At 29.6% G+C, this 144,179-nt stretch overlaps 11 protein-coding genes across 16 annotated transcripts in view; 6 read left to right on the top strand and 5 right to left on the bottom strand.

Moving 5' to 3' along the window:
* The window catches only part of LOC107406719 (kinesin-like protein KIN-14P), a 7,326-nt gene extending 7,230 nt beyond the window's left edge, over positions 1 to 96 (top strand). The window contains exon 21 of the mRNA XM_060814256.1: positions 1 to 96. This exon is cut by the window's left edge and continues 313 nt beyond it. The gene's annotated coding sequence lies outside the window, so the exon portion shown is untranslated.
* Positions 97 to 11,047: 10,951 nt separating this feature from the next.
* On the bottom strand, positions 11,048 to 12,185 carry LOC107418782 (VQ motif-containing protein 20). The gene has a single exon (XM_016027478.4). It carries the CDS (start codon positions 12,075 to 12,077, stop codon positions 11,289 to 11,291), a length of 789 nt encoding a protein of 262 aa, XP_015882964.1. The 5' UTR covers positions 12,078 to 12,185; the 3' UTR covers positions 11,048 to 11,288.
* Positions 12,186 to 54,340: 42,155 nt separating this feature from the next.
* On the top strand, positions 54,341 to 62,311 carry LOC107418801 (synaptotagmin-4). Its single transcript, XM_016027496.4, has 14 exons — positions 54,341 to 54,829; positions 55,498 to 55,572; positions 55,676 to 55,783; positions 56,533 to 56,565; positions 56,724 to 56,813; positions 57,172 to 57,297; positions 58,073 to 58,213; positions 58,516 to 58,935; positions 59,217 to 59,351; positions 60,101 to 60,310; positions 60,410 to 60,682; positions 60,888 to 61,025; positions 61,446 to 61,745; positions 61,830 to 62,311. The coding sequence occupies exons 1-14, from the start codon at positions 54,644 to 54,646 to the stop codon at positions 62,049 to 62,051; spliced, it is 2,457 nt and encodes an 818-aa protein (XP_015882982.2). The 5' UTR covers positions 54,341 to 54,643; the 3' UTR covers positions 62,052 to 62,311.
* Positions 62,312 to 63,585: 1,274 nt separating this feature from the next.
* LOC107418781 (CRM-domain containing factor CFM3, chloroplastic/mitochondrial) lies at positions 63,586 to 69,105 on the top strand. The gene is made up of 9 exons (XM_048473662.2): positions 63,586 to 64,694; positions 65,789 to 66,254; positions 66,335 to 66,465; positions 66,624 to 66,995; positions 67,272 to 67,428; positions 67,507 to 67,799; positions 67,976 to 68,035; positions 68,283 to 68,366; positions 68,550 to 69,105. The coding sequence occupies exons 1-9, from the start codon at positions 63,807 to 63,809 to the stop codon at positions 68,625 to 68,627; spliced, it is 2,529 nt and encodes an 842-aa protein (XP_048329619.1). The 5' UTR covers positions 63,586 to 63,806; the 3' UTR covers positions 68,628 to 69,105.
* A 3,108-nt stretch (positions 69,106 to 72,213) lies between these two features.
* LOC107418807 (uncharacterized) lies at positions 72,214 to 76,507 on the bottom strand. The gene is made up of 7 exons (XM_016027502.4): positions 76,349 to 76,507; positions 76,105 to 76,182; positions 75,543 to 75,581; positions 74,872 to 75,447; positions 74,679 to 74,780; positions 72,912 to 73,076; positions 72,214 to 72,771 (listed from the first exon to the last, which is right to left on the bottom strand). Exons 1-7 carry the CDS (start codon positions 76,439 to 76,441, stop codon positions 72,646 to 72,648), a joined length of 1,179 nt encoding a protein of 392 aa, XP_015882988.2. The 5' UTR covers positions 76,442 to 76,507; the 3' UTR covers positions 72,214 to 72,645.
* A 1,529-nt stretch (positions 76,508 to 78,036) lies between these two features.
* On the bottom strand, positions 78,037 to 80,787 carry LOC107418780 (NAC domain-containing protein 92). Its single transcript, XM_025074003.3, has 3 exons — positions 80,366 to 80,787; positions 79,384 to 79,649; positions 78,037 to 78,922 (listed from the first exon to the last, which is right to left on the bottom strand). The coding sequence occupies exons 1-3, from the start codon at positions 80,517 to 80,519 to the stop codon at positions 78,374 to 78,376; spliced, it is 969 nt and encodes a 322-aa protein (XP_024929771.2). The 5' UTR covers positions 80,520 to 80,787; the 3' UTR covers positions 78,037 to 78,373.
* A 5,975-nt stretch (positions 80,788 to 86,762) lies between these two features.
* On the top strand, positions 86,763 to 90,926 carry LOC107418785 (uncharacterized). Of its 2 annotated transcripts, none has more exons than XM_025074394.3 (6): positions 86,763 to 86,979; positions 87,109 to 87,614; positions 87,759 to 88,121; positions 88,386 to 88,760; positions 89,153 to 89,361; positions 90,007 to 90,926. In XM_025074394.3, exons 1-6 carry the CDS (start codon positions 86,834 to 86,836, stop codon positions 90,250 to 90,252), a joined length of 1,845 nt encoding a protein of 614 aa, XP_024930162.3. In that variant the 5' UTR covers positions 86,763 to 86,833; the 3' UTR covers positions 90,253 to 90,926. The 2 variants fall into 2 exon arrangements, with proteins under 2 accessions (XP_024930162.3, XP_015882966.3); XM_016027480.4 differs by having other exon boundaries at positions 86,765 to 86,979; positions 89,144 to 89,361.
* Positions 90,927 to 99,450: 8,524 nt separating this feature from the next.
* On the top strand, positions 99,451 to 101,076 carry LOC125422774 (uncharacterized). Its single transcript, XM_048474934.2, has 4 exons — positions 99,451 to 99,612; positions 99,795 to 100,000; positions 100,148 to 100,214; positions 100,319 to 101,076. Exons 2-4 carry the CDS (start codon positions 99,852 to 99,854, stop codon positions 100,607 to 100,609), a joined length of 507 nt encoding a protein of 168 aa, XP_048330891.2. The 5' UTR covers positions 99,451 to 99,612; positions 99,795 to 99,851; the 3' UTR covers positions 100,610 to 101,076.
* Positions 101,077 to 102,776: 1,700 nt separating this feature from the next.
* Positions 102,777 to 108,542, bottom strand: LOC107418779 (uncharacterized). Of its 5 annotated transcripts, none has more exons than XM_048474932.2 (10): positions 107,649 to 108,538; positions 107,343 to 107,550; positions 106,902 to 107,136; positions 106,344 to 106,513; positions 105,776 to 105,918; positions 105,300 to 105,477; positions 104,569 to 105,145; positions 104,030 to 104,142; positions 103,295 to 103,538; positions 102,777 to 103,146 (listed from the first exon to the last, which is right to left on the bottom strand). In XM_048474932.2, the coding sequence occupies exons 2-10, from the start codon at positions 107,531 to 107,533 to the stop codon at positions 102,919 to 102,921; spliced, it is 2,079 nt and encodes a 692-aa protein (XP_048330889.2). In that variant the 5' UTR covers positions 107,534 to 107,550; positions 107,649 to 108,538; the 3' UTR covers positions 102,777 to 102,918. The 5 variants fall into 5 exon arrangements, with proteins under 5 accessions (XP_048330889.2, XP_048330888.2, XP_048330887.2 ...); XM_048474931.2 differs by having other exon boundaries at positions 107,343 to 107,559; positions 107,649 to 108,537; XM_048474930.2 differs by having other exon boundaries at positions 107,343 to 107,559; positions 108,096 to 108,537.
* Positions 108,543 to 117,766: 9,224 nt separating this feature from the next.
* On the bottom strand, positions 117,767 to 119,623 carry LOC107418798 (transcription factor BEE 3). Its single transcript, XM_016027494.4, has 6 exons — positions 119,162 to 119,623; positions 118,929 to 119,051; positions 118,711 to 118,776; positions 118,509 to 118,577; positions 118,320 to 118,397; positions 117,767 to 118,068 (listed from the first exon to the last, which is right to left on the bottom strand). The coding sequence occupies exons 1-6, from the start codon at positions 119,546 to 119,548 to the stop codon at positions 117,976 to 117,978; spliced, it is 816 nt and encodes a 271-aa protein (XP_015882980.3). The 5' UTR covers positions 119,549 to 119,623; the 3' UTR covers positions 117,767 to 117,975.
* Positions 119,624 to 135,797: 16,174 nt separating this feature from the next.
* Positions 135,798 to 137,738, top strand: LOC125422526 (transcription factor MYB62). The gene is made up of 3 exons (XM_048474521.2): positions 135,798 to 136,202; positions 136,299 to 136,428; positions 136,742 to 137,738. The coding sequence occupies exons 1-3, from the start codon at positions 136,052 to 136,054 to the stop codon at positions 137,421 to 137,423; spliced, it is 963 nt and encodes a 320-aa protein (XP_048330478.2). The 5' UTR covers positions 135,798 to 136,051; the 3' UTR covers positions 137,424 to 137,738.
* Positions 137,739 to 144,179: the final 6,441 nt, after the last annotated feature.

Here is a 144,179-nt window from a genome sequence, read left to right as displayed (position 1 = left end):
TGTGACATTCAATTTTTTTTTTTTTTTTGGCCTTTTACAGAACAGTAATTACAATGGAATTTGTATATGTATATGATGTATTAATAATATAATCGAAATTCTAAGCTCATATGATTTAGCAATCATATTAGGGCACCAAACTTGTTTGCCAATTTTTTAGATGACAAATATGATATATATTTAGTTGATTGAAGGTTGACCTGACTATGTGATGTATTTTTAATTGATTGAAGGTTCACTTGTCTATGTGGTTGGATTATATTAATTCGTCAACTGTTCATGTATTGCCACATCAGTTGGTATCTAAAATGTTGGAAAAAGACAGAGAGCAGTAATCATGATTTAATGTATTTGAAATGAGGATGCGCTTAATTTGTCCAATATTAATTGTTGTTATTGTTTTAATGCATATTAGATTATTTTTCATGCAGTGTGTTTAATTTGTTAACAAAAGGTGATAATGATTATAATTTGATGAACTTTGTGGGTTAATAACAAAAATATAAAGCTATAATTTATTGATAGACAGAAATATTGATTAGGTTCATTACCAAAAATGAAAAAAATAAAAAAAATATTGATTAGGTTAAAAAAAATATATATATTAACAAATCTTTTTTTACTCCGTAAATAAAATATTAATAAATCTTATTTTTCTCCATAAATAAAATATTAATGAATATTTTTTTGTGAATAAGTTATTAATAAATTTTTTTAACTTTTTTTTTATGCGGAGAAAAATATTAGTCTCTTTCACAGTGATATAAACTATCTATTCCACGGTTTCTATCGTCCTCTTTCACAGTGATATAAACACAAACCTATATCAAGGTTCAAATAGAATTTATCAGGAATCAAACTCACAACTTCTGCAAACAAGTATAATGGATCGGTGAAAGAGTTGATAGAAATGACATATGGATAAGTTATGGATAGCCCTAATTGTGTTGATGATAACACTAGAATTAATTTTGATTAGGTAAAAAGCTTAGTCTATGTGAAATTAATCTTCAGTTGACCAATAACTTGAAAAAAAAAAAATCCATCATAAAATGTTACTGTTATAGGACTATATTATATATATATATATATATATATATATATATCTTTTGGGAGAAAAATTTATTGCTTAATTAACCTGGAAGACATTCTAATCGGGATGTCCAAATCACTCAATAATCTTTTTTATATTTAATTAAAATAATTATCCTATTGGCAGACTTTATTTTACCTGCGGATCCTTAAAAAAAAGAAAAAAAGAAAAAAAGAATCATGAAACTGAAAATCATTATAAATTGCCAGTACTATGCATGTTTTTTTTTTTTTTTTTCAATATGATGGAAATATATCCTAGAATGTTAATTATGTTATATATATATATATATATGTATATAGGGATAATAATAATAACATACCACCTAATTTAAAATTTTTGCAGGATCACCATTGTATTTTAGGTTTTTGAAGAAATTTAACTTCTAGTTGTATTTTGCTTGCAATTTATCTTTTTTTAATTTAAAATAGGTAGTAAAACTTAAAAAATAGGTAGTAAAACTTAAAAAATGAGAAGAGAAAAACACCTTTGTACATAAAAGAAAACCGTTCCATTTAAAAAAATTAGAAAAACTCAAATAAAACAATTAAAAAAAAAAAAAAAAAAACTCACACACGTATATCTTCTTCCAACTCTTCATGTATGTTTCGTTTAGATCAAGTAATTAAAGAGCTATAAGACTTGTTTTTATGCACATGTGTACAGTGATGAATCGGATCAAACTCCGACTTTAAATTCTTGGAGCACTTTTTGGGGCTTCTCCAGCTATTCCCATTCTATCCTGTCCTTGAACTGTGTTGCATAGTACAGATAAAATGGTGGTTGCTAACCGAATGTGCTCTTAACAATTGTTATTTTTTTTAAAAACTCCAAACTTAAATTATAATCTCAGATTAATTTTTTTAAGTTAATGAAATAGTTATTTTTCCATTATCCAAATATAAGAAAAACCCATCGACCTCTAATGGTGCTTTTTTTTTTTTTTTTTTTTTTTTTTTTTTTTGTTCGGAGCCTTTTTGAGTGGAATAATGAGTTTTCACTTCAAAGGGTGTTTTAAAACAATGTTGACTTTAATTATCCATTTTAAAGTGTAAAATGATAAATTACAATACAATTAGAGGGTAAGTTTCTACACCAAAACAAAAAAAAAAAAAAAAAGGAAATACAATGATAATCCCGTAAAAGTTTTAAACTAAGAAGCATGTTATTGTAATTATCCCATATATATATATATATGTATGTGTGTTTGTGTGTATGTGTGTGTATAAATATTTGTCATATGTAGGAAATTATCTTATTTAGATATATGGATTTGAACAAAATTTAGATATTCTATATTTTCATGGTATTACATGTAATCATCGTTTAAAATATTGGATAAGAAAATAACTAATATACATATACACATACACACGTAAAAATGTTAAATGTAAATCAAAGCATATGATTTTAGTATATTTATTTTGTTTTAAGGAGTCAAATTAATGGAATATATTAAAGCAAAAATAAATTAATTACATTTAAAAGTTATTACAATTAACAATTCTGAATTGTAAGTCTGGATATATATATATATATATATATATATATATATATATTTATATATTGGTTATATATAAGAGCAGTGTGGATGAATCATTGAAAAGCATCATTAACATTTTGGAGACCCGTGATTTACAAAAGTAATGAGAAATTAAAATATAATATACATATATATATATATAATATGTAAATGCAATCACAAATTGTAACTACATATGTTTGGAAAGTACAAAAAAAGAAAATAAACTAAGGATTAAATGCATTTCAGTAATTGTATAATCGTGAAAGTTCAAATTTAGGTCTCTAAAATCAATTTTAACATACCAATACTCCATGTTTTCAAAATCATCTCAAATTGATTCAAATGAGTTAATTTTAACAGATTCTATCAACTTGGGATCATGTGCGCCTCATGTTATTCCCCAAAAATGATTTTTTTTTTCAAAATTTCATTTTTTATTTATTTTGTAGGTGTAAAAAAAAATGAGAAAAATATTATTTAAAAATCAAAACACCCAGCTTGGATCGCAGTGCACAGTTTTGCAGCCCTAACAATCTCCCCCTGAAAGACTATGACAATGTGTTCGTTCTCACCATTAGAGTTGCTTCGTTGCAGTCATAACCAATTTTAGAGATTTGATAAATGGAACTCACCTCATTCTTCTTCATATACTTCTTCTTCTACTTTTTAGATAAATAATTATTGTGATTTAGCATCTCAATCGAGCCACTACTTTAGATTATTGGGATAACTAAGCAAATTTAGAAGACAAAGAGGGAATGAGGAGTGAAAGAGAAAATCAGGTTGAGTTTTTTCTGATTACAAAGAGAGTAAAAAAAGTGCGAGGACACAACAGAAGAGAAATGTATGTATAGTCAATTTATGTAAAGTATAGCTTTAAAGGTAGTAGTTTTTTTTTTTTTTTTTTTTTTTTGGGTGGGTCATGGCTTTTTATTTGTATTGTTTTGTGGGTCATGTTGTCACCTGAAGTATTATTGGTGTGTAAAATCCTAGTTTCTTTTATTTTTCTTCTTTTTGTCAGAGTAATGTGAATTTTATATGGTGGTTGTGTACATGGTGCTTTGATAATGACAAAGTTGCTTTGTTTAGTTAAAGATTTTGATTATTTCAATTGAAAATTGATATGCTTAATACAATAGTTAGTAGTAGCTTTTGCCTTAGGATGATGCAAAATATTGATAATCTACTTGAATTTGTCTTGGAGATGTAAACTAGTTTGATTGCATTATTTGTGTATTATAATATCCACTCAGTTTATTTTCTGAATGTATTGGCCATACAAAATATTGAGTCCAGATTTGGTTGGGCATATATAAACTTAATACTTTGAATAAAGTGTATTTACTTTATGTGGCTACTTGTAGTAGGTATATATAAAATTGATGTGGGGATTGGTGTATGCATATGACAATGATTGTGGTTGCACTAGTTTGGTAATGTAGAATGTGAAGCCTTTGTTGCAGATCTTGTACTAAAAAACTTGATTTTTTTTCTTTCTTAAAGGTCAATTTTATTTTAAACATACTTCTTTATAGCAAACTGAGTACATCTAGGATATCCAAGAAAAAATACATAAGATTATGTAATATAAGTGTGAACTGTGACACAAATTACAAAAAGTAATTGAAAATCAATATTCAATTCGAATGAAAGCATATCACATAGCATTGTTGGATATATAGCATGTAGACTTGTGTTACATTACATTGTTGGATATATAGTTGTAAACTAAGGACCACTAATATATATTTCTCTAGTAAATTACTTTAGTCACTTATTTATTATTAATAAACAAATTAAATGACTTAATAGTAGTTAACTCTTGATATGTTTTAATATACATACATATATATATATATATATATGTGTGTTTTATATGTCACGAATCTTTTCTTTGATATGTCATAATGTGGTCGTATATTTGTTACAAAAAGTATCGATATGTGTGGTATTAGAATCTTGAAATGACATATTAACTGAAATTTTATTGTACTGTTATAGATATGTGGCTTTGTTTACAACTTAATCGTGGTATGAAGGTCATTTTATGTACACTCCATCTAAAAAGTATGTGGATGGGAAATTGTCCTATTTTGATAATTGTGATCCTGACAAATGGAGTATGATAATGTTGGCTGTCATGGTGAAAGAGTTGGGATACAAATGATTTAAGAAGCTATAGTATTTAGCACCTGGTACTTACTTAGAGTTTGGATTAAGGCCATTAGAAATTAATGATGATGCAATGTACATAGCTGACTTGGGTAATAGATTTAAAGTAATTGATGTTTATGTGGAGCATCCTAAAGTAAATCCATTGTTAGCTGACATAAAGGGAATATGTGATAACACTGATAATGATGTTGGTGTGCTATATAATGATGATGCACTAGTGAGTGTACCATTGGAAGATCCATATGTACAATCATTGGATGATCCAAATGTTGAACCAGTAAATGATGCAGTAATCAGCAGTCATTGTGTGGAAAAAGGTACACTTAAGATATGAAGAAGAAGAAAATGTTTATGAAAGAAGTGTTGGTTGTGAATATGCTGACCTGTATGATGTTAATGTGAATGTAATGGATGATGCAGCAATCAGCAGTCATTGTGCAGAAAGGGTACACCTGAGAGATAAAGAAGAAGAAGAAGAAGATATTTATGAAAGAATTGTTGGCTGTGAATATGCTGACCTGTATGATGTTAATGTGAATGTAGAGGATGATGATTGGTTATAGAAATGTGCAACCATGGTTGATAACTTAACTGCTTGTTCATCAAATGGAGGTGCTGTAAGAGGTTCTAGCTTCGTAGAGAATGATGCTGGCTTTGTAGAGAATGATGATATAGGTGCCAACAGAGGTGGCTTGGCAGATAATGAGGCTGAAGGTGCACTACATGGAGCTGATTAGGTAAGGATTGCAGGTCAATTTGAAGTGAACTATAATTCTGATCAACTTGTTAGCTTGCTAAGTAGTTCTGATGAAGATGAGTACTTACACACATCCCTGTTTATAGCATAAGGTGCCAATTTAGAAATACATATGAGATGAAGTTTGCTAGTCACATTGAATTTAAGGAATACTTAGTTAATTATGCTTTGTTTGGTGGCTGGAATATTAGATTCACAAAAAGTACATCTTGGAGAGTTACAGCAATATATAAGGAAGGTTGCTCTTAGAGAGTACATGCTTCTAATATGTAAGGACAAGAAACTTTCCAAATTAAGACATTGCAAGAAGAACACATATGTACTAAGTCACTCAATAATAGGTTAGAGAATTCATAACGGTTGACCAAATGGTACTTTAGTGATTTCACAGCAAATCCAAAGATGAAGTTGTTCACTTTCCAGGACAAGGTTAAACAAGATATTATAATTGATATAACAAAGTCACAAGCTTTTTATAAAGCTAGAGTGAAAGCCAATATAAAGGCAGCAGGTGATGTGGCTGAGCAATACATTTGGCTTTGGGATTATTGTGTAGAGATTGTTCGATCAAATTTTGAGAGCACTTGTAGATTTAGATAAATAAGAAGTCTGGAAAATCTATTTTTCAAATGATATATATTTTCTTAGCAACATGTAAAAAAGGACTCAAGACCGGTTGTATCCCTTTTATTGGGTTGGATGGATATCATTTGAAGGTTCTATATGGAGGCCAACTATTGACTGCTGTTGAAAGGGATCTAAATAGGCAAATGTATCATACTGCTTATGCAGTGATTGAGACTGAGAACAGTGGAAGATGTTAGGTATACATATGATAATGGAAAGAAATTCACGTTCATGAAAGATTAACAAAAGGTATGCCTTATCCATTTTGGTTATGATATTCTGTGTTTTTATCTATTTTCTATTTAGTTACAATGTTTAGTGTTTTATGTTACAAGACATAGTCATTACATAATATGTGCTTCTAGATTATGTTTGAACATAGGAAAATATAATAATCCTACTGTGTTAATTGAAGTATTAATGTGAATTGGTAATAGTAGTTGTCTATTAGTATTTTGCAAGTTTGTTGATGGCCATGATATTGGTAATACTATTACTATAGTTGTTCAAAGTTGAATGTTTGGACTTAAAATCTGATGGTCTACTGTATGTATTGCAGGGTCTGATTCCTGCAATTGAAGAGTTGATGTTAAATGTAGACCATTGATATTGTGTGAGACATCTATACGCCAACTTTAGCAAGTTATACTGAGGATAGAAGTTTAAGGGCATGCTATGGAATGCGGTTAGAGTAAGCAACGCTCCTGATTTTATAAAAAAAAAATGGAAGTACTGAAGAACGCAAATAGTAAGGCTGTTGAATGGTTAACGAATTTGGAGCCAAAATATTGGAGTCGACATGCTTTCAGGGAGGATTTGATATGTGATTTGTTTACTAACAACATTAACTAGTCATTCAATGCATGCATATGGGAAGGTAGAGATAAACCCATTTGAGTGATGTTAGAACAAATTAGGAAAAAGATGATGGTCTTGATGAGGGAAATGAGGGAGCACATAAGGAAGCATAAGAAGGAGATCTACCCACAACCTCTTAAAAAGCTTGAGCAAATGAAGGTATACAGCAGGAGTAGCTTGTCAACATTTGTTGGTTGTGAGATTTTTAAGGTTGATGACCATCTAAAAAAATATGTGGTTGACTTGAAAGAATGCAAATGCAGTTGTAGGAAGTGGAATGTCAATAGGATACCATGTAGTCATGCAATGTCTTTCATTTTCTATATTAAACAAGACTTGCTAAGTGTATAGATCCTTCATACAACAAAGTTGCATATATGAAGGATTATAAACCAATGATTTTTCGATTATATGGACGAGACATGTGGACTAAGACTTCTTTTGAAGCTATATACCGTCCTTCTCACAAGAAAGCTCTTGGAAGGCCCAAGAAGGTTAGAAGAAAAGATTCAAAAACCTGCAATGGGGCCAAAAGTTAGATGCAAAAATTGTTGAGAATGGGGGCATAATAGAATAACTTGCAAGAAACCTGCTATACAGAGACCAAAAACTTTGCGCTTTGGGAGAGAATGTGTGATAGAGCCTATAGGTGACATCCTGAAAACAAATATGATATAATTTTGGATTTCTATTTGATGATATAATGATGTTTTATGTAATTTGTAATTTGGATATCTTGCTGATTAATAGATATCTAGCTCATTATTGTTTGCCTATTTCGAGGTGTTTAAATCTGAAATTTTTTCTCTTAACAAAGTTATTTTCCATGGTTAATTAATACAATTAGTACTAAAAAGCTTAAACAAGTTAGCTAACTAATTTTTTTTCTTTTCCTTTTCCTTTGTCATTGACTGCAATTTAGGGTATGGGGATCACTATTATTTGGATATTTTGACTTTGAAAAATATCTTATTTATGCAAATTTAGATGGAAGGTTGCTCCCAAAGTGCAAGCATATACTCTAATTCTCAAACTGCAATCAAGAGACAGGGTACTTCAGCTGATTTGCCACATACATCTTTAACTCCATCTGTATCTGTATGTATCACAAAGTATTGTACATTATGTGTTATTGTGAAACTACTATTAATAGGTTGTAGAAAGATCATGCAGGGAGTAGCAAAAGAACTAGCTGGAAGAGGAAGAGGAAGAGGACAACAACACAAATGAAGACTCAATGCCACTGATGACCCACAACCACCACCAACCATCAGAACTCAACCACCACCTACAGGCAAAGGCAAAGGATGATCATTTTCAAACCAATGTGAATTAAGAATGACAATAGAGGAGAATATATATTTGTTTGGCTATTATTGAACATAAATATATATATATATATATATATATATATGTGTGTGTGTGTGTGTGTATTAGGCTCTTTTTGTGCATATGCATCAGCCATATAAACAAGCTCAAAAACTATTATATAGTTATACTTTTGGGATTGTTGGCTTGTTAGGGCAATAATATATTTGATATTTGGCTTTGTTGAGAGTTAAAGCTCTTAAATATGTTAGGTTTAAAGCTCAACAGAGTATTTACTCTATTATCTTTTGAATTGATGGAAGACAATGAATTTAAATGCTTTATAATATAATGAGGACTTGAGGCTGCTATTTGAAATTCAATGTAGTAATTTACACTATTTAAATGTCACTATTTTTATTGTTTTAGTTATACAAATGGATGCTTAAACTCAATATCATAACAACTGATCTAACTTGTTCCTTAATGTTATTTTGTAAGACTTAGTTATTCTTCCAAGGTAGCTCTTGAACAAAACTTAATAACCAATGCTATCAATAAACTATTGCCAATCCTTATAAAAGATTAAAATTGTTGAAATTGATAACAATACAACACCAGCACTTGCAATACCAAAATGTCAAAATACACTCAATAACAAATAACCTCAATGAAATTGATGAATTAGTAAACAAATAATTGCAATACAAAGCATGGTGTCACATACTATTAAACTTTAATGACATATATAAAAAATAAGGTGCATAATATCATCCATTGTACAACCCCCTACCAATGTAAATACAAATAACCATTCATTGTTTTACCCTTGCATTCACAATCACTACATAAAATAATTATCAAAAATATTAAACCTGCTACTAATATAATGTATATATTTCTAATTTTGCATACAAAGATCTTTAATTTTCCTTCAAGTTTCCCGCACTTCTTCTCCACATTCTTAGTACTAGCCATCCATTTTTCTAACTCTCATTTATATTATTCTATTATTAGCTTGTCATAGGTCTCTCGCTGCTTATATGCTCAAATCTCATCCTCAAAATTATGTATTTTCTGTGTTAATTGATCAACCACATTTCTAACATTGTCTAACATTGGCGCATCAATCCATCTGAAAAATTTGCATTTTCTAGCATCCTACAAATATATAACAAGTTATTTAAAAATTGTTATTAGATATGGAAATATGTAGTTATCCACAGCTTCTAACTTAACCAGGCAGACAGGAACCCAATAAAATGACTCATGTCCTACCCCACAAATAAAACCAACAAAAAAAAAAAAAAAACTATGAAAAGAAATGAAACCAATTGAATCAAACTGGTGCATTAGTCAATAAAATCACTGCTATCTATCAACTCAACAAAGTCAGAGCTTTCCATATCCCATCAACAACACTCAAGCCCATCTTTCTCACCTCTTCCCTAGAATAAAACAAAATGCTATATTTTTAAAAATCATTTATATAGATACAAAACATGATCTATGACTATATATTTTCTTTACAATTCTTTTTTATACAATTTCACAACTATCGACCATGAAATATAGCTCGAACATGACCTTATGTTTTTCCAACTTTGAATCTTTACATCAATATGAGCTAAATCCCTGAATCCCAAAACAATACCTTATGTGTATCACAACTGCAGAATCTTCTTCTAGGATTGACACTAGTCATTAATGTTCTGACCACAACTGGTCGTGATGTTTAACAATTGCATAACAAATTTGAATGCGTTGAAGAAACCAAGTTGCTTGAAGACATTTTCTCTTCTTCTTCACGAATTGCCTCATGAACTGCATTGAGTCTGGGCTGGTGGGGCTACAAAACGGTGTGCTACGCTACAAAACGATTTTTAAATAATATTTTTTTTCTTTTTTTTTACTACTACAAAATAAAAAAATGGAAATTTGAAAAAAAAAATCATTTTTGGAGGATCACGTGAGGTGCATGTGACCCTAAATTGACAGAATCTGTTAAAATTAACCCAATTGAACCAATTTGAGATGATTTTGAAAACATGGGATATTAATATGTTAAAATTAATTTTGGAGATCCCAATTAGAACTTTCATGATTATACAAGTTACTAAAATGCATTTAACCCATCAACTAATTTGTAATTAAAACTTTTTAATAACTCTATTAAAAAAATTGTTGTAAGATTTCATAGGATAAGAACCTGTAAGTTTGTCATAGTCAACTCAATTTGATACGATAAGAACTCCATTGGTTGGTGTAGTAGTCAACTTTTAATCTTGATGGCAATTGTACGATTAAAAATTTTTAATGAGTAATATTGCTTCCCCATCTCATATTAAATTTTTGTAAATTTCAATTTTTTAAAATTTTTTTTTAACATTTCCATAATGTAATGTTTTTATTTCGATACGTATGACTATGGTTATATTTCATTCCACAATTTTATGCAAGTATTGCGTATACATAATACAAAAAATAAATAATAATCATCCATGCATATATTACAACGAATCTATTCAAAGTTTTACACAAAAATAAAAATAAAAATAAAAATAAAAGATTATTTGAGACAATAATGAAAAGCAAATTTAACTCGTTACACTAAATATATAGAAAATATTAATCAAGATACAAACAAACAACTTCTTTCATTTTCTCATCCAATAATCTTGAAATCCCAAGGAACAATAACAAATTAACAAATATTTGTTCCTACAATATCTAAATCTATCTATAACAATACTTTTGATTAATAAAAAAAAAAAAAAAAAGATTCTACCCCAGAAAATTAGAACCTTTTATTTGCACCAAGAATTTAAATTAACAAATTAATCTATTAAAGGAAAGAATATTTGCTTTTCTCCAAAATTCAAATTTCAAAAAAAAAAAAATGAAAATTCTGAATCTGAATCTGAATAATAATAGTAATAATGGTGTTAGTAGTCAGCTGTAGGGAATTCATTGAATCCTTGGAAAGTGGAAGAAGATGAAACCGAAGCTGCAATATTAGGACCTGAGAAAAACAACGAATCCGTACCAGTATTGTAGTTATAGAATGGTTGATTCAAAAAATGGTGATGATGATGATGATGATCCGCCGAATAATTCTGCGTAAATACCGGAATATTATTCGCCATGTACGGATTGTTCACCGCCGTCGTAGGATGAACGAAGCACGAAGAATTCACCTGGTGACCACCGCCTCCCCCACCGGCGGCATCTCCTCCGGTACTCGTACTGGTACTGCAATTCTCATCGGTAATCACCGATGACGATTCGTTATCCTCGATTTTTCTCCCGCTCTTGTTCTCATCTTCCTCCGACGAGCTCGGCTTCGATGGAGCTACCTCCGCCGGTGCCGCATCATCGCCTTCGGATCTCGAAAGTCCGGTGAGCTTCTGAACCAGAGCCATGAAGTCGCGAGGATGCGTGTGGATGATTTTCGGAGAATGCGTGTAGATAATGACCGGATGACGCTGCTGCTGCTGAGGTGGCGGCTTCGTAGTCACCGACGTAGCTGCCACCGCCGCCGCAGCCGCCGCCAACGTGGACGATGAATTTGATGAAGAAGAAGAAGAAGACGGCGATGATTTCTTGATGAAATGCGAATCCTTATTGATCTTCAATGGAGGAGGACACAAGCCGTTGGCCGCCATTGCCGCCGCGGCGGTGGCTCCGCCGGCGGTAACGTTCCTCTTTGCATGGAATTGTGTAGTAGGACTCATTTGTGTGGAAGTTTGAAGGACAAGAAAAAGGCTTTGAAAAGCTTGAAAATATATTTAATGGCGGATTAGATTTTTTTTTTTTTTTTTTTTTTTTTTTTGGGGTTCGGAATTTTGTTGTAACAGAATAAATAGAGAAGAAGGTGAGGGAACGAAATGAGATTTGAAATGTGAAGGGTGAGGGTTTATATAGGAGGAAATAGATTTGATCAAGTACTATGCGTATCAACTGGTCGTTAGAATCGCCAATTAGTTTTGGCCACGTCATTGGAGAGTGAGAGGATAGTTTGGTTTGCGTGGGGGTGGTTTGGTAAATTGGAGAGAGTTAAGATGTGCCAGGTAGGATTGCTGTTGAGGATGAGGTGCTGAGGTGGTGAAAGATGAGTGGTTGTCGGAAAACGGTTGGGAAGGTGAAGTGTGATGTGCTCGTCGGGGAGGATTATTCGGTCAGTCAGTGGCGGCGCATTTGGCGGGAAAATAAAGGTTTGAGTTTTTTATTTTTTATTATTTTTATTATTTATTATTATTATTTTTTAAAAAAATGTGAATTTGCTCCCCTTTTGTCAAATAATCCATGCACTTTCCAGAAGTCGGCTACTCTCTCAATTACTTTTTCTTTTTCCTTTTTTTTTTTTTTTTTAAAATCGATTTATCACATATTTGTTTTTATTTTTATTTATTTTTGGTTGAGATTAGATGTGTTACTTACAGATTGTGTGTAGTTTGAACTCCAAGATTCTATTTCTAGCAAATGTCTAGAAATACGAAATTTTAGTTGTTCAAAACCAAAAGAGATAGTGTGTTTTATTAATTATTATACGCAGTTGAATACGTATGTATATTTTGTATAATCAAACTAATATAAGGTTGATTTAATGGTTTTATAAGATTTAATTTTGAAAATAAATTTTATTATTCACTGATACACAATTTATGTGGTAATTCTAACTGACATATTTAATTTTATTATTTTATTATTTTAAATATTTAAAAATAAATTATTAATAGTAATAATATAAATTATTATCTGACAAGTCATATTGATGATAATCATAAATTGAATATTAGTGTGACATTTTCATTTTTTAGTTTTTAGTTGAAAAATCCGAAATCAATTTAAATGTAACCAACAGATAATTAATATATCGGCATGGGATGAATTAATATGGTGACAAATAGTAATATTTTTAAAAATTTTCAATTATTAAATCCAGCTTAAATTTAGAAATGCATTGATAGTTTTCTGAAATATTTATCCAAATAAAATTTAAATAGTTTGCTAAATCCATATTAGATTAGTAATTTATTTTTAAATCTTAATCTTGGATTGATTCAATAGCTAATACACGCCATCCACTTTATGCAAGTCAATATATATATATATATATATATATAATTTGTCACGCTTACAATAAATAGCTAGTCCTTCTATAATTATAGTTAGAGAGAATTTGATTAATCTCTAATGAAATTGGTAAGCGTTTCAATTAATAACTAGTAATTCTAAAATTGTTAGTTCTAAATTTAAAATTTATTGATAAACTCCTTTATTATCAAGTTGACTAATTAGTTTCAACAAATATAAGTTAAGTAAATTAATTAAACAACTACACCTTCTAGTATATTTTTTTTTTTGGTTGCCTATATTTTTTAATTTTTAATAAATTATCTATAGAGAACTAATCTCATGAAAGATAGAAGGTGGTTTCTAACTTATTTTGGGAGAATTCTAGAATTATAGCTAGGGAGAATTTGATTAATCTTCTGAAGTCACCCTTTCAATAAATAAGTACTGCTTACAAATTTGTCAATACTAAATTTAAAATTTATTGATAAACTCCTTTATTATCAAGTTGATTAATCAGTTTCAACCAATATAAGTTAAGTAAATAAACAAACACACCTTCTAGTATTTTTTTGGTTACATATATTTTTTTTAATTTTTAACAAATTATCTATAGAGAACTAATCTCATGAAAGATAGAAGATAGTTTCCAACTTATCTTGGGAGAATTCTAGAATTGTAGTTAGAGAAAATTTGATTAATCTCAGATGAAATTGGTCACCTTTTCAATAAATAACTAGAAATTCTAAAATTTTTAGTACTAAATTTAAAATTTGTTGATAAACTCCTTCATTATCAAGTTTGATTAATTAGTTTTAACCAATATAAGTTAAGTAAATTAAACAACCACACCTTCTAGTATATATATATATATTTTTTTTGTTACATATATTTTTTGGTTTTTAACAAATTATCTATAAAGAACTAATCCCATGAAAGATAGAAGATAGTTTTTAACTTATCTTGCTAGACATGTTGGATGTCCAAATCACTTAATAATCTGTTTTCTTATTTAATTACTGTTATTATCTTCCATTGGTTACTTAGAGACATGTTAGTGTGGATGTCTAACTTACTTAATAATCTCCCATTTATGCAATCATTTTTATTTATCCAAGGTAACTAATTTATCAGGAGAGTATATATCGGTTTCATTTTTTAATATTTATACCACTATAGCTCGTAGAACTAGTTCGTTGCTATTTATATATATATTGCCATCTCACATATATTAAATTCGTTGAAAAAATTACTTTTCTAGAAAAGTAAAATTTAAAATCTACTGATAGCTATCGCACGTCATATTTGTATTGATTTTCGGCCAAAGATAGAGGCACTATGGAAAACATAGATGTTTACATTCAGTAATATCATTTCATTTTATCAAAAAGTAATAATAGTAGTAAAGGAATATCATTTTATGATATTTTTTTGGACACCATCATTTCATGACACTTGAATGTAAAAATAAAGAGTTATTTTGAAGATAATTAACATTTATCAAGGTTTAAAATTTCACTATCCATGAAAATTTAAAAGGTTCATAATATGAAATTTTTTATGAAAATATAAGAAAGTATTTGATATTTATAAAAATTTATGAAAAATAATTTTTTTTGAAACGTTAGCATTAGTTTATTTAAATAATCAATTATCAAATTAATTATTAAAATTACAAATATATTAAATAAATATTATATTTATATTAATCAATTTGATTTATAGTAATATTTTTGATAAAAATAAACAAAAAAAAGTATATATTTAATAAATTATTTATTAATTAAAATAAAATAATCATTACAATTATATTATATTTCATAAACATCATCTCAATACTTATAGAACCTTAGATAATTGAAAATTATTGATCTTTTTTTCGTTCTCATTTCAAGATGTGAAATATAAAAAGTAATTATTAAAAAATATATCTACTTAATAATTTTTTAAATAATTATTAATATGTCAACCATAAGGATTTTGTATTAAATATAGTTGTCATTAATGTTTAATATAATATATTCTATTATCTTTTTATCTTTATTTGCTTAATGTTGTTAATTTGAATGCTATCACTACCAATTCTATATAATATTGTATTTATATGTTATTATTTTATGATATTATTTTTCATTGTTATATAATCAATTATTAACTTGTAATTATGAGACTCTAATGAATATTTCTTATACAAAATGTATAGCAAGTATATATAAATGTTTTATTAATGAATAGAACTTATCAAGGTTATTAAATTCAATTCATTCTGTTTTATTTATATCATTAAATACTTAAAAGATAATAAAAAGATTTAAAAAAGAACGATAACTAAAGTTAATTTGCTAAAATAATTTACTAAATATTTATAATATTTTTGAATTTCTTTATAAAAAGATTTTATAGATATTTTCAAAATTTTAAAAATTTATATGGAAATTTCTAAAATTTCGATGGATATTATGGATCTTTTAACTTAAATTTTTAAGGATTTGATATTGATATTTTAACGAAAAATTTGGCAAAATTTCAAAAATTTTGATGGATATTATGAAAATTTTATCTATTTCCATTTAAAACCTAAATTTTATTTCAATACTTTAAAAAAATAAAAATTTTGAAAAAATTTCATGAAAAATTTTAATATTTAAAACCTTAACCTTTGTTGACCAATAATATTGCATGATCTGGTGAATGGAAGAGTATTTTTGCAATAAATTTAAATATCAAAGATAACATATAAAAAATTTTTATGAGGCACATAGAAAATAGAAAAAAAATATTTATATATATATATATATGAAAAATTTATAACCAAAGAAGGGTACTTAAAGTAATAAAAATATTAATATTAATATTACTAATTAAAATAAATAAATAATAACACCTCATGTCACGAGCTGACGACAGCCATATACCATTTATGTCTGCGTTCCCCAAAGCAACCCTCTCTTTCATGCGTTATTGTTTTGGACCCTTGAGGTTTTTTTTTTTTTTGGTTTTTTTGTTTTTTTGCTGAATGGAGCCTTGAGGTTGGCTCATAGTTCACATGAACAAACATGGTTCATGAGTTTGTTCGCCCACTTTTTATGGGCCTTACTTATTTCTAATGAAATATGCATACATACACGCAAGTCATCCTGTCCACATCTCATATTGGTAATTGGAGAAAAAATTAACTCGAGGATTTCAAAATTTTCACATGGAAACATTGTTTAATCATATGGAAATTGGTTTCAAAATTTTCACGAAAATATTAATCCTTTTTGGTCAAGTTAAAAAGGATAAATTTTAATTTATTGGATTACCTATGTCGTTTTATGATGTCAAATATTAATATAACATATAATTAAATAAAGGTAAAAAAAAAAAGGCATAAAATTTTGATTTTTTTTTTTAAAAATCAGGTGTTATTTAACACTGTATAAGAATTTAATTAAATTTTATTAAAAATTTTACTATTTCTTTTTAGATTTTTTATATTAAAAAATAAAAAAATATATATTTCAAATTAATATTATCATAGATAATTTATCGATTCTATTTCTAAATAGCTAATAATAAAAATAGTGGATAGCTCACTAAATTATCACTATATATATATATATATAAATATATTTTACACTATGTTAAGATTGATGGAATAGAAGGGAATACGAATGGAAATATTTAAATCTCTTATTTAAATGGTTAAAATGAAGGGGAAAGGCAAAAATTGATTATTTTATTTTATCTTGTTTTGTTTTCCTCTCAAAATTGATAAGAAACAAATGTAAAGGAATAGAAAAGAAAAACTTCTAATGAATCTTTTTAATATCCCAAAACTACCATTTTTGTTACATGAAAATAATTATTACCTTAAATATCTTTTTTTTTTTCCCTTTCCATTTACTAACCATCCAAACAATAAATTTTAAAAAAAATACATTACTTTCCTTTATTTACCTCATTAAACTTATCATTTCTTTTTATTTCCTTTTTTCAATTCAAGCATAGTACTAAGTTTGTAGTTAAACAAAAAACCAAAACAATAAATTTGGTGTTTTTATAGACTTAGTTTAGTAGTAAAAACATTAAGAAGATGCATCCAAGTTGCAGGTTAGACCATGTTGGAGTGAAATCCACCTTTTCTTTTAGTTTAAAACAGATTAAAATTGCTAACCAAAAACAAAAGTCCTTCTGAGCCAACACACAACAATCAGTAATGTTAATCTTAGATCTCGGATTTAAGGTTTAATAATGAAATCCCTACTCCCCAATTTATCCCAAAAAAACCCAATAAATGTGGTATAGTTTGGTGACACATGGGCTTTTGGTTATTTGTTTATTTTAAGGGAATTTAGCCTAATGTCCCTTTTGAAAGAGCTTTGAGGATATATACCTACTGAATTGTGAACCTTTTTATTTTGTCCTTTAATATTCATTATGCCCTTAAAAACTTTTAAAAGACCTGTATGTCTCTTCTCTCCCTCTTTTGCTGCTTCTTCTTTTTCTTCTTCTTCTTTTTCTTTCAACTCCAAACGCCTTCACTTCCATGGCCTTCATGTTCATGCTTCTGCAAATGCTACTGCTTCTGCTAACTCTGGCGATGGCAATGGAGCCGTACTAGGTCCAGAGAAGAACTCATATATTACTCCTTATGGAAGATAGCATTTCCCTCTAGTTGCCATTGTTGGTCAAGTACTTCCCTTTTACTCTTTTTTTTTTTTTTTTTCCTTCTTCTGGAGAAAATGATGCTTTTTGTTTTTTTTTGGTTAATTCTGCATTTTCTTATGAAAATGGAATATGGGTTTTGGTATGGTGTTTTTAGTGAAATGGGTCTTAATTATTTGAATTTCTTGAACTCTTTCTAGAGTTTTGGTTATCAGAGAATTTGTAGATTAATTTTGTGTTTGGGTGTGATGGCTTGGTGTTACTTCTCTAATAGATTGACGTGGTTAAATTATTCCAACGAGATGGATTGGTTGAATAATTAGGATAAGAGGCATTTTAAATTTCAGGGAATGTCCTATTTGATTTTGTATAGCCACTAATGCATATGGAAGAAATAAATTAAATAGGACAAGTATTAAAATATTCTTTAAGTTGCTATAAATAATGTGATTTCACTCTATAAACCAGTTAAGAATTACCGATGATTAATTAGTTAATTCTCCACCAATGTGAATTTGTTTATACATAACGTCTTGTAGGATGCGATTAAAACTGCTCTATTGCTCGGGGCTATTGACCATGAAATTGGAGGGATTGCTATCTTTGGAAGTCGAGGAACAGCCAAGATAGTGATGGCTCGTGGCCTACTTGCAATTTCGCCACCCATTGATGTGGTTGTTGGTTCAATTTCAAATGTAGATCTAGAATGTCCTGAGGAGTAAAGATGCTGAGTTCTTACTGGTTATTTTGTAATATCAGCAATTGATGTAATGCTATTTATGAATGACCATAAAATGATTGTGTCATGAGTCATCTGTTTTCTACTCTCATGCCAAAGTGATTGAAAGGGTAGAGCAGGTTTTGCATCATCTTTGTTACGTGACAAGCTTAAGAAACTCTTTCTTGGGAAGTCATATGTTTGATTCTCAATTTTAAACTTTTTCATCGCCTTTTAGTTTGCTTTTAGTTTGGTGGTTATTTTGTAATATTAGCAACTGATGTAATGCTTTGATAATGTGTGTTTCGACCAAGAACATAGAAAATCTAACTTTATTAATGATCCTCAACAAAAGAATTCACAAAAAAGTTTGGAAAATGTTAGAAAATTTTATCCAAAGTTGATTATCGACCAGGAGAATCTTTTATTTGGTCTGGAAGACATTAGTTGGCTTAGGAAAAAATATGCTGTTGAGTTGTACGTTAATAAATTTTCAATGTAGATCGTACGTTTAATATTATGGCACCCTATATTAATGTTATCTTAATATGCTGAATCTAGCTTTACTAAATGATAACCGTCGACAAAATAAGAGAAAATAAAACCCTCGGTAGTGATAAAAATTCAAACAAAGATGATTACCGATGGTGCATTGGTAATTCCCGATGCCGACGGGTCCATTGGTAATTACCGATACGCTTTTGGTAACATCAATTCACATATTTTTTTGAGTCCAAAGAGTCCGCTAATGTGTGTTTCAGGCAACAACATGCAAAATATACATTCATCAATGATCCTAAACAGAAAAAAAAAAAAAAAAAAAAAACTCTAAAAGTTCAGAAAAAGTTCTCAAAATTGGCACAAAAATTTGATTACCATAGGATCTTCGGTAATTACGGATGAAACCTATGGTAATCAATTTGTAGTTGCTGGAAAAATTACCGTAGGTTTCATCGGTAATTACCGAAACCCATATGGTTATCACATTTACCAATATTTTGGCCCCTATAAGTCCCCTAATGTGTGTTAAATGCAACAATATGCAAAGTATACTTTCTTCAATGATCCTAAGGAGAAAAAACCCCAAAATTCAGAAAAAGTTCTCAAATTGGCCAAAAAAAAATTATTATCGTCGTGCCTTCGGTAATTACCGATACAACCTACGGTAATCAATTTGTCCTTGCTGAAAAAATTATCGTATGTTTCATCGGTAATTACCGAAATCCCTTTGGTAATCACATAACATTACTGTGGATTCTTTTATTGAGGATCATTAATAAAGTTATACTTAGCATGTTCTTGGTGGAAACATATATTATCGAAGTTGTCGGATTGAATTATGGTAATTTACTTTGAAAAAATGGTTAAATTGAAATTACCGATGGGGTTTCGGTAATTACCGATAGAACCGTCGGTAATTTTTCCAGCAAGCATATGGACTTCTAATATGGATTACTGATGGTTTCCTCAGTAATTACCGATGACCCGTCGGTAATCAACTTTGGTTGAAATTTTCTAACTTTTTCCAAACTTTTTGTGGAGTGTATTGTTGAGGCTCATTAAGAAAGTTAGATTTTGCATGTTCTTGGTGGAAATACACATTATCGAAGTCATCAAATTTTAAAAAGAAAAATGACAAATTGTAATTACCAACGAGAATTCGATAATTACCGATGAAACTGTTGGCATCGGTAATTACCAATGCATCATAGGTAATCAACTTTATTTGAAAATTTTCCACTTTTTCCTATTTTTTGTAGATTCTTTTGTTGAAAATCATTAATAAAGTTATATTTAACATCTCTGTAACAGTAAAAAACGTACAAAATACACCTACTTTATGTAAAGTTTATATATAATTATTAAGATTAGATTACACAAAAATTGTGCAAATAAAGCAAAAAAACCCTAATTTACTTGATTACCGATAGACTATCGGTATTATCGATTTTGTACCATCGGTAATTGTCAATTCTTTTGTTTTTCATTTCGAATGATTACAATTCAATACACCTATTTTGATAATGTGTATTTGCAACAATAATAAATTTCCCACCATAATTCCATAAATACATTAATATTGTATTATCATGATTATCGAATACCATCTCTATAACAGTAAATAACATATAAAATACTTAACACACAATACTATTTTACCAAAATAATACCACAAATGACTTTTTTAACAAAACCATACCACAATACTATTGACTTTTTTACCAAATCACACATCCAACAATTAGGCTACTAATTACATTCCTACAATTCCATTGAAAAAAAAAAAAAATCCTTGCTCCACCTCTGCTTTCCTTTCCTCTATGAAAACGCATCTCTCACCTTTCATCTTGTAAGCATGTGAAAGACATAAGAAAAATTGCATTCACATTATAGACTGCAGCTGACTCAGCTTCTGCTTCTGGAAGATCAAAAAGAGCTCGACTAGTTTTTGCTGGATGAGAAATAAAGAACATAAACAATACAGGGAGCAAGGGAATATCGGACCATATCTGCTTTTAAGGTAAGGATCTTTTTAATTATAATCAAAGTTGCGTTTAAATTTTTCTTTCACAAGTCATCAAAATTTACAATTATTTTTTAATTATGTATTGCACCATAGAACATGTTGAGTGCAACATTCTATAATTAAGATGCTCAGTTTGAACTTCATGTTTATACTAGTTTCTCTCTACATAAGAAAAAAGAAAATTTGTGTCATCATTTTTTTCCAAATTCAATACAGAAGTATTTCACCTGATGCCAACTGAGAGATCAATATACACCACAAATAACTCTCATTTGAAATTAAGAGAACCAGTCATACAACAATGGATATATGCAAACGAATATAACATTAGAAGTTATCATTTTTTGTCAAAAAGAAAAACAAAACAAGACCAATATTTCTTTTATACAGGAATTTTTTTTTTGGGTCTTTGAAACATCGATTTGCACAAGCTTCCAAAGCGTAATGCACTTATATTATATACGCATTAGCCATGAAAACTGAGACAGTTAAATTAATACGCATTTATAATTAATTCAACATTATAAGTTTTACATGATGTGAAGATGGAATATGCATCTCAATGTCACCAAATACCTCATATAAATCTTACCTCTAATATATACACATATTTATAATATAGAAAGCAAGCAAAAGAGTAGCACAGTTACTAGGTCAAGGACATGGCAAAGAGCTTTGATTCCATTTTCATCCATAGAATGGATATGCTCCTCCACCCATTTTCTTAGAACCAAATCCAATTCCAAAAACCCATGTTGTTTGCTCCTGTATAGTAGTCTAAACCCATCCCTATCCAAAAAGAAATCAAAACATGATCATCATCACCAAAACCCAAAAACTCAAAACTTAATTTCCAAAAATTAAATTAAAAAACAGAGCAAATAAAAAAGAAAATACTTGATGAATAGGCACCTCTTGCTCTCTTCGTATGAGAGATCGATAGCAAGCGAGTTGAAATTGTTTGAATAGAAACGATAAAACCCAGCATTTACACAACCCAATAGTGGCTTGGAACCAAAACAATTAAAAAAAAAAAAGAAAAAGAAAAACACCCACAAATCGCAAACCCACCTTAGAAATTTAGAACTTCACTTTTATTTTCGATTTCTATATGACACTTTTTTTTTTTTTTTAAATCTATGCACAAGAAAAAAAGAAAAAAAAAAAAAAGGGAAGAAACAGCATGAATACCCACCAAAGCAGAGTCTCCATGGGAACAAAAGAGGAAGCTCAACTGTTATTGCTGCTGTAACACCCTGTTCCGAAATACACTGGAAATTTCTCAAATGTGACCGAGGTTGACTAGGTTTGACCATCATTGACCGAGAAGGGGTAAAATGTTGACTTTTTGCTTCCAGTGGAATTTCACATTGACCGAGGTCCCGTTACGAAGTACACGTTGGTACAAGTTTATAGACTAGTTTTCAGGACCCATCCAAGATCCCTCACCGAAATCTTAGACAAGCCTTGATTCCAGGGAAACCCTACCAGACCCTCTAATGAAAAATCCGGCAGAACCTCTCTTAAGGGTTGGACTTACCACAAAATTTATCTGCACGAAAAACACTTCTAGAAACATCCCCTTATTCCTTCCGCCTTACTACAATTTGTTTCCACAAATTTACAGCACTCCAAAATAATAACAGAGAATGAGTAAGCAATTAAATAAATATCTGTCCAATCCGTATATAGAGCATTATACAAATAAATATGAAATCAATACAATGACAGATGAAGCAATACAAGATGGAGAGAAAAAAGAGAGGAAATGCTTCTTGGACTTTTGGCAAAGAACTGAGACGTCGAGCTTGCCCCGAACGATCAACATCTCCCAACCTGGGCCTAGGGAAACAGAATTTAAAAATATGAGATGCTAGTCATCTCAGTGAGTGACCCAATCTATTACACAATTATAATATTAATAATATAACAATAAAAGAAACTTAATTAATCAATACCAAACAATTAAATAAATAATTATAATATATATTTGAAATAATATTTTATCTCAAAAACCCTTACAGTTCACTCAGTTGGAAAAGTTCCCTTTTTAAAACATTTCCATAAAACCCAATAATTGTACCCCAAAAATCAAGAAATAATTAATTAAATAAATTATAAATAAAATATATTAAATTAAAGATCTAGAATGTATAATAAGAAACAAGAATAATTTTAATAACAATTATTAAATTGTACACAAAATGTCATTAATAAAATAAGCAAAATCATAATAAAATTTACAATAAAAAAAATAATCGAGGAAATATCAAATTAAATGGAATGCAATAATTTAGAATGCACATAAATACAAATATTAATTTAGAACTCAATATATACATTGAAAATATTTTTAAAATCCAATAATTAAATTTAGAATAAAACATCACTAGATAAAATAAATAAAATCTTAAATAAACTTGTATTAAAGAAATTTGACATAAAACAAAAATAAACTCAATATATAAATTATAAAATTTATTGTTCCAATCAATGAATTAATCAAGGGAACATTTTAATAGATTTTAAACCTCAATTTAAAATAGATAAAAGAATACAATAAAATTCATGTTAAAATCTCAAAATCTAAATAAATAATATCAACATGGTAAAATAAAATTCTAAAACACCAATTTAAAATAATTGATAAAAACATGAATAAATACATTTTAGAAAATATTAGTTTGAAATAAGCAATAAAACAAAATCAAATATGTTTAATTTTAAATACGATTTTAAAGCATCTTGGTTTGAAATTCGTATCGAGAAAATAACTTGACGCATCACACTATATACCAGTGATGCCCTATGATATCCAGCATCCCGAGCACCATCTGGCGGGAAGTTAAAGAGAGAAACTTGCATATAGTCACTTCGGCGTTCCGACAGCGCCGCTGCTTAAACCGTCATCCCGGCTATGGAGGGGGACAGCTTATGGCCAATATCAAACTTGCCTGTCCTCGTTCCGATGGCAACTCACGGGAGACATTATAACTTGCGCGCTCATCCACATACATAGTACAGAACACCAGTACTGTATGAGTGCGTCTAAAACAAATAACCAAGTTTATTATTAAAATACCCAATTTTTCCAAAATTCAACTTGGAAATTATACCATTTTTCAAATTCACAATCCCACATTTTTTCTTTAATCCTCATCATAAATCCATCACTTTAAAATCCATCAATTTCACCATAAATAAATCAATTCCATAATATTTAAATGCATAAAAATATTTTTGAAGCATAACACTTTTAAAACAAATATTTTTCTTCAAATCCATAAAGTCAAGCTGCACCAAAAATGATATTAAAAACTATATCAAATCTGAATGCAATTAAATTCATATAAATCACTATCATAACACAAACATTAAACTTAACGATAATTTAAATTAAACTTTAACCCATGAATCTTAAGTCCCAAAATATAATTTTGCCCCAAAACACATATTAAAAAAATTATCACAAATTGGCTATATAATTCTATATAGAAATTCTCTTAATATCAAATACATAAACATATTTTTGAAATATTCAATTATGAAATATTCCAACAAATTAATTTAATAATTAATAATTTCAGTTTCAATTTCATAAAATTCTTTAGATCAAAATATTTCTTAATATATAAATATTTTGATTCACTCAATTGAGCATCAAATTTCCAAATATAAATATACTAAATATTTATCACATAGAATATCAATTTCAAATATTCAATTAATACAAAATATTCATAAATTTTATTCCCAAAATTAATTTGAAGATGGGTCACTCACTTCGAGCATGCAATCCAACCAAGATCCTCCATAGGATCCATTCCACGACTCACACGTGCTCCTAGAACAACAATATTACATGACTCAAATAAATTAATTCTTTATTCGGGTAAATAATACCCGGTACCCGGGGGAGCTAATGCAAACGGTATCTAAAATTCACAAATAAGGTGTCTATGGAAAGCTAAGGAGATGAGGATCACATTACCGGCCTCCATTGACCCCAATTCTGCCGGTGGTGGTTGGAATTTGCCCTGGAAGTACCGGCCGAGCTTCACCTCCTCATAACTCGCGAACCACTTCGAATTTAAACAATTGGAGACCATATTTGACCTCAGAAAACCCAAAATAGGGGGAAAGGGATGGAATATTGGACTGGGCTGGCCGAAAATGGTGAGAATCGTCGGAAAATTCAAACTCACCGCCGCCGACTTCACCGGCCCGATTTGGGCGCGTCCGGTAGCGTTTGGCCAGGAAAATTGGATGTTGGCATCACCGAGGAATGGGCTCCTTCCCTGGTCGGTGCGTGTGGCCGTCCGGTGGCCGAAAAAGACACAGCAGGGAGAGAGATATTGATGGGAAAGAAAAAATGAAGAAAGAAGGAGAAGAAGGAAGAAGAAGAAGAAGAAAGAAAGAGGGAGGGGCCCGTGGGCCTTTTTTCCCACGTGGGGGAAGGAAAAAAAAAACAAAAGAAAAGAAAAAGAAAGAAAAAGAAAATAATTAAATAATATTATTGTATAGAATAATAACAAAATAATATGGTATTTAATCATGGTTGACATATGGCATCTCACTGTTGTGACACATGGCATCCTTTATTAAGTCACACGTGACATACTGTTCACATATTAAAAAAAATATTAAAATAATACTGTATTTGAAAAACTCTACAGGTCCATAATTTTCAAACCACATGTCCAAATCGAACGTACCGCTAGTCTATGAACTCGTATCGACGAGTACATCACAACCATGCATAAGTCAAAGCTCAACTTTACATGAACAAAAAGTCAACTCCGGTACCTCTTGGACAGTTTGGACCTCAACTTGTTTTGCTCATAACTTTCAACCGTAGCTCCGTTTTCGACATGCTACTAGTTTATAAACTTGTGCCAACGTGTACTTTGTAATGGGACCTCGGTTAATGTGAAATTCCACCGGAAGTAAAAAATCAACATTTGACCCCTTCTCGGTCAATGATGGTCAAACCTGGTCAACCTCGGTAAAATTTGAGAAATTTTCGGTGTACTTCGAGATAGGGTATTACACTAGTAGCACGTCGAAAACGGAGCTACGGTTTGAAATTTATAAGCAAAACAAGCTGAGGTCCAAACTGTCCAAAGGGTGTCGGAGTTGACTTTTTGTTCATGCAAAGTTGAGCTTTGACTCATGCATGGTTGTGAAGCATAAACTAGTGGTACGTTTGATTTGGACATGTGGTTTGAAAGTTATGGACCTGTAGAGTTTTTCAAATACAGTATTATTTTAATATTATTTTTAATATGCGAACAGTGTGTCACGTGTGACTTAATAAAGGGTGTCATGTGTCACAATGGTGAGATGTCACATGTCAACCATGATTAAATACTATATTATTTTATTATTATTCTATACAATAATATTATTTTAATATTATTTAATTATTTTATTTTATTTTCTTTTTCTTTCTTTTTCTTTTCTTTTCTTTTCTTTTTTTCCTTCCCCCACGTGGAAAAAAAGGTCCACGGGCCCCTCCCTCTTTCGTTCTTCTTCTTCTTCTTCCTTCTTCTTCTTCTTTCTTTGTTTTCTCTTTCACATCAATATCTCTCTCCTTGCTGTGTCTTTTTGGGCCACCGGAAGGCCAATGTGCTGGCCAGGGAAGGAGCCCATTCCCCAGAGATGCCAACCTCCAATTTTCCTGGCCAAATGCCGTCGGAGACGCCCAGATCGGGCTGGTGAAGTCGGCAACAGTGGGTTTGAGTTTTCCAGCGATTGTAGCCGTTTCCGGCCAGCCCAGTTCGATCTTCCACCCCTTTCCCCCTATTTTGGGTCTTCTGAGTTCAAATATGGTCTCCAATTGTTTAAATTCGAAGTGGTTCGCCAGTTATGAGGAGATCAAGTTCGGCTGATACTTCCTGGGCAAATTCCGACCACCATCGGTGGAATTGGGGTCAATGGAGGCTGGTAATGTGATCCTTGTCTCCTTAGCTTTCCATAGTCACCTTATTTATGAATTTTAGATACCATTTGCGTTATCCCCCGGGTACCGAGTATTATTTACCCGAATAAAATATTAATTTATTTGAGTTATGTAATATTGTTGTTCTAGGAGCACGTGTGAGTCATGGAATGGATCCTATGGAGGATCTTGGTTGGATTGCGTACTCGAGGTGATTGACCCACCTTCAAATTAATTTCGGGAATAAAATCTGTGAATATTTTATATTAATTGAATATTTGAAATTGATATTCTATGTGATAAATATTTAGTAGATTTATATTTGGAAATTTGATGTTCAATTGAGTGAATCAAAAGATTTATATATTAAGAAATATTTTGATCTAAAGAATTTTATGAAATTGAAATTGAAATTATTAATTATTAAATTAATTTGTTGGAATATTTCAAAATTGAATATTTCAAAAATATGTTTATGTATTTGATATTAAGAGAATTTCTATATAGAATTATATTGCCAATTTGTGATAATTTTTTTAATATTTGTTTTAGTGCAAAATTATATTTTGGGACTTAAGATTTATGGGTTAAAGTTTGATTTAAATTATTGTTAAGTTTAATGTTGGCATTATGATGGTGATTTATATGAATTTAATTGCATTCGGATTTGATATAGTTTTTAAAATCATTTTTGGTACAGCTTGATTTTATGGATTTGAAGAAAAATATTTGTTTTAAAAGTATTATGCTTCAAAAATATTTTTATGCATTTAAATATTATGGAATTGATTTATTTATGGTGAAATTGATGGATTTTAAAGTGATGGATTTATGATAAGGATTAAAGAAAAAAATGTGGAATTGTGAATTTGAAAAATGGTATAATTCCCAAGGTGAATTTTGGAAAAATTGGGTATTTTAATAATAAACTTGGTTATTTATTTTAGATGCACTCATACAGTACTGGTGTTCTATACTGTGTATGTGGATGAGCGCGCAAGTTATAATATCTCCCGTGAGTTGCCATCGGACCAAGAGCAGGCAAGTTTGATATTAGCCATAAATCGCCCCCCTCCATGGCTGGGATGACGGTTTAAGCAGCGGCGCTGTCGGGAGGCCGAAGCGACCGTATGCAAGTTTCTCTCTTTAACCTCTCGTCAGATGGTGCTCGCGACGCTGGATATCATAGGGCATAACTGGTATATAGTATGGTGCGTCAAGTTATTTTCTCGATACGAATTTCAAACCAAGATGCTTGCTTTAAAATCGTATTTAAAATTAAACATATTTAATTTTGTTTTATTGCTTATTTCAAACTAATATTTTCTGAAATGTATCAATTCATGTTTTTATCAATTATTTTAAATTGGTGTTTTAGAATTTTATTTTACCATGTTGATATTATTTATTTAGATTTTGAGCTTTTAACATGAATTTTATTGTATTCTTTTATCTATTTTAAATTGAGGTTTAAAATCTATTAAAATGTTCTCTTGATTAATTCATTGATTTAAACAATAAATTTTATAATTTATATACTGAGTTTGTTTTTGTTTTATGTCAAATTTCTTTAATACAAGTTTATTTACGATTTTATTTATTTTATCTAGTGATGTTTTATTCTAAATTTAATTATTGGATTTTTAAAATATTTTCATTGTATATATTGAGTTCTAAATTAATATTTGTATTTATGTGCATTCTAAATTATTACATTCCGTTTAATTTGATATTTCCTTGATTATTTTTTTATTGTAAATTTTATTGTGATTTTGCTTATTTTATTTATGACATTTTGTGTATAATTTAATAATTGTTATTAAAATTATTCTTGTTTCTTATTATACATTCTAGATCTTTAATTTAATATATTTTATTTATAATTTATTTAATTAATTATTCCTTGATTTTTGAGGTACAATTATTGGGTTTTATGAAAATGTTTTAAAAAGGAAACTTTTCCAACTGAGTGAACTGTAAAGGTTTTTGAGAGAAAATATTATTTCAAATATTTATTATAATTATTTATTTAATTGTTTGGTATTGATTAATTAAGTTTTTTTTATTGTTATATTATTAATATTATAATTGTGTAATAGATTGGGTCACTCACTGAGATGACTAGCATCTCATATTTTTAAATTCCATTCCCCTAGGCCGAGGTTGGGAGACGTTGATTGTCCGGGGCGAGCTCGACGTCTCAGTTCTTTGCCGAAAATCCAAGAAGCATTTCCTCTTTTTTTCCTCTCCATCTTGTATTGCTTCATCTGTCATTGTATTAATTTCATATTTATTTGTATAATGCTCTGTATACGGATTGGACAGATATTTGTTTAATTGCTTACTGATTCTTTGTTATTATTTTGGAGTGCTGTAAATTTGTGAAAACAAAGTGTAGTAAGGTGGGAGGAATAAGGGGATGTTTCTAGAAGTGTTTTTCATGCAGATAAATTTTGTGGTAAGTCCAACTCTTAGGGGAGGTTCTACCCGATTTTTCATTGGAGGGTCCGGTAGGGTTTCCCTAGGATCAAGGCTTGTCTAGGGTGAGGGATCTTGGACAGGTCCTGACAGCTATAATGGAGCTGTGGTGGATCACGACCATCAATTTTAGAAGTCGATCGACAATCATCAACGTCCTTTTCAAACTTGCCATTTTTATTTTTTCAGAATGTAAGAGAGAGAGGGAGGGAGAGAGAAAATGTGAAAGCCCCTTCAGTCTTTAAACTGTTGTCCATGTTCATAAACCAAGAGGTATGGCATACGTCAAAATATATGAATATTGGTTAACTTTTTATTAGGTAATGCAAGCCCACTTGTATTGGTGACTTAGGGAGAGATTTAGGTTATTTCTCTTACTACTGTAAGTTTAGTATTAAGATTTAGCTACATGGTGGACCTGGCTTTGAGGTGACTTAAGCAAGCATGAGAAAAACTCTTAGTTCAAAAAATACACAAATTAAGGTAAGTAAGAAATATTAAATCGATAGTTGTGGTATTTGCAGCTACCAATGATGCAACCGGTTAAGTTGGAAAAATAGGTAAATCGGATATTACCAAGGGTAAGAAATCTAGTGGCAAGGGTCCCAGGAGTTCTAAATATTTCTCCATTACTGAAAAATGCTATAAAATGTGGAAGTAATGACAAAGTCACTAGACTTGTATCAAGAAATGTGTAGAACTGCATTGAGATTTAGTAGATGAAGAAAATTAGCCTTTAAGGTTTTTATGCTTATGACATAAGAAGATAACAAAGGCTAACACCCAAAAATAAAGGGAAAAAATATACAAACTCCCAAGACAAACATAAATGTGGATGAGCATAGCAAGGTACTTTCCCATCTTGGTAGAAATATAATTATTAATTTGTGGAAATAAACAAAGATTCCAGTCTTGAGAACACAAGAGCCTTTTTAAATCATAAAACCTATATTCTTCTCTATCAACCATACACATGGGCAATCTCTTTCAAGATAATTGTGTGAGATGGATATATGGGAAGAGTTAGTGAGAAGCAGAGGAATGGGAAGAGTGGTGAGAAGAAGAAGAAGAAGAAGAAGAAAAAGAAAAAGAGAAGAAGAAAGGAGCAAGGAGCAAGGAGTTAGATAAGTCTCCAAACCTACCAGGTTTTGGTTTTGGCCTAAACCAAACTAATTATTAGAAGACATAATTCAGGAAACTTAGATTTAAAGTTCATAAATCAACCTACCCACATAGGATGCTAATTTTGGCTAATCAGCTTAACAACAAGTTTTATTGCTTCAAAACGAATGGGATGAAAATAGAGGCAGCATAGCAATGTAAAATAAAAGATTAAATAATACATTTACTATACTATTTTTGTTGCACCATCTGTTTCCATGCATTACTTTTGTCTTTATTTTGGTCAGCACCATCATGCACTATAAGCAAAACATGGAGTAGTGTTCTATTTAAGCCTAGAAGTAGAAGATACGATTCTTAAATATCAAGAAAACACCATATTTAAATCTCTTTACCGGCTAATACATTCATTTGGAGCTTATCCATAAGGAACTAAGTTAATGCCCCACCTAGCAATTTTAAAACTAGCATACTTAAAGTTTTATTTTTCCTTGAGATCTAAATTTAGTTCTCAAAGAACCATGAGGTCCTTATCCTCCTTGATCATTATGAAAAACAAAAGCAAAATTTCCAACCTAAACAAGGATTCAACAAGAAATCTATGTCAAAATTGCTCAACTTTTTTTTATTATCGTTAGGTTATAAAGGGCGGGAAGAAATAGGGAAGCTCATAAATATCCATCTTGTTTATTTTGTTTTTTTCCTTTTTATTAATGACATGACATCATACCCACACAAATAAAATGCTCAAACAATTCAAAGTCAACCCCATAATTTATATTTGTATTCACTAATTTATCATAGTATTATAGGAATCCATCGCATTCACAAGCTATCTTCGCAGGGAAAAAAATGGCTTAAAATCCCAAAATACCCAGAAATCAAATCATCCAAATAAGATCATGAATAAGTGCAACCACAATCCCCAGAAATAAATAAATAAATAAAAATCCATTCAAATGAAAATTACAATAACCAAACCCATTAACAAAAAATAATCATCTAACACAAATAACATATCCATGATGAATTATTTATTAAAAATAAATAAATAAAGGGTTTGAAACATACCTAGAGAGGTGGATTAGGGTAGATCGAAATGGCGTATTGAGACTGAAGAGAAAGAAGAAAACCATTAGGTTGATGCGAGCAGGTATCCAAAGGCGGCAACTACAAGGCCAAGACCGGGAAGGATGTGGTGGAGCTGATTGATGAGCCTCGGATCCTTCCTTCCTCCACTCACTCCTCCTGTTGAACAACTTTCTAGTCGTCCCAAGCTACTTCGTCATTCTCTCTCACTTTCTCTTCCTCTTCGTGCTCCATATTAGGGGAAAAATAGAATAGTTTTTCATCTCCATTTTTTTTTATATTTAAAAAGGGTAATTTGGGAATATTAAAAAATAAGAGGGTAAAATAAAAAAGATTGAAATGGAGTGGGCATATTTCATTAATGCTCTTGAAATGGGGGTATTGGACGAAATTCCCCTTTATTTTACTTAATTGTGTATGATTTGCTTACTCAAAATGTTAATTAATGTTAGTTGGAATTTCTTAAATTATAAAATTAATTACAAATATAAGGGAGAAAGAAAAACACAAACGCTAATTAAATAGTTTGAAATAGCTTTGATCTGTTGTTTATATTTTCTTTTCTTTTTTCCCTTCAAATTTAAAGCTATTTAAAATATTTAAAATTTATCTAAGACACTAGTAAATATTTAAAGTAAAGAATTTATATATAATTAAGAAGAAAGATACCAAAAATCAGTGAATTACCAAACATACCTCATGAAAGAAAAATGTAATAATATTGAGATGGATAGCGGTGAATTCCTCTTAGGGGAATGTATTGAATCATGAATTTGATGGATTTAAAAAGATTTTAAAAGTCTAAAGGTATTCAATTAAGATTTTTATACAATCTATTAAAATCTTATGGTATTTAATTTAGAATTCTATAGAATCCATATAAATTTGATAGAATTTAATTATGACTTTTTAAAAGTCTATTAAAGTCTATTAGTATTCAAAAAGTCATTAACTTGGAAAGATTTTACAAATTAATGGATTTGATTAAATTTTAAGATGCTAGGTATAAATACTCAAGGCTTTCACAAATCCAACCTCCATCCCATGGATTTCATCAGATTTTAAAACCTAACAGTGAAGGAGACACTGCGTTGAGACAGAACAAAAAATGGATGAACAAACCCAACTCGACGAATGAACAACCAAACGAAATAGACAGATCGACAAACTGATGGCAACCAAAACGACAACCTTGCCTGTGGGCTCTCCCCACGTGCTTCCTTGCTTGATCTGGATTTCTGAATATGATTCAATTTTTTTTTTCTTTTTTCTTTATGCTTTGTATGTGTCATGGTCTGTTGTTCTTCAAAAAACATAAAGAAGAATAAAATAAAAGTAATTGATTTAACTTTATTTAATATAATATATATAACAATTTGATTTGACTTCTTGGACATATGTAAAACATAATTGTAGGAAGCCTATATAGGAAGCTTTCAACTCACAACAAAAGAAAAAGTAATTGATTTAATTTTATTTAATATAATATATATAAAAGTTTGATTTGACTGCTAGCATATATATAAAACACATAGAAAAAGAAGATTATAGGAAGCCTCCAACCCGGTAGGATTTATTGTTTGGTGGCTGCTATGTAAGAGGAATATGGACTGGACAAATATTTTATTATATTCCGCATTTGAATCAGAATCAAAGTTTAGTGTGCCATCATATTCCACATCTATTATAACATCAATTCTAAAACCTTTTAGAAAACAAAACTGCAAAAAGAAAAAATTGCATTTTAGAAACTCTTTATTATTAATCATATTTCTCAAAAACAAACCCCAGTTCAAAATATACAATTCTACTATTAAATTTAAAAAAAAAAAAAAAAAAACCTCTGCTTATAGTATAGTTGTTTTACTAAAATAAATTATATTATTCACCAAAATAGTAAAATAAATTATATAAAATAATTTAAAATCATTAGAATTCCATAAAAATCTGTTAAAGTCTATAATATAAGTTTCACAAACTTCATATAGGATTCTGATAAAATACATATGGAGTCTATAGAAATCCATTAAAATCCATGAATTCCATTAAACATATTAACTCTTTTAAAATTCATTAAAATCCTAATTGAAAACACCTTTTATATCTTGGGCTTAGCTTTCTTACAAACTAGTAATGGTTTTTTTGACCCATTGCCACCTCTAAATGAGTCCTATATGTAGAGGTGGCAATTTGGATCATGATACGACGATATGACTCGAAAACGACATGAAATAAATGGTTTAGATTTATCATAAATGAGTTCGGATCATAATCGGATCAACCTGTTTAACACGATTATTAATCGTGTCATTTTCGGGTTGATCCGTTTAATTCGAAATTGACCAGTTATAATCCATTTATTAAACGTGTCAATTTCAACCCGACACGATTATATACCTATTACAACACATTTAAATTTAATTTTAAATTATAATTTTATCCATAATATAATATTTAATAACTAAAAAATAATATAAATTAAAAACTTTATAAAAACAATTTTCTATTATTAATTTTTTAAAGATAAAAAATAAATCTTTAATAAAACAAAAATAAATAGGTTAATTTTCAGGTTAATAGGTTAGTTTTTGGGTTAACAGGTAAATTTCAGGTTAACAGGTTAATAGATCAACACGACTCGTTAAAGTAATCGTGTTAAACGGGTCGTGTCATGTTGACCTGTTTATAAACAGGTCGGGTTAGTGTTTTAGGTACCTGACACGATTAATAAATAGATCGTGTAATAGCCCAGACCACTCGCATGAGATATTATCCGCTTTGGGTCCAGCCCTCACGTTTTTGTCAAAACGCATCTCAAGGGAAAGGTATCCACACCCTCTTATAAGGCATGCTTTGTTTCCCTTTCAAACCGATGTGGGATATCACAATCTACCACCCTTGGGGTCCGGTGTCCTCGCTGGCACACCGATCCAAGTACTGGCTCTGATACCAATTGTAATAGCCCAAACCACTCGCATGAGATATTAGCCGCTTTGGGCCTGGCCCTCACGGTTTTGTCAAAACGCATCTCAAGAGAAAAGTATCTACACCCATATATAAGGCATGCTTCGTTCTCCTTTCCAACCGCTAGGAAATCTCACAGTCATGTTTGGGTTAGGTATTTTTGACATGATTATTAAACGGGTTGACGCGAACACGACCCATGAACATGAATTGCCAGGTATACCTATATGATTGAAAGAGTTTTTGTTGATCCTAGTTGCCTTTCACTCTACCCACTGTATCCTAAATGAGCTCCTTCCTCCTCCCTTTGCGAACCAATTGAAATCCCATCCACCTTATAATCTCACCAAAAGCAGCATAATTTGTCAACTGCCATGCAATCCAACCAATATCCCATCCACATTGAAAATTGAATCAATGTGCTTAGGGATGGGCACAAATTGATTAGGACCAACCAAACCAAGTTTTATTTTTGGCCATGATGGGTTCGCTTGATTTGGGTAATTTTTAACCTAAATTAAATCAAATCAAATCAACCATATATTTTAATAATTTTTTATGTTTTTAAATTATTTAATTAAATATATTAATAATATTAAATTTAAATCATTAATAATAATAATAATTTTTAAAAAATTATCTAAATATTCAAAATAATAAAATGATAAGTTAACCAAACCAAAATGAAAATGACCGGTTCAAATTAGTTTGGTTTTTACCATGTTTCGGTTTGACTTTGTTTTTTTTAAAAAAAAAAAAAAAAAAAAAGGTCGAATCGATGCCCACCCTTACAATCTATAATGGAATTCTAGTGAAATTCCATCCCACCATGAAATTAATGCACCCACACCATCATTGAGTAACCTAATCCATGATCTAACCATGATCTAAAGGCAATGAAGTAGAACAAGGAGATTGAAGGTAAGAAAGCTTCAAAGCCTAAACAATTTCCAGCAAAACACGGCAAAAATGCTTTGAAGCCTAAGCAAACTGCAGCAAAACACAACGATAAAATGCCACCACCTGCCTCAAAATGCTAGCGAACTTCTGAATGCCATAGCAGCACCCAAATCAAAGTCCAAATCTAGTTTTGTCCATCTAAATCGGTAAATTTCATTTTGCCTTCACTTTTTCTATATTTCATGGAAACTGGTATGAATTATGTAATATATCATTAAATCTTTATTGAAACTGTGAATCTAGGATATCATGTGGTGATTGGAAATCTATAACTTCAAATGGAAGGAATCAATTTTTTATACCTTTCGCAAAACCTTAAGAGAGAATGCATTGTGCATTGGTTTGCCCCTAAAGAGAAACAAAGCCTTGATAGTCTTATATTCCGGGTGAGTTAAATCCATTTCATCCCATAATTCGAGGATAAATACAGTCATGCCTTGTGGAAAAATTTCTCCAAGTTCAGGAATGGGTTCATAACCCCATACTTGAAAATGACAAAAAATAAAAAAGGCAGCAAATGATATATATTAACCAAAGTTAATATTCAATTTAAATATTTTATTTAACTGTAATCGGTAAATATACGTGAAATGCCAAGGGTAAATCCTTTAAATTGTAGGTTTTAATATTGGTGATTTGGTACTCACATGGAATTCATGAAATGCGTACTTGAGATTACCGAGAAAGGCTCGAGAAATATTTTACATAAAAATTATTTCTCGATAGGCATAGAAAAATCACCAAATCACAATGAATGGCATCAATTAATATTCAAGTACTTTGGTATTTAATCTAGTCAATCTATAATTGGTTTGCACAAGCAACTTAGTTTGGTAATGAAATTGAAAATCAAATTTAAAAAGCTAAAATTAACTAGATCAGTGCAAGTGAACTTCAGAAACTTATAAAGGTAGCTGCATGACATGTAAATGAACATGCAAGCAGAGAATGGATAGAATAGTCAATCTATCTGTAACAATAACATGGCAAGGCAAAATAAACTTTCCAGCTCCAATGCATGGGTTTGCCACATTCTCTAAATCCTTGAAAGTAATTACTGAAGAAAGCACTATCACTCATTCCCATTGGCGACCATTTTTAGTGAAGAAAACGGCTGAATAATTCATTCCCATTACAAAAAATGAACAATAGTCTTTCATCTCCAGTCAAAATCAGCATGATAGAACAGGTAATCTACAAGCCAAATACTAATTTCATAACGAAACCTAGAAAGGTTAAACTATGCCACACACCCTCTCCCCAAAAACTAATCAGAAGCAACAAAAACAACAGAAGTTGTTATGCAGGAATTATGGTAACGTTGATGATGACATATGAAGCCTTGTAAAAAGCTAAAGATAGCAAGACTTCTAATAAAAACCTGAAGAGGCTAATAGGGCGAATCATGGATTCACAAGCTAAAATAACAACAAACAGCTAAGGAGAAAGGTATAGCAAAATTTAGGGCCTGTTTGGCCATCTATTTTTAAAATAGTTTTTATTCTGTAAAACAGAAAATTGTTTTCAAAATAAAAGATTACATGTTTGGCCATTAGTTTTAAAAAACAGTTCTAGAAAACAAATGGAAAAAAATAACAAAATTTGAAAAATAATAAAATGATGTTTTCACCTGTTTTGAAAATAATAAAATACATATTATTTTAATTTGTTTTCTTCATCGTTTGTCTTTAGTCTGCATTTCGTTATCTTATAGAAAAAAAATCATAGAGAAAAAAAGATAGAATATTATGCATTGATAAATATATCCAATTAAATTTTCTTATTCTCTTATTTTATCTTATTCTTTTTTTTTTAATATAGAACAACTTAAAAATAGCTATTCCTCTGTTTTTTTATTTTTTTATCTTTTATAAGTTACATGAATTATTTTTTTATTGTTATTTTTTATTTTTCTTTCCTTCGTTATATACCTACTAGTTTTTTCTTTTTTTATCTTACTTCTTTTATCATTTTTGTTTTTTTGGCAAATAATTTTTATATCAATTATTTATTTTGCTATTTTGTTCTTTTTCCTTATTTTCCATTTTTTCCTTATCAAATAGTCTCTCTTTCTCTCTCTCTCTCTTTTCTATTTTGTTCTTTTTCCTACTTTTCCATTTTTCCTTTAATCCATTATTTTTTTCTTATTTTCCATTCCTATCAGTTTTTTTTTTTAATTTTTCAATTTTTAATTATTCTTTTTCATTGGTTTTTTGTTTTCCTATAAGTTATTCCTTTCTTTTTTTTTTTTTCTTTATCTCCATTTTTTATTTCCTTTTATCTCCCATTGTATTTATTTTTTTTATCTTTCCTCTGCAACAGTGTCAAGAATGTCTAAACATGTGGCTTGACTATGTTGATAATATATAAGAGTTAATAGTTTTATTATTATGCTCATATGAGATTTTATGGATGTTTATAGTTTGGAAATATTATGTTAGACTTGTAGAATTTAATTTCTTAATTAATGCAAAATCCCAAGTCCCAATAGTTATTTTATTTATGTATACACATGAATTTATTTGCTTGGAACTCACATTAAAGAATTAATAAAATATATTGTAAAATATCAATATGGTTTAAAAATTAATTAATGAAAAGATAATTGACTGATAATGTGGAACAACCATTAGTCATACAAAGAGTGGAAAGACATAGCTCTAAAAAGTCAACTATAAATCAATGAAAAATTAAATACATATAATAAAAAAATGATATATGTATATATACATATATTATAATGTGAATGAATTAATAATAATGAACCAAACTACTACTATGAATGCTGCAGAGGAAATGTAGCAAAACTATATACGAGTATATGTACTATCATTTGAGGATATACAATATACTATTATTATTATTGATGAATATATTATTTATTTATTTATGTAAGCACACCCTAAAGTAACTTCATTTTGAAAGAAAGGATGTAAGCATTACAAGTTATTAGAAATTATATTTAACAACTACCACTAGAGTGTTTTGTCATGCATCTATTAATGACCCACCTAATACAAATGATGAGATGGAAGTGGAGGTTAAAAGTGCACATGTTAACGCTAATCACAATGATCCTTTTTATGTCCTTAATAAATCAAAAAGCCATTTGAAGAAATGCACTGCATTATTTAGCAATTCTATCTCATCAACAAAAATATTGGTAAAATACATACAATGAACAAAAAAATTAGGAAAAAAATTCATATAAACTTTTTCAGATTTGCATTAATTTAAATTTAATCCCTAAGGTTTTAAAAATGATTACCTCCTCTAAGATTTCAAACAGTCTTCATTTTTATTTCCTATTATTTCATTCACACCTTTCAAAATAATTTCATCTACATCCTCTATAATAGTCCCAATTGTAATTTTCAAAATCTGAAAGGCTAAATTGAAATTAATGTAAACCTGTGAGTTGAGATGAAATATTCCTAAAAAAAAATATAGCTATAAATATTATATATAATGTTAATCAATTAATAATAATTAAAAAAAAAGTTTAACAGAAAATAAATATTATATTATATTTTGATATTATATATATATATATATATATAATTCATTAATATGTGAATGCATTAATATCTATATATATATTATATATAAGGTTCCTTATATGTAAAAAAAAAAAAAAAAAAAAGTAGAAAAAATGAAAACTTTTTTTTAAAAAATTTAAAAATTGTTTAACCAAACATGTTTTCTGTTTTTTAGTTTTGAAAATTATTTTCAAGTAGTAATGATCAAACGCTCTTTATTCTTATTAAACAGCAGAAAATAATTTTCTATTCTCTATTTTGAAAACAATGTTTCGAAAACAGAAAACATAAAATATGACCAAACAGGACCTTAGATTCTCAAGGAACATTTTTAGAATTTTGGATGGTAAATCATGACTTTATGACATTCACATGGACAATAACATTATTAAGCATAGTTATAAACAGCATAACCAGTCAAATTTCAATCAAGATTCTATCAAAAAGCAATTTTTAAAAAGGTTTGTCTAATTAACTTATTATATTATTAATATTAAGTATCAAAATTATATATACTAGCTTGTTCAAAAAAAAAATTATATATACTAGAAGTCAAAAAATATTTCCATATATAATTGTTATATTGCTAAGGAAAAAAAAAATTCAAACTAAAAAATGACTCAAAAAAAAAAGATAAAGAAAGATAAAAAGATTAAAAAAGAAGAAGATTTTCTACAGCAATGTCCCCTGAATTTATATTTATAGAAGATTTGCAAATTGCATTTTATATCTAATATTCACCATCTATACCCCTGAATTTGTAGATTTTTTACAACAACGCCCTCCGAGCTTTATTATGTCCATATTCAGGTGCTAAATCTTGTTAGATCAGAGGTAATTAGGAATATCAATAGAGCGGGGCGGGACAGGGTCGATTTTTAAAATCTCATCCTCGTCCCCGTAGGAAATTTTCTATCCCATCCCCGCGGTTTTTTCCGTTTCTTTAAATGTGGGGCAGGGACGGGGATTTTGCAGGGCAAGATGGGGTGGGGCAATTTTTCCCGTTTATTATCAACCCCCCTATTTTAGATACTTATTATACTGTGTATTCCACCAACTACAATTTGAAACAATTGACTTCCATTAACCAAAATCCAGACCAATAAAATATGTAACAAATTAACGTTTTGAATAATTAGATCCAAGTTATTGGTTCATATTAATATCTGGACAGCAAATTACAAGCTTTAAGACATTTTCCAAGAAAGTTTAGATAAAATCTTAAGCTGTATGACAGCCTTCTATCAAAGAAAGAAGCAGATGAAGGAAAAAAACAAAAAAAAAAAAAAAACTTTCTTGTATAGACACAAGATCCTACCAAGGAGCAGACGAAGCAGGTGGCAGTGAAGCTAAAGGAGCAAGTGGTGGTGAAGCAATAGGTGGCGGTGTGTCAGCAAGAAGAAAATGAAATGAGGGCTTTTTTGTTAGGGTTTTTTTGTTAGATAGAAAATGAAAGTATAAAAAATGAAAATTAAATAAATATACACCAGGCCGAATTCGGGCTGGGGTCTTTACTCCCCGAGCCCCTCCCGGCCCCGAATCGGGTTTTCCTTTATTGCTTCAAGCCCATCCCATAAACTTAATTGTGGGGAAAAAGTCGTCCTGTTAGGGTCGGTGCACTGCTATTTTCGGGGTGGACGGGGCAAATTGACATTCCTAGAGGTAATCTTGGAATTTCATGTAATTTAATGCCAAAACATAGAGTACATTGAAAATGCCAATTTTTTTCACTATTTTAGGGGGACATTGTTGCGAAAATTAAAAATTTGTGGGGTACTACTACAAAATTAATCAAATTTTAGAAGGCATCACTGTAAAATTAATTAAAGTTTAGGGTATTACTGCAAAATTAATTAAAGTTTAAGAACATTACGATAAAATATTTAAAAGTTTATATGACACATTAGAAGAAGAAAATAAAATAAAATAAATAAAAAAGAGGAAAAAAAACACTTTTTTTCATATGACATTCTGCTTCCTTTTACTTATAAGCACAATAAATGTAACTTTTGTTTCTTCAAATTGTAACTTTTAACAATCAAAATTAAACAATTTTTGCTTTTTTTCTTTTCATTTGAATTACCAAAAATAGTCATCTACTCTATTATGGAAGAAACAAATTCGCTACCACTAGTATTCCCATCTGGAACATTTTTATCATTTTGGGGTAATAAGTGGTATCTTTCCTAACCCTAGGAAATTTTTTCAGTTTTACTAATTTAGTTTTGTTTGAACCAACCACTTTAGCATCATCCTCTTTAAAGGATTTTCCACCAACCACTTTAAAACCATCATTCTTAGGCCATGTTTGTTATGCCGGATTGGGTAGGTCAGGACAGGACACAGTCCCAGTCTGGTGTTTGGAAAGCAAATATAGAAGGGGGACAAATTTATCACGTTGGTCATTTTATCCTAAATGAAGGGAACAAATCTAACCCATCTAGAGACTTGGGTCACTTTTGTCCGAGCGAGCTCTTTTTGAAGCATCTCTGACCGTCCCGCAATAGTTCCGTCTGAGCTGACCCATCCCTTTCGAGGCATCTCTGGCTGATGAGTTCTTCTTCTTCTTCTTCTTCTTCTATATCATCTTCTTCTTCTTCTTCTTCTTCTTTGTTTTTGTACATCATTTTTTTATTTTTAACTCTTAAAATGCATAATTGAGTATGTGAGCATGTCCTGTTTGTTTATATTTTAATTTCTTAACTTATTATTCTTTGCATGCAAAGTCAAATGGGAAGTTAATTAAGCACGGCTAATCTTTCTTTGTTAGGTTTGTGAATGCTTTTCTTCACTTGAAAAGAACTATTATGTTGGTCAGATTAGTGCTAGATTGTCCTTTGGTAAGCTCAGATGCAAGTAATCAAGTATGCAATGTCAAGAATGTGGGAAAACAGGATTTGCATATGGATTTGGACTTGGTTGCGTGATTTTGCAAGAAGAAGCAAAGTTGACATTTTGATCTCTATTTAGTTTCTTGGAATGAATTGCAGTATTTGGCTTGCTGAATTTTCTATTTCAATTGCCTACTTTCCTGTTGGATAATCAATATTTTATTTTGCATTGTCTTTAAAGAAAGTGTTATCATATCCCATGCTTTTGAATATTTAATTCTTTACTTGTCTTCTACTCTTTCATACCCAATATATTTTTTTTCAAACAATCAGACAATTTTTCAGAAATTCAATACCCAATATTATCTTTCAAGACTGTCCTTTTTTCAGCAAGTCTTAAAGATAAAATTGTAAAATATAAAGCACATGTTTTTTTGATTGTCAAGAATGGATGAAATTGCCAATTTATTATATATTCTTCTTCTTCTATAATTTTTATACCTAATCTCTAGCTAGTAATCTTTAGCATGCAATAAAAACTATAATATTGTGGGTTTAAAAAAAAATAAAATTTTGCATGAAAACACATAATATAAATTTACAACTTTAATTAAATATAATATTTTTTTAAAATATAAATACAATTTTTAAATTTTTCATTTTTAAAAAAATAAAAACTATAATTACAAAATAGTCCAATCCAGTCCGATCCTGCATCAAATATTGAACAATTAGTCCATCATTCAGTCCAGAACTATACCAAACACAATACTGCACTATTTTATTCTGTCCAATCCTATCCGATCCGGACCTATCCTGCGTACCAAACGCCACCTTAAGGGATTTGTTTTGAATGGATTTAGGCTTCAAAAATTGATTTTTTTACTTGATCAAATTTTAAAATATACCATTTCCTCTCTCTTAAACTAAATTATTTCTACATTCTTCTTTGTCATCTACCTCTTTATTTAATGAGTTTTTAGTATTTAATATGTTTATATAATTTTTGGTAATATGTGTATAAACATACGAGTTTAAAGAGGCAAAACAAGACATAAACATATATGGTATATCTATACACGAGAGGAAGCATAATGTCATATGAAACGAAAATATTTTTTATATCTAATGTGTCACATAAACTTTTAAATATTTTATAGTTATGCCCTTAAGTTTTATTTAATTTTTCAGTATGCCCTCTAAAATTTGATTAGTTTTGCAGTAATCCTCCCAATTTTTTATTTTTTTTTTAATACTAATGCTCCTTGAAATAGTATACAACATTGAAATTTCCAAATTTTTAATTTTTTTAATTTTAATTTTTTTTGGTGCTAAGGCATATAAAATTCCAAATTATTTCTGACCTAATAGAGTTCAACACCTAAATGTGGACAGAATTAAGCTCGAAGAGTATTATTGTAAAAAACCTACAAGTTTCAAAAGTATAGGTGGTAAATGTTAAATATAAAGGGCAATTTGCAAATGCTTTGTAAGCTCAGGAGACATTACAACAAAACATCTAAATAAAAAAGTAAATTAAATGGAAAAAGAAAAAACAAGAAGAATGAGGCTGAAAAAAAAAAAAGACAAAGGTAAAAAAATAAAATAAAATAAATAAAAAGACATATGTTTTGACCCATCTATCTAGATGGTTTCTATATCCAATGTATTTGGGACTATTTTAGAATTTTAAAAAGGAAAAAAAAAATAGAAACAAACACACACATATTTTAACCCACGTATCTACATGTATTTAGAACTATTTTAGAAATTTTAAATCATTTTTGATAGGCTCTTTATTAGTTTCAATCTTTAAGATAGACAACGAATTCTCATTTTTTAAGTTTTTTAATAAACTTTTTATATTCACAAATTAAACTATCCAATGAATCTGACTATATAAATGTAAAAAATTAAAATTATTTTCTAAAATTAATTTTTTAATGCTTTTATTATTATTATTATTATTATTATGACTATGCTTTCATTTATTATATCACATTTTCCTTTGCACCACTATCATTTTATGATCATTAAAACAATTTTAAGAAAATCTAGATGGTTTCTATATCCCGTGTATTTAGGACTATTTTAGAAATTAAAAAACAGAAAAAGAAAAAGAAGCGCACATGTTCTAACCCACCTGTCTACATGTATTTTAAACTATTTTAGAAGTCTTAAATCATCTTTGATAAGTTCTTTATTTGTTTCATTTTTTAAAAGAGACAATGAATTCTCGTTTTAAGTTTTAATAAGCTTTTTATATTCGCAAATTAAAATATAGAATGAATTTAACCCTATAAATGTGAAAAATCAAACTCATTTTCTAAAATTAAATTTTTAATGCTTTTATTATTATTGTTATTATATCATTTATAACAATGCTTTCATTTATTATATTACATTTTCATTTGCAGCAATATCACTTAATGATATAATTATAAAAATTTAAAAAAAGAAAATACTCTTTATAATAGAAAATAAATTATATTTTTTTATTTTTAAAAATTCTTTAAAATATTCTTATAATAGAAAATATAAAATATGCTCGTCAAAATAAAGAAGGAGATGTTCTTAGTTTTTTTTAATCCTCTCAAAAGTGGTGCCAAACATCAACACAGGACTATTTTAATCTTCTAAGGCAAAAAAAAAAAAAAAACAAAAAACAAAAAACAAAAAAAAACAAAAAAACAAAAGGACTATTTTAATGCTGTGATCTACTCTTGTCCGTGTAATAAACAGGCTTTTAAGACCCAATTTGGTGGGCAATGGGCTTAATTTGCGAGTGGCTATGATTATTTTTCCGCTCTAGATCCATTGAAGAGAAATGCTCTCTCCATCCAAAACTTTAGGGTATGGTCGTGTAGTTTTAGAACTTTGGGATTTATGGCTTTTGATTTATTTATTTATTTATTAATTATTGGGTTATTTTTTCTCTGTTTAATTGCTATTAAATTGTAAAATCACATATCCTTGTTTTTTCTTTCGCGCTCTTAGGAAGGTTGTACAGAAAGGTACTTTGGAAAATAACTTACTAAAAAACTGATATGGAAGGCAAAAAATTTAAAATTTTCGATGGTAAAATTATATATCTTCAACAGGATTTAAAAAGGGGGGCAATAATCGTGATTCCTCTTTAATTTGCTATATAATGTCCAAAGCTGAACTGGAGTCCATAAAAAGTTGAAAAGGGACCTAGAACATGCCTTAAATGGGCTTTTACATAATTGAGAAACATATGCTAAGCTGAAATTACAAAGGGCATTGCCTTGCCTTGCCTAGCTTAACCAAATATGCTCTTTACGCTTTTTTTGTCACATAAATATTCCAACTTTACCCATTTGCCAAGCATCTGAAAAGTGATTGTATTTACCAAGAAGGTAAGAATTAAATTCCAATTAGTTAGTGCTTGTCGAAAATGATCCAAAAGTCTCCCAACTGGTCCAATGTCCATGGAGAAAATTTTCAGTGAAGTACCAGATCTGGCACCATTTCAAATAATTTAATGCCACTTCTTAAAACTTTGCCACGTCATTTTATTTTACTTTTATAATTTTAATTTCACTTTAATTTATTAAAACGCCTTTAATAAATTTTTTTTCAATTTTGTTTTTAGATTTCAAATCTCTTGTACTTATAGCATCAAAGAAGGGTTAAGGAGGAGGAAGAAATTTTCTCATTCCCCACTTCATTTGCTTTTTCTTATTGTTTTTTATGGGAAACTTATTTGATATTATTAAGGGGAACTATTTTTGTTCCTTTTTTTGGGTATTGTGAGTTGCAGAGAATATAATATGATTAGGAGCTAAGTTGGAATGGTGATAATTGAGAGAGAAGTTATAGAAGGTGAAGAGGTGAGGGGGGAAGAAGAGGGACAGTTAGGGGTGTTGATAAGAAAGTGGGTTTCTTATTAGGTTTCATCTATTTAATTTAACCCAAAAAAAAAAAAAAAAAGCGATAACAACAACAACCAGATATTAATTTACCCTTTTATTTTATTTTAACTTTTTCACAAATGCCTATCTTTTGAAAAAAAAAAAAAAAAACATTCAATTTAGGTGGGTGAGCTGGTCATGTATAATGACATTTGTATTTATTATAAATAAATTTTAACATATGATATTAAATTATTTGCAGTGGTACCAGATTAGCCGGCATTACCATTTCACTGAAGATTTTCTGTGTGTCCATGGGATAAACTTTACAATTTTTTCCGTCTCATTTACAACATGCACGTTGGCACTTTGTGTTATTGGGTGGAGTTTCGAATTTTTATGAGGACCCCTTTCTTCAATTTTCTAGTCAACCAATTTGCTAAAACATAGTGTATATATATATATATATATATGTTGGAAAAAAATTTCTACTTATAATAACTTTCTATGCATAGATATTTTTAATTTAATTAAAGGTTGAGTAATTAATTAACTTAACTACCACTAAAACTGTAAGAAAATTAATATATAAAGAAAAATCAAGGCTCTTTTATATTTTTTCATCCGAAGTTTAGGGCATTTGAATTATAATTGTTGCATGAAGAAACAATAATATTGTCACTTTACTATTTTGAAAGGACTAAAAAGAAAATGAAGAAAAAATTTCACAAGAAAAAATGAATTCTGATTGTTAATTGTGACTATAACTTGTATAACCTATATTGATGAGTCATTTATTAATTGATGTGTGCTATGAGTTCATTTTGCCATGTAAGTTTAACTTTATTAAATGTCATCGATTAATAATTAACATTTTAGCTTGCTCTCCATTAATGATTTTTTTTTCCCTATATTGGAGTTCTATGGAAATTCAAGTTCAAAATTATTATTTAAGAAAATAATAAATTGTAACTAAGTTGTTCCTATAAATACTCGTTAATAATGGTTAAAAATGGTAACACATTAGTGGTGGCAATTTGCTCCGCATTGCGCTGTCCCCACGGTGTCCCACATCATTCCTCCATTAATTAAAACGGTGGGGTAAGGAAAAATTTGGCTTGGGATGGGGAATCTAGTCCCAACCCCTTCATATTATATATATATATATATATGATAAAAATGATTACTTTTTTTTTATATATATTTAATTATAAAATTTATTTTTGTTTATTTTTCTTTTATTTGAAATGGAAATAACAATATCTCAAAGTATCAACTTTCAGAAAAGAAATTAGAAATATTATTTATAAAATTAACAATTTTTCACCAATTTTATAAATTAATTTTTTTTTAAAAAAATAAATTGAAAAAATAAAGTAGAAAATTGGGATACTCTCCCATCCCGCTCCCCATTTATGGGGTATGGCATGGTAAAAGGGATGAAAAATCCCCGCTTTGTGCTATTGCTATAACAAATAGCAATATTTGAAAATAAAAAAAATAAATAAATAATAATAATGGTTGTTTCCCATCACATTAATTGGTGCTTGGCTTGGTAGGTACTTCTAAAAGGTCTATCTCGTGGCTAGCTGTCAGCCGTAGAATATGGGTGTAGTAAATGGTCTTGGTGATCACAAAAGCAATTAACGCGTATCGGAATATTTATGATTATTACACATTGAACATGTGGTCCTTTGAAACGCTTTACTTTTGTGATCCATACATATATATTCAAACCAAAGTGGCTTTCGTTTCACATTTTGTTTGGAAGATTGTCGAACTGATAAGGTGAAAGATCGATATTGGGGTGGTTGGGCATATTGGCAAAGTGCCTTTTACGAGTTTTCAATGTGGATACAAGAAAGCAAACATTAATTCTATTCTTTTGATTTATTTATATATTTATGTTTTTATGGTTTACGGCAAAATTTTCAACTTCTTCCCATATTTTAAATTTATGATTTCATAATTTCAGATATGAAGAGTATATCAATTAAATCAATTTTACTTAACAATTTTAAAATTAATTGTACTTAATATTTTATATTTTGATAATATTACATATTGAATCTTCAAATTTTAAATATTTTACATTAGACTTTCAATAACTATTTATTTCATATTATTTAATTTTCAAATTTATTAATAATAGAAAATTTATAAATCGAAAAGTTCAATAGTTTTTCCAAATAGTTTTTCCAATTTATAAACAAGATGAAAACCAAAATCAATTAATGTAATAACTAGTTAATATTTTTCAATTTTTAAACTTTTTATTAGTCAATTTATAAATTAAACTATGTAAACAAATTATAAATTGAAGGTTGAACTTGAAATGTTCAAAATTCTAGGATCCAACATATGATATGGCCAAAGTATAAAATACTAAAGTGTAGTTAACCTTTAATTCTATGTCTTCTTTTATTTATTTAATTTTAGATATTAACCCTAATTCTGTTTTTCTTATGAAATGATCAACATGTTTGAATATACATACCATTACATGATTGCCTAGAAGTTATTAAACTAATATTTGTGCTTAGCTTTCTTTTTATATAGTTTATATTTTTTTGCTTGCTTGAGCTGTACCTTTTCTCCATATTCATAGATTTGACAATATTTTGAGTAGTATTTATATATGTGTTTTTATTAAATTTAATTTGTCCGAACATTAATTGTTAAGCTATTGTGTGGAGATTTATAAATCCAAAAATGTGTTCTTTTAATTATTGTATAACTTATTAAGAATATATTCAAATTTGAAAATTCAAATTTAGTTTAGCTTTCAAATGATGACATAAAATTATTATTCTTCTTATTATTATTTTTTGCAAAAAGGACTTGCTAATTTGTTTCATAAATTTTAAAGAATTAAATTAAAAATAAATAAATCAATACATGTTTAATAATATATTAAATATTTTTAAAATTATTATACTTATAATTACTAAAACACTTTCACTAAGGAATCTAATGAGTTTACACTTTATTGCGTGTTACCAGGAAACCAATTAATACATGTTAAGCTATTAGGGCTTAGTGAATTTCAAAAATATGCATGTGCATCACATAACCAAATTGAGTATAAAATTTATTGTATATGTGCATATTTGTGTCATATAAAACTTTGCCACGCGTACTTATTCCTCCTCTAAAAATGGTTTTACCAATGAAAGCTTAACCATGCTTTTGACCTTTTCTTTTGGGGGAATTCCTTGTTTTGATAAGCTAGTTTCGAAACTTCAATTTAATTACACTAAATATTGAATATGCTTAGTAGGATTTTTTTTTTATTTCTTTTGCTAAAGGAATATGCTTATTAGAAATGAGTATATGATACATTAAACATATATATATTTTTTTGATAGCTAGAATATGATGAAATGTTGAACCATCAAAACACTTCAACCTTTAATTATCTCCTTTAATTTATCTTTGGAGGTTAGAGCTTTAGTGGAGGTAGTGGTTTTACCATAGCTGTAAAGCAAAGCACAGATTCCTTCCAGCTGTGCAATTGAGTCATGGGAGTGTGTGGAATGTCTGGCTGATTTGGAAAATTTAATAGAATGGGTTAAATCAAATTTCAGCTGTTTTGATTTCCTATCTATTAATCTCCATCCTAGATCGACTTATAATATGGTGGATCATTTTTTTAGCTAAATTTTCAATCTCTCGTAGCGATGTTATGGTAATATTGTTTGGCTTGAAGAAGGGCCATTGTGGCTCTCAAAGTCGTTATCGAAGGATATTTCTCCTTCTTCTAGATTGTTTAATGAAGTTTATCTCTTTTCTAAAATTAACAAAAAAAAAATTCGCTTCATAATAACTATAGTCGTAGTCAAACCACGGATTTGATTCATTGTAGATAACACAAAAAGAATTTCATTATTCAAGTTCTTGTTAGGAACCCCTACTTAATTTTTATTCAACATTTTTTAAACATGTCCTCTCATATATATATATATATATAATCATATTTATATGGAATTAAAATTTACTATTAAGACTTCTTTTATTAACTCCTATATTACTTTAAAAGTTGAATTTAAAAATAAAAATTTAAATAAATTTATATCTCAGTTTATGTAGAATTTATTTTATCCAAATATAAATTTAATATGTTATTAAATTTATATTAAATATTATTTAATTTTTAAATTTTTAATATCTTAAAATCATCATGTTGATATGATATAAATTATATATATATATATATATATATTAATATCACTAATCAATTAATTACAAAATGGAGTTATTATTGCTATATGGAAAGATGTACACTCAGAAATCAAGAGTCAATGATGCAAAAACACATATTTCAAGTCTCAAAAATTGAACTTTTGCTTAAATCTTTAAGGGTGGTAATTTAGGTCATCATATAGTCATACGATTTGAAAATGACATGAAATTAGCGAGTTTAAGTTTATTGTAAATAGATTTTGATCAAATTTGGATTAACTCATTTAACACGATTAATAAACGTGATAGTTTCAGATTGATCCTTTTAATCTAAAATTGATCCGTTTAATTAAACGTATCAATTTCAGATTGACCACTTTAACCTAAAAAATTGATCTATTTAACTAAACGTGTTAATTTAACCCGATACAATTATAACCCTTTTAAATTATAACTTTAATATATTAAATTTACTATTAATAAAACTTAACTAATACTTTCTTATTACGAAATATCAAACATATTTAAGGTTATATTATTAATTTTCTTTTATTAATTAAAAACATAAAAAATAAAAATATTAAAATAGTATTTATTTATTTATATATAATATGTTTAATACATGTATTAATTTATAGACAATGAAAAAATAAAAATTAATATGCCAAGAATATTGAAGATATAGAAAATTAAAAACATAAATATTAATAAAAGAAGTTTATATTATTTTTAGAGAGGTATTATTAGATTTATTATGTATGTATATATATATATATATATATTTAACTATTATATGAGATTGTTATATTATTATATCATATGTTATATTATTGTAAATTTGTGACTATAATTATATGGTTTTACATATATATTTTAATTTTGAATCAATTAATCACTAAATTATTTTTATTTTACATGAATAATTAATTTAAATAGGGTAATTTATTTAATTGAATAAATTTCGTATAAACGGGATCAATTTCACGTAAATGGATGAATTTCGTGTATACAGATCAATTTCGTGTAAACGGATCAATTTTGTGTTGATCTAAATTGACAAATTTAATAAACGGATTACATAGGTAGTGTCATTATCTATTTATTAAACGGATTGTGTTCAGTTGAAGATTTTGGACATAATTAATAAAAATATCATATTCAGATTGAGTTATTTGGACACAATTAATAAACGGGTTAACACGAATACGATACAATAACAATAATTTTCACCGCTATATGATCCTTAGAGAATTGAGTCATCATAAAACCAGTGTTCTAAAAGGCGGGAAAAGACGCCGCCTATGCGTGATATTTTCAGATAACGTCTCGCATAATAGCAAGGTTTAGAAAAAATCGATCAACGCTGTGTTGACCGTCTAATGCGTGCCTAAGCGCTAAAAGGGGCAAGTCTTTTAGCTCAAAGTTTTTTTTTCTAAGATTATTTTAAAAAAATTTTAAAAAAAAAGTTCATAAGAAATTAAAAATTAAAAATTAAAAATATTGTTAAAAAAAATTGAAACTATTTTAAGATTAAGTTTTTTTTCTTAAATAAAAAAATAAAAACATAATGTATAAGCATTAAGGAATTAAAGAGGAAATTTAACAAAAAAAGGAAAAAAAATGAAATAGAAAAAAGGAATTAGAGACTCTACTAGCAAGTGATGCTAGTAATGCATGATCATAGATTGCCAAAGGTTGTGATAATGATGAAAATGATGATGAGATGAAGAATGATGCATTACCTTCTAAAAAAGGTTCTAGAAATGCTCAAGTTGAAACTAGAGAGCTCAAGAAAAATGATTTTGTATCGAATGATATGGAAGATGAGTTGGATGAAGATGTAGATATTGAATTGGAGTCCGATAAAGAATTAGACAAGAGTTAAATTATGGTAATAGTTAAAGTATATATTAATTTAGGAATTTTTAGGTGCTTGTATGTTTATAATATATATGTTTTGAAATTAATCTGTTGTTGAAAATTTTAAAAACATAAATTTTCATAAATTTATTATGATCAATTACATATTAATTTATATTTATTACATATATAAAGATAATATAGACTTATATATATTTTGACATTTAAAATATAAATTATTTTATTTATTTAATAGTTTTATAATAACTAAAATAATAATATAATTATGAAATATTTTTTTATACCTAAATTTCACCTAAATTTACAAAAATTAAAGTTTGAACTTATTGTTTTGTAACGCCTTTTAGAACGCTGCATAAAACTAAAAAGTTGAAGAATACCTAATGGTCTAGGAGACTCAAAACTACAGTAGACATCAATCTAAAGCTATATCAATTGTACATGATCCTCGAGAATTGGGTCATCAGAAAACTGAGAGATTGAAACCTATTTACATGGACTAGGAGACTCAAAACTATAGCAGACATCAATCTAAAGCTATGTCAAAAGCTATGTCAATTGCCTTTCTTTCGGTTGCTCTGCAGACGTTTAAGGACCACAACATCAAGTACTGTGAAAATTGTAGTACAAACTATCCATTGGTTTCTGGATAGTCCACAGCCACCAGAGGCGGTTGATTCGCTTTGTGCAGGTCCCATGGAGGTGTGGGTGGATACACTTTGACATGGAGTTCATTTCTAATGCCCCGGGACCACATGTGGGCCCCACTCCTTGTGAGAAGAGAAAGTTGTGCTATTGAAAGCAAAATAGATTTTTTTCTTGGATGGTGATACCATCCATCTTGAATGCAATAACATTCCCAGCCATTGGGCCTTTTAAGGGGGTCCTCTTCATTTTTATTTCGGCGAATAAGGAATTTTCTTCGTTAAATGTTGCATCTTGGACCATTTAGGGTTGAATAGACTTGTATCACTATAGTAATGCTTAAAGAAATATAAAAAACACAATAAATTTTAATTAGATATTAATTTTGGTATAACAATAAGATAAAAAAAAAAAAAAAATTTGCTTGGCAGACAATTCCTTTGATCAATTCTGTGAAAATTGACACACGTTTCAAACCCTAAATTTCTAGAAAATTGAGATTAAATTTTAAAATAAAAAGGAGCTAAAAAATTGTTGTTTGCTAACGTACATACACAAGATCAAGATCCAAGGTTTCGAAGTGTACGGTCATAGACTCTACCATAAGCCAATGTTTGTGTGCCCGCTCACATACATTTGGACCACTCATTGTGAATATTCACCAAAAAAGACAAAAAATTTATTTATTTTTATTTATTTATTTTTATGACAAAACTTTATTTCTCGGTGAAAAAACACAATGTAACAAATTCATTATTATTATTTTTTTATTTTTTTTCCGTGAATAAACTTTATTTCTCGGTGAAAAAATACGAACACTATAACAAATTTATATGATTTAAGTTAAATCTCCATCAAATTGTGTAAAGCTTATGAATTTTTTTTGTTTTATTTTTGGCATAGATAGATAAACAAATTTAAATCTAGCTATTGCCACCAACAATCGTTTGATTTTTTTTATTTTTTTATTTTGTAATCTCTTAGTGTGTGTGTATAATTTTTTTTTTATTACAATTCATGAACGGATTGACCAACATCAAAAGGGTAAAAGAGACTACACAAATTTATGTGACACACGCGCCGGCAATGTTTCGTGGATCTTTATACAAATCTCGTTTAACAATTTTCCCTTAAAACACCTATTACCAAAATATAAAAGCTTCCCTTAAAACCATTTTACCATTAAAACGCACCGTTTTGAAGAATAAATAGTGACCCACACGTCCCGGTGTGCCTTACAGAATTTGTGACCGTAGATCCAACTACTTATTGATCAATAAAAAACAAAAAAAAAAAAAACAAAAAATTATAATAAGAATTCATTTAATCTGATTTATCCAGCATTTGAGCTTGAAACATACGCCAGTAAAAGAAAAAAAGTTGAAAAATATCAATCTAAAAAATATCATGATAAGGTCAGCGGTCAAGATTAGATCTCTTTGTAAATGTGGGACCGCGTAGACATGTCTAAGGAGCTCGACAGTTATTCGGACAGAAAGAAGAGCATGGTTGTTAACTAAATTGTTGTTTGGGACTTTTACACTGGCTTTGACTTTTTGTCTTCTTCTTCTTCTTCTTCTCTCTCTCTCTCTCTCTTTCTAAAATGGGAACCCAATTCTCTCTTTCATTTGATTGAACTTCTTGCACCGTTTTAACTTTCTTCAACTGGAAAATATCTCATTATTCCTCCACTTTCTCGGAAAATTAATTTCTGGGAACTGGAAATATGGCCTAACTACCTTGGTTCCACTTTCTGTGAATACCTTGTGATGAGGAAATAGGAAAGTGAAGTCGGAGATTGGTGTTTGTAGGTGTCGGCTCAATGGGTAAGAGAAAAAGGAGAGGTTTTATTGAGGATGCTATGGAATTCTTCAACTATGTAATGGAGGAAAAGCCTTTTCTTCCATATTATATTCCTCTGGTTTTGTTAGCTTGGGCTATTGAAAGATGGGTTTTTAGTTTCTCCAATTGGGTTCCACTTGTCGTTGCCGTTTGGGCAACTATTCAGGTAAATTTCTGTTTGTTTGTTTGTTTTTTGGTATTTTTTTTTGGATCTTCCTCTATGTTATTTCTTTTTTCTAGATGGGTTTTTCTGTCTTCACATTTGTTTTGTGGGAAAATTTAATACCCATACGCATCTATCTAGATGAAGATTGTGTTTTCTGCTTGATTGTTTAACCCAAAAAATAAAAATAAAAATTCCCCTTTTTTCTTTAACTGTTATGAATTTCTTCTTCGTTTTTTTTTTTTTTTTTTTTTTTTTTAAATCATACATTTATATAGATTTATGAAAGCATTTAAATTGTTGAAAATCTTGAATATTGCCTCTTCTGTTCCATTGTAGATTTTATGATAACCATTTTGTTCATGTTTTAGTCTCCCTCAGTCTTTCTATCTTTATCTGTTTAATGTTTTCATCCTCTGTGCGGGTGGGGTAGTTGTCCGTCTAAAGTTTAATATTTAAGGTTTCTATTTTTGTTTAGCAGTTGTTCCAGTACTGTTGTTGATTCATAATTCCGAGTTCTTGTTGAGTTCATGTATTATTATTATTATTATTCTTATTATTATTTTTTCGTTTTTATGCGGATGGGAATTTTCCTTTCACTGATATCCGTTAGATTGGAGTTTGACGATGTACATTAGATTAAATGTGAAATATCATTTATGTAACTACAGTATGGGAGTTATCAACGTGAAATACTTGTTGAAGACTTGAATAAGAAATGGAAGAGAGTCATATTGAATACCTCGGTACATTATTTCTTTCCTTTTTAATCCTCATTTTTATTCATCTGAAATTTGGCTATGTCAATTTATTACTATTTTTTCCCTGATCCTTATATCACATGGGTAGCCCATAACACCGGTGGAACCCTGTGAGTGGCTGAATAGGATGTTGGTGGAAATATGGCCTAACTACCTTGCTTCAAAACTTTCAAAAAGGTTCTCATCCATTGTTCAGGTGAGAACTACTCTTCCTTTTGCTCAATTAAATTCACTACGATGGTAAGTTTACACCTTTCACTTAATGTCTATATGCTATGTGTCTTCGGTTTTAAATCTTGAATATATGGTTAAAATGATTTAACTAAACCAGGATTACAAGTTCAGTTTGCAATTTTGTTCAAATTATATTGGACCTAGTAATTATATGAGTATATCCAAATATTTTGCAAAATGGTTCCTTCTTTACGCTATATTATGTGGAAAAATTTGAGAATTGGATTTCGTTACCTTTTAAGTTCGATCTTTATCATCTATATGCTCTTTTGTATTTTATTGTACTAGATTATCATACGAAGCTTATGTTCCGGATTTTCAAATTAGAATTGCTTATGGAGATGTGAGAATTGGTAGCTGGTAATACCATGGTAGCGATTTGTATTATCTGCCAATGCATAGGAGCCTGAATTTGAATGAAGCAAACTTGTCCTTGAGCAATATTCCTCTCTTTCTGTATAGCTATTATCCTAGGGCCTTCAAAGGCTTTTCTTGTGACTCAACAAAATGTTCTTGAAATCTATGATATTCCTGGACTCTGTCATTTTGAAGTTTTGGGGAATGTATTGTGTAGAAACTATTAGTGCTGGACTGTCTTATTACTTACCATTCATTTCTCTATTTTTGTGGTGTGATATCTCAATTAGTCCGATGTTTAGTAGCACACATTTTCTAGATCAATTAATTAAATTTTATTTTTCTTTTGTGCAGAGACGTTTAAAGCACATAAAATCAAGGATTATAGTAAGTAACTTATTGTTTACTCTCTTCTCTCTCTAATGCAACCGTTTGAATCTTCAGACTTATTTCCCCGCTTTTTTTCTTTCCATTCCATCTGGAATCTTTCTACTTGATGCCAATCTTGTTTTTGAAACCTAAAGATTGGCCTCTTTTTTCTATAGGAAATGATAGAATTGCAGGAATTTTCGCTAGGTTCATGCCCACCTACTTTGGGTCTTCAAGGGACTCGTTGGTCAACATCAGGTGATCAGGTCAGATTTCTGTTTGCGCCTCAGACTTTGAGCATTCTACTTTATACAGAATATTTTAAGAAGAGATTGTTATTTCAAATTATTCTTCTTGACTGGATGAAGTTTGTTATTAGTAGGCACATCTGCACGTCATTACAATATTGTTGGATTTGAATGTTTACTATGTGGTAAATTTTAAAAACTCATGCACTACAGTAGGAAGTTCTATTTGTTCTGCAGTTCTGAAGAAAAATGAATATTCATTCCTAAGAGGCATGCAAGGACACCTTTGTTTTTGCTTCTTTACTCCATGTGATGATACTATTACTGTATGTGTTTCTGTGATTTTCACAGAGTTTTTCTGTGTGCTTTTTTGCAGAGAATTATGCGTATTGGTGTTGACTGGGATGCAAATGATATGAGTATTCTGTTGCTTGCTAAGGTGGCCAAGCCATTTATTGGAACAGCACGAATTGTTATAAATAGTCTTCATATTAAGGGTGATGTATGTAAAGACATTTCCTAATCATTCTCCCTTTGTTTCTTTTTTGAAGGTTTTATATCAAGTTGGGTTTTAGCAAAGTAATAGATTTTAGCTAGCGACTTAGATTTTTTATTTTTTATTTTTCAATTTAATCCATAATTGGTCAAAATCAATGGTGATGATACACAAATGCACAGTGAGGAAGAGAGATAGAGAGACACGGACAGGCAGGAGCATGTTCGTTATTCTATGCTGCTTTTGGAGAAACTTGTAAAGTTATGACTTAATGTTTTTGCCTGTATTCTTGCTGTACCTTAAGGGAGCCATTCTATTTCATGCGAGGAGTTTATTCCTTCTTGATTGTGATAAGATGCTATATTGGTACAAACTAAGCTGGGAACTAAATGTTGTAGCTAGATTAATGTTTTTGTTGACAATTTTGTGCGTCACATGCAACTTTTTGCACCATTGCCTATTTTGTAGTGCATTAATTAGGTTATGCACTAATGAGGTTATTAAAATGGCATCCTGTTTTTCTCTTCTTTCCAGAAAGCAAGACCCACCTTCTTGATGGTTTTTATGAACATGAAGGGCTACGGCATTGATACATTAGTTTATGTTTTTTTTTTGTATATGTTGGATGGATGTTGTTCTCAGAAATTACAATATTTGCCCAGTTCATAATTTCTGTCTCTAAGTACTGTGTGTGATGCATTGCTGTTTTGATGATTTTGATAGTTGCTTAACAGTTATCTATATCTTCTACGTTTAATTATTCACTAAATTGCATTTGCAGATTCTTTTGATGCCAGTTCTGAATGGAAGAGCAGTTCTGTACTCGTTTGTGTCAGTTCCAGAAGTACGAATAGGAGTAGCCTTTGGTAGTGGAAGCCAATCACTTCCTGCCACAGAGCTGCCTGGTGTTTCTTCTTGGCTGGTATGATTTTTGAGAACTTGGATGTAAATTCAAACTGCATTAGAAAGTTAATGGTTCAAGCTGTCTTAAATTGCCTCTTTACAAAGATTCTTGTTATTGTTATTATTATTTCGATCCTCTTTATAAACATGATTTGTCTAGTGCTTAGCAATACTTATCTAGTACTTTTAAGTTGATCATATGATATATAACAGGTAAAAGCATCTAGCAAAATCTGATTAGCTGGATACTAATAAATTATTCTCCTTTCCTTTTTTTTTTTTTTTTTTTTTTTTCTCTTCTTCTTCTTCTTCTTCTTGCAGGTTAAAGTTTTCACTGACACCTTGGTTAAGACAATGGTTGAACCTCGACGCCATTGTTACTCCTTGCCAGCTGTGGAATTGAGGAAAAAGGCTGTTGGTGGTATAATACACGTGACAGTCCTTTCAGCAAATAAACTCTCTAAAAGCAGCTTGAGAGGAAGTCCATCCAGAAGGCAACAAAATCCTTCTTCTGATAAATCTTCAGAAGACTATTCTGCTGACAACGATCTGCTGACATTTGTTGAGGTTGAACTTGGAGAGTTAACCAGGAGAACCAATGAAGAATCAGGGTCAAGTCCTAGATGGGATTCCACATTTAATATGGTTTTGCATGGAGAATCAGGAACTCTTCGATTTCATCTTTATGCTTGCAACCCGTCCAGTGTGAAGTATGATTATCTGGCAAGTTGTGAAATTAAGGTATTAATAGATCTGTATTTGTCCATGGTGTTACAAATTCATTGCAAGTGCTAGTCGGTGTTTGCTTTTAGGTGGCCTTTGCAAATTTAATTTATGTTGCAACTTCATATGTTTGATACAATGCCAAATATCAGGCCTAAAATTTCATTCAATATTATAGGTGTATGTAAAAATTAAAATTAGTTGTACAATTTCCTGGTACATCTTAGAATAAATTACTCTGAGAATTACTACATTGAGTTTCTATGTGACCATGTTGATGCCTACTTTCCTATGAGCAGGTAAAGTATGTTACAGATGATTCTACAACATTTTGGGCAATAGGACCCAACTCTGGTGTAATTGCCAAGCATGTTGATTCCTGTGGAAAAGAAGTTGAGATGGTTGTTCCGTTTGAGGGGGATGATGCAGGGGAGGTAACATTTTCGAACTCTGGAAACTTATCCTACAAAATAGTTGTGTACATAATCTAAGCAGATTTGGTTTAGCAATTAAAAGCCATTTCAATTACCAGCCTTTGTCTTCTCTAATAGAAATTAGCTTCAGCAAGTTTTACTTTCATTCAAACCTTCTGCCGTTGATGTGGTTTTTTTTTCTTTTTTTTTTTTTTTTGGTTGGGGTGTCCGTTAGAAAAATTTATGTTCCTACATAATAAGACAAACACACAATCCGAATTAGTCAAATCTAGTTGAATATGTGGAGAATTTACCAGCAGTATTTTATGAACTGCCAAAAAATGGTTATAATCCTATTTTTCTGTTGCAAGACAACAAACTGCTAGAAACATCAAGATTTGAACACAAAAGCTAAACAACCATAATATATTAAGCTACTATTAATCCAAAAGCTTAGGCTATTAGAAGGGAGTTCAAGTATGTGTATCAATCTTACAAAGCAAACACTAAAAGTTGCTTAGAATTCTAAGTTATGAAGAAGACATATACTTATGGCAATTGCATGGGTCCCACCAACTATGGGCCAGAATTTTGTCGTCGAGTCAAAATCTGAAAAAAGAATCCTTTTTCTCTATTCTCTCACACACTCTCTCTCTACTTATGTGTGTCTTTATGTTTAGTATCTTAAAAGATAATGAGTTTTTTTATTGTATGCAATTGATTCTAGATGATTTTTAACGATGGGGTTTTTTATTTCTTGCATCTAGCAGTTGACTGTGAAGCTTGTCTTAAAAGAATGGCAATTCTCTGATGGTTCACAGAGCTTGAACAATCTTCGAGTTCGGTCCCTTTATGGATCATCAAATTTTCTGTCAAAAACAGGAAGGAAAATTAATGTAACTGTTGTTGAAGGAAAGGATCTTTATGTGAAAGATAGAACCAGAAAGCTTGATCCATATGTTAAATTGCAGTATGGAAAGGTAGGTTACTAGCTATTTGCTAAGCAATTGTCTGTGATGTGCGATTCAATATCCTAGATAGTGGGAAAACTTGACTTGTATGAACTAAACTTCCTTCAGGTTCTTCAGAAAACAAGAACTGCCCATGGTTCAGATCCCATCTGGAATCAGAAGTTCGAATTTGATGAGATAGGAGGGGATGAATGCCTAACGATAAAATGCTATAATCAAGAAAGCTTTTCTGATGATAACATCGGTAGTGCACGTGTAAACTTGGAAGGCCTAGTCGAAGGGTCAGTCAGGGATGTTTGGGTACCTCTTGAAAAAGTGAGTTCAGGAGAACTAAGGCTTCAAATAGAAGCAGTCAGAGTTGAAGACCATGAAGGATCAAGGGTATGTTATGAGGAAATAGAAATGAATCGTACTTACAATTCTTTAGATAACATACCAAAAGGCAAACCTATTCAGTGTGCTCAAAATATTGTGGGGTCGAAACCCAAATTATCTACATGTATGTTTTGGTAGTTGATGATAATCCCAACACAGTTGTGGTTTAGCATGTTCTTTATTCATTTTTCCCAATCTTTTGTGTCTTCAGGGTTCAACAAATGGCTCAGGAAACGGATGGATAGAACTTGTTCTCATTGAAGCGAAGGACCTTGTTGCTGCCGATCTCAGAGGCACAAGTGATCCATATGTGAGAGTTCATTATGGGAACTTGAAGAAAAGAACAAAGGTTTGCGATATTTCTTTGCATTATACAATGTTAATTCCCTAGCTTCGCTACCACAGTTTTCTCATGAACAACAGTATGGTTACCATATTTTTAAAGCAATACAACAAAAAGAACTTTCATTGGTTCGATTAATCATGCGTTTGGAAACTTTTTCCTTACCCATAGTCACATAATCTTTCTTTGATTTCACCTAAATCTAATAATCTAATCGTAAGGTTTTTTAAACATCTTTGTTATTGTTTCACTTTCTAATAAGAAACTTACACTAGCAGGGAAATTCCATCTTGTTTAAAACGCTAATAAATCATTGTAATATTAGGTGATTGATTGATACAATTCACAAAATTCTCACTTAGTCATGTTCGTTTAGGGGGAACTAACTGGTTCCATGATTTTTTTTCTCCAACTCTCGAAATGCAGGTTATGTACAGAACTTTGAATCCACAGTGGAACCAGACACTGGAATTCCCTGATGACGGCAGTCAGCTAATTTTGTATGTTAAAGACCATAACGCTTTGTTACCCACGTCGAACATAGGTGATTGTGTTGTAGAATATCAAAGATTGCCACCGAATGAAAGGTCTGACAAGTGGATACCTCTACAAGGGGTGAAAAGAGGGGAGATCCACATTCAAATTACAAGAAAAGTTCCTGATCTAATGAGGAAAAGTTTGGATTCCGAACCATCCATGACTAGAGCATACCAGATTTCTGGCCAGGTGAGAAATGCTGTTGTTTACTTTTGCACTGCTATGGTATTATACAAAAGTTTGATGCTTATTATTCGTGCTGTTTGATCACAGATGAAACATATGATGGCCAAGTTTCAATCTTTGATCGAGGAAGGCAATCTCGAAGGACTCTCGACAACTTTGAGCGAGTTAGATAACCTAGAGGATGTGCAAGAAGAGTACATGGTTCAGTTAGAAACAGAGCAAATGCTGCTTCTGAACAAGATAAAGGAGCTTGGTCAGGAAATTCTCAACTCATCTCCTTCCATAAGCAGAAGACAATCTGGAAATTGAGCCATTCCTCTGACCGACATTTAGGGTTATTTTTGCTCTCAATACAAATTTTTTATACCAAAAAATTAAAAAAAAAAAAATGTCCCTTGAATAGATAAATTAGGTACATGGTTCTCCAAGTGGTACTAAATTAAATCCTTGATAACCTTGATGCTGCTTAATTGTATATGGATGCTTCATCAATTATTTTTCTGCAGCAAATGTAGTAATTGATGGCCTTTTAACTCCTTTAATAACATATCCACCAACTTTTAAACCCATTTGCAATGAGCTATGCTGAATTCTTTTGTAACCCTCAGTACAAGTCTCAGTTGAGTAAAAAAAGTTTCCAATGGCATTTTTTCCACACCCACACCCCCCCCCTTTTAAAGTAATGGCCCATTTGAAACATATTTCCAACTATAGTTAGAAACATGTTGACATATTAAGGGTATAAAATGTTATCTTAATTAATGATTTAAAACTAAATTGTAACTACCCAATAGTAATTTTTAAGATTGAAATCCAAAGATATCCACCAAATTATAATGGTAAACATAGTATTGTTGAAATGTAATAGTTAACGTAGTAATGTGGCAGGTGTTACAATGTTGCTTCAATACTTGGTGACTCACCATGCATGTACAAGGATCACATATACCAGGCTCATAAACAATATGATCTATATGCTAGCTTAATAGTTATATTTTCAAAATTTACTAATGAACTAATAAAATTGTAAACCAGATTTTATATAAACTATATATCTATAATGTATTTTGATTGAAGTCATCTAAAAATTGAAGTTGAATGGATGGTTTTATCATCTTCATTTGATCAGTTTTTTAGTGGATAGTTTTACACAAACTCCTTTTAAGTTTCAAGTTTTTTCATATACATCTTTCTTTTTTTAATTTACACATACTTTCTTTGTAGTTTCAATTTTTTTTACATATATATATATATATATATATTATCGGTCAAACTTTGAAATTTAACAGTTAACAAACTTTAATTTTTTTTTACAATGACAAATATATCCTCAATATAACAATATTAAAGTAGAAAAAAATTAATGGGATTTGTTGCCTTTAAATTAACAATGTACAAATAAACAAATTTTTAAAAATAAATAAATTTAAATATTAGATTGTTAAAATGGTGGCATTTAATAGTTTATTTTGACTTTTTTACAAATAAATTTATTTATGAAATAACTTCTGAAAAGATGGATAATTTTTTGTTTTTTTAAGCTTTCAAAAAATTAAAAAACCATATAAACCAGACTACCATGTTTTTTTTTAAAGTTCGACAAAGGAAAAATGAAGCATGTGAAAAGAAAATTGAACTGGCAAAGGAAGTATATGTAATTTTCAAAAATAAAATTGTATATATGAAAAACTTTGAAATTTAAAGGGGAGTTTGTCTAATTTACCCAAATTAGCGACACTCTTTTTAAAATATTAAAACTCAACGTGTACTTTATATAATTTTTTTGGTAAATCCACGTGTACTTTATCTATATATTAAAAAAAAAAATCCAAGAAAAAAATATCCCAAAATTTTCCGAGAAAAAATAAAAAAATTAAAAAAAAATCTTATCAGCTACTGTCTTCACCAACGGAAACAATTCACAGCTTTCCTTCGCTCTGTCCCTCCCCTATCCAATCCACAAAAATTTTCTCGGCATCCAAACAATGAGAAAAGAACTCAAAGCGAATCAGCAACAACACTAAACCATTGATAGCCTGAAAAACTAAAGCTTAAACCACAAAAATGGTCATCACAACCGCGAAATTTTACGAAATGCCACTCAGGAATTCACTCCCGCTTGCTTCTCGCTCATCGCCATCCATTAACATCCTCTTCTCACCTCCAAAACCATCCTCATTCCACATTCTTAGAACCTTCTCGTCTCTCAAAACCACCGAGCACAGCGATAGAAGGAATTCCAGAACCAATCGCTTTCCAAACTCTTTGGATGACCAAAACCCTAAACCCCTCTCTCACAAAACCCCCAAATCTACATCTGCTCCTTGGCTCAACAAATGGCCCTCTCCGACCCCTCTGACCAATCACAACTCCGTCGAATCGAACGGCCGGGAAAAAAACGCCGGTGGGTATGTCGGTAAGGACAGAGGGAAAAGCTCGATTGAGAGAATCGTGCTTCGGTTGAGGAATTTAGGGTTGGGTTCCGACGATGAAGATGAAGATGAAGAGGTGGAGGATGGGGATGATATTGGATTGGACGGTCAGGATTCAATGCGGCCGACCGGTGATGAGAAACTTGGGGACTTGTTGCAGAGGGAGTGGGTTCGGCCTGATTATGTATTGGCAGAGGAGAAGAGTGATGATGAGATGGCATTGCCATGGGAGAGAGATGATGGAGGTGGGAATGGAGAAGAGGAGGTGAAGGGGATGGGGATGAGGAAGAGGAGGGTAAGGGCACCTACATTGGCTGAGTTGACTGTTGAGGATGAGGAGTTGAGGAGGTTGAGGAGGATGGGAATGTTTGTGAGAGAGAGGATTAGTATTCCGAAAGCCGGGCTCACGCAGGCCGTCCTTGAGAAGATTCATGATAAATGGAGGAAAGAGGAGTTGGTGAGGCTTAAGTTCCATGAGGTTCTTGCTCATGATATGAAGACTGCCCATGAGATTGTTGAGGTTGGTTGAATTTTTGGATTTTTGATGATTGGGAAAAGTTAATTATTATCAAGTTTCATTTGCAAAAATATATATATATATATATTTATATATATATATATATATATAGATATATATATTGGTGAATTCTGATTGTTCTATCTTAATGAAGTCCAATAAGTATAGTTTGAAAATAGGGCCTTTACAACTTTGGATTTTGATTAGTATATGTTGGTTGAATTATGGATTTTTGATGATTGGTCTAGTTAGTTATTATCATCATTCAGTTTCATTAGCTAAATTGGAGTGGTGAATTCTGGCTGTTTTCCATAAATATGTAATTTCCTAAATGCATCTCTAAAAGCTGAGATTTTGGAATCTAAATTTAAATTAATGAATCAATAAGTATAGATAGAAATAGGGCCTTTACAGCTTTTATTGTCTTGGATTATAGAGATGTTAATGTGAATGATGCGCTTTTGAAGTAAAGTTCAAAAGCAACTGCAAATTGTTTTTCAGTTATAGCAATAGGCTTATATTGATGTGGAAATGATTAGTTCTTTGTTATGTCTGTGATTTGGCTTTAACATTATTCTTTAATGATCTGATGTAATAAATGCAGTAACTTTCACTGTTTTCTTTTACTTGAACCTAAAAAAACAAGGTTTTGAAACCAAACTCTGCAATAATGAACCAATAAGTATAGTTTATAATTAGCGTCTTTACTACTTTTCTTGTATTGAATTATACAGATGATAATAAGAACAATGTGCCCTTGGACTGAAGTTTTAAACCAACTGCAAAGTATAATTTTTTTTATAAATTATTGTATTTCAATCATTAATTTTTTTTTTTTTTCATTATTGTATTTCAATCATAATTATAGACTGATAATTGTTTGGGATGATTAGTTTATGATTGGGGGTCATCTCTGTTGCTAAATGGGTTTCCTTGTTATGTCCATGATTTGTTGTGTCACATTATTGTATAATGATCTGATGCCATACTTGCAGACTTGCTGTAATTCGCACTGTTTCCTTTTACTTGAATTTCTTTATTGATATAAATCATGAAAATGATTGGGAGATGTAACTGACTGCCTGTAGTGATGTCAGCGCCGAACAGGAGGGTTAGTTATATGGAGGTCAGGAAGTGTTATGGTGGTTTACCGTGGGAGCAAGTATGAAGGGCCATCTAAAACCCAACCTATTCATAGGGAAAGAGATGCTCTTTTTATACCAGATGTTTCTGCGGCTGAAGATCCCTTACTAAGAAGTGGAACTGATGCAACTTCAAATCTAGAAAAGAGTGAGCCAGCTGCAATTAACCCATACCGAAATCAGAACATGACAGCAGAGGAAGCAGAGTTTAACAGCTTATTGGATGACTTAGGTCCACGTTTTGTTGAATGGTGGGGTACAGGAGTACTCCCTGTTGATGCTGATTTACTTCCTCAAAAAGTTCCTGATTATAAGACACCTTTCAGACTTCTTCCTACTGGAATGCGATCACGGCTGACAAATGGAGAGATGACTAATTTACGGAAAGTTGCTAAATCAATTCCTTGTCATTTTGCCCTCGGTACAGTTTAGATTGCATGAGTACTTTTCTTTCAGTAATGATAACTATGTCAATGTCTAACATGAACTTTCTTGGTGAAGGGAGAAATAGAAACCATCAAGGCTTGGCATGTGCTATACTCAAGCTTTGGGAGAAAAGCTTAGTGGCGAAGATTGCAGTAAAACGAGGTATCCAGAATACAAACAACAAACTTATGGCTGAGGAGCTAAAGGTGAGCCCTAGATGCTGTATTCATAAATTTTTAGGCATGTAAATGACACGTTTTTCTCCTTTTAGTTTCTTTGGTTGCTCATTCAAAATAACTAAATGTACTTTCTTAAATTTCATCTATTTTGCAATCTAATTTCTTAAATTTCATCTATTTTGCAGATGTTGACAGGTGGTGTTTTATTGCTTAGAAACAAATATTACATTGTCATATACCGTGGAAAGGACTTTCTTCCAACTACGGTAGCGGCTGCTTTGGCTGAAAGACAGCAATTGGCAAAACAAGTACAAGATGTTGAAGAGAAAGTGCGGGTTCAAGATGTTGAAGAAAAACTGCGGAATGGAGTGGTAGATGCAGTTCCATCAAGTGAAGAGGGAGGACAGGCTCTTGCAGGTACATTGGCTGAGTTTTATGAGGCTCAAGCCAGATGGGGAAGAGAAATAACAGCTGAAGAACGTCAGAAGATGATTGAAGAAGATTCCATGGCTAAGAATGTTAGGCGTGTCAAAAGAATTGAGCATAAACTAGCCATTGTAAGTTTGCTTTTGCTTTTATGGAAATTCAATTTCTTACTTGTAATGACTCATAGCGTTGGGATGATTCTAAAAATTAGGAATGGCAAAACTTTCAGCATTTGCAAGAAAGTGATTTTACTCATTGTTGTGGGTTCATGCATATGGAAGTCATCTAAAACCTTTATTATGAGAGAATTGTTGCGTATTTCTGTTGTTTCTGCTATCCTTAAAGGATGGTTGATCATTAACATATACAGACTGGTGACTTTCTTAAATTCTTGAATTAATGGACAGGCCCAAGCCAAAAAGCTTAGAGCAGAGAGACTCTTGGCTAAAATAGAAGCATCGATGATTCCTGCAGGTCCAGATTATGACCAAGAAACAATCACCGATGAGGAACGAGTTATGTTTCGTAGAGTTGGTTTAAGAATGAAAGCTTACTTGCCTCTTGGTGTGTAATCCTCAATTCCTTGAATGAAGATAAAATTTTTGAGTTTAAATTTTAATTCTGTTTATTGTAATGTACCAGGAATCCGTGGTGTTTTTGATGGTGTAATTGAGAACATGCATTTGCATTGGAAGCACAGAGAACTTGTCAAACTAATCTCGAAACAGAAGACCCTTTCATTTGTGGAAGATACAGCTAGATTATTGGAATATGAGAGTGGTGGAATACTAGTGGCAATAGAAAGAGTTCCCAAGGGATTTGCTCTTATATACTATCGTGGAAAGAATTATCGGCGGCCCATTAGCGTGAGGCCACGAAACCTTTTGACAAAGGCAAAAGCATTAAAGCGTTCAGTGGCCATGCAACGCCATGAGGTTTCATCTTCTGTTTATTTTTTCCTCTGTTTTTTGTTAAACTTGGTTATTTCTGAATGTATCCGTTTCATACATTTGGTAGAAAATGAGAAATATATCTATCTTTGTTCTGTAAATTTTTAACTAAAAGTTTACATTTTTTTTTTTTTTTTTTTTTTTTAAAATGTACCTTGCAGGCTCTCAGTCAGCATATATCTGATCTGGAGAGTACCATAGAGCAAATGAGAAATGAAATTGTAAGTGATCGTTTCCCCTTTTTTTTTTTTTTTTATTTGAAGTTCTTTTTGTCATTTCCTTTAAAATGCAATTTTAGAAATTTGCTCTTCTCAGATATGTAAGAGTGGAAAATCTAAAGTGTGCACCTTTTCATTAACAAATTAATTAAATACCATATTATGTAATTTTCTTCAGCTTGTATTAGATTTATGTTCATTGTAAAACTCATTTATGTATTCGAGATATTTATTTATGAGACTATCACAGGGTGTTTCCCAAGATGTAGAGGAGGAAAATGTTGCATGCTTGAAGGACCGCAAACATATAGATGATGCCTTAGATTCCATAACGGTGAGAATTTCTGCTTTTCTTTGCCTTTTATTACATCCTACTATTGTTGTTTCACTATGGTTGAAATGTCCTTAAATTTGCTTGGATGGGGTTGAGGATCAGCATCTTTGTGACTGTTGATTATTTCAATCATATTGCTTCAATATCAGGCAATAAAAAGTAACTGGTTGTTCTGAATTGCAGGACGAGGATGAAGCTTCCGACTTGGATTCAGATTATAATGATAGTGATGAAGAAATTGATTGGGAAGATGAAGAGTAGAACTTTTCGTGTTTTGAAAAGCATGAAGGAAGAATTTTGGAAAAAGGAAGCGTGAGATAATTTTTGGAAATGCCATATGATTTTAGTTTATATTGGATGGTGGCTTCCTTCTGATTCGTGGTTTGATGAGATAGCTATGACTAACCATTTTGTGTGGATTCAAGAATGCTGTCTAATTTTTTCGGAGGATGGAGTCAGCAAGAAAATAAACACCAAAAGGAAATGCTGTAGTTGCAACTTAGAGTGCAATTATCAAATTCGTTGGATGTGTAATTGTTAAATTAAGTTGAGTAAATATTTGTATTTTAGGTAGCATTTTGTTTATATAGGATTTGGCATATAGAAAATTCCAATTGCATCAGTTTTTAACATTATTTTTCTTTTTACGATTTTTAATGTCCTCTTGGAAGCAATGTAAACGACTGTAGTGATGAGTCAACAAGGTTTTGTATATCCGGAAGTTGCATTTTTACATTCATTATGGTTTTTATTTCTTTTAGGTGGTTGGACAGAAGCAAGTATTTTCCATTTTGCAGCTTGTGATGTTTGTTGCACTGGTTACTAAAACGAACCTTTTATTGGCGAAAAACTACAAGAGACAACAACAATGAGGAATCCACAAACGATTAGTTTCTTACCAAATAACTTGCATGGAGCCAAGGAAAGATTTTCAAAGCAGATTTGAATGTTGAAGGAAGCTTTGATGAAGTTATACAAGGTGATGGAGTTTTAGCGTACTGCGTCACCAGTCCTTGTCCCCTATGACGATGATAATGCTTAGGTCATGCTTTTTCTTTCATTTATTCAATCTTAATCATAGATTTTAGAAACCACGTATGTGATCATGTGATAATGCTTCTCTCTCTCTCTCTCTCTCTCTCTCTCTCTGTGCGAGCAGGGAGGAAAGGAATAGCAGAAAGGAAAAGAATGTTTTTTATCAAGCAATTTTTTTTTTTTTTTACGTGTGACAAGGAATAATCTAAGCCGTTTGTGTGATAAATTTGAAATCCAATGATTGGTTATTTTTCCATGTTTTTTGACCATATTATTTTGATCAAGTCAGACCTGATAATAGAAATACTATATATATATACACACACACACATATATGTATATGTATATATGTAAGGGTATGCAAAGTGTGGATGGTCCGCATGCTCTATATATGTATATATATATATATATATATACAAGGGAAACTAGTGTGTGATGTGATGGAATCCGTGAATATTGGAGTTGATGGGAAACTTGTTAACGGATAGGTTATTGTTGAACTGGCTGAATTAATCCTAGTTGGTATCCAAATTTGTATAGTGATGATCTGGGAATTATGCATTTTATAGAGTACCAGAAGTTGTGTAGCACATGAGTCATATCATAGAGTATTTATGTGCATTTTGGTCAGAATAATGTCCTTATTGATAGTGCTAGACGGTAGTTATTTGGTGGTAATGGAAAAGGATATAACCTTGGAGTTTGGAATTTTCATTTAGCTTGTGAGAATTGAGAGGGGTGAGGTGACAAATTGATTTTTCACACTGGTAAAATGCCAAGCAATTCGTTTTGAAATTACATCTATTTGTGGACCCTAGGTTCAATTGCAGTTTTTTATTAATTCAATCAGCAATCTCTAAAGGCATATAACATATGTTTTCTCTGCTTGACACATTGGTTTTTCACACTGATAAAATGCCAAGAAATTCGTTTTGAAATTACATCTCTGTGTGGATCCTAAGTTCATTTGCAGTTTTTTCTTAATTCAATCAGCAATCTCTAGGGGCATGTAATATATGTTTTTCTCTGCTTGATAAGCTATTTGTTGGATATCCCTACTGTCTCTACAATTTGATGTTGTACGTTTGTCTCTGCACAAACTATCTGTTAGATATCCTATTAGTCTACAGTTTTATGATAATCGCGTTGCACGTTTCGTTTAACTTATCATACGGTATAGGACATCCTATTACCAGTAATTGATTGGAAAAGGAGAGGGAGGATGCAGGGTAGCATGTAATGTTATTATCATATCGTATGTCCCAGGAAAGCTACCATTCTGCATCAATATACATTTTCTTTTATTGGGATGTTTAATGTACAGGTCATGCCTTACTTTTGGTGGATAGATCATGCCTTCCTTTTGGTGAATATGTATATACAGAGAGATTCTTTGCGGCTATGTATATATATATATATATATATATATGGACACTAATGACACTCGATTATATATATATATATATGTGTGTGTGTGTTTGTGTTAATGATTATATATATCTGTATATATAAGTTCTTATTTGTGATAATTGGCATTCATTCTAATTAGCTTTTAATGTCATATGTAGATTTTCTTTAGTGGATTTAATTAGACCTGTAATGGTACCTATATATATATATATATATATGTATGTGGATATTAGTTTGTTGGTTTTAATTATGTTAGTTTATGGTTTTAATAAATTATATGTTATTTTATTTTGAGAGTGAGAGATTCATGATATATTTTGTGTGTTGGATTATGTAGAAATGCTGAAAACTTGTGGAATTGTAGTTTGTGAGAGTTGTATGATGGTTAGAAGTGTGTTATATGTGCAGGTTGAAATTAGAATATGTCCATAATTTAGGAGAGGTTATGTTGAAATTTTTATAAAAATATTTGATTGAAAAATTACAAACCAAACACTTTAAGACAAGCTTAATGTGGTCCTACTCCCATTTCGCTTGAGGGGAGATGATAACGATAAAGCTAAGTATGTACAGTTGAGGTTAAATAAAAGTAATAAACCTCCTAGATTGCTCATGTGAGGATAAGTGTATATTGTTGCACCAATCAGTATATATCAGATAAACATGCAAGCATCAGACAAGGCTGATAATCTTGTATAAATACTTGTATCAAACATTCAATATAATAAAACTTCGTCTATTCCTTATTTTGTGTGTCCTATTCTTTTAATTAGCAATGAACTCTTTATTTCTCCTATTTTTTGGTAATAAATTTTCATCAGAAGAACAAAAACAAGAAGAAACAATAAAAATGAGGTTTCCATAAACGCTAAGGCTAATGATAAAAAAGGCAACCTCTCTCCTATTAATCTATACATCTATCAAACACTTGCATGAGACGAGTTTGAACTTTGAACACGTTTTGAATTTCGTTATGGGTAATAAATAATAAATAAAATATAGAAGAATTCATTTTATTAGTTTAAGAATTCCACACTTTAATATATATATATATATATATATATTTATTTCTGATTCGTTTATATTTCAACTCTTTATTGCCTTTGTGATGATTATGTGTGGTGGCTTTCAAATCCAACTTCTAATTTGAATATACATTAATTATTTCAAATTTATTTCATCCAAAATCACGAAATAGATAATTTTCTAGAAAACAAGATCACTAAAAGCACTTTTATTTTTCTTTTACGAAGTGTTTTTACCGAGTATTTCAAAATCACTTCCAAAACTAAACTCTAATCTATTGGTAAAAGAACCAGTAATGTCAAAACTCAAAATTAATTTTTTCCATGATAAGCCTATAAAAATAATTTTCACCTGGCAGCATTAGAGAAAAAGGCGATAAAGAACACCATGTGGCTTAAATATCAGAGACGCTATAGAGCACCACGTCTGTTTAAATGTCTAAAGTGCTATATTAATACAACCACATTCACATCGACCACAATAAACAACATAAAAAGAAAAAATTATGTAGCCCCATGCATGAACAGGATGTGATCGGTAAAATAGAAATACAAATTGACAGACGAATCAAAAACAGCCTCAACACGAGAACTAGGTAGAAGCAAAATTGTCATTTCCTATGATAAATCCAGACTTGTTTTTGTCAATCACGAATCAACTTCAGGATCATTCCCAACAGCAGCCAAAATCAACTGGGTTAACCAAGAATAACATTCAAATTTCAGCATCATAACTGCAGAAGTTTGGAGTTCTGAGGTCCATCCAGCTGTTTTTTTTCTTCCATCCAAAGTAACTAATTCACTGATTTTCATTGTCGTAGGATCTGCTGGAGCTGTAGCACTTGATTCCTTTGCTCCGGAGGAAGAAGATTGATTTGCTCAGGTGTTAAGCTCATGACCTGTTGAAGCAGTGCCTTCTCCATCTCAGGAGTCAACTGTGGAATGAAAGATAAGTCCAATCAAAAACCAAATTTATATATATATATATATATATTAAAAAAAAAAAAGGGAAAATTATATTAAAATTTAAAAGCTGTAGCCAATGTGAAATTTTGAACAGATGCAGATATATTACTGATGGGGGACGAGAAGACGGATTGCCAAGACCCATCTGACCAGGAATTAACGATGGTGGCCCTGAAAGCTGTGGTAGTGCGGGATTCTCTGGTGCACCAGACATCCAACCAGATCCTCTGTCCATTTGATTGTTGAACTCTGTTCCTAAATGCATACCTCCAGGCTGACGGGTAAAACAACATCAGATTAGCATGACAATTCCAAAATTTGCAGCAACCGAGCAAGCATACAATAGTAAGGTTAGGAATGTCAACGGAGCGGAGCAGAGCCGTTTTTTAAAATCCAATACCCGTTAGAGACGGGGCGAAGATGGGGATTTCCCAATCGGGAATGGCATGAGGTGGTTTTCCCTGTTTATTTATTTTTTTTTTATAATTGATATAATTTTTTTGAAAAATTTGTATAAAAAATTTTGTTTTATAAATAAAATATAAATAAAATAACTAAAATGTAATATAAATAAAATGACTAGAATGTAATAAAATACATCAAGATCCAAATTTACAATTATAATAAAATACATCAATAAAAAATACAATAATCCGTATATATAAAATATGAAAATAAATAAATATATACAGGCTGGGTTCTTTATTCCCCGTTCCCGGGCTGTCCCTGATTCGGATCTTAAAGATTTATTCCAAACCCGCCCCGCGGTCCCAATTTTTCAAGGAAAAACCACCCCGTTAGGGGCGATGCACGGCAGTTTTCGGGATGTGCAGGGCAAATTGGCATTCCTAAGTACGTTCGATTAAAAGAAAAAACCATTATGTTATGTCCACATGGCATTTGCAATCAGTATAGATTACACCAATGTCAGATAAACATCTTAAGTGCAATCAATTTTTCAGATGTAGGAATCAAAAATTCAAGCAAACCATACTCATCAAACTAGGTCAATGAAGCTGTCTTGTCAGGTAAAGATAGCATCACTATGGGATTAGAACCTCCCTAAATTATTTGAAATAAACTTTGGTGAAGTCCCAATTTAGCATATCTAAATCAAACAAGCATTTTAACTTTGTTATCCCCAATTTTAACTTTGAAAAATAATCAATATATTTGGATGGTCAAAGGGCGTGCAAAATTACTGAAAAATATATAATCAACTTTATTTTTTATAAAGTTGATATGCCTATAGGGGATAGCATCTGATTGCAAGTAATTTAATTTGTAGAAGGGAAAAGGCAATGCTCATGCGAGGTAGCCCAGTTAAGAGTAGCCAAATCATCTCCCCACTTCTAGTTCTAAAACGAGAACAAATTTGTCTCCAATTGGCCAAACAAAACAAACACAATTAACACAATTGTTATATAATTCCTAAGTAACCTTATAAAATCTACCATGGTTAATGATACCGGCACACAGCTCCACCTTAACTTTTGTACAAAATAGGAACCTAAACATATATATTTTGACATACAAAGCGAATTTTCACAGCAGTGCCATCATAATTGATTGAGGGCCCAGCACCTGATAGTATGCACTTATATCTAGATTAGGCACAATGTATATGGATTCATACTGCAGCACTAGCGAGACTTGAACAGGCTGACTCATGTATACTTCAGTCAGACCTGCCCATTTGTCAAGGAGAGGCCATGTGTCCATCAGAAATCATAGAACGCAACAAATTCAGGCATTCATCAAGCGTAACCAGCCGTGTAAGAATGCCTAGAAACGCAGAATATACAGACATACATATATATATATATATATATGCTCTCTATAATATTCAAATTCAATAAATGCAATACACACATACCTGATACGCTGATTGAGGTGGTGGACCTGGTGGTTGATTTGATAGTGGTGGCTGTCCATGAGGGAATGAAGACCCAATGCTAGAAGGAGGTTTAGATCCTGGCTGAACAATTATTTGACAAAGAAAATTACTTTAACCATGTTATATGTAATACACTAGAAGATGACTTATGAACCATAAGTCTTCCACTTACATGAAACATGGGCTGTGAAAGATGCTGAGGAGCCCCACCATGCTGAAAACCCATATTACCTCCCATTTGCAGGGGATACTGATGATGGAAATTTGGCATTGTAGGTGGTCTTGGTTGCGGTGGCAATGGTGGTTGCAGCTGCATATGAGGAATTCCACCACTCTGTAATGGCTGTTGCAACTGGCCGGAAGAAGTGGGCATCTGGGGTTGATGAAGTGGAGGCGGCTGTGAAGAATGATGAAGAGGTAGTGCAGGTATGTTAGGCAATTGAGAGGATTGGGGAAGAGATGTAGGGGCAACTTGGGGATTTAAGTGTCCCTTAGGTGGTTGTGGTGTCTGCAAGGGGTGAAAAGGCATGGGTTGAGATTGAATATTTACTGCAGCAGAAGACATAGGGATTGCAGGCTGATTCTGATGCTGCTGCTCTCGTGGAGGAGCTTGGATTTGTGATGCACCTGTTTGGTCTTGCATACCCACTTGACCTGGCAATGGACGACCAGCCTGAATATTTGAAAGCTGAGTAGGTTGAGCTGACTGCTGAGGATGCTGCGATGCTGGTGGCTGGATGTTTGGAATCTGAACGCAAAAATGAAAAATAGCACTTATCAAATCACATGAATTAAAATCTTCAAAATCAAAGCTTCATGAAGAATGAAGAACAAAAAACACACCGCTTGAGGCGGCTGCACCATTCCGAGCATTATCTGTGCCTGTAGAAAACAAGACATTTATGGAGAAAATGCAGTCAGCCATCAAACTAACAGAGTTGAGCATGAAACACTGTGGTGCCCAAACAAAAGCTACCTATATGATGAGCATAACCATCAATGTTTTTTGTAACCCATATACAATAATACTCGGAAAAATGCTGTTAATTTTACATTTTAGTCATGGGATTCGAAATCAATTATTGGTTCGTCATTGTTATGAAGACAAAAATAACCCAAGATTCCACTAAAATAAAAGGTTCATCATCCATTGGTGTCCATGACAACAATAAAACAAGCTTTGTATGAAAACAAAGAGAGTAAAATTTTAAGGCAAACAATGTAGTAATTGTAGCTGTAAAGCTCCATCGTTTTAAGAGAAAATTGAATTGGAAATATTTTTCTACAATGAAAATTAAAAAAAAAAAAAAAAGATTCCCTAAAAATATAAAACAGGAATTAATAGATAAATAAAGATATTAAAAAAAAATTAAACTGAAAATAGAAAACCCTAGAGATAGAAGACCTGGAAAAGAGCTTTGGTGAGAAGCGGATTCTGGACGAGGATCTGTCTCGCTTGTTGCTGGTTCTGTTCGATTAGCGCCTGAATTGAGAAACAAAAAGAAAGAAAGAAAAAAAAAATCAAAGATAGGTTTCTTAGGATTAAGATTTGGCGAGTGTTGGGAAGAAAAGAAAATTCAGAAGAGACAAAGGAAAAAAAAAAAAAAACAAAAAAAGAGTAGAGTGATAGACAGAGAGAGAGGAAGTGCCTTCATCTGAGACATGATGTCGTAGAGCTGGTTCTTCGACATTCCGGCGATATTCGCCGATAATCCATCGCCGGCGATTTGCTTTCCCGCCATTGTGCCTCCTCAGACAGAGAAAGAGAGTTCTGGTTGCGGGGCTAAACAGAGCCTTTACATGAGTTGTTCGACAGTCTTCTTAATGGGCTTTTATAAGGGCCTTAGGTTCCCTTGGCTTGTTCTATGTACAGGCCTTCAAAAGCTGTATACACTTATATTAATGGGCTACAAAATTTTTTTCTTTTTCTTTTATTTTCTTTTTCCTTTCTTTCTTCTGAACTTTAACTTTTTTACTTTTAATTTTTATAAAAAAAAAATTTATTCACAAAAAATCAAGCTTTTCTTTTATTTTTCTTTCCTTTCTTTAACTTGAAATTTTTAACTTCTAATTTTTTTATTCATAAAAATATAAAGTAGGCTGGTGGACCTTAAAAAAGGGTAAATTTTTTCATATAATGATCCTATATATTATAAATCATCATTCATACAGAGACAATCAATAATTACTTCAATATAAATCTAATCATCATCATATATAATTACAAATAATATTAAAGTAAAATGTATAAACCTATATAATAAGTAATTTGTATTTATTTTACAATACTATTTATATAACAGTTGAACATCGTATATGTTGTTGTTGGCAATGTCTATGACAAACCACCCAATAATAAGTTGTTGATGTGGTTTATTGGCCGACCACTAGCTAGCTAGTTTTTTTTGTTTTTTTTGTTTTTTTTTTTTTGGTTGGAGGCTCCTAGACTTAAACCACCAATGAACATATTTGAATAGTTTTTTTAAAGATGAAGTTACTAAGAAAGGAACAAAATAGAATTTTTGCCCTCTTGTAACAATTTTAGATTATCTTTTAATTAATCATATCAAATATAGGGAATATTATAAAATTCCTCCCTCATCTTTCACTCAAATTACAATTTTTCCTTTATGAAAATTTTATCTAATTTGAAGCAATTGGCATAATGTTAATTCACCACTTTTTTAATTTTTATTTTTTTGGAATTTCAGAAATTGACTATTAATATTTAAATTGATTGGATATATGAATAAAATATATCTAAATCCGGAAAAAAAAAGTAATTATGAATAAAATTGTAAAGAAAAATGAATAACATAATTTATTCTTTGTACTATCCACTTTATTCAACAAAAAGTTTGAATTAGATATACTTCATTAATATAAGCAATCATTTTTGAATATACCAGCCATCAACTTCGCCAACTGCTAACAAAACTTTTAGTAAGGGGCAAAATGATAATATGCCAAAGTTCAGGGGAGAAATTGCCTCAAAAATTATTCTTTTATTATTATTATTTTTTTTTTCAGAAAGAAAAAATAAATATAAAAGTTTTGGGGTGGATTAAAACTTGAGTAAAAATTGAATTGGGTGCTTTGTAATTTTCCCAAAAATATCTCAACCAAGGAAAATCCTTTGTTTGTATAAATGCATGATGCTAATTTCTTGTTCTCTAAAATATATATATATATATATATATGTATATGTAAATTGTAAAATTTTGAATATTTGATAACACAAACTTTCAAAGAACAAGAAAGCATTGTGCATTTATACGCTCAACAGAGGATTTTCCCTGGTTGAGATTTTTCCATTTGCACTAAAAACATGGACATATAGATAACATAGTACATGATACATGAGCTTCATTACTAGTTAACTGATAGATTACACTAAAACCATGAAAACTTAACCATGGCTTTCTTCCTTATTATTTTATCAACTACATCAACTAAACATTACCTCAGCAACAGAAATATCTCTTACATATGAAAATTAACTTAGCCAAATCATGTAAATGAAGGGTTTCCAATATCCATTGATTGATTCCTTGGTTTTCCTTCATAGCCCCAGTTACTTCAAGATTACCCATTTGAAGAAAGAAACTTAATATACATTAATCTTACATGTGTTAGAGCTTTACACTTTTCTCAGCAGATCACAATAGGGCTTTTCACCATAAAGACTCCAAGTTGAATTGCTGATCTTGCTGCTGTACTTGTTGTGGCATGGTTTCTACAACCGTCTTGTTCGAAGAAGAAGCTTGGAAATTCGAGCTCATCAAATCCGTACCCAACTGAGAAATACCTTGGGGCGGAGCCAGAAACGAGAAATCAGTAGTACTAGAAAATTGTTCTGATCTTGGTTGAAAAGTATTCCTCAGCTGTAATGCTTTTAGAAGCAAAGAATTCATCGAAAGGTGATTTGAGTTTAGCAAAGTTGATGGCCATGCAAGTGATGGAAGAGCACTGCTAGCAGCAGCTGCTGCTGCTGCCGCCGCTGCTTCCCTTGCGGCAACCCAGTTCATGTTGTTGAACCCACTTGAAGAATTTGTAGTAATGTTGGTGTTCAGATTTGGTAATTCGATGTCTCCGAATTCGTTTACCATCGAGTTGGCCTCGCATGGCGAATCGATGGAGGGTTCAATGGAGGATGAAGCTAATTGCTGTGGCCTTTTCATGGCTGCACTCTTTTGGAAAACCCTGCAAACCACCCACTCTTCCTGAGGAAAAATACATATCAAGGAAAAAAGAAGTCAGAAATATGGGAATTAAAAATTGAGCAGGGAAATATCTTTTAGATATGTTGAAAGCGTTTTGCTTTTGTATGCATTTTATTGCAAGACTAATTAATAATATTATACTAAATATATCTATGAAATCAATCATTTAAATATAATTTTAACATGTAAGTTCTATATAATTAAACAAACTTATCAAATCAAGATAATTGAAATTAAAATTTTAAGTATAATATTATCAAGTTGATCTAGAAAAAAATGTATTATTCCCTTCCTACATACATTTTTTGTATATTTAATTTTGATATATATATATATATATATATATTTATTGGGAACTTAGTTTTTACTCTTTTGTCACAGAGCTACTAATAAGTATTCAAAATTGTCACTTAAATACCATTTAAAGTTTTTAGTTTCGAATCATTTTATAAATAAAATACCTTTGAGGATTTGAAAGGATGCTTGTTTTCGAGCCTGTATTCATGCATAACCCAGTTGCTTTTCTCACCCCTAGGAGCTCTACCCTTGTAAAAGACTAGGGTTTTCTTCATCCCAACAAGTACACCTGAGCGGAGAATTTCCTTGTCTTTCCCTGTGGTTTTCCAATATCCAGCTTCGGTGGCTCGGTTGGTCCGAAGTCCAGTTGGGTATTTCCGGTCTCTCAAGCTGAAAAAATACCATTCTTTCTCTCCCATGGAAGCCTTGCCTACGTTAACATATGAATATGATGTTCAATAATTTTATTTCTCATTTGATCAATATAGAAATCGGTTGGTTAGTTACTTTTTTCATTTAATTTCTTTCTCAACAAAAGAAAGATTTAGTGTTTATAATTCACCAACTATATATCATAAGCAAAATACCAAGAAGGAATTAAACCTACTTTAACTATAGCATCATATATTATATATATAAATAAATATACACGGTTGCAGTATGAATAATATATATGCTTTTTTTAAGGAAAGTCCGCTATAACTAAGTAAAAGTGCAAATTTGTTTATAAATATTAAATTAGTTATTTAACTGGTCAAAAGAAAAGAAAGAAAGGAAATAGTCAGATTTGTAATAGGAGGAAAAAAACAATTTGTCTTTTGTAAAAAAATACCTGTCGAGTTTATAACTCCTAAAGTTTTTCATTTTATTTGGTGAAATATTCGTTGAAAAAAGGTAGTCTTTTAACATTGACATTAGAGAATTAAGACAAAAAGAAGGATCAAAAAAGATATTGAAAATTCATTCTCAAAACCATAGCAACGAAAAAAATCCACCAAATTAAGTCTTTGAACATATCTGAAGTATATTCTTAACACAAAACCATAATATAAAACCAACCTAGAGATAAAAGCAAGATCAATTACAAAAGTTCAAAAACATAAGTAAAACAAAGAAAAGCGTTTGAAATTTTTGACTGATTATTACCTGGGAGGTCCCAAGGTTCGCACTTATTGAGATCAACAACGGCAACAGCTTTCGACATGAAACCGACATCTGAAACTTTTCGACTCAAATAGTATGTGATTAGTTCTTCATCAGTTGGATGGAACCTAAATCCAGGAGGAAGATTTTCTTCCATGTTTTTCTATGATAAAAGAATTAATTTAAAAAAAAAAAGAAAAAAAAAGAGGCAATTGGATTGGGTTTTCAAAGTCTTTCAGTGCCAAAAGGCTGAGCAAGAACAAAAACTACAAAGAACCACTCAAGAAACTAAGCTCAATATCATCACCGGGAATGAGGTATTAATGGGGTCTACTTTCTGTGAGAAAGAGCCAAAAACACTCAACCTTAAGGAAGAAGCAGTCATTGCTAATTAAAGTCTTTTTTTTATGTTAGTCATGACAGCTAACACTTTGACAAAGATGTAATTGCATGGAATAACAAATTTCTCTTATAGGATTTAATCAAGTTTTTCCCAAATTGCCATTGCTGTGCTTAACCGAGAGAGGGTCTAAAAAAAATAAAAAATAGCTGTCAAATTTGAAAAGTTTGTGGTTAAACTGTTAATTATATCATAACTCATAAACCCAAAAACTACTGTAGCACCGACTTTCTGTGGAAGAAATTCCATAGCAGATATGAAAATTTGTACTTATTTGTTATATAACATATAGTTTTTTTATTTTTATTATTATTATTATTATTATTTACAGTTGAATGGGTAGCACATAAAAGGAGATGAGTCTCTATTACACCAAGTATTTTAGATATGTTAGTTTCTTTGATCCAGTCCAACCACCTTCACCCAATTTTACCAACTCAACTATGAACAATCAATCTCACGTTAGCTAGCTTAGTCCAATGGAAACAAGGAAATATACCCATCATCTCTCTCTCTCTCTCTCTCTCTCATGGGTTTTTTTTGTTTTTTTGTTTTTTTTTTAATATATATGAATAATATTTTAGATAAATAAAAGAGAGATAGAATATTTGAGAGCATGACACTTAAGATCTCGTATAACTGCTGCTTTATGTACTTGATTTTGTATGTATGTCTATATTACAAATGTGAATAATGAAGATAACGAGAAAAAGAGTGGTTAAAATGGTCACCAACCCACACGACCGGATCTTTATGGTAACCATTATATTCATCTGCTCGTTTGATTTTTTTTTATTTTTTTCTTAATGAACTTTCTTTTTGTCTACATCAAAAGCTGGCTTCCCATAAATTTCAATCCTAACAATATCTGATCTAAATATGTACTAAAACATTAGACTAAATGCATTTTCCTTTTGCCTGCTAGGGTTTCTAGAAACTCTTATGCATGTTTCATAAGTCTCTCTCTCTCTCTCTCTCTCTCTATCTATCTATATATATATGTATATATATCATATAATAATAATATATAATTATTAAATTGATGTATGAATTCCCTAGAGAACGTTTATTCCACTCTAGTCGTCGCCTAACTAACCACTAGTTTAGTTTGAATATCTTTATATATATAACCTTTTCAAGGACAAGACCTATACATAATACATGCATGTCGGTATAATAATTTAAACAAATATAAGATTAGAATCCCTTAAGGCATTCCAGTGGCAATGCTAATATATAATTTCTCATTACAATTAATGATTTTGGAAATCATGGACTACCGATACCCAAAAATTGAAAGAAAAAATAATGAAAAATAAACTTAAAATTTTATAAATAAATTTTGACAATATATAAAGAAATAATAATGTTAGAAATTTCAAATTGTTTATCAAATTTATTTATGGTCATTTTTAATTGATTTATTATTGATTTCACTTATCCATTAAATAATTTACTTATCTATTTTTAAATTATATAAATATGCTTGGTAAATGTTTTTGGTAAACATTTCAGTATTTATAATATTATTAATAAAGAAAGTACATACATGTTTTCCAATACATTAGAGAAAAAAATATTTGTCCAGGACTGGACTATGTATATATGATTCAATTATTTTAGTTTAGCCCAGTTTTGAATCAGATAAATAAGAAAATTCACAAAAAAATAAAGATAAAAATAAGATTTGTATGAAATGTAAAGCAGTACAATCCTATAAAATCCTACAATATTACAAAAGAAAAATAAAAAAGAAAATCCGAAGATTGTCACATCTTAAAATTTAAAAGGGAAGAAATTTTTATTTATCGGCCATGGATTAAAATATGTATTCAAAACTAAATTGATGTCATACAATAAACTCAATACACTAGCTAGAACTACCATATCAAGTAGTACTTGAGAAAGAGATAAATAATAATAAGAAGAAGAAGAAGAAGAATAAATTACATATATAAGTGTGAAGACTAATCACTCATTTAATAATGTGCAAATAATCAACAATATATCTAAAGAGATACTAGAAATTTAGAACAATAATGTTATAAAAAAAAAAAATTCCCAATTTTCACTCGTTCATATGTATACAACTTTGAAATAATTTATATCGGTTAGATTGTCATTTCAATTAATAATTTAAAATTTTAATTTTAATTAAATAAGTGAATTAATACCAATTTTTAACATTTGTCATGTTGAATGTTCCTTTATTTGCATATACGTACCGTATGACATTTATGTTTTAACTAACAATTACGGGTGCCAACTTCACTATACGTTTATACATATTTAGTATAATTAATTGGATAAAAACTTTAAAATATTAATAAATCAATCATCATAAAACTTTATTCTAATATAACACGTGTTTGACTTTTGGAATAATGTGAACTTCGCAATTGTCTCTTTCTAGATAAGAAAAATCGTACTCTCTTCTCGAGCAGCTTACATATTGAGCATTATGTACCAACTTTAAGTTCCCATTCAGTCAAATCCCAATTGGTAAAATTTATCACAAAGAAAAGAAACCAAAACATCCACCCACATAAACAAAATATATGATAATAATAATAATAACAATAATAATAATAATAATAACAATACTGGTAGGCCATCAAATTCTTCACTAAATTGTGTTTATCAAATAATGATAGCAGTATTTTCGCCCCAAAAAAGTACTGTTACCAGTATGTTAGTTGTTGACTAAAAAACCTAAGCTCTAAAGTCATGAAAAAGAAGCAATAACATTCTACCACATAACCTGATAAACAGGATTTGATTTTTGAAAAAAAATGGCAATTTTGTAAACACAATTATGATGTGATTTTGCTACTAAAAACAACAAATATGCTATGACTTTTTTTTCTTTTTTTGGTTTTAGGCAACATCATCCTCCATACATTTGATTATCATAGAAAAATTTGAAGACACTGGACACGTATGCAACATATATGGGCCGATTATTTCCTATTGGGCGGAGTCAGTCTGGTTATTTGTTGAACCCAATCTTTCATCCCTAGGAATGGGTTTTATGACCACATATTAAGTTAAATTTCAGCCCATTAATATAACTCACTAATCACTTCCAAAATAAAATTAATTCATTAATCACCTATTAATATTTCAGGAAGAATTTTTCAAATAAATACTTAATATGAAAACCAGAAGAACAGAATTAATTTTTTAAAAAATTCATAAAAAGGAACTACCAAACTAGTAAATCTTGCACCCAGTATCTGATGGGCCTTATTTCCACTCAGAAAGAAATGCTCAGTCGAAATCAGTTATTCCTTTGGTACATCATAATATTTCTTTACTTGTTATTGGTTAGGAACTTTATTCACTTCTTGTTGACCAAATATTCATATATTGTTTGGTTCTGTATTACCGAAAATTTTGAAAGATGTTTGGTTATAAAGCAGTCAAAGAAATATTACCCCCTTGTTAAAAGCTCAAAGAAATTTTACCCCTATGTATTTTAATGTCTTACTAGCCTAAAAACCAAAAAGGAAAAAAAAAAAAAATGAAGAAAAGAAACATCGTAAATGCTTATAACAACTATATAAAGTTATTTTTTTATTTTTTATTTTTGGGTCCATTATATATAGTAAATGAGTGTGAAATCATAGCAAAGAGTCCTCATTTCATTATTTTTTTTTTTTTTTGGGTCCATTATATATAGTAAATGAGTGTGAAATCATAGCAAAGAGTCCTCATTTCATTTTTTTTTTTTTTTTGGGTCCATTATATATAGTAAATGAGTGTGAAATCATAGCAAAGAGTCCTCATTTCATCACATGCTAATTTAATTCATATTACTTCTAGTTATGCATACTAAAATATATTGAGTCACCATTATATTTCTAGCCAATGATTTTAAAAATGTCAATTCGTTGCTCTATGGAAGTATGAATTATGACAGAGTATGTGAAGGTGTTGCCACGTGAGGATGATCAAAATTTCCGAAACTAATAGAGGCAAATGATATTCTAGAAATCAGCAGAGTCCAATTGATGAATTTTGGAGAATGTACATGTAGAGTTTACTATTAAAATTTAAGATATTCAATTAGGATATTTAAAAGTTTTAAAAAGTTGAAGGCTTTTAAAATGTTTGCAGATTTTAAAAAAATTAATAGATTTCATTGGATTTGAAGATTAATAACATGAATAAAATGTTCATACCAAATACATTCTCCATTAAAGATTTTAAAATCCATGAAAAGTTCTTATTTGAATACACTCTAAAAAATACACCTTCATAGCGGTTCTATATACTCACTTTGTATTTCACCTTCCACCTCCCACCGGCCTGCACCATTCCACATACACCAACTTCCATCTCCAACCTTGCAAAAAATTTAACCCAAAAATTGCAATATATATATATATATATATTTATTTATTTATCACAAATAACTGGATAATTATTTTAACATCTACATTTTTTTTTTGGTTACAGTAATATCCATATATCTTATTTGTCCAATAATTATAAAAGTAACTGTTTCTTTGGTAATAATTCGATTTCCAATCCTCTACTTTTAATATTATTAAAGTTAAAATAAAAAAACATCTAGCAGATTCTCATCCCCCCCCCCCCCGCGCCGCCCTTTTCCTTTTTTTTTTGGGTGTATATATGTTGATACAACATTACATGCTTATAAGCGGACAAAGCCTTTCGTTTAGGCACCAAACTTCAATTTCGCATTACTAATAATTGAATGCCAAAAACAAATCTGTTATAATTTTCTCTTTTAGAGGAATACTCAAGAAAAGTAGTAGATAAAGTTTTATACTTAATTAATACATATTGGAACGATATAAATTAATATTATTGATTATACGTGTCACTGAAAAATCAATACTAGGTAGACAACACGAACTCTGCAAATCTTAGTGGCAAAGTTAAAGACAAGAAACAAACTAAGAAGTTTTCTGTAAAAGTAACCCCAAATTGACAACAACACCCCCCCACCTTTTTGAAAGGCTCTTTATACCATTAGGAGGCAAAGAATACCATCAGCAACTCCACTAAAACATCCTAAAACAATTAAAAAAGGTTTTATATCTACTAATAAATAATATATTTCCCAATTCCTTAGGTTTTTTATTTGGGGGAATTTTTTTTTTTAATTATTTCTTTTGCAAAGTGGAATCCCATAGGATATGTATTATGCGTGAGGCAATTGGTTTTGGGATCTCTTCTTTTTATTTTTGTTTTTACTTAAATATTTTTTTATATGGATAAGATATAGAGGCTTTTTCTCTTAGACTATGATTTCTTACTTTTAATACACGCTATAGTATAATATTTCTTTACTTTTAATACAAAAGCTTATTATTCTTCTTCTTTCATTTGTTTTTTTTATTTTTATTGTTTTAATTACATGTACAAAATGCTGGCACATGCAAAAAAGCAAGTAATAGAGCAACTCATTACGTATGTTTGACCTAGCATTAGGATTATCTAATTAAGAGAAAACCATTCAAAACGTACCCAAAATTTTATATTTATGTGATACGTACATATATATTTAATTGTTTTTTATTTAATAACCATACCAAGAAAAGAGGTTAATAGATTGCAAGTATGAAACTAGAGTGTTCTAGTGTCCAGATTAATATTTATAAATTCTATATCTGAATATATGTATAAAATCCTGCTATATATAATCGGTGATGTAGCGTCTAACAGCTTAAATATTAATTAGGCAGATAGCTTCCAACATAAAATACACAACATTGTCCATCATAAAATATATATATTTATATATATATATATATATAGTATGTAATATAGTAGAAAACTTGTATGTTATAGTTCCAAAATTAATCCGTTACCACATCTAAAAATGAGTAGTACATGATTGAGGTTTAAGTTAATCACTGAGGACAAAGTAGACATTTTATAGATCAGAACCAATTTTGACCAACAAGGAAGAGATTTTTTATGAAAGCAAAGCAAAGCACACACCTTTCTTTTTTCATATGGACTACTCCACTTTGCTTTGTGGAGGAGCTCATTTTTGAAGCACACAGCAAAGGGGCCCCAAAAAAAAAAAAAAAAAAATGCCATGTTCCAAAGAAGAAGCTCTTGTTAGGCTGTTCTACAATCTCTCAAGCTCCTTTCACCTCTTCTTCATCTTTTTCTACATTTCCGTCACTTTTCTTTTCAAGTTCTTGAACTTTGTTGGTAGCAATCCAATATTTCCAAGGTCTCTTTTTTTCTTTCTTTTTTTTTTTCCATAATTTTACCAATTAAATTAACATACACATTATTTTCCCCTTCCTTGGATTTATTGGAACAAATTTTGCTATTTTCTCATTTTTTTTCTTCTTTGCAGAAACCGAAATGGTATCGAGTACAACTTCTTCTCCGACGAGGAAGAAGAGATCATGGAGGAAGAAAAAGAAGAAGAAGAAGAAGAAGAAGAAGATCAAAGACGACGATTTGTTGATCGTTTTGATCAACATCAAAGCACAGAGAATGATCATCTAGTGGCCGACATAATTCGAGGAGGCGAAAAGCTATTGTTCTTGCCTAAGAACACCACCTTTCAGAGGATCATCAACCACCAAAGTAATGTTTCTGATGAATTCTTAAGTCCCCATGAAAGCATTAGCAGTATTGAAGACCAAAATGAAAACCGTCCTGCCATCAATCGCGAAACATCGTCATTCGAGCATGAATCATCAATATCATCATCACCTCGAGGTTCAGAATATGATTATGAAGTTACAGATTCAGTTCCCAACTCTGTCCCAAATAACTCCAGCTGGTCCACGTCCCCCATAACCATAGACCTTAGAAAGAGTAACTTGGAGGGCACTAATGACAAAAGTTATGACGGTAATAAATTAATCTCTAAGTTTGTTACAATATTAATATTCACATGTAGTAGTATATATACTTTTATATATTAGGCTTTTTATTAACAAACATATTCATTTTTTTTATTTATTTTTTTTTTTTTTGGGGGGGTTGGTGTCACAGAATTTTGTGATAATCAGAATGATATTACTCATGAGAACAAAGTGGAGATGAACTTTCCGAGGGATGAAAATTTTCTGGTTTTTCCGGATATGGAGAAGAAGAAGTTATTAAACAAAGCTAAACAGAAGGAATTAATGCAGGATGAAGAAGTCTACGGAGATTCATGCACAATTGGCTCAACTTCTAAGAGTTCTTCAGAATGGAGAAGCTCCATAAACTGTAGGGATTCGGGGACTGAAGATCCATTTTCTTCTTCTTCAAGAAGAAGTTGTCCCAAATGGGAGTCTTACACTGTGTTTCAGAAATATGATGAAGAAATGCTGTTCCTAGATCGAATCAGTGCTCAGAAGCTCCATGAAACTGGTAAATATTTACGTTATTTTCTTATCAAAATATTCTAACATCGTCAAAACTATTATGACCTCTTTTATTAGCTCCTTGATTGCTTTAAAGGGTAATCTTTGAAAAAGACTAATAAAGGAGGTCTTATTAGTTTTCTATCGAAAAATTCTGAACCGAGAATTTCTATTTATATGTGTATATATATATATATATGATTTCTATATTTTGAAAATTTTCTTGGAAACGAAGAAAATCATTTTCCTGAGTTGAAAACACAATTGACAGAATCACTAAAGTCTATTCAAGTTTGTCCAAGATCAATCTCAGAGAGGATTGTTCATAAGATTGCAACCATAAACAAAAAGCCATCAGATATTCGTCAAAACCCATATCATGAACTGGAAGCTGCTTATGTAGCTCAGATTTGCTTAACATGGGAAGCTCTTAATTGGAACTACAAGAACTTTCATCAGAAAAGAGCCTCACGTAAAGACTTTGACCCTGGTTGTCTGGAACAAATAGCTCAGCAATTTCAGCAATTCCAAGTTCTTCTGCAAAGGTACATTGAAAATGAGCCATATGAACAGGGAAGAAGACCAGAGATTTATGCTAGAATGAGGCTTTTGGCACCCAAGTTGCTTCAAGTTCCAGAATATCGAGGTATATATATTTTTTTAATTTTGACCAACTGCTTTTTCCTTAACTTTTTTTTTCCCATTGTTTTACAAATAATTTGAATTTAATAGTTGAAAAAAAAGTGATCTTTTTCATAATATATATATATATATATATGATATTTTTATTTATGATTAACCAGAACAACGTTACACTATACTAAATATGATAAGACATTATACAAAATTTTACATACTATATCAGACTTAGTGTGGCATTGTTCTAACTAATTACAATGGATAAACAATTTATATGGATTTAAGAATTTTTGTATATGATCTTCTATTCACTTTCTTGATATTGATATTCAATATTTTTGTATTAATTTGTTCAATATTTCTATTCACTTTTTCTACATGTTTTTTAAGATAATTTAGAGGACGATCAAAAAGAAGGTGGTTTGGGTGGAAGAATTTCTTCAGCTGCATTTGTGACGATAATGGAAGATTGTATCAGAACTTTCATGAATTTTTTAAAGGCTGATAAGGAGAATCCTTGCCAAGTCCTAAAAAATTTGTTCAAAAGAAAACGAAGAGGTTCAGTGGATCCAACTCTTATCAATCTTATGAAGAAAGTCAACCAGAAAGTAAGTCAATATCTACCTCTTACTAAGTCAGTTTTTATCAAATTAATTCTTTAGATAAGTGATTTAAATTAAAAAAATGAAGGAAAAATTACAAATTATCTCCTAAGTTTTTAACATGTTTCTTTGCCCTTTAATTTTTTATTTTTTTTAAATCCTCTCAAATTGCATAATATATGTCAAACTGCACTCTTTCTTAGAGTTTGACAAAATTGATTACCTAATATTCAAATTAAAGGAACAATATATATCTAAATTATAACTTCTTTTGATTAAAAACTGATAAAAATGGAAAAAAAAAAAGATATTACAATAAAAAATATTTCAATTTACTTTTGTTAATTTTGTTAAAAAAACTAAAGTTATGGCTTAATATTTTTCACTTATCTAATGTATCTATTTGAAACTTAGATGGTCAATAATTTTATCAAATTCTAACAAAAAGTTCAATAGAGAGGCTAACTTTTTAACTTTATGTCATAGTTAATTTTTCCTAAAAATTAATAAAAACCCATATGTATATAAAAAATTAATGGGATAAATTGTAAGCCAATAAAATATGACTACATCAGTTTATAATTTAATACTTAAAATTAAGATTCAAAGACTAAAATTTTAATGGATTAATTTATGCTACTACTTTTGCAGAAAAACTTGAAGTTGAAAGATCTTCGTCGATCTCGAAAATGCTTGAGGAAAAGAAGATTAAAAGTAGATGAAGAAATGGAAATACTAATGGCGCAAATAGACCTAAAGGTGGCTTCAAGGGTATTGAGAATGAAAGATTTAAGTGAAGAGCAATTGCATTGGTGTGAAGAAAAAATGAGCAAAGTTAGAGTTTTAGAAGGCAAACTTCAAAGAGATTCCTCCACACTTTTCTTCCCAGCTCACTAAGTGACCCCACCGTATACTATATGTTTTTGCTTCATGACTAGATCATTCATGAATGTGATTTGGCTAGCTTTGGAATTACACAAAAAAATGAATATCCAAAAGCACCCTTTTGTAAATAGTAGTGCTAAAGAAAAAGATATATATATATATATATATATATGTACACACACACACACACAAAGGGGGGGACCTACAAATCAAAGTGCATGAAACTTCATGTGGGTGTGACATGGAAAACTTTGGATCATGGAGATATGGAATCCATATGAAAGTAGAGAAATGAGTTTTGGAATTCTGTGATTCAGGAATTTTGGAAAGTGATAGACCAGAGACAAAGCAAAAGGAGAACTTGAAGATAATGACAAGGGAAGCTTTAACTTTAATTTTAGCTTTTTTATATTTTATTTTGTAAAATTAGGGCTTTATTTGTTTAAGGGTGTTTTTGAGCCCTAGACTAGATGACTCAAAAGAGGAGGAGATTGGGACAAGACTGCTCGAAATTGCATGCAGTGGAATAAAAGGGTAGCAGATGGTACAGTCAGAGAGCTGATTTGTAGAAGACTAAACATCAGAACGACCCACTTTGTTTGGGGAATGAGAAAAAAGAAGAAAGAAAAAAAAGTAATAAAGTGGAATAAATCAATTATTTAGAGATGTAATCTAGATCAGAATGAAGATTTCATTTTTTTTTTTAATTTTTTTTTTTTTTTAAATAATGGTCAATCATGAGATGTATGGAAGGCTTTTTATTGAATCATTGAAATAATTGAAGTAAATTATCAATGAATTTACAGCCTCAAAATTATTGTACATAACAGTTTGCTTTACCTAATTCCTGTCTTTCTATGGAGATCATGTTATCATAATTCGTTTGCACCCAAATCATACTCTTACTGATGCATATTATATATACAAGTACCAAATTGAAATTATTTAACACTTAAGGCTGTTGTACAACACACCTTTTCTTTTCTTTTTTTCCAGTCAACTTTACATTTCATTGCAACTGGAGAGAAAATTTTCATCCAAATTAATGTTTAAACTAAATTTAAAGTTGTATTATAAATGTACTTTATCATTAGATCAAGTCTACAAATACATGTTCTAGGCCTAATTGAATATATATATATATTTTTTTTCTTTCGCTTGACTTATTAGGGATGGCAATTTGCCCCCAAGTTTTTCCATCCATGCAATGCCCCTCTCCTATTGGGGTAGAAATTTTTCGATCAATCGAGGTAGCGAGGCAGGAATGGGGCAAATCTTTTTGCCCCAAGTCAAGGTCAGGGCGGAGCCAAACAATACAGTCCTCACACGTTTACATATATAATAAAAAATGTTATTATTACTTTTTATTTTTAAATAATTATATATTTTTGTTTTTTGTTTGAAAAAGGCTATAAAAATATTAACTAAGTTTTAAAGATATTCGTTAAAAAATAAGAGGAAACAAGACCCGCTCCAATCCAAGAAATCCCTGTCTTGCCCTAACTCCCAAATACACATGGAATGGGGTGGGGATGGAGATGGAGAATCAGGAAGGCTGCCCCAACCCCACCTTGCTCCGCCTTACTGTCTATCTCTATATGAAATTAAAGTGTTGTAATATAAATAATAGGACTGTTCAGGTAGGAAATTATCAACATTTCACTAATCAACCTTGGGGTTACTTTAAAAAATTGAAATCTAAAGATAGGATGGCGTTATTGTGACGAAACTTTTACCTTTTTCTACAGTATTTTGTTTCTCAATTCCTTTTTTGCCTTTGATAAAAGATTTAGAGTACATTTGTTATGCAGAATAAATGTAGAAATTGAATAAATATTTTATAAGATTAAATATTATTATGTTTTGTTAAATTTTAAATTTCAATAAAATATATTATAAAGGAATATTGATTTTCCTAATTTAAAAGAAAATCTTGCTATTTGTTATCATTAGTGATGATCACCATTTTATGTGATAAATTTTATTTAGAATATTTAATTATATTATTTCTTTTATCAAAATCTTAACAATGAACTTTTGAATGTAACTATTTAAATTGTCATATAATATATAAATTCGACCAGTGATCATTCATTAATGAGAAAAATAGTATTTTCTTTAAAGAATAGTCTTTTTTTTTTCAAAAAGTTTAGAAGTGTTATTTCTTTATTTGAAGGATAAACACTCTTACCATATTATCCTAAACTAAAAATATATAAATGAGTATAAATTTTGATTTTTAATTAATTTTTACCACATTTGATATTTTTGGAAAAAAAAAACCTTTATGAAGATTATATATTGAATCTAATTTAAAATAATGGCAAAATATATTAATAGGAATATCTATTAATTCCTTTTACTTTTTTTAATTTCTATGATTTTTTCTATTTTATGAGGAATATACCAAAAATGACTTTAGAAGAGTTTTTTTTTTTATTTTATTTTTGGTTCACATTTTCCCATAAAAGTGAAAAACAAACAGAATTTTTCTTCTTCTTTTTTCATATTTTCCCGTAAAAGTGAAAAACAAACATAAGGACCAGTTATGTCTTGCACAAGAAAATTGGCTATATTAGGGAGTGAGGGTTCTATCATTTACTCCACTGAATCCATATCTTGCGGTCTCTTTTCCGTTACTAAAACTATTAAAAATAAAAAATAAAAAGGTTACTAAATGGCATGGGGAACATATATTTGCTTCTTCTATTTTGTATGTTTAAAGACTTCCTTTTTTTTTTTTTTTTTTTTTTAATCTGCAATATGGGTTTCAAATATAATTTTAGAAGAGATTGTTGATGGAATTGAAATAAAGAAAAGATCAAGATTAAGATTTATTGACAGTTTGCATCTAAACTTAGTAGACTGATTTACAGTTGAAAAATAAAAAAATGGAGAGTCTGAAATTAAGGCTTTGTTTATTAGGTGGAAAAGTGAAAAGAAAAAAAAAGACTAATTAAAAAGTGGAAGAGGGAAAAATAGATTGGTTGATAGAAAGGAAAAGTGGATAGATAGAAAATTAAAATTCCCTCAACATATGGAGAGATTATTAAAAGGAAAAACATTATGTGAACATAAATAGAAAACTTATTTACAATTTCTTTTCTCTTTTCCATTTTTTACTTCTAATCAAATGAATGACAGAAAGTAATTTTTCATCCTTTATGTCATACCAAACAATACGAGAAAAAATATATATATAAATTTTTTAATCCCTTCAATTTTCTATCTTTTTTCGATTTTCCATCATTTTTATTTTCCAACTCTTCTACCAAACAAGAATAAAAGCATCTCTCCTACCAAACAAGAGCTAAAAGAGAAAGGGAAATGGTATAAGGAAAGAGAGAAGAGAAAAAGAGTAAACAGATAGAAGTAAAAAATTTTACCGATCTTAGGAAGAAGAAGAGATCTGTGGGTGAAATGGTAGGAATGACAGACCGAAATTTCCTCTAATTATTGCATTTTGTTTTTTATTATTTTAAAATAAAAAAATAAAAAAAATAAAAGATGAAAACAAGGGGAAAAGAGGAATGGAGGAACAAATTACCGTGGAAAAGATAAAACTTTCCACCCTATTCAAGGTTTATATTTTACATGAGATTCGTTTTGCTTTCCCAGTAACAATCATACTTTATCCTCTGATTCAAGATATATAGTACACTTTCACCTCTCATCATTATAATAATACAATTTAGATTTTATTTATAATTTGTTGTAATTTCAACATAATCTACATTACTTACATATGACCAAAGTTAAGATGTAATTAAAGAATTTATAAAGTACGAATTAAAGTAAAAATCCTAAAATTAAAGAGTCTTAAACTATAAAATAATAATAATAAAACAAAATCGTATGAACTGCAACAAACTGGAAATTGAATAATAATGGTCATTCCAGTGATATGGGTCGAAACCATTAACCATTTTTAATAAGAAAAAGAGCTACATTATACCAAATTAATTGTGATAAATTATAAATGGAAAGCAAATAAGACTCCAAGATGCACCTTACCTAAAATAAAATGTATTGAAAGACAGTTATTCCTAAATTAATTAATTAATCAATCAATCTGAGGACAAATAAATAACTCAAATTTATTACAAATTAACTTCCATGCATTGCTAGCCAGTTTAAGGGTGCATAGGTGAATGAATGCACTTTGACTTCCTTATTTTTATTCTAATTACACTGTATCTCACATTTTCAAAAAATCATGTTAACCTTTTTTGTATGTAAGTTTTTAAAACTTAATTTTAACACGATTAAAATTGTATTTTTATAAAATTATTTAATAATAAATTTTTAGTTTTAATTTTTCATTGATCTTCTACTATTAAAGTTAAAAAAATAAATTTATTTTGATAGATATAGAAAATTAAATAATAATAATAATAATAATTTTTCAAAAATATAAAGTCTAAAGAAAATTATAGCAAAACTTTAAGGTTTAAATGATATTTATCCTATGCCTATACCACAATGCTGATTAAACAAATTGGAAATTGTTATTGTGTCTTACGGCCTTCTAAAATGTTAGGAAGTTTACATGAATCAAATTTTATTGGTAGTTATATCCCTTGGATTTAAATGAAATTTATCTTATAAATATGTGTATTCTATCCCATACCACAACGCTCATTAAACAAATTGAAAATCTTTATTGTCTCTCAGATTGTTGACTCTTACGGCCTTCTAAAATGTTAGGAAGTGTACGATTCAAATTGTATTGCTATAACTACTATGCCCCTTGGAGAAACGGAAGACAATTTTCAATTCCTAAATGTCAAAATTATAACCAAACAACGTTTTGTAGATCTAAATACTATGACAGAGTCACTAATTACCCCTTTGTTTAAGCCCTCCATTTTTAATAAATAAATAAAATAAAAAGTACTAGAGAAGATGCAAACCTGCAACATAGTGTGAGGAAATATTTGACTAATCCAATCAATTGTGTTTATTTCCGACAAAACAATAATAATTATAATTTTGTTTTACAATTCTAAAATAATTTGAAAAAAAAATGATAATCGTGGGAAAAATAAAATATTTTTCCCAATTAAACAGTATAAGGAAGTCAACATTAATGATAATCGTGGGATTAAAATTTTCCATCCCAAACCTGACTCAAGCCAATCAGAAGTGGGTTTTTTGTGTTTTTTTGGTGATAAAAATCCATCGTGAAAGACATGATGTTAATCCTTTCTTCCAATGGTCAAAAATGGACAGCGTTGTGTTCTTGGTCTGACCCAGCCATGATTTGGTCTAGCCCGGCAATCAAGGAGACACACATAAACCATTCAGGCCTAACCTATCTATGATTGGGATTTTTATGGGCTGCGTTATCCACAACCCAAGATTGCATTGCACCTTTGAGAGCGCCTATACAATTTCCACTTCTTCGGAACACTTGATTAACAAAATTTACTATTTTTCATATGGAAAGTTTGGGTTCCAATTTCCCACTTCCATATATATTTTATAAAAAAGAAAAAAGAAAAAATAAATAAAGATTAGTTTCCTATGCTGAGTGATGTGAGAAAGAAATATTGTTATGCAGGATTTAAATCACTGCCACAATCTATCATTTATAGTAATATCGTTTTCTTCGCCCAATTTTTTTTTTTTTTTTAAATTGAGTGATGGATGTCGTCTCTTAAGTGTTCTCTTTTTTTTTTTTTCAATTATGTATAATTTTATTTACTTAATTGATTATTAATATTAATTAATAGTAATTAGAATTTGTTAAACATATTAATTAACCATAAATGTGAAGTGAAGAAGAAAAAATAACAATTAACTTTTATAATAGTTAAGAAATCTCTCGGTTTGATTAATATTTCATTTCAAGCAAAAATTTTATTTTTTAAAAGGATTAAATCCATTATCTTTTAATAAGAAATTCTAAGAATAATATACATTCACTTCAAGCAAAAATTTTATATTTTGAAAAGATTAAATCCATTATCTTTTAATAAAAAGTTCAAGGAATAATATACATTCACTTTATGTATCCCAAATCAATTAGCAACTGAAAATTGGATTATGAAATTACCAAACATTAAGTTTTTTTAATTGCATCAATCAATACTTCCAATTCAATGATTGATCTCTTTTTCCAAAAAATATTAATAATGACTAAATGATTTTGGATCACATTAACCAAGAAAACCAGGAAAGCAGAAAATGAATATCTCTATCTCTAACAAAACAGGGAACAGCTCATGGGAAGTCAAATTGTAGGGCCAAAAATACAGTAGAAATTGGCCACATTTTTTAATTTAGGCATTGTAGGGCCAAAAATACAGTAGAAATTGGCCACATTTTTTAATTTCTTTGTAGCCATTGTCTCCCAAGGCCAACAAAGACCATCTAATGGGGTAGGCTGTAGATAAGGAGACTGTATATTAATAAATTATATTTTGAATGATAAATGATTTTTATGGGTGGGCATCTTTAACTTGAGACAGATTTCCACATATCTCAAACAGAGTCTATCAAACAAGAATAACTTACATATTGGAACATTTATATAAATAATAAAAACTCAATTGGGTCTAGTTGCTTTTAATTATTAGTCAAGTAAAATTGATTCAGATAAACTATATTTGATAAATAAGAAATATTATTTTTAAAAAAGTTATTGTAAACCATAAAAAAAAAGTGCTTTTAATTGTTGTATATAACAACAAATAAACTAATGGTTTAGTTTAATTATAAATATTTTGTTATATGACATTACCGATGCAATAGTTTTGTAAATAAATATTTTTTTATTTATCAAAATATATATATAAAATAAAATTTTATAGTAAATATGATGTGACTATTTAAAAAATAATATTTTTTAAATAAATTATTATTAATATTTATTTTTATATGATAATATTGACAATTATATTTAAAAAAAATTAATATCAATATTGAAATCAGTATAATAAATATATATATATATGTTTTTTTTTTTTTTTTTGTTGTGTTAGGGAAATGAAAGCAAAGGCAAGTGGATGAATCAAAGCTGGATAGAAGAAATTGAAAGGTAGAGAGAGCGTGGAGAGCATGGATAGTAAAACGGGATGACCCGGTGGACCCGGGTTTTATCACCAAACAAAGTTTTTGTCTTTTTCTATTTTGGAGTGGAATCATATGGCGCCACCTTGCTTTTTTGCTTGTAACCTTTGTCGCACTTGTATTTTACTCCATTTAGATTCTTCATTTCCATCTATTTACAACTTCATTTTTTTTTTAATTATCTTTTTTCCATTTTTTCTTAATTACCTGGATTTGTTTTTTCTTAATTCCTTTTTGATTGGTGAAATAAAAAGATACAATTGTGATTATCAACTTTGTCACAATTTTTATTTTTTCCATTAATTTTACATCTCCTAGAAATGATTAAAAAAACAGAAAAGGGGTAAGTCTTCTTTAATTTTACAACTTTTTTTTTTTTTTTTTCTCCTAATAGGTAGTGGGCCATGCTCATTTAATGGATATTTCTTTCAGCATTCATTTGATAGATTGGATATTAGAATTTGTATTTTTCTCTTATGAACGTATAAGAATATACAAGGCTTCCTTGTATAACCAACCCCCCCCTCCAATTAAATGCATTTGTTGCTGATTTTTCTATTTTAACCTGCAAATAGATACGGGGATCTTTTAGATACAAAATTAATATTATCATCTAGTATTCCATAATACTTTATATATATATATATATATATATATATATATATATTTTTTTTTCATTTATCAAAATATATATTTTTAGTTTCACTAGTTTTAGCACGGGTTAAATCTACAATTAAATAAATATAAAGTTACATATATATATGTAATATTATTCTACTACTTAATGCTGCTTAAATAATCTCTCAGTATAAGAAGATTGATTACTTTTCAATATGAGCTATGATATCACCCAATAATATATACTATATATATATATATATATATATCTACATATTTAAATAAATATATATATATATACATATAATTTTACTATAATAAAATTACACACATCCATAATATCATAGGCATTCATGGCCATTATGATAGGCCTGTTTTTAATAACAAATTTCCTTGTAGTTGAACATATTTGAGCTCCAAATTAAAATTTAGTTAGAGGCTCGTATAGGGAAAAAAAATAAAATAAATAAATATATTACAATGACTAAATAATTCACAGTATATCAATTGATGTGGTATTATTCAATTGATTTCAATTATCTATGATATAAATTTTTTTAAAAAAACGATAATTATCTATGAATATTAAAAAAAATCGATTTTCTTTGTATTTAAAATATATATTCATTTTTATCGGAAAAAAATAATGCTAATTTTTAACCATTAACGTACTTTTGCATAAGTTACCATGTGGGCGTCGTCGTTGTTGTTGTTGTTGTTCTTATTATTATTTTTATTATTATATGAAAAGTGAAATCATTCGTTAACAAAACTACAAAAGTAGGACATACATATTTATGTTACTATATTATTTATTTACCAAAAAACAAATAAGTTACCATATTATTTAATACATTTTTATTTATTTTGGTTTTTTCGAGATAATTTTTTTTTTTCTGATGAAATGCAATGGAAGAGATTTGAAAAGATAAAAAGAAAAAAAAAAGAAAAAGAAAAAAAAAATTACAACTCATGCAATGGAAGAGAATCTTGATTTAGATGGTAAATATAGATTGGTTTTGTCCTTCCTTACAAACAAACCATAAAAATAGTAATTTAATAAGTAAGTTATTATCATGAAACAAAAATAGTAAGTAATTTTTTGTTTAATATATTTATTTATTTATTTTGCTCTCAGAAATTTGATAAAATATTTATTTACGAGATATCAACATTGGTACGTATATTGCACTTAACAAAAATAACATTTATTTATATCACTGTGAATCAAAAACAACCAGATTTCAAATAAATAAATAAATAAAATAAAAGTAAGATTGCATCATGTGGACCAAAATGGCTCACCTTTTTCTCAGATCAACGAATAAAGTCGCAGTTTTCCAAAATCGAATGCCACCGATTTGATATGTCCCACAACCAAATGATTTGGATATATGATCAACGGTGAGGTATTATCGATCTCACACCAATTACAATACAACCGTAAACAGACAATCATAATCCATTCTCTTCCCTCGCTACTGTCTGTTCCTCTATGGCTGTGAATGATAAATACCCAGCCAAACCCAACCCATATCTTCCTCTGTCTCTCCCTCTCTCTAACCTACCTTATAAAAAAATTAAAAAAAAAATCTCAGATTTATCCATTTCTGTTTATTAATTTAATCTTTCCTGCTTGAAAATCTCCTCCTCTTGGAGGAGCCTCCTCTGGCAGCACAGGTTATTTTTTCCCTTCCTCTTTTCTCTTTTAGATCTGCAGAAGTTGCTGAAGTATGTTATGGGTTTTGTTTCTTTCCCGAGAAAATTTTGGAAAAGAAAAAAAAGTTTTGATTTTTTATGTTCATATATGTTTGTTTTTGAGAAATAAATTTGTTTGTGAATCTGGGTATTTGTATGTTTAGGCGTTCTTTGTGAAGATCGTGGGATTCTTTTTAAAGAAAGAAGAAAAAAAGAAAAAGATGAACATGTGTGCATATGAGCAGAACGCCATGGCAGGCTGCGAAGGTTTGAGGATGGTGGGCTCTGTGGTTTGCCCTAAACCTCGTCGTTTGGGTCTCCTTAATCCCTCCATTAACGAGCAGATCAGACCCTTTAGATACCCCATCATGTATACAAAAAAGAAAAAAAAAAATAATCTTCCTTTTTTCCTTTTAATCATTTAGAAATAATTCAAAAAAAAAAAAGATTGCTTTTCTGACCCTCTGTTTTACAATCATTAATTTCTTTCTTTTTTTCTCCTTTACAATTTTGCCAGTCAAAATCAATCAGAAATCGGAGATACGCAAGAGGGAACAGAGCTCCTTGATATTATCCTCACCAAGGTGCGTTTTTGATTCGTGGGTTTTTCTTTTTTTTTTTTTTTTTTTTTTTTTTTTTTTCCAATTAAACCATTTTTTTTAATTTTTTTATGATTATGGTTTTGCAGGGAAATAGTACAGAGAAACCCAGTAACCAAGTGGCTTCATCACCACCATATTTTTGTGGGTCACCACCAAGCAGAGCATCGAACCCTGTAATCCAAGACGAGCGATTCGGAATCTGCAAGGTGGGTGGTCCATTATCTCCGGCGCCGGCGCCGGCACCTCCATCGCCAACCTCTCGTAAAGGTGGTTGTGCTCGTTTGAAATTTGGTCACAAACCAGCCACTGTGCGTATTGAAGGGTTTGATTGTCTCAGCAGAGATAGCAGAAACTGCAGCATCTCAGCTGTTGCTTAAAAAAAATAAAAATAAAAAGAAATGGAAAAAAAATGGTAAATAGCCATATAAGGCACAAAAAGTTTTTCAGAAATGAAGTATTTAGAGGGATTTTGGTGGTTAACACAGAGCAGAAGAGAGAGGGAGTAAACTGTCTGATTTTGGATGTCTTTTTTAGACTTGTAATATTTTTGTATATACAGGTGAAGAAGAAGAAAGAGAAGAAGTTTGGTGTTCTTTTTTTTCTTTTTGGGTGGGTTTTAGTTTGGTTTTGTGCTTTTATCTCTAAAGAAAATTGAGATTTGTGTATATGTAATTAAGTTGATGAGAGAGATTCCATTTTGAGAAATAAAAGAGAGAGACAGAAAAAAAAAAAAAAGCAAAAGTGAGAGAGAGATAAGGCGCGCAAAGTTCTTGTTTCTCTTAGGTAGAGTTGTTTTTTTTTTTTTTAATTATTATGTATAATTTAAAATGGAAGTCTTTGAGTATGTTTTCTTCTCAAAAATCCCCCACTTGTAATTTTTTTTTTCTTTTTTTTTTTTTTAAGGTGGAGGAAAATTGAGAGGCTCTCATATAGAAAACTCAAATGTGGGTTTTCTTTAATTTGTCAAATTTCGATTGTTAATAATACTTTATGTGCAAAGTAAGCACGTGTTGTTAAAAATAATGCGCAAATAAGACATTATGCGGATGGAAATGAATGGATGTGTCTTGAGTCCGAAAGGTGTTTGTGGAAAAGTCAGAGAGAGCTAGAGAGGTAGGGATGGCGACTGGGGAATGGCAAAGGGTGTATGTTTGATGGATTAATGGGGGACCAGTAGTGAAGTTTCTTGGAAGCATCGGAGAGAGTGAGTGTGTGTGTGTGTGTGTGTGGGGGGAAGTAGCTGAATTGGGTGACGTGGGGGGATTGGTATTAAGGATTTTGAATGGTCTGAAAGGCTGACAAAAGAGGACAATGGAGGAGTGGTGGGAATTCGGTATTGGGTAAGAGAGAGAGAGAGAGAGAGAGAGAGAGAGGAAGGGGGTGTATTTAGAATATGGTGGTTGAACGGTCGGTTATGGAAAATTGGAAAACCTGTATGCTGTTGTGGCAGACCTATCAACTCTTTGGCTTTGGCCTGCTTTCAGAGCTGACGTACAGTCTGACACCACCTTCTGCATGTGCTTTTGCCTGCTGCCAAACAGGAGCGGAGCACAATGCTCTTTAAAGTCTCATATTCTCTCTTTCTCTCTCTCTATTTTTCTTTCTTTCTTGAGAAGATGCTTAGTAGTTTTGTTAGATACTTTGGCAGTGTCAAAGTGATGGGTACAATCTAATTAAATTAAATTAAACAGATTTTAGTAATACAATTAATGGAGTAAAGGGTTTGGTTGTTTGTTTATTTATATTTTGATAAATAAAAAATAAGTATAATTGAGTGGGCTCGCTTTATCGGATGTTTTTTGGTAGTTTGGTTTATATGATGTTACGTTTGGGAATATTCATTTTTTTTAATGAAAATTTACGTAATTAATTATGAATGGTATTTTTCTCATTTATGTTGGATTTTTTATTTATAAGTTATATTCACCTCCATCTCACGCCTATGCCCTTCCATCCCTTTGATGGATAAAGAGGGAAACCAGTGTTTTTGGTACATTTTTTTTTTTTTTTAAAAAGAAATACAAATTAATATGTGAAATAAAGAGGGAAGGGAAAAAAGTGAAATACGTTGTCCATGATTAAAAAGGATTCATAGCTTATCAAATTCTGAATCTGATTTTTTTTTTTTTTTGGATGAATTATGATACCGTAGATGTGGAAGTTATACAAAGTGGTAATTTTCACCTAGACTTCTTGATGCAAAGTTATCCAACAGGACACATTCTGAATCTTGATATTTAGAATTTACCAAATTAAAAATCTACTTTGGAGGTATATTTCTTAAGAGATGTGTGGAATGCTAACTTTACATCCAAATCCAAACAAATAACTTTGTCATAGCTCATCTTTAAAAATAAAAAAACATAAAAAAATAAAATAAAATATAAAAAAAATAAGGGAAGAAGAAGAAGAATAAGACAGCCTGATGGTAATGACCAGATGATAAATGCCATCAACCCTGAGTAAAACTAAATCCAACTACTCCAATTTAACATGTTCAAAAATCGAAATTATATGTATATATATGTAAGGCATACAGAAAAGGGAAAAAAGAAACTCGACATTTTTTTATTAGTTTATTTGCCTTAAAAGTTTTATAAATTTACACTCCCAGTCTCTTTAATATAATATTAATTACAAAAATCATTCCCATAAACATTTACATACATCACATATAATTACAGAATCACTTCCTCTTTTTATCTTCTTTTTCTCTTTCAAGAACAACAGGAGCTGCTGGTATGCTAAACCACCATTCCCTAAGTCTTCTCATCCATCTTTCCGTGCTTGCTTTCCTCATAGGTGCATATCTCGTAAATATCTCCAAAAATGCCAATAGAATTAAATACTTACTGGGGATGAACAATAGAGTCAAAGCCATTGATATAAGAGCTACTGCACATTTTTCGCTGGCCTGATCGTTGAACCAAAAAAACCAAACAAAGCTTAAACAGGTGCCCAGAAATAGTGTAGTTATTGTATGATAAATTGAAAGTTGAGGTGCTTATAGTAGATAAGTAGAAAAAAACTTAGGAGAAAGTTAAGGTGCAAGAGCAAGAAACCTGAGGGAAAATGGACAACAACAATGCACGTAGCTTGAGGAGAACGATATTTCCATCCTGGATGAAACCTTCAGCCTGTGAAACTGCATTCTGGACAGCCAAAAGTTGTTCCATAGTATTCATTGCTGGGGGTGCCAACACCTTAACCTCATCAACTGGTTTCCCTTGGCTACAAAACCGGGTGAGTACCATAAAGACCGCCATAAGGATGAGTATTACCGCAAAAGCATAGCCCAGCCACTGCCTGAAATCAAGAAGCTACAAGTTTCAGTGGAGTTTCACTACCTGCATAAAGTCTTAATGAAAAATATGAAGAAAAGCATGAGAACCCATGAAAATTATTAAATCCCTCCCTCTTCTGCCGGCTTACAACTCAGTATAGAACACATAAATCTTGCTCTTTTCTAGCAAAAGTTACCACCATGATTACTGTTTCATTTTTGTTTTCCCCTTTAATTTAATTCTTTATTATCTATTTTCAATTCAGTTGCCTATGTAGGACATACTAGAACTGATAACAAATTGTGGAATGATCATCTAGAACTGCTTATTTGAATGATTTAACACCTCACATATATGAGCAACTAAAACAAACAACAATGCTGAACCATGACATCACAAATCACAAGGACGGCTATGGTTTGGCCTCAGGATGAACTTGCTCAATGATCTTTTTCTCCCAACCAACCAATGACCGAGTAAAGCAGAAAATAAAAATGTGAAGTTGACTCGTACCTGCAAATGATATAGGAGAAACCACAACAGAAAATCAAAGACTTCAGAGGATCCTCCCAATAAGCCAAAGAAAGGAGGCAATTCCCCAGTTGACTCATTGGAAAGAGTAATTCCTGCAAGTACATAGAAACTTTTGAAGTAGAAATATGACGAAATTGGCAGCAAATAATTGGTTATAATTTCACTCTATTTTCCTATCAAGTACCAGTTACGAAATAAACATTAATGATTCAGAGAGAGAGAGAGAGAGATAATGTTGAGTCCTCTGCCACTGATTGGAAACAGTGGTCAAAGTATTGCATAAATTTTATGAACTATAAGTCTCATCCTTCGTGGTGTTTTTGTCTTCCATTATAGCAAGAAAAGAACACGTGAATAGTTAAAGGAGAGGCATTTAATTTGGGAAAAAAAAGAGGGGGTAAAATGCTTAGAAGCATGACCAATAAATCTTCCCCCCCCCCTCTCTTTTTTTGGTTGTTGGGGGGGGGGGGGGGGGGGGGGGATATAATAACCAAAAAATCCCTAAATAGTACAAGTACCTTCATCACAGCCAAATTTGTATCAATTCCATCCACTTTGACTCCATCAACTGTAGCCTGAGCCATAACTACCTTCTCGTAGTTGTTTCGAGATTCCTTAACTGCTCTTTCCAATGAAGTAATCTCTCCCACAGTTATTTCACCCACAACAGGCCCAGTGTTATTGGAATCATTAAAATTTGTGCCAAATACAAAGCCTAGGTTAGAAACCATTTCCAAGGCAGAAATCGAATGCATTCCACCATCCTTAGAATTGTTAGTCCGATCTAATTCCTTTAAGGTTGACATGTCTGCAAGGGTTTCCAGAATCAAGTCTCCACCAGGAAGTTGATCACAAAGATTGAACATGAGAAGATTCTCACAGGAAATAGGGACTGCAGAACTAATTTCACGAATGGCTTGTATCCGAAGGATTCCAAGTACAGCTTTTGATAGTGCTTCATCACGTTCAACTCCCTTGATCTCAAATTTTCTTATAAATCTGTGAACATATAAAATCTCCCGAATGATTGCTAGCCAATAATCACGACGGGCATGTCCCTTCAGCTCAGGAAACTCCATCACAACTGGTTCTGATCTACAAAAGAAACACTACCAACAGTTAATAGCTCTACTCAGAAATCATAAGAAGACTCGCATAGATGACTGTGGAGAAGCAACAATAAATTTGACAATGCTAGCGAGGAACAAATGAGCATCCATACATATAAAGAACATGGGTTATCACTTACAAGGAAATAGATTTATATAATACAGCCCTGTCAAAAAGTCGAGTACCCCATGGTCCTGTCAACTCAGGTTTAATAACCTGTTTTAAATCATCTGACAAATCATATTGCTTTGCTTTGTCATAAGATACAACTCGGAGAGCTTCAAAGTAAAATGCATAGTCCGTCAATATTAGCCGTCCTGTATGAAAGCCAGAATAGAGATATATAAATATGAAAATATGATAAAGAAATAGACAGTAACAGGAAATACGGATTTTCATGTCAATTTTATATATTAGAATCTGACAGAAACCAAGAAGCTAATACGTATTTTTTAAAACAATTTTTGTCCAAAATAGAATCATGCCATCCTGTTTTCCATGTAGTCAAGTTGATTTTCGAGTGGTACACACTGTAGGAACAGTTGAAATGAATTTATAATAACCTTATACAGGTACTTTAAAAGTTATGAGAAGCTAAGTATAACATCAACCTACCAGGCCATGTAGAGATTCCTACATGCTCAAGAACTGGTTGAGTAGTGACTGTTCCATCCACTTCCAGAATCTTTTCTCCCCTTGATGGTCGTACATAAGAAAGAAGAGATGATTCGGACTGATTCTTCATTTTTCTTATTGCTCTGTAATATAAACATATCAATTTGACTAGATATGAGTCTATAGTGCCTAGTAAAAGAAAACTGCTTCTATAAAATAGTAGTCCAGGTTCTTCCGCAACAATTCTGCTTTGTTTCTTCAATCCAAGAAAACTATACTATTTTCATTAAGTTCCCTTCCTTTAGTGAAAAAAATTATTATTCGAAAGCAGCAAATTGTAAGAGCTTTACCATATGGGTTTATGATGGAAAACCAATTATCTGAGTGCCCCTTTAGATATAGGCAGTTACAAAACCCTTTGGGTATAAGTTTCCAGGTCATAACTATCGCATGTGCAACCTCATAGTAAGTGAAGTTACCGTATTTAACATGAGACAGAATGGTATTAACATTAAATACTCCATAGAGATTCCTCAAGGTAATAGCAGGTGCAATCATGTCTCTGTACCTTTCTAGAACACTTAGATATTTATCATAGATGAAGAAATGAAGCCGACCACCAGTTGATGTTACCAGCACCTCAAAAAGATTTTCACTGATAATCACATTTGCAATTATAGGAACTGCTGGAGCTATTCGACAGAATGCTTCTACACCAACGGTTATGTCCTCATCTACCTGCAACAAATATGAGGGCCATAGTAACATCAAGAAGTACCATTACCATGGAACCATAAGTCCCATAACTTACATTATCATTTTACAAAAAAGTCAAGATATGATTGCTTTGGGTGAGCTAATGTAAGAAGGTCCTTCACATTGATAATACAATGGAAAGATAAGCCACATAGCACACAAATAATTCCGATGTATAAGTATATGAACTTAAGCAACTGAAAAAAGACATCTTCAAGCATTATCAATGGTTGCCTGTGAAAATCACAAAATTTGATTGATATCCATGAGCAACACTTTGTTCTACCTATTTGGGTGTATATATAAATTCAACATGAACATAAACATCAGGAGTTATTAATCTCATCCTTACAAAAAGTTGAAAACTTACATTAACTAAAGGTTGGCTAGAAGCAGCCGGAGTCTCCCAGGCTACCATCATGTCATATGTCAGGCGTCGAAACTTCTTATCAGCCAGATGACCAGTTATCTGTGTTGATAGTGCAAGTGCCCTAAAACAGCAGTATTCCAAAAAGTTCCTTGCATAACGTGACGGATGCTTTATAGAATCAGAAGCCTCTGAATTGAAACTTTCCTGAAGCTCAGTTGTGGGAACACTGAGAATTCTGCATCATTCGTTTGCTATAGTGTTGGTATAGTTATTTGTTAAAACAGTAAGTACATTTTAAGGAATCTAGGCATCAGCAGCATGACATTGCACCCAAGTCAAAATTTCAATTATTAGGCGGAACAAATATGGCACATAGTTCAGCTATTTTTACAGTTAACAATCATGAGTTATAGATTACAAGATGGAAACTTGCATACTTACTTCGAGCATCTGCGAACAACTATGTTTGCAATTGGAGATAGTTCTTGTATCCAATTCCAGGGGGCAGATGGAGACCTCCCCATCTCCTCAAATTCATCATCAAAAGGACTTCGGTTGCCAATCAACCATTTAAATGATCCTTCTCTTACCAGATTCTCCAGTAGATTTCTGGTTTTGTTTGCCATAGCCATTTCACCTTATGGTCTAACTGTAAACACTATCAAACTACCAGTCACTACTCGTGAATTTAACTACACACGTTTAAACCACAGCTTAGAGCAAGTTTTAATCAAAGCATTCTCTTACATCTGCTGCTTTTCATGGAGTCACAGTAAAGATCAACACCACTTGACAACTGTCTATCGACAGCTCAAGTATTATATTCTTCTTACAGTACATCCAGTCTTGTGCCTTCTCATTACATTAATTACAGATTTCTCAATACAATATTGATTCAACTTAAAAGTACCAAACTTTAGCAGCTTACAATCCAAAGGACTCGCTTTTCAAAAACCCAAATACCAAAATTTTCAGCAGCAAACAGTTTGTCATAATTTCAAGCGCTACAAACCCATCTCAGATCACTAACCAAAAAGCCAAAACTTCTTCAAAACCCAAATTTCAAAATATAGCAAAAACCCAAATTCAAAAAAACGATTGCCGAACCACAACACAGTAAACTTAACATAACATAAGTTTGGAAGTTTGTTTCCTATCAATCTCAAAGTCACCGCAAAATTTCAAGAAACCCACCTCAGATTATGTCCTTCGGACCTTTGTCTTCGAACCCATTGAGCTAAATTGAGAAATACATAGGATTGCATATACAACCAACGAAGCTAGACGAGTCGGTTGGCCCCGACATTAATGATTCTGTCGTGACCAGGGGTTTATCATATAAAAGAAAACAATGATTATCTTGTATGAAAAGAAAGAAAATGATGATTGATTGTTGGATAAGCACAAGATGTCAGAAAGGCAGATCGAACCGTCCCGATCTTTGTGTTTGCGTAAAACAAATTTTCAGTAAAAAAAAAAAAAAAAATCAAAATTAATACAGTGAAATTCGAGATTTTTCGAATGATTTGTTCACTAATTTTTGTAAAAAATAATAATAAAATAAACAACAACTAATTTACAAAATTTATGAATAAGTTAATATATTATATAAAAGTAAAAATAATTTAGTTGTTTTACTTCAAGGTGAAATACAGTGGAGTTTGTTCTCTACGGACCTCATAGATTCGTTATTTGCAGAAAAGAGCTGAAGAGAGAAAGAGACGCAGAGCTTTCGTCATCTACAGCTTCCTTTAATGGGGGTTATGTTTGGAAGTGGTAAGGTGTACTGGATGTGACTTCCTGGGTTTTGTTTTATTGGCTTGAATGAGATAAAAGTCTAAAGAGAGAAACAGATGTTTTTGAATTTTTTGAGTTTTGACCAATCATATACAAAGGCTTTGATATATGACATTAGTTTTAATGTGTCTAACTCAAATATTATACTCACACATAAAGTTTTAAAATAATAAAATATAATTTTTTTTTTTTGGTTTCAGAAAGCAATTTTTTTTCTTTTTATTCATTAGCTTTTTTTTTTAACTAATATTTTTAAATAAAGTTGTTATATGAATGATAGACAATTATTAAAAAAAAAAAAAATGAAGATAAAAGATCATTATCCAAATTTAATATAGTAAAGATTTCATGATGAATATATTGTGCTGAAGGTATCTATAAATATGAAACATTTCATGATGACTATATAGTGCTAAAGGCATCTATAAATATGAATTGTTATTTATATTGTTTAAATATTGATAATATTGAAATTTAATTTATATAAATACACATATAAAATTTATTCTCCAATAATATTGTGTCCAAAAATTCTATTAAAAATTATTAATTAATTATATATTTTATAAATTTTTTTTGCTTTTTGAAAAAATTGACTTTTAAAAAAAAATTGCTTTTAACAAAAATTTACAATATTTAAGAAAGCTTGGAAATAAAAATTCACCTTGAAAATGTATAAATTACATAAATTTGACATTCATTCTAGACAATAATTACTATTATAAAGCAAGTTTTTAAAATAATATTCATATTTATTTATGTTGCATGTTAATTTCCACAATTTATATTTTCATTAAAAATGCTTTGATCTTCAATGTTGCAATAACCGCCATTAAATAATGATGATAATGCTATATCATTTTTTTAATTTTTATTTAAAAAAAAAAACTAAATAAGAAATTAACGGGATCAACCAAAAAGAATTTTTAAGTAATTTTTATGGGTGGTGATTAGATATTTTTTCCATTCTAAAAACTTTTATGAATAATATGGACTTACAATAAGAGTTTAAAAAAAATTTTGAGCGCTATTATTTGTCATCAATATGATTATTGTTCACTTGATAATTATTAATTGATTCAATTATATGTTAATTTTTAATACGAAATTTTAATTGAAGAAAGTGAACTTTTTTTTATGATTCCTTATATTATCAAATAACATATAGGTTCAACCAATGATGATCATTAATGATAATAAATAATATTTTTATAATAATTACTATTTAAGTTGCTAGTAACTATGTCTTTTGAGCGGAAAGTTCTTAATTATGTTAATTTTAGATTTATTCCCCTTGATATTAAATGTCAGATATGCTCAAAAAAAATGTTAACAATTTATCACAAAATACATTCAAAACGTGCTTTAATTTACTTTCCTTTCCACGTTTAATTATTTGAATATGTTTAAACCATTTTCAAAAAGAAAAAAAAAAATGAAGAGTAGTATGTTTAAGACTTCCTCTGAAAAACTGAAGGGAAAAACTTGCATACAACATGGGTAATATTATATCATCTTTTATTATTTTCATTAATTATGTACCATATAAATTCAATTACTTGTAATTATGTATAACATCACATAATGATAAGATAAATCATGTTGGGGCTACAAAATATTTATTAAATGTTCATTTATGAGTGGTTTGTCATACCACATCATCTATACAATAGTTGTACATGAGTTTTTATCAAAAATTGAATAAATGTTTAAAATTAAATGAATAATTACATTTAATACTATCGATTTTAAGGTTTTGTAATTTAAGACTAACTTTTTCAACTTAGCAATTTAGATTCTTAATTAACAGTTGTCTTAAATAACAAACTAAATCAAATTTCAAACTAGAATATATTGAAATTTGAAATTTTGATAGTTTAAAAAATCTACAATTTTAATATTTTTTATTTTAAAAGTTAATACAGTTTAATATCAATTTAATAACTTATACCAACTTTCAAAAGTTTAAAAATAATTTTAATATTTTACACTTTAATACTTATATTGAAAATTATTATAGTTTAATATCAATCATGTAAGACGATCGTAATCTGGTAATCAAAAGTTAAACAAGACTCAAATTGTAATAAATTAAAATATCAAAGACTTAAATTGTTAAGTCAAAAAATTAAGGATTTAAATTGTAGATTCTTAAAAATTAAGATACTAAAATGCAATTAATTAGGGTAAATAAAATTTCCCCCCTCTAAACCATGATATTTTTTGCATGTTGTTCTTCAAACTACAAAATACTAGCATTTTTCCATCTAACCTCTTATTCTAGTGCCACTACCGTCAGATTAAGTAATCCTAGTATTGAATTTGATCAAATTAGTCATACACTCATACAGTACAAAAATAAACTAAATAGTTTTTAAACAAGGTCACGTGGGTTATATATGAATCATTTTATCAAATTATGAAAAATATATTATTAGATTAAACTGACAATAAGACAAATTAAACAACGTGAAAAATTTTGTAATGCAGAAACGAAAAATGATATACCCAAATAAGGATATATAACATTTTTGAATAAAGTATTTCTACGTTTGAAATGCCCTCTTTTTTTATTTTTAATTTATACATATTAAGGATATGAGATTCAGATTTAGGATAATGGTTTCAAAAATAATGTCTTAACCGCTGGACTATTCCCCAAAAACACAGTACATTTTTTTCCACTTACAAAGTGAATACAAAGTTATATTTCACAATTGTCAACAAAATTTTCAAAAACCACTTTGTCAATGAATAGGTTAATATAACAAACTTATATAGACTCTAAATACAATAATTCTTATTGCTTGAAAAATGTACGCTATTTTCTATTACATTTTTACATATTTAATTTGCTCCAATAGTTATTTATCTTATAATCATCTGCACAAGGATTTTATTTGGTGCCTAATAAAATTTATACAAAAAAGAAAAAAAAAATAGTCTCTTAAACTATAATCAAACTTTGGCAAACTATTTTTGTTTCAACTTTCTCTCATTTCTCGCCTACATGACCCAGGATGAGTCAATTTCATTAACATAGATAAATATATAAACCTTTTGTTATTAGAATAAGGGAATATCAATTATGTACTTGTTTATAAGGCAATAAGTATCAAATCAATCTAAGAGAATAAAATAAATTTTGTAATGTATTAAAAGATTTTGATACCTTCCAAATCTATTAACATAATAACAAATGCTAGAAAATATAATTTATTCAATTAGATTTTTTTATTTATTTTAAATTATTAATTAAAGTGATATTATCATTATTAGGGACAACAATATGTTTCCAACATGTTGTTTAACTCATGTATTAAGAACGCAAATTTTATGTAAGTAATGTTTGGTAGTGATAAAATGATATATTTTTGTTCAACCTCTCAATCTCTGTGTTTTATTTGCAACCCGAATTGGAGTAACTTTTCCAAGGAAACAAACATTTTGCTATGGGCCTAGCTGATCTTTTATAGTTGATCTTGGGGATTTTGATCATCGGCTTGGACATTGTGATTATTGGGCCTTTTGGCCTGAGACATATAATACCCCCAGCCACAACATATAAATAAGAGAAAATAATTCAATTTCTATGGCAAAATTGCTAGGTTTTGACTTCCTTAAATGGGCTGGTTCGAAACTTTTTGAACTCATTTTCATTGAATGAAACATATTTGCACAAATTTAAATTCCTAACAACAAAAAGAAAAAGTGAAAAGAGACTCAAAATCACATTATTAAGTTTTACATATGGATGTGCAATTTTGATGTGTTAGTAATATAATTCTGAAATTGGTTAGAAACCTAATAGGGTGACACATGCTAAAAAATAATTAATTGAAATGTAACCTGTGTACTCACTTACTTTATATTTAGAACATGTTTCAAATTGATCATAACTATATAAATAAATGTATTTGTTATTTATGTTTAATAAGATATTTCATTGGGTTAAATCACATCCATATAGAGATGACAATTTACTTCATTGACTTGTTGTCCGTGGGATCCAGTGTATTACAGGCAGAGATCCACCAATTATTTGGAAAAATAGTAGGGGAAAAAATAACATGCCATAGGAAGGTACAGAAAAATTTGCACATATATATTGATTTAAAAAAATATATTATATTTTAAAACATTATTTTTGAATTATAATAAATAAATAAATTTCTAAAACACTTTAAATTAATGAATCTTTGCTGAAACTAATGTTCTATTATTGATTCATAGAATTCAATAAAAATACATTAATCAAATGGTTGCTTCATTCCATTGCCATCCCTACATCCATATGGAGGCAACCCATATATTGAATTTGCTAATTATAAACCTAAGGCCAAAACCATTTCCATTAGAAGAAGAAAAAAAAAAAAAAGAAGAAGAAGAAGAAGAAGAAGAAGAAGAAGAAGACCTTTTACAAACATATATTACCAATATATAAAATTTTGCTATAATAGTCCCAAAAAAATTAATACTCTGCAAGTCAACCTGCAAAAGTTTCTGGTACAACCCAGCATCATAAAATCTGGAAAAAAGGATAATTCGAATCAATAGGTCTTGAATGTTGAAAAATCACTACGTAAAAAGGTTACTGATGAGTAAACACATAATCATTTAAACAACATCACTATATTTAAAATTTGTGAAACCAGCAAAATAATTGTTTACTAACTTGTTCTTATCCTGTCCCTACAAAATAAAATATTTCATTTAACCAGTCCCATTTCAAAGTTAATTAATGTTTCCTTAGGCAGTAATGTCAAGTTGGGATCTTCCATATTTACTATATTAAAAACAATTGTTACTATCATTTATATATGTATATATATATATATTTATGATACTAGGTTAAATTTCATTTATTCCCTCTCAATTTTGTTATGATTATATTAAAATCTCATTTTCTTGATAAATTATTAATAATTTCTTTTTAATTTTTTATATTTATCAAAATAGAGCTATTTACCAGTTGTTTCCTAAACTTTTATATTTAAAGGCCAAAAAAATATCAAAAGCCAGTATTTTATAATTGAAGAATAATGTGAAAATAATCATGGCCTTCAACGAATAAAAATTGACAAATAAAGTCTAAATGATGATTTTTCCATAAGTATAAGGTTTAATTGTAATTAGGGCAAAACTAAAGTAGTTTAAATGAAATTTTCTCTATGATACTATGATTTTGGTTTACAATTTTTCTCAAATTATATTCCTATCCTATGAACCAATCACCAGACCTATAGTATGCTTGTTCATTTGAGGTAAGTATTGAGAATTGTCAACCTAACAATTATAAAATCAACACTTCGAATTTGGTTTTAAAAAATAAATCAGTCCAATTAATATTATCATATCAATTTAAAAAAGAGATTTATTATGTATATATATATATATAAACAGAGGGATTCCAAATAATATTCATTTCATTTTATTAAGTTAATGTCCATTTTTAATATACAACCATTGGATTCTTACTCATAAAATAAAATCTAATTCATTAAAAAAAATTAATAATTTTCAAAAATAGATCTTATTTAATAAAGTAAAATGAACTTTATTTGAAACGATTGTATATATAAATATCAAATTTTTTTGCAATAATAGTTATCATCTTAAAATTAAATAATTATATTCCTAAAACACTTAAATTATCCATGGTATTAAATATTAGGTATTAAATATTAATTATTTTTTGATTCTTTGATATTATAGGTAGGGGATTCAAACCGTGTACTTTTTTGCCAATAGAAAAAGAAAAAAATTTAGCTTTCCCTCTTAATTGGTTGTTCCATGGAGCTTCATTAAATTCAATAACAATACATTAATACAACGGACAATTTAATAACAAATTTACTATTAAATTGCCCTGCTGCACTGCCATCCCTTTCGTATACTCATTTGGAGGCAACTCATATCTTGAACTTTTGCTCATAGAAGCCAAAATCAAAATCCATTCCATTATAATGCCATATATAGTAAACAACTTCTTTGTACCAATATCTAAAAATTTTGCCATAGCATCAGAAAAGCATATATATTATGCAAGTCAATCTGCAAGGTATATATCTTTAAAAAAAAAAAAAGCAATAAAATAAAATAAAATAAAATAAAGTACGTGTATATATACCTTCTTTCTCACATAAAGTGTGGGTATGGCTGCTCAACCGCTTTAGGGGGCCTAAGCAAGAATTGTGAAGGTCTTAAATAATTTTTTTTTTTTTCAAATAAGCTTCAGTTTATACATAATTTTTCTCTAGACATAAAAAATTAATAGTTAAAATCTTATAATACTTATTAATCAATTATTGGAGATATTTATGGATATAAATTCTTAATTGATTTCAATATAGAAGTTTAGAAAAAGTAATATATCTTAATTTTTTTCCTGAAAAAGAAATGAATATATTTCATAAAATAAAAAAATAAAAAAATACATATATTAGGTAATTTTTTTGGGAGCCTTTCTTTCATTGTGGGGCCATAGGCAATTGCTTCCCTCACCTTACCCATAAATCAACACTGGGTGTGGTAACCACATAGGTGTATACAACTGATGTATTGAATTTTCTTTCATATGTTACAGGCCTAGGAGTACCATAAAATATGAATAAAAAGGATAATCCAAAGTGCGTCTTGAATGTTGTCAAAACATTACATCCAAACAGCAGTATATAATAATTCTAAACACATAATCATTAAACAACACAATTACATTTAAAACAATGTACATGAAACCTACAAAATAGTTGTTATATATATAACTTGTTGTTATGACTAGTATAATACTATGATTATAGCTTAGAATATATTTAGCCTTGTCGTATATCACTTTATTTGATACTATGATTCTAGCTTATAATTTTTCCCAGATTTTATTCCAATCCTATGAATCAGTCACTAAAGTTATAGTAAGCTTGTGCGGTTGATGGGGTACCTGTTGAGAGTTGTGAACCTAGCAATTACATACATGAATATTGGATATATAATATATATATATATATATATATATATATATATATATATATATTTGATATTATTTTGGTCCATATATATGTATATGGGATTTGTAGTGGTGTTGGTGGTATATATTTAAGATTACTCCATGACAAGCTAACAACCTCTTTTCCACTTCTAAAGCTTGTTGATGATGATGAGCCCCATATACAAAGAGTCCTTGAACTTGCCCATATTGTCAATTAGTCCTTTCAAATCCCCACAACTTCACCTAATGTTGTTGTGTGACCCCTCAATTTAATTTGGAGGGGGGAAAAAAAAAATTATATATATATATATATATATATTTGAAACTATCCATTAGCGTTACTCTCTTTCTTTGGGACCCTCCCTTTTGAGTCCACTTCCTTTCTTCTTTGTTCATGCATGGTTCAAGAGACAAGCAAAGAATTGGTCAAAAGGGAGTCAAACAAGCATGAAAATAAAAGAGAAGGAAAGATTGAGTGGGGTGAAGAAAATTAACCAGTACTCCAAAAGTGGCTTTAAAGGTTCATAAGCTCTTATCATATTGCGAAGTTGGAGAACCCACATTGCCCATCCTCTTTTGGGCACGGTCTGGCCCATTCAAGCTGTCCTCCTGCCCCTCCAAGTTTCATGGATGCAATGCATCTAACCCTCTAATTCATTTTCACAAACAGATTGAATACCAAAAATAAAAAAAAAAAAAAAAAAAAAAACCAAAAAAAAAAAAAACATTATAATATTAGTTTTTTATTATATATTTCATATTCTTTCCTTCAATCATCGACTTCATGAATTGGCAACATCCTAGAGATTTCATGTATTCTTCTCATTTGTGGGTTCCCTTGCTAAGTCTTTTTGTCCATGTAGGATATCCTAGAGAAGTCACTTATGGTTGATGAAAAATATTTTGTTGCCTCTTTCACAACCAAAGGCTTATTTTCTTCTATGTACTTGCACAATAGAATTTTCGGTTCATGGGTCTTAATCATAAATTTGTAAATATTTATTGATAAAAATCATTACTTTGTTTTCGAATTTTACCGACAAGGAGGATATTTTCAAATACACAAGTTGTTGCCAATAATTATTTTATGTTCACATTGGTCCCTTGCAACACAAAACTACCAATCGTTTTCGAAAAAATTACACCATAATATATTTACTTATATTTGAATTTTTTATTGTAACTCTTTTTGTGGAAGTGTACACGTCTAAAAATTGGTCCGCCATCTACTTGTAAGTACATCTATTTCGATATTATGAGAGTTTTGAAATTAGCAAGATTTCCTAAGTATTTGAATTGGATTGGACTTGATTATATTTTAATCACCATTATTTAAAAGATTTAAAGATCATATTTATAGGCTTTGTTAAGTTGGCAAAACCTTTGAAAATACACATTCAGATTTTGGATTCTATCCTTCGTTGAAATTTCTCTCCCTTTAGAATATAGACATAAAAAAAAAAAAAAAAAAATTCCTAAGACCATAGCAGTCCTTAATTTTTGCATAGTACATAATTGGGTTAATTTAATTTATCTCCCTTAAATTTAAATTAAATACAATTTTTGATATCTTTTTTATTTCAAAAACATCATCAAATTTTTTTTTTTTAAATTTAAAAAATTATCGACTTTTTTTTTTATTGTTTCATTTACACCTTTCAAATTTATATATCTAGATTCTTGTAAAGCGTTATTTTTCATTTTTAAAATATAAAAAATTAAATTATTATTAATGTAAACTTCAAAAGTTTAAATGATTTTTTATATTTTTTATTACCCTATATAAATTTATGAAAGAAATCTCTGTAATATAACTTTGTCGGAGATTGGTAAATCTTTCCATTCAAAAAAGTTATCTTCAAGTTCAGTTTGTTCAGCCTTTGATCCACCATGTCATATCATGAACATACACAGAACCCCATCAGATTCAAGTCCAATCAAGTTGGTCTAATGTTTAATGGTGTTTTTGAAGATTTGATGTAATTATTAATGTATACATTGTCTGATTCGACAACCAAGACACAAAACATATTTCTATAAGAAATTCAAGAATTGGAAGTATATAGTTGGGAAGAAGACTTAATAAAAGTGATTATATGACTTGTATTAATATCAGATAAAAATTAATTAAATTTTACCCTTAAGAGTGAGAGAGGGTGTACAAGAATATGAAGGGCTAGCAAGAAGTGGAACAAATTTAATTATGATTTTTAGAAATGGTAAAAACAATTTTGGGAAATGGGGCATCTCCATGTGTTCTGTGGCAATAAGAAGTAACATCCAAAAGTGAAGTCAAAGTGGCCAACTTGAGTGGAAACAACCAAATCCTCCATGTCCTTCTCTCATCAATCTTTCCATCTCTTTTGCCTCATTTGCTTGTGCTCTCTGCCGCATACAAACATTCATCATCACTCATCGGTTATTAACCCATCTATATATATATATATTATATACATACACTTCTCTTGTCTGTGTTATTTATTTATTTTATTTAAATAAAAAACTCACTAGATATATATATATATATATACTTATTAACAATTGTGGAAAAATTTATGTTCTGATTTAAAAAGAAAAAGAAAAATTTTGTTTTCTGTAAGTCAAAGATTATGATGAAGTGTTCTAGAAAAAATCACCTGCATTGTTTCCAGAGCATCTGTTTCTGAATTGAAGTCATAAAAGTTGCTTGCAGCAGTTAACTTCATAGAAAGAAACTGAATCACAAAGGAAAAAGAAATTACTGCTTAATTTTTTTCTTTTTTTTAAAGGAAGAAAATTAATTGATTTTGTAAAAAAGCTTTTGATTAATTTCTTGTAGGACTAACCTCAACCTGATTCTGCAAAGACTGCACATAATTAATTATCTCATCCAACATTACTGCCATACCCATGGTCTGCAATTCCATGACAAAGAAAAAAAAAAAAAAATCCATTATTAGATAAAAGCTCAAGATTTTATTTTACTAAAATTTATAAAAATAAAAAAAATAAAAAATAAAAGGATCTGAATTAAAACTGATTTTTTACCTTATAGCAACCAGGGACTAGGTCTTGCAGACATTTAAGTCTTTCATTAATTTTGCCTCTTCTAACCTGTTTCACAATAATGCATACATATTTTGTCAAACCCCAGATTGTGATTCAGAATTTAATGTGTACATACCAAGAATATATTATCGGTCATTGAATAGTTTTTAACAATCTTTTGGGATAAATAAAATTAAGAATAAAGTAAGAATATTTACCCTTTCTGCTAGACTGTGACTATCAGTGGCTTGACCTCTTCTGGCTCTAACATGAACAACCTCCTTTGGTTTTTCTTCTTCTTTAACATTGTTAATTTTCACTCTTTTTCCTTTTCCTGAACTCTGAAAATTTAATCAAGCAAAAATAACCCATTAGACTTTGCATATAAAATGATTAAAAAATGGAAAATCAATGCGAAAACAGATTGAAAAGAAAAGAAAGAGATTGTTACATTTTTCCTCTTCATCCCAGTTTCAGAAACTTGTGGGGAAGAGTTAGCTGAGCTGCTCTCTGATATCTCCATTATCTTTCTCTTCTTACTTTCTTGGAATTCATTTCCAGCTGGAGTGAGCTGTGGAAAAGGAGCTGCATGGTTCTGGTTGTTTTGATTGACAATACCCAGAAAATTTTCTGCCAAGTTTACTGGTAATTCAGCTGTTTGGTTGCCAAAGAAATTGTCATTGGAAAAAGGCAAAAGAGTTTGGAAATTCAAGTTTGAATTGTCCAGGACACTTGGGCTGATCCCTGCAAACTGGTGTATGAGTTCCATGTTTGGATCAATATCCAAACAAGGAAATGAAGATTTAAAGCTTTGCAAATCCGCCGTGAAATCAGCCATTGAAATGTTTTTTGATTTTTGTAGAATCTTCGTCTGATATAAGCTATAGAAAAATGGGGTGTTTTGGATAATGTGGTTTTGTTAAGACTAGCATATATAGTGTGGGATTACAAAGATTTATCGTTTTTGTAAAATTTTTTTATTTTTTATTTTTTATTTTCCTTTTTAATTACTTAAGCATTATGGAATTGAAAAAAATAAAAAGAAAGAAGCATATTTTGAGGTGACCACGTGGCAAATCCAGTTACTCTGGCTGTGTTCCCCTTGTGGGTCCCTTCTCAGGAGATATATCCAATAATAAAAATGGGCCCATTGATAAGTTTTTGGCCCTTATCTACAATGTTATGATTTATGAACAGGGTCGCTTTAGTTGGAAAATGTTTTGAACCTTTTGTTTTTGAGAGTTGATAACTTGGTGAAATATGGCTAGAAAAAGACATCAACTTTTGGAGCAAGCGTTAGCTGGTACCCTATTTGTTTCTTTCTACATGTAGATTTAATACATATATATTTATATATATATATATATAGAGAGAGAGAGAGAGAGACAGAAATTATGTTATTTAAGATCGTTTTATTACTGGTAATAACATGATCTGTAATAAAATAATTATACAATTTAATTTTAAACTAGAATCCTATATAAAAGATTTACTATGTATATTTTTATATATGTATATGAATAATATTTTTAACTCATTATGTTTATATACATTGTATTTGTGTACGTATGCTGTAAATGGCTTTGTCCAAATTGACTAGGGGTTATGCTAGAAGTAAAGAATGAAATCAGAAAATCAGGTTTCATAAGCTATATCTATGAAGACAGAAATAGAAAAGATGACTCAAAAAATGAGAACCATATTTGGCTTTACTTGAAATATTTCTGTCATCTGAGTTTATTTCTACTGGTTTCCATATATAAGAAAACAAATCAAAATTGAATTGGGGTAATTTCATGTGCATTGTGTGTTTGGCATGGAACACTCCATTCAATTATCTTATACTCTTAAATCCCACAGAATTCATAGAAAACAGCTGGGTTTTTGAAAATTTGGACTACCCTTCTTGACAAAAAGACCTTTACCATAGTGCATATGATCATAGTTTGACAATTTTTATAGCAAAATTTGGATACCCATTTACTTGCATTAAATTTGAATTAGAGTTTGTAGTCTACAAAAAATTTAAGTCCTTCCTAGGACATGTTTTGGGAAATGAATGCTGGATCTAATTCAGTGATAGATACTATATATAGGTTTTGATCTCTGAGTGGCTAGAGCAGGCCTTTCTTCATGGTTAGAGATTCCTTTAGATCATACACGTGCACTGGCATTGAGCAATGATAAAAGTTTTGAATTCAGCTCCTCGCCGCCTTGAAAGTGTTCTTGAAAATGCCTGACTGACAGGTATGCTAGCTACACCTAACCTAGAGATACGGAATTTGGCAGGCTGACAAAATTTAAGGGCATAGAACCATCAAAAGTCTTACATCTTATAATCTCTGTACGATATATGTCGATGAATATAGTGTTATTGAATCCTGTCTTTGACTTTCATGGTGCAATATTATACCAAGTAAAAGAACCACCTAAATTTAGGAGATGAACTGGTTGCTGCTATATACACAAGAGTGACTCAAAAAATTAGGTTTTATTTCTTTCTTTATTTTTTGGTTTTCTTTTCGGTCCTCTACAAAAGCTACTTTTTTTTTTTTTTTTTTTTTTTTTCCCTTTCAACGTTTTATTACTTTAGAACCTTTTACTTCCTGGTCGTGATTCCTCCTAAAGTATTATAGGATGATTCAAGGATTTGCTGATGCACTGTACCTGATTTCCCCTTGACATTGATGCTTAATGGAACTTGTTAATCCCTGTATATATATGGAGGATTTTGAAACCCTTTTTGAGAAACTGACAGAAATTATACAAAACTCTCCAATTAAGAAAAATGGGTAGTAACAAATTTCCACATGGTCAGATGGTACTGAAATGCTACTGGTATGAGCAGAAGAAACTGGTTTACAAGAACAATGTAAAATAGTCCGTCCAAATGACCATAACTACTGGTGTTTAACCTCAAGTTTTGGATTCGATCAGGTTTGAAGCTAAAATAATTTCTCTTTCAATTTAATATATGTCCAAAATGAAAAAATCCGTTTTAGAATTTGGAAACCACCAATTAGCAAGAATCATCCTTTAATAGATTCCCCATTAACTTTTCTTGTAAGACTTATAACATAAGAAATTCAAGAGGATGAAACTTTGGTGGAAATTTATAAAAAGTGAATTTTGATGAAAAATTCCAAAGCCAATAAAAGGAAGCAAAAGGGAATTGTTCATTGTTTCCATGTCATAAAGATTCCAAGTGCAGGAACCTCTCAAGTATATGTTCAATGCATTCATTAATATATCATCAAAAAGTGACTTTTCTTTCTTCAAAATGGGTTGGTATCCTTTGTATCTTCTCTCACCCAAAAGTGTATATAGATTCCCACTACTTTTTATTTTTATTACCAAATTCATTACCCCAAGATATGTCATTTTTCCCCCCTTTTTTATAAGTGCTTATTATAATTACTAAAATATTTTAGCATAAATGAAAATCAATCATTTGATTATGTATATTATCTAAAAAAAAATTCATAAAAAATGGCAAAAAAATACTTGCTAAATTTTGATTTCAAAGTAGTTGATACTATAATCTAATTGCCTTAACAATATTGTATATAGCCCAAAAAATAAAAAAATAAAAACAATTTTGTATATATATGAGAATGAGAACTATATGGTCGTGGGTTTGAAATATATGAGAATGAGAACTATATGGTCGTGGGTTTGAATTATGTCTCCTTATATATATTTGGCATAATCCTTACTTTTATATTAAAAAATTATTCTGATCTTAATCTAAAAGGGCAAAAAGATTAGCACAAGGAAAGGATAGAACTGAAATACATTTTGGGTTTTGGGCCATTTTTGACAGTCTTAATGGATTTATATATAATTGGGCCAATACTGGTTTAGCAAAGTCTGTGATTGGGCCAGACTGGTTTAGCAAAGTCTTTTTTTTTTTTTTTTTTTTTAAAGTAAGACCTTTTATCGATGAATATATATTATACGTATAATATATATCAAAAAGACTCTGGTATCAATTAAATAGTCATATCAGGAGTTACCAAAAAATAAATAAATAAAAAATAGTCATATCAGGCTTTCAGCCAAAAAATATATATATATATATATATATAGTCATATCAGGACTGTCCCATTTGAAACTCCAAACTACCAAAGAATATCCTAAACAATAGTGTATCAGAAATAAATAGGGTGTAAATGAGTTGAGCGGAGCAGTATATTACAGTTCTCAAATTCGATTTACATAGTTTTATATCTTAGTGGCAAAGTTCGATTCAAGCTTTTAAAATTTAGAAATTTATTGCTTAAGATGGTTCTGCTTGCTTGTAAACAAGCTCAAATTTAGCTTAGGCTTGACTCATTTTAATATCAAAGTCTAAAAAATTTAAACATTTAATTTCTTAATTTTTTTCATCACTAAATTATTAATATATTCCATCTGTTTTATTAAAATTTTTTATAAAATTAAATATTTATAAGATTATAAGCATTTTACATTATTAAATTAATATTATAAGTATTCTCTAGATTAAATTAATAATATAATTTATAAATATAAATTTGAAATATTCATAATTGATTAAAAATAGTTTTGCATCTTTATGTGATGTGATTTCGTGTAGAATGCGTAGTGTGAGGTATTCAATATTGATATGATATATTATGTTATTAATATAATTATATTTAAGAATGACAGAAAATCACGCTTAGTTATGTTGATAAAGGTTACATCATGCTGATATTGTCATCAAGGTGACATGTTTATACTTGTCATATAATATAAATGATGAGTCATCGTTATCTGCATCTTTTATGTTTAAAGCATTAATAATCATATTATATTCCTTCTACCTTATTACGTTGAGAGTTTCACAAATATTATGTGCATTTAACATTATTATCCTTATTGTTCATATGGAATATTCCAGTGCTAAATCCATTAATTTTCTTAGCAATTAATGATCTTTAATTCTTTACCACTATTTTTTTTTTTTGTCAATGATCCTGAATTTGAATTTATTAACATTAAAAAAAATTAAGCCAAAATATATATATATTTTTTTCTTTTGAGTTGTACAAATTAACTAGGGATGGATTATATTTCACCAATATGTACATTTTTCCTTCCAAATTTTAAAAAATAATTCTTATATTGTTCTATGAATCAGTATTTTATTGTATGTTTCTATTCTTTATTTTATTTTTAAAATGTTTGGATATTACATTTAACAATTTTTGTTAAATTTATTAAAGAAGACTGCATAATTTAACAGAACTGACCAAAAAAAAAAGGGTTCACAAAAGGCAGCATAACGAGTTTGTTTAGTTTTGGGGGGCATGAGACAATATAATTGAAGATGGGTATCATGGTTACGCCAGTTAACTAAAAAATGACCTAAGTTAGTTGAGTTTCATAGATTGTTTTATTTATTTATGAAGTAAGTTGAATTTATTTATTTTTAATTATATATTCCTTATTAAGTAGATCAAAACGCAAAATTTGATATTAGAAGTGTATGCTCACCTATTAAAAAATTAAAAAAAACGAAAAAAAGAAAAAAAAGAAAAAAAGGGTATGCTGTCCTATTCCCAACCCCAAAAAAAAAAAAAAAAAGTATTCTCACCTTATTATTTAAAATGAAAAATAAAAATGCATGGGTCTAGTTTCTTTTATTTTTAATTTTATTTTCTTTTTGGATAAATGGTATGGTTTTATGGCTAAGAGTGCATGGTTTTTGTTAATTCTTATTATTATTGTGGATGGGAAGATGCATATATATAACCTCTCTCATAACTTTTCTCTTATCCAACATCCAAATCCTCTCCAAACACTTGCATGCTTTCATACCCCTGTAAGCATCTTTTATTTTATTTATTTATTTATTTATTTTTATCATTTCACCTTTCCTTTAGTGTTTGAACGAGGATTTTGGACAAATCTTGAATGAATTCATCTGCACATGAGTAATATATATATATAAGGGAGCATTTTTCGTACAAAGTTTTTTAACAAATGTATTTGATAAATAATTTAAACCATTTAATTAATTTAATCTTTGGGAGATTAATCTTTTATATAAATTATTGATTACTTTCAAAGTAATCTTTTTCTTTCCTCAATCTTAATCATCTATCTCTTTCCTTAATCTCAATTTTTCATTTTTTTCTTTTTATTTGTTTTATTATTGTTATTTTTTGAAATAGATTTTTGTATTTTTGAAACCTATACTTTTAAATAATTAAATGATGAAGTTGAAAAATCCTTCACAAGATCAACAAAAAAACACTTCTTTTGTATATATAATTTTATATATATATAGGGGAGTGTTCACTCTATAAAGCTTTTTGACAAAAACAGCACGTTTGGATATAGTTTATAAAAGATTCAAAGGTTTTAGAAAATAGATATATAACATGATTAATTAAACAGATTATTTGTCAAAAAGTTTTGTATAAGTAACGTTTTCTTCTTGTATACATAATATTTTTATGATAAGAATTTTTTGAAGGCACGCAAGAACCTATAGTAATATTTTGTCATTGTCGCTTGTTATCCCGACTAGCCTCGCACACCCATTAAAAGAGATAGAACTCTTGTTACGATTTAAAAAAAAACAAAAGAGTCAAACATAATTTTGACCACTACATCTAAATGTGGAGTTGGTTTGCTTTAATAATTTAAAATTAAGTTTAAACTGGTAAAATTAATATTAAAAATCAAATCAAGGCAATTACTTAAAACAGTGATTTAATTAAAAAACTTAACGGCCTGTTTGGTCATTTGTTTTTAAAATAGTTTTCTGTTTTGTAAAATAAAAAATTATTTTTAAAACAAAAGCTTACATGTTTGGTCATTAGTTTTCAAAAACAGTTTTAGAAAACAAATAGAAAAAAAAATTTAAAAACAATAAAATGATATTTTCATATATTTTGAAAATAATAAAATATATATTATTTTAATATGTTTTCTTAATTGTTTTTCTTTAATCTACGTTTTTCTATTTTATAAAGAGAAACTCGCAGAGAAAAAAACATTACTTCAATTCTTTGGAATATGTTAGAGTGAGAAAATTCTAGAAAGAGAAAAATAAAATATCATGTCTTGATAAATATATCCAATTAAATTTTCTTATTTCTTATTTTATCTTCTTCTTCTTCTTTTTTTTATCCTTCTTTTTTTTTTTCAATCCTTTGTAAGATACATTAATTATTTTTTTATTATTATTTTTTACTTTTCTTTCCCTCATTATATACCTACTAGTTTTTTTATCTTTTTATTTTTTATTTTTTTATTTTTTACTTTTCTTATCAGTTTTTTTTTGGACAAAGATTTCTTATATCAATTATTTATTTTCCTAATTTATTCTTTTTCTTTATTTTCTGTTTTTTCCTTATCAAATGTTCTCTCTCTCTCTCTCTTCAATTTTTTTCCTTTTCCTAATTTTTCATTTTTCTTTTATTCCATTATTTTTTTCTTATTTTCCATTTCTTATCATATATTTTTTTAAATTTTTCAATTTTTACTTTTTCTTTTTCAGTTTTCTGTTTTTCTATAATTTTTTTTCCTTATCTCCATTTTTTCCCCCTTATCTCCCATTGTATTTATTTTTTTCCTTTTTATTGTTTATTTTTGTTTTTACCTTTCTCTCTCTCTCTCTCTCTCTCTCTCTCTCTCTCTCTCTCTCTTTTGTTTTGTTTTTTTTTTTTTTTTTTTTTTTTGGGGTAATAGATACTTAAATGTCAAATTTCTTTAAAAAAAAGCTCTACTTGGGCCAAAAAAGAAAAAGAAAAATCCTTGTTGAACTTCTTGCTGTCCAAGAGCTTCATCATTTCTTTAGCAACTTGCTGTACCATATTTATATGTTATATATATGAATATGTGTATATGTACATATATATGAATCTTGAAGGACTCTTAGGTTGCTTGTTCATCTTGATTTGCCTTGTTATTAATGCTTATCAGGCTAGAATCATAGTTAATGCTTATCAGGTTTGAATCATAGTCATATAACTTGCTAGCTAATCAAGGTTTATAAAAGTATTAATAGTTCACGCATATATATATATATATATATATATTCATGACAAGTGCTTGAAAGTTCACACTTGTCGACCGTATTCCCTTGCTTGCTTATGGTATCAGTCCATTTATGTACAAAATAAGGATTAATTTTTAAAAAAATTAACGATTATATTATATTAGATAAACAAAAATATACTTTAGTATTTTTTATTTTTATCGATATTTTATTTAAAAAATGTAAAAAAAAAAAATTAACAAAAAATACCTTCATTATCAAATCCATTAAAATACCATAAAAAACTATTAGGTGCTATGATCAAGTGATCAATTAGTTTAATTTTTTTTTTTCCCTTCTAATATCTGAAAATTTTTTAAGAGAAAAATATTAATAAGAAAAAAAAATTGACATTATTTTCAAAATTTTTTAACTATTAATTAAGATGGCAAAAGGTGAAATATCAAAGTCAGCCCCAAGAGCAATGGCTCTCTTGCCCGTCTCATCGTCGGAACCATTCCTGGCCATGTTGGCATTCCATATGAGGGTAGAAGTTTTCAGATTGACATTTCAATCCCTGTTCCACTGAATTTATATGGGTCTCGGTTTTTGGAACTCATTTGTTTTTTGAGCTGAAAAATTAGTCCTTTTTTCTTTTCTGGGTTTAAATGTAATCTGGGTGTTCTTCTTGGCTTGTTGATTGGTATGTGTCAGGTGGATAAAATGAATGACAGAAAGTAAAACCCTTTTCGTTTTTAAGGATTGGGTTTTGGATAGTTTTTCAAGGTTTGATTTTAAGTGGGTACTTATCGTACTTAGTTTACTTACTAGTGGACTTTTACAATGAAGTATGGATTAGTTATCTGGTATGAAAATTTTGGGAAAGTACAGTTTTTTGGCAACATAGGTTAAGATATAGCTCCTAAATGAAAATAAAAGGGATATTATTTATAAATTTTTTTTTTTTATAGCTCCTAAATGAAAATAGAAGGTACCATAATCTATTTTAGCCTTATATATATATATATTGTGTTACTAGTGAATAGACAAAATGTCTTTTTTATTTTTCTTTTTTAAGTACAAGTATAAAGCAGAGTGCTGCATATGATAGAGCTTTGGTATAGACTTCGGAGCTTGAGTTTAAACTTGATCTGCCTACAATTCTCCTTTCCTACTTGTAATGTTTACAACAACAACAACAAAAAAAGACCAAAAAAAAAGCAAAAAAAAAAAAAGGACTTCATACGGTTATACCTAAGCAACAATATGACGTGGCAGTTAATTTCACATATGATCCAAATGCGTTGTTAATAAGTTGAAAATAGAATGTCATGCGCGTTTGAGCATTGTCCAATAACATGTCATTTCGTAAAATCTGAAAAAGCTCCCTCATTTGGTGTTTTCAGTGGGATGCTAAATTTTGGCACTTGGCAACGCGACGGGCAATACCAAATTTGGTATTGTCGTTTTTTGACATTATTGTCCTACAACAATAAAATAAAGTATGTTTCGCCCTATAATCATTTATCAGTTAAATATTTTTATTCTGACCTTTTTTTTTTAATTATTTATTAAAAGACTATTTAATAAAATTTATAACTTAACATTATTATTTGCACAAATTTCATTTGCATTTTTTTAGTTTTGTTATTATTTAACTTAATTTCATATTTTTTTTAAAAAAAATAATCAATTTTCCTTTAATTATATTTATATATGTATATATAAACAGATTATTTTTAGTTTTTGTTAATTTTTATTAATTAATTTTAAAAGTTAAATATCAAAATAAAATTAAAATTTATATTTTATTATTAAATAATATTGTAAAAATATAATTTTAATATTTAACTATTAAAACTAACCGATGAAAACCAAAACAACAAAAAATTACAGATTAATCTCTATTGATAATTTTAGAAAACTAAAGATAAATAAATGATTGTTTTTTTAAAAGCACAGTGTCAAAATGAAATAATGGCAAAAAGAAAAAGGTGTAAATGAAATTTTCTCTTATTATTTTTTAGCATTTAGAGCATCTCTAACGATATATGGTATTTGAACAAAGTCATTGCTAAATGTTATCATTTTGCTCTAAATTCTTTTACATCTATTTTGAAATTCCCATTTTTTGACATTGAGTTCCATAACAATAAAATATAGGAGCTCATATTTACCAAAAGACAAAAAGTATATGGATTGCCAACCACTCTTTGTAGATAATATTTCATTTACACCTTTTGAGGTTTGAGATAAATACAAAAATATCTCTAGATTTTTTATAAATTTTTCACGCTTTTTGATGGCAAAATAAACTACCTTTATACTATAAATCACATTAGATTATCTTTAAATGTTTTTTTTTAATAATCTTTTTGCAAAAAATAATTTTTGGATGATTTTGTAAAAATAAATTTGAAGATTGGAAAGTTTTGTTGATCTATATATTTAATTAATATTAATTTAATCAAATAAACCTTTTAAATTAAATGATAATTAGTCAAATATATTTAACTATATGTATTATAATTATCAAATTATTTAACTAAATATATTTTCACTTTTTAAACATATCTAACTAAAGATATTTATTAAATATATAACTTACTTGAAAGCTTGTGTGATTAAGATTATTATATAGTTTTTTCTTTAAGAGAAAAAGAAAAAAAAATCACATAGTTTAAATACAATTCCATTAAAAAATAAATAAAAAAACTTTAAAGTATTCAAATTAATTATTGCAAAACAAAAGACAAAAAGAAATTTAAAAAATATTTAACTGTAGAAGGGTATAATCATAAATTTAGACCATTTGACGGGGTGTAAATGATTTTTTCAAAATCTGAAAAATGTTTTTGTATTTACACTAAACCTCAAGGTAGAGGAGGGCACAAAACCGAATCAGACTAACCTAACCGAGCTAGTTGGATTCAATTCAGTTTGGTTTGTATTTTTAAATTATTTAATTGAACATGTAAATAATATTATATTCAAATCATTAAAATATAATAATATTTTTTAAAAAATTCAAAAAAAATAAAATATTCAACTCGTTAAACGAACCGAATCGAATTGAATGAAATCGGTTAAATTTGATTTTTCTCCATAGTTTGGTTCGATTTAACTTTAAAAATTTAAACATCAATCGAACCGAATTGATGTCCACCCCAACTTCAAAAGATGTAAATGAAATATTTCCCTCTTTATATTAATATCATGTTTAGTATAGTTTATACTTTTGCTGCTTCTTCAATTTCTCCAAAAGTGTTTGCTAAAAAGCCATTCTTTATAGACTTTAGCTAGACATGCTTCTGGTCTATTTATTTTCTTAAAATTATTAAAACACTTTCGAAAATAGTTTTAACACCTAAGAAATTAGTTTTAGGTTTTTGAGAAGTTGTACTAAACATAGTCTAAATATTTTATTTTTTGATTTTTCTTGCTAAAAATTAGACCCATAACAATTTAGTAAAATTTATAATTTGGTAATGCTTTTATTTAGCATGTGTTATTGAAAAAACAGTACTAAAATTTTGCATTGACGGTGATATTTATGATTGGAGAGCTCATGTTAATTTGACATTGCTAATTTTTAACATTGGGTATCGCAATAATAAAGTTTATGGACCATAACCACTTTTGGGTTTTGGTTGTTAAAAGGTAGACCCGATCACAATTTAATAAAATTTATAATTTAACTATGCTATTTTTTTGTATATGCTATTGATAAGTCAATATTAAAATTTGACATGAACATTGATATTTACTAGGAGAGAATTCATGCCAAAACCAAATCCTAGAATTAAAAATGTCAAAATAACATTTACCGTGGGAGATGCTCTATACTATTCTAGTATATATGTTAAAATTTGTCATGCTAAAATTTTGATTAATTTGTGGAGCTTTATGTTTGTTAAAATTTAGAGGTATAATAATTTATTTATAATATTACAATTATTTAATACTATCAGTTGACAAAAATAAAGATATAAATTATTTGTAAAATAATAATTATTTAATTACTATTTTCTTTTGATTTAATTATAGAGGAACCAATTATTTAGTTTTTAATAGCTGATTAATTTTTTATTTCTTATTTTAGTTTTCAATTTACTTTGGTTATTTAATTTCTAACAAAATAAATAATTATTTTCTTATCAATTTTTATACTGAATTTATTTAAAAAAATACGAAATCATTGTCAAAGCGTCGTACTTAATTAATTGTTCTCCAAAAAAAATATATATATAGAGAATAAAAAATATTTAATGCTATTTAACTTGGCAAATAGTATTCCAATTAGTTTGACTATAGATAATATATTAAAAAAAAAAATGATGCATTATGTATGTATATATATTTTTGTGTATATTCAAGTAATAAATTATGAAATAATAAGGATCATTATGTTAGATTAGAAAAAATTTCTGTGTTCGTCACTGATACTATTCTATTATATTAAACAGCGTTTCTAAGCTTATACTAAGCGAAGATTAACGTAATTATATACATATATATATATATTTATATTGCTATCATATTTACAACATGCTATAAATGCATTGATTCTTACATTGCATATGAAGTAAGTGAAAAAATGTCAATAAAAAGTAGGTTAAAAATAGCTTGCTGTTATGTCATGATCATTCATCACTTCATAAGCTTGATTATACCAACTTTTGTTCATCGGTGGTATTTTTTTTGGTGAAATTTAGTTCATTAGTATTGATCAAGTAGATAGAGGCACATGCATGCGTGAATGCTGTCTGCTTCACTGTCATATGTCCGAAATAGAAGCCCCAATTAATTTACCGGACTAAGGATCATGATCTCTCACATCATCAACTTATATATCATGTATATGTTAGTCTTCGTTGATTAACTGTCCTGTTCAGACAAAAGTTCATGCATTTGTGAACTTAAAGATGATCTCAAATTATATATATACACGTTTCATGAAGACTTTATTACGATTCCATTTTGAAGCCACTAAATTACAAACACCAGTCACACGAGTACTATTGAAGTGTATGCATATATAGATCTCTTTCAATGTAGACATTATCATAAATTATTGCATCTGGACCATTTTGACGGAATTCGTAGAGCTTTACTTATAAACTTTTAGGTTTTTAAAAAGGTTGATTTAAATATATATTTAGAATTTATATAAATTGTTGTAAAGTTCATTTTACCTTTTGAAAATTTTAATATTTAACTACATTTATATAAACTTCAAATACATTTTTAATTCTCAATTTTGAAACAATTTATAAATTAATAATAACATTACTGATGAAAAATTCATCAAAACGTGCACTGTGTTAGATTATAAAAGAGCTTTGTATTGCATTATTTTTATAATGTTTGGTGATGCAAATGGATTGGTAGGGCAATCAAGATTGTATATGTAGACGTTGAATAGGTGGGGATTGATGTTTTGGGTTTTGTTGAATTTTTTGGAGGGGTCTTTTGTTGAGTTTCTGGTGTAATTTTGTTGGTGGGTGGAGGATGACCAGAAACCAAGCGAGGAAGGTGAAGAGTGAGAGAAACGCCAAAGAGAAAAAACTCAAACCTAGGACCTCCGATCAAATCGTTATTATTATTATTATTATTTTTGAGATCTGGATTGGGTTTTGAGATGTGCTTGTTTGAGAGTTAGATTGGTGGTAGCAATGGAGTTTTATGGCAATGAGTTAGTGTGTTTTTTTTTTTTTTTTTTTTTTTGGGATAAATAATAATTAGGATTAAAAAAATACTAATACTAATACTAATAAGATATATATATATATATATATATATATATATATATATAAATTTGGATATTTAATATTAATAAAACTAAAAAATATATAATATAGTACGTTAATCATTAAATACAATATAGTGTTAATATTATATAATTTATGCTAATACAATATATTCTAATATAATATCGCATATCCAATGAGTTCTGATTATATATATTATATGATTAACTTTTTATTAGATTGATCTAATAGTATTATATTAAAGATCTAAAAAATCAACATTTTAAATTTAAGTTTAAATATGCACAACATAATTAAACAAGTCCAAACAAATTAAATGGTTATAATTAAAGACCTTGGCATAATATTAAGTGTTTATGACAGAGTTTCTTTTTTTTTTTTTTTGGTCAAAAATTTTATTTGAAGGTCAAAAGATATTTGGTAAAAATCAACAAGTACTTGTTGATCAAAAAAATTTTATTTTAAACTGTTTTAGAAAAGTTCAAATTTTATGTTTTTTTAGAATTTTTTTTTTTTTTAGTTTATATGGAGGCTTAATGTGCATTTAATACAATTATTTTAGCTTATATGGAAACTCATTAAATATTTAATATAACTTTTTTATTTACAGTCAAACACTTAGGGTCTGTTTGGTATAACTGATGAAAATAGAGCTTTAGTCTACAGAGATTTGTATAATAGATCTTTTTGAAAAAAAGCTATTATTAAAAAGTTAATAAGTATTTGGATGTAAATAAAAAAACTGTATTAAATGCTCAATAAATTTCCATATAAGCTAAAAAAAATTGTATTAAATGCTCATTAAATTTCCATATAAGCTAAAAAAAAATAGCTTTTCTAAAAAAATATAAAATTTAGACTTTTCTTAAACAGCTTAAAAAGTATTTTTTTTTCCAACAAGTACTTGTTTACTTTTACCAAATATCCTTAGTTTTTTAACAAAAGAACTTTTGGCCTTCAAGTAAAATTTTTAATCTAAAAAAAAAGCTTTACCAAACATACACTTATTAACTTTTTAATAATAACTCTTTTTTTTAAAATGTATTATACAAAACTCTACAGATTAAAATTTTATTTTTATCAATTATACTAAACAGACCTTAAATCATGATGATTTTCCATCATAACGCCCTCATCTAAGAATTCAAGTATACATACATACACAATCAACAAGTCTCTTTTCAAGTCAATTCTACTATACAAAGGTCTTTAATATCATATGTCAGATTTGATGGGTTTGTTTGACAAGATTAAGCCTTTATCTTTTAAAATTATATTTAAAAAGCTGATTTTATAACTTTTTATTTAGTATAATATTATCATATCAACCCTATATAAATTTGAACTTTAAAAAAATAATAAATTAATATGGTGTCAAAGCCTGATTTTGGATTAAATGCGTTTTACTCTAAGTTTTCCACATAGAATGGGAGAATATTAAATACAAATAAACCATAATTTCGGGTTCAATCTCTATTACTACCACTTTCCCACGCGCGTGAAAGGAGGATTTGAAATATTAATAAATCATTCTCGATCCACCTTCAAGTTTAAGCTATTAGAAAAATGATGCTCGTATAATTAATCTTTATTATTATCAGTTTTTTAAAATTCATTTTCATTTTCACATATTGGTTCTTCGTTTTATTAGTTAGTTGTAAGATTCAAAATAAGCAATTTGAAGCAATAAATATGGCTCGCCTTTAGATCGGCAGCCCAAATATGTGGCCTATAAAAGGTTACACAAGCTCCACACATGTGATCTAGATTTTTTTTTGTCCTTTTTTTCATCTTTGTTCCTATCTATCACTATGTCGGACATGACTGAAATTGAGAAAAAATAACATCTCTATCCTCCACACGTGAAAGGAAGCATATATAATCCATCAAAGAAAAATTTTATTTAGACCTTTTAATTTTATTTTAATTACAATTTAAATTTATAATTTTGAAAAATCATATTCAAAGGTTTCTATTTTTTAAAAATTAATTTTTACTGTTAAAAGTTATAAGTTTAATTATAATAAAATTGAAAATGTTTAAATAAAATTTATCTAATTTGATCCATTACCTCCTACAAATTTGAGTTTTTAGAAAAAGCATAACTTTAATCAGAGCTCATTAAGCTTGATCAGATTAAGCTTGAGATTGAGCATGTTGCTAACATATTTTCTATACATCCGATCTAACTGGTTAATTTCATTTTTAGCCTTAAGTCTTAAGGAAAAGAAACATTGAGAAATACTATGGAATATATATAGATATAAAGATGTATAGGAAGCTAGCAAGAGACTTTAGAGAGTCAAATATAGCTGCATTGACAGGCCAGCTTTTCTACGTTACCTGGCTTTTTCTGTCATTTTCTATGAAGGGTGATGGGGTGTGGAAAAACAGGAACCACATGGAGCTTATAAACACTGTAGTTCGTGAAGTCGACATGTTCGTAAATAACCAAACTAAGAACATAGCAAGGAAAAAAACAAAAAAAAAAAAAAAAGAAAAAAAAAAGAAAAAGAAAAGTGTTGCTCTGAAATTCCTAGCAACCTCAATTTTGCCGCCCATCAATGAGCAACACGTCAATTAAACCACGTTTTGTTATTGGGTTTTGAATTATTATTTTTTTGTTTAATTAAATTTTTGTTCAGTCAATCACGTCTTTTTTTATTTTTTTATTTTTTTTGTTTTTTGCCAATACTTTTTTATATGTGATCTAGAGAAAAAGAAAGGAAATTTGGAAACCACACCCAGTGTTTCATTTTCAAGAATTTGACATCACCTTTATTTCTACCTCTTTTTTTGGCCTTGTTAGGGTCTAAAGAATCCATGATGTATATCTTTGCTTTGAGTATATGAATAAAACTCTAATAAGACGGTCAAGGAAATTTCTAAGCACTGGAAATATAATCATTTCTTATTTTATTGTCCTGGAATTCATTTTCTTTCATTCCCAAACAGGGTAATTGTTATAGTTACAATCATGGAACTATTCATTGAGCAAGACCCACAATTACTAGAACAGTAAATTAAGTAATTATTGTGAAAAGAAAAAACAATAAGAAACTGTTTGGTATTGGAACTGTTAGATTGATATTTTTATCCTTTTTTATTTTTTATTTTTTATTTTCCTTTGATGGGTATTAGTGAAACAATCTGTATGGGTCTTGCTCTGACCAAGAAAATTAAATGGTTATGGGTAGGGCCTACTGGGTATTTTCTTAGGAGACTATAGTCTGTAGGAGTTATAGACAAATGAGATTCTTGAATTGTAAAATCATTAAAAGGCTACTTTTAGTGACTTTTTTTTATTTGGTCTGTTTATTTTCTTTTCTTAATCCATTTAATAGACACCATGGAAACCCAGTGGAAGTTCCACATGGAATTTACTTCTGAGAGTTACTTCTTTTGACAAGTTAATGGTTTTTACATGGACCACTCTCTGGTCAAGCTTTCAACTTCCTGTATATAAACATGGCCTGGCTGTGTAATTTGGCTCCACTTTAGGCTGAAGACTACAGAAAGCCCCTTCCTTTTTATGCATATGGTATGTTTGTGGGTATCACTCAGTGAAAGTTTTCCATGTCTACCAGTAGCAAAAGCACAACCAGTTGTAGTGAAGATGATAATGAGCTTAGGAGAGGGCCTTGGACTCTTGAAGAAGACACTCTCCTGATTCATTACATAGCTCACCATGGTGAAGGAAGATGGAACTTGCTAGCAAAACGTTCTGGTAATCACAAAACTTATCTGCAAGTTGGTTGTATTAGCGGAAACCTTATTATGATTCCAACATTAACTTTCCCGTATTGGTTTCCTTTTGTTTCAGGGCTAAGAAGAACTGGCAAGAGTTGCAGATTGAGATGGTTGAATTATCTGAAACCTGATGTCAAGCGGGGAAATCTTACTCTAGAGGAGCAGCTCTTGATTCTTGATCTCCATTCAAAGTGGGGCAACAGGTGCGTACATATGTATATATCCCCTTATCAATAATTACAACTTGTAACTGACATTGAGTTTTTATGTCCGCAACTTGTTCCCATATTATAGCTTTTTATAACTAAACAAGTTTGTATTTCTGTGATTTCTTTAGAAACGACCGTGCATTGAATGAGAATACGTGAATTTTGTTAATTTCTTTGCGTCATTATACCAAAACTTTGGCTAACAGAATTATTGGAACTTCTTATTTGACAACAATGACTTTGCACACGGTATTGATGAAAACTATGCATCAAAAGGTCTTTAACTTCATCCACTTGTACATTATAGGTGGTCGAAAATTGCACAGTACTTACCTGGGAGGACGGACAATGAAATCAAGAACTATTGGAGGACAAGAGTTCAGAAACAAGCTAAGCATCTTAAGATTGACAGCAAAAGCACAGCATTTCAAGACATCATTAGGTACTTTTGGATGCCAAGGTTGCTTCAAAAGATAGAAGAATCATCACCATCATCATCATTGCCAATCCAAAACTCAGAAATTCCTGTGTCTCTTGAAAATGCTACTTCTCAACATTCTGCATCAGCATATGCGGCACAAATATGTCCACCGCCACAACTCTCTGTTCAGGGAGATCATCTAAATGCGGATGGACACATAAATGGTTTGAACATTCAGGAGCAGATTTCAGATTGGGAAAACTGCACTATTTCATGCATAGACTCTTCAGAATCAATGAATATGTCACAGATAGCTCAATTTTCAGAATGCCCACAGACTAGTCCTTTCCATGTCATAGCTAGCAATGCCCACAACACATTGGGAAAGAGCTGCTCAAATGTCAACAATGGTTGCTCCATCGATATCTACAATGACGCAAATATATCAGCATCCGGGATGTTTGAAAATCCTGCAGGAGATTACCATGTTGAACATAACAGTTGGACTGATAGTGATTTTTTAGGTAGCATGTGGAACACGGATGAATTATGGCAGTATAGGAATTAAATGGTAAAGGGAAGCTATAGGATCTTGTTTCTGGGAAACACATAAACAATTCTTCAAGTTTAAGGCATCCATTGGTTTCTAATTAGTACTCTTAGCATCCCTCATGTAATAGGCAATTAGTTAATTTTCCATTCAATTTAAGAAGATGCAAATAACTGTGCTTAAAATGTTTTGCAAATCAAAGTTACTATGTAATTTTGATGTTTTTGGTCCTGTTTGACTGTCATTAAATTTGTTTCTCTGCCCCCTTGTGTTTATGATTTCATTTAGAAATTCTAAACACCTATACTTGTATGGAAATTCTTTTTAACTTCATACTATAGAGACTTTAGATTTTCCAAATTTCAACTTCATCAGTGTTTCTGAGTGGATAAGTCATATATGGCTTTTGCTAACCATGAAAGAAATTGATTTCTTTTATGATGTCTCTTTCTCTGCTTTTCCCTTTTTCTTTTTTTTTCTTTTTCTTTTTTTTTTTTTTCCCTAGCTGTCCAATTGGTGGGGTGGTGTTGAAATTTATAAAATGACTCATGTGCTTACATCACGGTGCTTTTCTCACCCAACTAATAACATGAGAAATAGGATGTATGGAATTTATGTGAAAATACAAATGAAAGGGAAAGAGAGGTGCTCTTTCAAGTTGCAGATTTTTTATAATATACATTAATTTTGTTTATATACAGCTAAGAAAATTAGGTGTGGAAAAATTATATAAAGGAAGGGAGAAAGAATGGTGCTCTTTCTAATTGGTGGCTCAAATAATTTTCTCTTGTTTGATTTTCAAACAAACTGTAGATTCTCTTTAGTTTCTTCACTTGCTAATCTGGAAATCTAATAGATTCCCACCAACCAAACAAGCTAAATCTAAAAAAAAAGAAAAAAGAAGAAGAAGAAGAAGATCCTCTAGCAACTATATAGGCCTCCCTTAAAAGACTTCTAGACCCACCACGAAAAGAAAGCACTTGAATTTAATGTCAAGAAAAAAATGTTACTTTTCCTTCCAAAGATATGTTTTGAAAATGTCAAAATGAATAAAGATCGAATGGCGGTAACACACGTCTGGCGAGGACTTATATGGGATTTTTTTTTATATTTTTTTATATTTTTTATTCTGTCATCACAATGTTTATTTTTTCAAACGAATTTTTTAGAAAATTACACTTATACTAATTTTGATTTTGAGTTTTTTTTTTTTTCTAAATGCCCAAACTATTTTATTAGAAAATTATCAAAACATTTTCTAAAAAAAACATTTTAAAAGCCATGCTAAATAAGGCATGAAGAATTGTTAATTATATATCAACCTTTGGGCCCTTTAGACCTACTTGAAAATCTAGACAAATAATAATAAATAAACAAATGAATAAAATTCATTAATTTCTCTGCAAAATTTAAACCAACTTGGCCATCAACCTTCAAACGCTGAAGAGCTTTGAAACTGCATAATTCCTATGTGGGTGAGCTACCTATTCCGTTAGATCACTATCATGAAATTGATACCCACTATTCATGCTGACTCTCTGTTCATGTTCATCACATATCTCAATCTGCATGACTTTATCCACAAGCACACCAAACCCAGTCAAACTCTCTAATTTTGGTGGAGGCTAGATTTGTGTCACGTGTTCAATTCTTGCTCAATCAAAGCATTATAATATATATACATATATTCACATCTCACCAACATGATTATTTTTTAAAATCAAGATCTCTTTTATCAATCTTTTAATTTCTTTAAAGATTTAAATTTATAAATGCATTTATATAGGTTTTAGTGATTTATTAAACCTGTCAAAGTTATCCAAATGCTTTTAAATTTCTTGAGTTCTTGAAACAATCCAATACAAGGAATTTGAATTTTTTAAAATTATCCTATCAATTTGATTTGAACTTGTATGTGTATATGTATGTATATGCAAATGTATATGTATTTTTAGATGTGAATGGTTAAATTGAAGTGACGTGCAGGAAGGAAGATTTATGCTAAAACAAAATTGCAGGCGCCACCGGATGATGAAATTGACAATTTTCTAGTTTTCATTAATGAGTCCGTGGAAACAATATTTGTTTTCTAAAGCAGACAATTTCTTTTTTTGTTTTTGTTTTCTGAATTGGAGGAAAGAAAGAAAAATAGGAGAGACAAGACGGGCAAGACCCATGATCATCTTTCATGATCAACACGCCATTGTTAATTACTTTGAATTTAATTAAGAGGTTGACTGGTCATGCATTTTCCATCAATGAAATATATAAAAAAGAAAAATCAAATTTGCTTTATAGAAAAAATTTCTAGAAAGTGCTTTGTATTGTGCTTAAATGTGCTTCTGGATCTCTAATAGATGTTTTCAAGAGTAAAATGACAGTGTAATCATGTTTGGTACAAAATTAAAAAGTGTTTTCCTAAAAAAAATAAAATAAAAATAAGCACCAAATGTGTTTTTATCAGAAGCATTAAGGTTGGTGTTTCTGCAAAGAATTCAAAAATAAAAATAAACATTAAATGTATCAATTAAAATATCAAAATATCAAAAATAAATATAAAAATGGTTTTTGTAAATAATCAAATATTTTACTATTTATTTTTTGAAACACTTATTAATAACAGTGCTATAAAAAATATGTTATTCAAAAAATAAATGGTTATTAAGAAACATTTCCAAACATAAAAGTACTTTTTAAAAAAACATTTCTAAACAATCCCTTTAACTTTTGGATTAATTCTATTTTTCTACCATCTAGTTGTACTTTAAACCTTCAAATTGGAAGTATTAAAATGCAATTAAAAAAATTAAAGGTAACTTGCAACGAATTGTATTTAATATTTGATTAAATATATGATGAAACCATTAATCATTGTTAGCTAAAATATCCGATTGAACTTAAATATAACAAATTGAAAACTAATTTTCTAAATTGAAACTTTTCAAATTTTAAAAGTAAAAAATGCAACTTCTTAAAACCAAACATAACCAAAGTGTAATTAATCTTTGACGTTTTACTCATTTTTTTGCCCAATATAATTTGTAATTTTGATCTTGGCTTTTTTCCAGTTAATTAATTATAGCAAAATAAAATCTTATTTTTCTATAATCCTAAGTTACAAACTTCTTTACTACATTGTGCCTAAGAAGGACAGTTTAGCAATAATACCCATGCTTGTTCGTACTTAAGAGTTTGATCTCAAGAAACCTTAATCATGAAAAATAAAATAAATTTTTTTTTACCATATTTAAGGCTAACTTAAAAAAAAAAGTTAATTTATTCATATTTAGCTATATTAATTAATACATTAGTTTGTAAATATGCTAGTAAACAAAATTAGTGCTTGTAACATCATTTAAAATTTATTTTCTGTCTCCCTAATCTACTTTTTTAAATAAAGTATGTTAGGACGTTAACAAACTTTCTGTCCTTACAACTTGAACAATTAATTTATATATATGTATAAAAAAATGAGGCTGCTGCTTTAATACTCTATTTTATCATCATTGAACCATGTGACTTTTCCATGAGAATTTAAAAACTAATGATCATATGTTGAAATTTTCTATGCGTATAGTTTGAACAATCTTTTTTTTTTTTTTTTTTTTTGGTTCGCTTTAATCTTAGGTAAGAAATCTTTTGAAGGAATATTCCATACGAACAATTATTAACGTTTTTAAATGGATAACAGTTTTTCATTTTTGGGAAAACAAAAAGAGAAAAAAAAAGAAAAGAAAGCAAACAACATTCTTATCGTTATCCATTTAGTTTGGATTCAATTGCCATCCAAAATACAATCAAGTGACTCTAACAGTGTTCATGGAAGATATAGGTAGAACGTTACCAAAAAAAGGAAGATATAGATTGAAGGTAGAGAACAGTTGTATATGCATTTATGATTCCCAAGAATAAGAAACAAATTTTCTTTTTTCCTTTGGTTTTTTTCCCTTCCTCACATGGACAAGAAAGTGAGTTTTCTCCTTCTTTCCTCTTAAACTAGACTAGAAGTTCCCAAGTGGCCAGTTGTAGTCAATGGTTTAATTCTGAGTTACCCACCCAATATGGTATATACATTGTTTGGAGCCTAAGAAAGTAAAATTCACGAAAATGGACCTCGGATCAATTTCTCACGTCGCTATCATATGTACATATAGATAGATGTATAGAAACGTGAATAGGTTGAGCTCTCGATTTCTTTTTTCTGCCTTATTTGACACTCACACTCTTTATAAGCCACAAAAAATCTATACCTTGTCTTAGGGAAGTAATTAATTCTAGGGATAATGTCATACCAAATCTCTAAATTATATGGGTTGTATCACTTAAGTTTGTAAACTTTATTTTATGACAATTGAATTTCTAAATTTTACAAAGTTGTGCTCCAAAAGGATAAAATCAAATTTCTATTCAACTGTCTAACAGAAGATGTATGAAAGTTACATGATCACTTAATAGAAACATTGAAAGTCATTTCAAATGCAACTTTCAAAACAAAATCGAAAAATGTTTGAATGACAGAGAAAAAAATTGGATAAAAATATTGGGTTTTCATTATAGGGTTGATTGAAAGGAGAAAATAGTGCATACCATGTATTTGGGAGTCTTCTAACGAGCTCACAGTAGTGAAGTAACAATTTTCTTCTGTTTAACTTTTGGCATGGATATCTAAAGAAGCTAATAAATGTGTAGACATTGTAGCCAAGTAGTTTTTAAAAGAAAAAAATAATTTTTTTTTGGTTTATTTTTTTTTAGATATAGTATCTTTTACTTTATTTTTCAGTTTTTTCTTTAAAAAAAAAAAATACTTTGTTTTCCAATCCTGTAGCAGCAGAGCAAATAAATGCTAGCTCTTGGCTGAAAGCATCTTGGTGGATTTCTTTTTTTTTTTTTTTTTTAAATAATTTTAAATACAAAATTTTAAAAAATAATTACATAAATTAAAAACACTTTCAATGTCCTTAGCAAACCGCACATGATTTTCATATACTAACATGTTAGGTATTTGGACTTGCATTACACAATTCTATCAAGTTGAGAAATTTGATTATCACCAAAAAAAAAAAAAAAAATTTAAGAACTTAAGTGATATAACCCATACAGTTTAAGAATCTAGTATGACATTATCCCTTAATTCTAATTATTCAAGGTTATGGAGGAAAGCTTTCTTAACTATTAGGAAATATTATTATGTGTGTAATTATGAATATTTAATTGTAACATATCATCTATAAAATGATTGTACTTTTTCCCTTTTATAAAGTTGTTTGTTGAGATTTTCCATGTTATTAGAGAAAGAGAAATTATTCTCGTAATTTATTGATAGTACTTTATTTACAATAAAACAAACTAATAGCAATGTTCTCGTAAGCAATTAATTATTTTTATTTGTAATTAGAGGTTATGTATTTGCATGAAAACAATCCAAGCAATCAATTGAGTCATAAACTCAATATTTTTTTTTTTTTTTTTTGTTGAATCATAAACTCATAATGTTTAACACCATGAAAACTTGTAAAGCATATGGCTTGAACTTGATTAAAAAACAAAACGTGTCTTACAATAAATTTTGTACTGTAAAATGAAAATCTTTTGTTTTGTTTTTTTTTTTTTTTTTGGTTTGTGAATTACTATCAAATGAAAATCATGCCTTATAAAATTTGACCAGAAGGGGGTGGGACCCATCCAGAATATTAATGCACATGCTTTGTCTATAGAAGAGGAAGAACCAGTGCGCATGCTCTGTCTTAATTGTTTTTTTTACAGGTTTTCACATTAAACGTGATTAAATTTAAAAGGGTTATTGGCACGAATATGTAAAGCCTAGCCCCCTTTTTTTTTTTTTCATTGATATTGTTTTTAATTTATCTATCATATTTAAGATAATACGTGATTTTGTTTAAGTTTCTCAAAGGTATATAATGCTTTATCATTCTCTTACATTGATATTATGTAAAATTTATCTATTTTATTTTAGACAGTTTAAGATTTTGTTTAAATTTTTTATAAAGTTATTTATTTTAGGATTGTTTTTATTGTTATTGGAACATATTTAATTCTAAAATTCTTTTAAACTTTAAAACTAATCATTTTAAAAAAAATTTTGATTTTTAAAAAAGTGATTATTTTTTATATTTAAACAATTACCATTTCATGTTTAGACATTAAATATCAAATAACATTTGCCAATAAAGTAGTTTGTCAGCATTGAACACCAAATAACGTTTGCCAATAAAATAGTTTGTCAGTAACCCACACTTGTCCACAATTATATTGACAATCTCATACCAATTTACCATTAATTGTCACATTACACTCTAATGTATTGTTTACTAAACTCACCCCTTTTTGTTTCACATTCTTTATGGTCCAGAGATTTTACATATGCCCTCAATCTTTTATCTATGTTGTACTTTACCCCAAAAATTTGTTTTTTGACACTTTGTCTCAACCCTTTTTTTTTTTAAAAAAAAATTTTTTTTTTCTTTCACTGTTTTGCTATATCCTTTTTCCCATTTGGTTTTCTATTAAATAATAATGTGTCGTGGACGTATTTGTGGTTTGAGCATTATTTCCTTCTGTTTTAGCTTTTAAAATCCCATTTCTGCATAAATGCATTTGATTTCTTATTATTGGAAAATTTTTTTAGTATTTATTGAAGAACTTTGGATGCTGAAGAAGATGAGCTAATGTTGATGATGGAGCCAATTCATCTATTGAAGGGACCTCCAATTGGATAGAGAATAATCCCGGCTAGAAGGTTTAACGGATGTGATA

The sequence above is a fragment of the Ziziphus jujuba genome, chromosome 2 (genome assembly GCF_031755915.1).
Source record: "Ziziphus jujuba cultivar Dongzao chromosome 2, ASM3175591v1".
In the NCBI taxonomy this organism is placed as follows: Eukaryota; Viridiplantae; Streptophyta; class Magnoliopsida; order Rosales; family Rhamnaceae; genus Ziziphus; species Ziziphus jujuba.
This window is presented reverse-complemented; position numbering and strand designations above follow the sequence as displayed.

Bases quoted from the DNA above. Each gene is read 5' to 3' on its own strand.
- LOC107418801 (XM_016027496.4), top strand. From the start codon at position 54,644: ATGGGTAAGAGAAAAAGGAGAGGTTTTATTGAGGATGCTATGGAATTC. The intron at 56,566-56,723 runs GTAAGTAACTTA...TTTTTTCTATAG, and splicing joins ACATAAAATCAAGGATTATA to GAAATGATAGAATTGCAGGA. The intron at 61,026-61,445 runs GTTTGCGATATT...CTCGAAATGCAG, and splicing joins ACTTGAAGAAAAGAACAAAG to GTTATGTACAGAACTTTGAA.
- LOC107418782 (XM_016027478.4), bottom strand. From the start codon at position 12,077: ATGAGTCCTACTACACAATTCCATGCAAAGAGGAACGTTACCGCCGGC.
- LOC107418781 (XM_048473662.2), top strand. From the start codon at position 63,807: ATGGTCATCACAACCGCGAAATTTTACGAAATGCCACTCAGGAATTCA. The intron at 64,695-65,788 runs GTTGGTTGAATT...TAGTGATGTCAG, and splicing joins CTGCCCATGAGATTGTTGAG to CGCCGAACAGGAGGGTTAGT. The intron at 66,996-67,271 runs GTAAGTTTGCTT...ATTAATGGACAG, and splicing joins TTGAGCATAAACTAGCCATT to GCCCAAGCCAAAAAGCTTAG.
- LOC107418798 (XM_016027494.4), bottom strand. From the start codon at position 119,548: ATGGCTGATTTCACGGCGGATTTGCAAAGCTTTAAATCTTCATTTCCT. The intron at 118,578-118,710 runs GTAAAAAATCAG...ATGGAATTGCAG, and splicing joins TAGTCCCTGGTTGCTATAAG to ACCATGGGTATGGCAGTAAT. The intron at 118,398-118,508 runs GTTAGTCCTACA...TTTGTGATTCAG, and splicing joins CTTTGCAGAATCAGGTTGAG to TTTCTTTCTATGAAGTTAAC.
- LOC107418779 (XM_048474932.2), bottom strand. From the start codon at position 107,533: ATGGCTATGGCAAACAAAACCAGAAATCTACTGGAGAATCTGGTAAGA. The intron at 105,146-105,299 runs GTAAGTGATAAC...TTTCTTTTGTAG, and splicing joins TTATATAAATCTATTTCCTT to ATCAGAACCAGTTGTGATGG. The intron at 103,147-103,294 runs GTTTCTTGCTCT...TTCAACGATCAG, and splicing joins TGTTGTCCATTTTCCCTCAG to GCCAGCGAAAAATGTGCAGT.
- LOC125422526 (XM_048474521.2), top strand. From the start codon at position 136,052: ATGTCTACCAGTAGCAAAAGCACAACCAGTTGTAGTGAAGATGATAAT. The intron at 136,203-136,298 runs GTAATCACAAAA...CTTTTGTTTCAG, and splicing joins CTTGCTAGCAAAACGTTCTG to GGCTAAGAAGAACTGGCAAG. The intron at 136,429-136,741 runs GTGCGTACATAT...TGTACATTATAG, and splicing joins CATTCAAAGTGGGGCAACAG to GTGGTCGAAAATTGCACAGT.
- LOC107418807 (XM_016027502.4), bottom strand. From the start codon at position 76,441: ATGGCGGGAAAGCAAATCGCCGGCGATGGATTATCGGCGAATATCGCC. The intron at 76,183-76,348 runs GCACTTCCTCTC...TTCTCAATTCAG, and splicing joins ACATCATGTCTCAGATGAAG to GCGCTAATCGAACAGAACCA. The intron at 72,772-72,911 runs GTAATATATCTG...TTCATTCCACAG, and splicing joins CGTCTTCTCGTCCCCCATCA to TTGACTCCTGAGATGGAGAA.
- LOC107418785 (XM_016027480.4), top strand. From the start codon at position 86,834: ATGCCATGTTCCAAAGAAGAAGCTCTTGTTAGGCTGTTCTACAATCTC. The intron at 86,980-87,108 runs GTCTCTTTTTTT...TCTTCTTTGCAG, and splicing joins AGCAATCCAATATTTCCAAG to AAACCGAAATGGTATCGAGT. The intron at 88,761-89,143 runs GTATATATATTT...ATGTTTTTTAAG, and splicing joins TCAAGTTCCAGAATATCGAG to ATAATTTAGAGGACGATCAA.
- LOC107418780 (XM_025074003.3), bottom strand. From the start codon at position 80,519: ATGGAAGAAAATCTTCCTCCTGGATTTAGGTTCCATCCAACTGATGAA. The intron at 79,650-80,365 runs GTAATAATCAGT...ATGTTAACGTAG, and splicing joins CGAACCTTGGGACCTCCCAG to GCAAGGCTTCCATGGGAGAG. The intron at 78,923-79,383 runs GTATTTTATTTA...ATTTTTCCTCAG, and splicing joins ATCCTTTCAAATCCTCAAAG to GAAGAGTGGGTGGTTTGCAG.
- LOC125422774 (XM_048474934.2), top strand. From the start codon at position 99,852: ATGAACATGTGTGCATATGAGCAGAACGCCATGGCAGGCTGCGAAGGT. The intron at 100,001-100,147 runs GTATACAAAAAA...CAATTTTGCCAG, and splicing joins CCCTTTAGATACCCCATCAT to TCAAAATCAATCAGAAATCG. The intron at 100,215-100,318 runs GTGCGTTTTTGA...ATGGTTTTGCAG, and splicing joins TTGATATTATCCTCACCAAG to GGAAATAGTACAGAGAAACC.